The sequence below is a fragment of the Lutjanus erythropterus genome, chromosome 8 (genome assembly GCF_056507025.1).
Source record: "Lutjanus erythropterus isolate fLutEry1 chromosome 8, fLutEry1.hap2, whole genome shotgun sequence".
NCBI lineage: Eukaryota > Metazoa > Chordata > Actinopteri > Lutjaniformes > Lutjanidae > Lutjanus > Lutjanus erythropterus.
In genome coordinates, this window is record NC_139324.1 from 25938078 (window position 1) to 26056218 (window position 118141).

At 39.0% G+C, this 118141-nt stretch overlaps 5 protein-coding genes across 6 annotated transcripts; 4 read left to right on the plus strand and 1 right to left on the minus strand.

The window, feature by feature from the left end:
* Nucleotides 1-17399: 17399 nt before the first annotated feature.
* On the minus strand, nt 17400-74519 carry LOC146322919 (ATP-binding cassette sub-family C member 4-like). Its single transcript, XM_084725056.1, has 31 exons — nt 74401-74519; nt 72119-72229; nt 70285-70405; nt 69941-70165; nt 69758-69847; nt 69486-69649; nt 69268-69393; nt 68741-68990; nt 68538-68645; nt 68267-68356; nt 66148-66339; nt 65894-65988; nt 65724-65810; nt 65478-65574; nt 64964-65192; nt 63376-63503; nt 63175-63212; nt 62761-62855; nt 62178-62324; nt 52212-52291; nt 41461-41611; nt 38976-39095; nt 38723-38833; nt 38528-38628; nt 36470-36661; nt 29555-29710; nt 25333-25422; nt 24701-24873; nt 23607-23712; nt 21566-21700; nt 17400-18126 (listed from the first exon to the last, which is right to left on the minus strand). Exons 1-31 carry the CDS (start codon nt 74472-74474, stop codon nt 18049-18051), a joined length of 3960 nt encoding a protein of 1319 aa, XP_084581182.1. The 5' UTR covers nt 74475-74519; the 3' UTR covers nt 17400-18048.
* A 3050-nt stretch (nt 74520-77569) lies between these two features.
* LOC146322920 (claudin-10-like) lies at nt 77570-85452 on the plus strand. 2 transcript variants are annotated; one of them, XM_084725052.1, is made up of 5 exons: nt 77570-77959; nt 83778-83939; nt 84024-84105; nt 85038-85142; nt 85243-85452. In XM_084725052.1, the coding sequence occupies exons 1-5, from the start codon at nt 77746-77748 to the stop codon at nt 85397-85399; spliced, it is 720 nt and encodes a 239-aa protein (XP_084581178.1). In that variant the 5' UTR covers nt 77570-77745; the 3' UTR covers nt 85400-85452. The 2 variants fall into 2 exon arrangements, with proteins under 2 accessions (XP_084581178.1, XP_084581179.1); XM_084725053.1 differs by lacking the exon at nt 77570-77959 and adding an exon at nt 81433-82190.
* Nucleotides 85453-86611: 1159 nt separating this feature from the next.
* LOC146322921 (claudin-10-like) lies at nt 86612-91442 on the plus strand. Its single transcript, XM_084725050.1, has 5 exons — nt 86612-86859; nt 89270-89431; nt 89525-89612; nt 90769-90876; nt 90966-91442. Exons 1-5 carry the CDS (start codon nt 86628-86630, stop codon nt 91159-91161), a joined length of 786 nt encoding a protein of 261 aa, XP_084581176.1. The 5' UTR covers nt 86612-86627; the 3' UTR covers nt 91162-91442.
* Nucleotides 91443-93202: 1760 nt separating this feature from the next.
* Nucleotides 93203-95408, plus strand: LOC146322922 (claudin-10-like). The gene is made up of 5 exons (XM_084725051.1): nt 93203-93508; nt 94395-94556; nt 94661-94742; nt 94870-94977; nt 95090-95408. Exons 1-5 carry the CDS (start codon nt 93277-93279, stop codon nt 95280-95282), a joined length of 777 nt encoding a protein of 258 aa, XP_084581177.1. The 5' UTR covers nt 93203-93276; the 3' UTR covers nt 95283-95408.
* A 1962-nt stretch (nt 95409-97370) lies between these two features.
* On the plus strand, nt 97371-115479 carry dnajc3a (DnaJ (Hsp40) homolog, subfamily C, member 3a). The gene is made up of 12 exons (XM_084725057.1): nt 97371-97615; nt 98149-98259; nt 98355-98479; nt 99651-99725; nt 102589-102741; nt 102880-103061; nt 104749-104868; nt 105196-105301; nt 105779-105899; nt 112092-112224; nt 112637-112785; nt 114904-115479. The coding sequence occupies exons 1-12, from the start codon at nt 97534-97536 to the stop codon at nt 115059-115061; spliced, it is 1515 nt and encodes a 504-aa protein (XP_084581183.1). The 5' UTR covers nt 97371-97533; the 3' UTR covers nt 115062-115479.
* The last annotated feature ends 2662 nt before the right edge of the window (nt 115480-118141 follow it).

The following is a 118141-nucleotide window of genomic DNA, read 5'->3' on the forward strand; positions in this document are numbered from 1 at the left end:
TGCATATTGGTGGTGTAATATATGTCTGCTATCTTTCTAACGCATCTCTCTTGTGTTGGTCTTTCACATAATTAAGTAAAAGTGTAAAAAAAAAAAAAAAAGGCTGTCAAATTATTCAGAGGGGGTCCCTGATATATTTTCTATCTTGTCAAAGGTTCTTACCTGAGAAAAAACTGAGAATCTCTGATCTAAGGTAACAGTAAAGGTAAATTTTATTGTCACACATAGAATTATACAGAGTGCAATGTACAGTTAGATTCAGAGATTATAAAGATTGATTAGATTAAATAATAAAGAATAAATAAATAAATATAATTTTAATATCATGATAATTTGATAAATGAATCTGAAAACTTTTTCACAGACTACTGAATTGATATGGCCCGCTGGAGGTCCCTGGACCCCTATTTGAGAACCACTTATTTAGACAAACAGTGCTTCTTATAATTTGAATTCAAATATATTTAATTGTCATTATAACCGAAGGTGAATTACATGGCTAAATTTGGTGCCACTATTCGAAAAGAGACCAAAAGACGTCCACAAAGGGAGGATTTGAAGTTTTTGGTCAGTGCCACCTAAACACAGCACTCCACTCTTTCACATTCTGCACATGGTGTGTCCCAGCCAGCCATATTTACTTCATTTCCCCCGATTCATAGATGCTGCTCGCTGGACCAGAACATTCCAGCTGCCACCTCAACATCTCATTATTTTTTTGAAATATCAAGCTTGTATCTTCTTGATAAATAATTCGCAGTAGTATAATGTATCAGACTAAAACATATTTTCAGGGGGGCACGGAGGTTAAAGTGCCAATCTCACCTTTTTAATTTTTTTTCGCCCTGAAGACAGAGATTTCCATATATAGAGTGACCATGGTTTGTGTTGAACATGAGCAATCGGGATGAAGCGCGCAGCGACACATATTGCTGTCAGAGATTGGAAATGAGGCCTGCTAACCTGTAGGCAGCCTCCCCAGACCAATCAGCTTTACACATTGCCAATGCATTTGCCGCCTCTAAAAAAGAATTGTGACTGTGAAGTTTTTATCGGAGTAGTTGACAAACATTACTCTTTAATGCAGTTTTGTAGAAATGCATTCTTATCCCTCTTGGAAGGCATTTATCTACTTGAAACCTGCAAAATGGTTGCCACAGGGAAGGATTTCTTTTAATAGACTACAATAGGCTCAGTATGGGACACATTCTGATTTTTGTGATAGATAGGGGGCCCAGCCATATATTCATGGGAAATTGTTTATCTTCAAGCGGGAGGAGTGAAAGGGCCATTTTACAATAGCATTTCAACTTTCATCTGAAATGATTCCTTTGACTCGTATAAATTGTCCTGTAGAATTTCAGTGCTTTTCATAAAAAATATCAATCTGCAAAAGGAGATGTCACAAAACATGAATACAAACCACCCTGCTGGAGGAAAAAAAATGTGTGTGTATATATACATATAGCAACATAGCAAAATTACGTGTGTGGTTGTGTGTGTATGTATATATACATGTGTGTATGCATATTACATTTATATAAATTGTATTTTATTCATATTTATATGGATGCACAGAGAAGTCTTTATTTGTATCTGTATCTGTTCAACCAACAAAATTATCTGTCAGAAGCAGGTGTGGTTCGTTGGGTAAATGTTTCATTTTTGAATCTTATATTCATTGGCAATGCAATTATTGTGCTTACAGAGCATTAAAATGATTTAATATAGGTAGATTATTAAATATTTTCATATCCTCACACCTTACTCTGTCTTTATTTTTAGCTAAACTAAATATATTTATGAACTGTCTTTAACAGGGGCATGTTGAAAAATCAGACACTGAAAAAGATGTAAATCTAAAAGTTCTGTTTTGCTTTGTATATAGAAACTCTACAGTGAAATTATAGAAGTATATAAAAATATCCCTCTGCTTAAAATCAGTGACTGATTAAGATGGATGTGACCTTTTTTAACTATGGACAGAAGAAATATCTATTTCCATCACATTATTTATGTTTTCCCAAATAACATATCAGATTTGAGTGCACCCTTATTATATATAGCTACATATATGCTGTAGTAACATTTCTGATATAATGATTAAGTGAATGTCTCATTTTGCTGAAAGAAAAATGTAGAAGGAAGAAAAAAAAAACCTCTGTGGGAGGCAAAGGTCCCATGACGTCTGCTATTCAGACGGAGCTACATTGTGCCGCGGCGCTGTCTCTCAGGCCTTCGCATTGGTTTTTTCTTGTGGGGTCCTTGTGATGCTCGGGCAGGGCCTTCCCCTGGCCTGTCTCTGAAACAGAAGCCAGCAACCAGGCGACACAATGTAGGAGCAAGGCTTGAAGACGGGGGGGCCTTGTGCGCTCTTTAACGGCACTCTCAGGAAGCGGGGGACAATAAATCAATAGACTGTCCCTCTCCAGTAGGGGCCAAATGTAAACAAATTGAAAAGGATGGAGAACAAAACAGATTGGTGACTGAAACAGACATACTCAATAGGGGCACCACTGCAAATGAAATGCCTTTGTGGTAGTTTCCTTTCCAGCCTTCACCGTGATGTGCGCCATTCTCGGCGACATGACATGTGATAGCGAAGTGTAACCAACTTCAAATTTTGACAACAGGTGCAAAGAATCTTACAGAATTCCTCATATGTTGCTTCTTCTTTGCGTCAAAATGAACATCTGCAGTGCAATGAGATGCATTCAGTGTCGCAGGTACTCTCTTTTTCTCGGAGACCTATGCCAGTGAGCCACAGCAACATCTTACACCGTATAACATACAGCGCTCAGGGGCACAAGCACAGAACTCTGTGCATGTCAGAGCTGCATGCCACAAGTTAAATTAATGAATCTTTAAAAGGTTTAGGTTTTTTTAATGAGAGAATCTGTTGTAGCTTTTTATCAAACCTCTTCATATTTCACTGAGGTGGAATGGTGCACCACATTTGCGAGGCAGAACTAATGCTATATAAATCTCAAGTAATAAGCAGGCCCCGGGGACATCATCTAAATGAAGATTTTACACCAATTTAAACCTGCCTGCAATTTGATTCCTGCCTTAAGTGCATTTGTTTAACAGGTGCTGGAGATGCAAGCGTTTCCCTCCAAAGTGTCGCTATGTCTCCTTTATTAATTTCTGGATTGCAAGTGGGCGGGGGAGTATGAAGAGAAAGGGGAGTTGACAAACACTAATCAAAGGTTCAGAGTGGGCTGATTCTACCATAGAACCAATGTACTTTTGCTTCATTTGCAAACTAATGATTTTAAACCCCCACAATCTGTTTGAGGTCAGCTCCTGTGTATTTTGGATACGCTTGACTATTAGCATCACTGAAAGCTTCAGATGTGTCAAGCCTGCTCCCCCTCCAGTGATAGTCACCTACTTTAATTTCCCTGCAGGCCTCAGAGGGGGATGAATTCAACTAAAATCACAAGCTGTTTTGTTGGCAATCCTTTGTGGCCTATAATGAATCTAATGAATATAAAGAGAGGAGGAGGGAGGGAGGGGGGGAGGAAGGGATGGAGGCGAATACATTTCAACCACGCTGTGTTGCTTTTACTTGACGATTTGTGACCCGCAACAATGGGACAATGGCGAGTGTTTTTGTACCCTTAATTTGCCTTTGTGTTTCAGCTTCATCTCTTTCACCGCCGAGCATTCAAAGTCGTCAGTTGAAGAATAACTGCTGACTCCACGGTCCGTCGGACAAAGGGGAGGTTTTAAGATGAATCCCTAACTATCAGCCAGCCAGAGGAGCAGAAAGGGAAAGGGGGCTCAGAGGCGACAACAAGCAAGTCAAAGGTAGAATTAGGCCAGAAGCACTTCCTCTCTCGTCTAACATGCCACAAACAGCGTTTCCACTTCTTACAAGCTGCTGAACATTTTGTATTCGCCCTCAGAGAGGTGTGAATTAAAGTGGCTCATCTGATAAGAGCAGAGGCTAGTGAAGGTATAGAGGCCCGGTGGAGCTGTGGCTCTGCTGTTAAAGCTGGCATGTTTCTGATTTCACAGGCCCCTCAGGTGGCGGGATCAGATTAACAGCCTCGTTGTTCTCGACTCCAAACCACATTCAGGTCAGGACTTAAAGTAAGAGGCACTAATGTTTCTTAACACTTGGATCTAATCAACAAGACAAAGAAAAAAAAAACACAAATTAATACTAGAACTGCTCTAAGTGGTCATTTTGACTGTTTGAATTCCAAACTACATAATCTCCCATGATAAACATCTAATTAAGAGATTAATGCTTTCATTCTATTAGGATATCTTTTAAAACAGGGGTGTCCAACTCATTTTAGGTCATGGGCCACATACAGTCCAATTTGATCTCAAATGGGTCGGACCAGTTGCATAATAACCTCTAAATATCACCCCTAAATTTTTCACCTGTTTGTGTAAAGAAGTAAAACATTCTGAAATTATTTGCAGGGTTAGATGATGAACTGCCTAAGATGTTTTAATCGCAATTTCAACAATACAAATCAGGAATAGCGGTGCATTTTATTGAAAATTATTTATTGTTTCACACTTTGCAAAGTCATCCAGTGGGCCGGGTTGGACCCTTTGGCGAGCCTATTCTGGTCCACAGACCGTATGTTTGACACCCCTGTTTTAAAAAATTGAAGTAGCACCAAAATCTTTTGTAAAAGTTTTGTAAAGTTTAATTAGTTCAATTATGTATTTATCAATAAACATAATGACATTCCTCAATTATTTTAAAAATTCAAAATTAATGGAACTTGTGACTGCTTGTAATGTTTCCGTGACAGACAGACAATGATAGTTATTAAGCAACCAAGATGCATCTCCAGCCGCGCAAAAAAGTAAAAGTATAGCCCAGGGGCATTTCATGTGCTACTCCATTACCCTTAAGTATGACTGGCTGTCTGACAGTTTAATGGTGGGATCTTACTTTGCACCAACTGTTTGACAAGTATTATTGAGAATGAACTATTTTCTTTCTCTATATAGTCTACTTTTAATTTTTTTTCAAGATTAATATTGATCATTGACTACAACTAACATCAATGAGATGTTAGTAACATTTCCCTTTATGCTTCTCACAGAAAGCAAAAAATAATACAAAAAACTATATACAGCAAATGGGTAAATAAATAATAAATTTAATAAATAAAGTTATTTTAGTAGTCTCACAGCCTGAGACAAAAGGTATAGTAGAGGTGTGATTTATTTTTTAGGACTTAAAGAATAAAATATAGAAGCTTTACATTATATTTGTATGATGGCACTCTGCTGTGTTGTGATTGATGGACTATTTATCTTTTAAATAAAAATGTGAAATGAAACTGTGAGATACTGTAATGTTAGTAGCTCGAGTAGATAGTAGAAATGTTAAATTAATGCTGTTCTGACATGCGCTCACACACACACCAACTTCACGCCACCCATCCATAAGTCAGTGCGCCACTTAGCGCCTCCCCAGTCAAAAATGACTGAACATGCCCCTGATACAGTCGCTGGAATTTCAATATACGCAATATATTTGCCTTTTGTGTAATTTATACAAAGAAAAAATTTTAAATGAATTTACAGGCACTTTTAGGAAAAGTCAGGTACCAACAGCATTGTATTATTTAATTCAACAAAGTTGTTGCACATGCAAAATTGAAAACAGTCAAAATGACCACCGCTGAACTCACACTAAACATTGCAGCACATGAACTTTTAAGTGCCGTAGTGTACGCTGGGTAGATGATAAAAAAGTTCTGTGTCACTGGTCCATGCCGGTATGCTCCCCAGTCCCTGTAATGATTTCTATTCATAAACATGCAGTGTGCTATCCTCCACCTGGCAGCTGCCTCTGTGCATATGAGATTACTATTATGCATCTTCCAATCCCAAGGATAAACATCTCTCCACTTTTGAAGTTTGCAAGCATGAGGCATATTTTAGTGCCATACGACTTAAGCATCCCTTCAGGTATCACTTGCAATCTTTTCTCATTCTATATACATTGTTCAACTTTAATGGGTATCTAATTTGTGTTATCAGCTTACAGGGCAGTAAGTAATAATTTGCATGGCTGCCCTAAGCAAATATGCTTCCATAAGCATCCCATAGTATAGACACTAGAATGGATTAACCTCCATATTGGCTATGCCCCGACGGTCAATGCTTTTTTAGAAATAAGTAGAACAGATAGTTTAGTTTGGTGGCAGACATGCTGTAAAAGAAAAAAAAAAATCTGGTTTTACCACAAAACCCTTCTAAAAACCTTCAGATGCTGCGCAGGATAAAATCCCTGAACCTGCAGTGGCGGTGAAATTACATCTGTGGATCTATATTTCCAGCACTGTCAACAAAGGCTTAACTCAGTATTTGTACTTGAATTATTTTATTTTTTTCTGGTGACACACATAGTTTACTGTCAGAAGTGGCCTCTTGTAAATCCAGTTGGCTCACAGTGAGAATGACTGAATGTAATACGTGTGGTCTTTCTTTGCTGCTATCTATGGATCTGTCTTTTTAAAGAATCAGCCATTCTCAAGCTATTTTTCCTGCCATATTCTTGCCTAAGCAGTGATAACAAGCCTGAGCAGGCAGCGTGAAGGTCAGAGTGATTTTAGCATGTCAGCTGTACACTAGTAGAGGCTATCAGTGCTGATAATTCCTGTAGATTCACTACTAACAGACCCTAAGACACAGTGAAAAGCTCAAAGCTCAAAGAAAAGCCCATTCATTTGTCTGAGAGCTCTTTTTCTCCTCCGACAAGGTCTCACTAGTCCCTCACGTGGACGACAGCTCTCTCCATCTCTAGTGGATTTCAAATGCCAGTTGCACTCCAACATAAACCCCGTATCGATACTGGTGGGAGGAAAGATGCTCGGTCCAGAGCTGCGAGTTAATCAACATTTGAAATTAGCCTGCACATGTGTGCCGTGTGGCACTACAGGGTAAACAGGGATATGTCTGAGGAGAGTAGCTTGATATTCTACTGGCTTGCATCAGGCATGTGTGTTACGCTTGTTAGCTTAGTAGACAGTTAATTGCCATGGTGGGTGGTTAGAGTGCTAGGAGCCTGATCTTAGGAATATGTCATATTTGTTAATCGGACATGCAGATGCAAATAATGTGTGACAGACTGTGACCAACACAACCGGAACATAAATACTGTTAACTTCAGAAATGTTCTTGGCTCTGAAATATTACTGCATAAAGGCTATAAAGACAACCCACTGTTTATCTATTTATTTATTTTGTTTAGCTATTTCTGTGCACGGGCCAATGTGACAAAAGATGTGTGATAACAAAAAAAATCCTACTGGAATAGAAGCGTGCCAGATTAGGCTTTGTTGTGGGCTCTGTTTACTACAATCCCACGCTACTTGGGGATTGTTGGCCTGATTACATTAGCTGATGCTAAGAATTCATGTAAACCACGTGAAATCTGAACATGAACAGGAGGAACACTCAGGTTTGCACAAGCTAATTCATATTCCTTGAAGGATTTGTAATTTGCAAAACACATCAGATATGTGGCAGGAGGGCAGAGCCTCTTTAAAGCTACACTATTCAAAGTTGCATACAGTTTGAAAAGCTCATCCGTACGGGTTGATTAAAGTTGTAAAGATGAATACATTTATTCTGTTAGGATATCTTTTGCAAATGAAATAGCACAAAAATGTAAGCTTAGTAAAGTTTAATTATGCATTCATCAACAAGTATGCCACTGCATACAGTAAACCGTAATGATTATTGGTGATGTTCCTCAAATTCTTCAATTGTTCTACCTATTACGATAATTCAGTCTAATTATTTGTATTTTAACGTGGGCAAGTTAATGGAACTCAAGACCTCTTGTGAAGTTTCTTTGACAGAGGCAATGGTAGTTGCTAAGCAACCCAGATGCATCTGCAACTGTGCAAAAATGTAACAATGTAGCCGCTGCAATTTCTGTGCGTTCCATATGACCACACATGGCCAAAATACGACCACATTTACTTTGCCTTTTGTGTAATTTACGTAAAAAAACATTTAAATGAAAACACACACACACACCAGGTACCAGCAGGGTTATGTTTTTTTAAGTCAACAAAGTTATTGCAAATATAAATTTGGTAATAGTCAAAATGACTGTCATGGCCGTTCTAGTGTTAAATACAGCACAAAATGAACACAGCTGAAATAATAAACATGGTGGCACATGGACTTTTAAGTGACATAGTGTACGCTAAATAAAAAAGTTCTGTCTGATGTGTGATAACAAAAAAAAAATCTACCGGAATAAAAGAATGCCAGAATAGGCTTTGTTGTGGCCTCTGTTTACTACAGTCTCACGCTAGTTTGGACTGTTGGTCTGATTACATTAGCTGGTAGTAAAAATTCATGTAAACCATGTGAAATCTGAACATGAACGGGGGGAACAACCTAATTCATATTCCTAGAAGGATTTGTAATTTGCAAAACACATCAGATATCTGACAGGAGGGCACAGCCTCTTTAAAACTACGCTATTCAAAGTTGCATACAGTTTGAAAAGCTCGTCCATAAAGATTGATTAAAGTTGTAAAGATTTTGCATCAAAAGAGGGTTCTGATTAAAGCTAGCTGCCACTGAGATGCTACTCTTTTGCATCCGTCCTCTAATCTCTCACACTTGGTGAAATTGTTGTTAATGCAGAAATAATATCAATGCAAACGATATTAATAACCATGCTGCGAGAAGCTAGAGCAATGTCACTTAATCAATGAAAACAAATCATGTACACCTCGCTATGATTATCTGGAGGAGTGTGAATATTAATGTCTCGCTCTGAATCAATGTCGGGGTTGCATATATTGCCTCCTGTGTTTACTCATGGTTAAGACATTTCTTTCTTTTATATTTCTGCAGCACTCCTGAGAGCGATCAATGCAATACTAAATAGAGATATGATACCAGCTATTATAGTAATTCAACAACAGTAACAAAACAGTAGCGATTGTGTTATTGTAAACTGTGAAGATGGGATGTTCAAATTTCAATTAACTTTGGTTTGTATTTGCTGATATTAATTAAGAGGGCTTGCAGAAGGACACAAAAGAGACAGGTTTATTGTCTCAGATTATTCTCATGAAAGTAGCATTAGTATGTAGCACAACGCTACCTAATTAACTGGCATGGGAGGCAAGACATTACACTAGAAACCTTTTGATTTGTGGGAGGTAATAGCATTGGGCAAGAAGCAGATTCTTTATTTCATTATTTGATAAGAGGGCCTTTAATGAAAATATCAGCCCAGGAGCAACGCAAGTCAACATCACTACTTTGGTGTGAAAAAAGAGGGGGAAAAAAACTTGCTTGGAGGAGTATTGTTGCAGGCAGTGAATTACCTCATGACTACAGTTCATTAAATAAAATGTGAAACACACCTGGTGGGCTAATGGAGGTCAAATGTATAAGCAGCAGCATGAGCGCGAGGGGATGTGGCAATCAAAGACAAAGCGTCTCTCTGACAGGTTAATGAAATGCCTGCTGCTAAGTGTTGCTGTAGTGAGAGTCAGTCACAGTGAAGCTCCTCCTGTAGTCAGCGGCGTGACAGTGTTGTATCAGTGTCACCAAGAGCAATCATAACATTCCTTTCCTCCCAGTCCAAAGCTTGTTTGAAATTCCCTCGGCGGCAGAAATGCTTTAGGGGGTCAAATACACCAAATCTCCCAACAATAATGGCCCAACTATCAGTTACATCACTCACCTGTAATCATTGGCCGGCATTAAAAGCATCTTTTTTTTCTGCTCTGCGTACTTGACTGCGAATGCTTTTGAAATGAGTATAATGTAATCTGTGCCGCAGATATCTTCTGCTTTTGTGCATCTATCCAAGAGGTGAATGGTTGAGCCTATCAGTTACTCTCTGGAGGTGATGTATACGCTCTCTAGAACAATGCCACAAACAGATGAAGGCTATAATATGCTGCCCACTCCAGCTCTCTCAGTTTTCAGGGTTATTTTGTTTTCTTTTAGAGAAACATTTCAGGTGCCGCCAACCTTTTTTGTTTTCTAGAGGAAGAGGTAGAAGCTTATCTTTTCAATCAAACTTACAAATTTCCAGCAACACTTAAACATTGAAAAATGGTTCCTTGATACTGAATTGAGTTAATAATTATTTTACTGTTAACAAACAATTTTAAGTATTTGTTCATGATTGCCAAATGATGGACCAGATATTTAAAACCATCTGGAAACATTATCTGGATGGCTATTATAGAGTTGCAACTTATGAATATAATACCTTATGGCTTGGTTGCAACAACAAGGATTCACTTACAAAATTAAGACTTTAAATCTATATTTGGACATATTACTCCATTCATTTCACAAAGCTTTTTCTTACAGGGGGGTCTGCTGAGCCATCATGAGCAGGCTGGCTAAGCTAACTAACTTTTTGCAAAACAATGTAATGTTTTGTTTACTATTTTGTTAGTGAGCAAACTGTAACTTTTTAAAGAAAATTTGTAGCTATTGCTAGCAAACTTAAAAAAACAAACAAAAAACTTTTAGCTATAGCTTGCAAACTGTAACCTTTTTTTTTTTTTACTTTTTAGCTAGCTAGCAAACAATTTAGACGTTTTGTTGAGGAATACAAAGCACACATAAGATAACGACTTTCCCGTTTATTTTATAGCTACAAATAAATTTTGACAGTGTGCAAATTTAATATTTTTTTTAATTCATTTTAATTTGGATAAACAAGCATCTCCATATTGATTTAACTCTATTTAATTTCAGTTTACATGTCTAAAACTTAGATTTACAAAACAGAGATTAGTTTTTAATTGTGCATCAGAGCTCTGCTTAATTTCAAATTTCAGTTAATTCATGTCATGTCAAACCCAGTTTGCCAAACTCTGATTACTAATCTTAAACTAAATGTATCTTTGCTGGTGCAATCCAGTCTACATATGCATAACTGACATGCATTATGTTTTGTATGTACATGAAAGTAGTAGTTTTGCTGGCTAAACTTAACCAAGTAGCCTTTGTCCCTTTATTTGGAAAGTCTATCTGGATGCTGCATATTAATTATTGCTAACTTGACAGAAGAGCCCTTCACAAGGAAAAATAATGCTATGCAGCATCGTAGTTTTAAGTAAGAACGTCATTATAAAGTTGCAACTGAGTTACTCATTGAGTTACCATTTAATAATGATGGTTTTATATAATGTTACCAAATTTTCTCAAAAAAAACAAACAAAACTTAATAGTAAAGATGTTTACCAGCAAAAAGAACAGGAACTATTCATAAAACCAGATGGGCCACAAACACAAAAATATAAACTAAACTAGTACAAAGCAGAATGTATATAAACTGAACCTAACACACAGTTGGTATGGCTTTGCTTCTTATCTTTTTACAAACCAGCTTAATCAATAAAGCTGTGGTACAAACACACGGTGTAACAACAGAAATCCATGTGAAAGTAACTGATGGGAGTCATGAGACACACAATTTCCATTACAAGACATATCATTTTGACATTATCTTCGAGATTTAAAAGTTTTTATTCTTTGACTGTGATGTGTGTCAGATTATCCACCTGGCTGTCTGTCTGTATTACCATTTCATTTTCACACTGACAGTTTGAAGAATAAAGACACAGGGTTTAAATACATCTCCCCACTGAAAAGGAATTCTTCACCAGATGTGCAACAGATAGTGTCAGTCTAATCTTTCAAAGCAACAGAGTCAACTTTACTATGTATTTATTGCAAAAAAGAGGATGATCTTCACAGATTATGATTTAAAATCAGCTTTAAGGTTAAGTTTTACTCTCTTCTCCAAACTTTCTTATATTATTACATTTCCCTGGAAAGAAAAACAATAAAAAAAACACATTTAAGTCCTAAAAATGAAATTAGAGAGGTGTGATTTTGCAGGAAAAATATCGAATAATGGAAGTTTAAAACAGATCTGTACTAAGCAGAGGAAGAAGCCATTTGAGTAATTATAGAGGGACATGAAATGGGGCAGTCAGTATACTCTGTCCTACTTTATCAGACATCTCCAGCATTGTCCATAGGGAGTTAACTTTTAGACTGTTTACTGGCTCAAAGGCCAGGCATGCATCTGAAGCCACATAGGCAAGATAATGTATCCCAGGCTACAAAAGCAGGCAAATCACTGTGCATTAAGACTGGACACACAATAGACAACAATGGCTTGCATAAACACTATTTAGAACTATTCACATGGCATTGAAGAGATGGGCGTCGACTCACTATTGCTGCAAAGCCGGCGCATTGTGCGGAGGTGAAAAGAAGTCTAATGAACAGGAAGCCTTATTTGAGAGAGCTGACAGTAACCATACAACAGCCGCATTGTGCGCTTGCCACCAACCCTGTGGGTCTCTACATTAGGAGAAATGATGAGAAAGTAACCCGAAAAGACACAGTGGGCCCTTGGACCCACGTAAATGCAACCAGACAATAATGGGGGACACAAGCTGTCCCCACCTTTACCCAAAGCTGCACGTTTACATGCACAGAACATCAACCGCTCTCATGGCCAAGGATAAAAGCCCCCTGGCCAGATTGAACTTTGAAGTACATTTGGGTTAGTTTACCACCAAAGACTGCAATTTTAGTGCAGCAGCAGTTAAAATATATGTCATACATTTTAAATTATATCAAACTCTGCAGGGGAAAGTTGGAATTTTTTGAGTTTGGTGCACTAGTAGGCCTCCTCCTCCTCCTCCTCCTCCCCCTCCTCCTCCTTCTCCTCACACACATTCACACTCACATTATGCCCCCTGCCTCAAGCTTCATCAATCTTCCACAAAGGGATGACATCACCAATAAGCATAGCCTTTTATAGCTTTAAGCAATAAGCCTTATTTACTGATGAGATAAGCCCTGTGCTATTGTCTAGCCCTCCACTTTTCTTCTTTCTCTCGCAGTTGAAGAATCAAACAGCACTTTTGGAAGGTGACAGAGCATGCCCGGGATTTAAGGCTAAAGCATGCAAAGAGGTTTCCTATTTGGTGGCCTTTCAAAGGGTCACATTAGCCAGTTTAGTTCCACGTAGCAGGGGCAGGTAAAATTACAAAAAAAAAACCTCAGGCTTCTTTGAGACCACTTGTTCTGCTTCTTTAAAGGGACAGTTCACCCCAAAATCAAAAATTCATATTCTTCTTCTTACCTGTAGTGGTTTTCATCCATCTACATAGTTCTGGTGTGAGTGACTGGGTTTTGGAGGTATCAGCTGAAGAGATGTCTGCCTACTCTCAAATATAATGGGGCTAGATGGCACTAGTCCTGTGGCGTTAAAATTGCATAAACTGAAAAACTCAACAGCAATGACTCTTTCCAGAAACCATGACCCGGCTACTCAAAATAAACCTCTACGGCTATTTCCAAAACTTTGGAAGTCACATAAAAATAATCTAGATCCTTGATTCACACACTATGGTACAAGGACCACTAGTACCCAAACTCCCTCTGGTGGTGCACTGAAGGGTGTTCTAAAATTTTAGAAGTGAAATAAATTAATTTAAACATCAAAGATTAGATATGAACTAAACTGTGATGGCTGTAAGCAACTCCCTTGGGGCAAAGATATACTTTATTTTGTAACAATGGTTGTGCACTTCTTCAGAACGCGATGTGTACTTGAACATGAATGCAAACACATGGTACACCTTCAGCCTTACTGTGAAAGAAGTCTTATTATTAGGAATAAACCTGCCCCTTCATGAAGTGATCATACCTAAACGGGGTAGACTTACTCTTCTGTGTTTTAATATCAGTGGAAATGGTGATAATATTTTATGAGGTGGTACTTAGTGTGAAAAGTTTGAGAAGCACTGATCTGGATAGTTAAATAGCATTACAAATAAGAGGAAAAATATGGATTTTTGATTTCGGGACGACCTGTCCCTGGTCACTGTATGATTTTAATATATAATATTTTCTTTCTGCTGAATTTCTGCTTAAAAATGTTTTAATTTGAGAGCAATTATCTGCAGAATGTTAAATATGCTCACACTCAACAGAGTTTGAACAAACAACAGCCTGGAGAGTTTATGAAGCATAATCATCCGTTACACATGTGACCTATAATTACTGTTTGTAGCAGTATTAGTCGGCCAGTCCATAAGGCCAGTCCGGAGTGGTCACCAAACTGCTGAGGCACCGTGATACAGTGCGGCTGATCAGACCTCACGTGTGCCTGCTGAGAAGAACTTCTTGTCTCTGTTGTTTTTGTCATTCACGATCAAAGAGAAACTGCTAGTTATAAGTCCTCTAATAAGTTGGAAATCAACATTTGGTACTTCTCGCTTTTCTACTTTCACAAAGTCTGTCACAGGGAAAAACTAGGTCTAACTAAGTTGTTGCGACAATCTAGAAAATATAGCAACCACATATTCCGAATTGAGGACCTATTTTTAACAAGATAAAAAGCCATTTTCTAACACAGTACATCCAGTGTCACCACATGTATCTTAAAAAACGTGCCATTTGTTGTTTGTTTTTCTTAGCTCCACACGGAGTCATGTCAGGCCTTGGGAACTTGTCAGATATTCAGTTTGTAGTCACTTTAGAAAGGCTGAGCGCAGAGTCTCTGGGGAGTCGCTCCAGTCTCCCCATCTCCCCCCACTCCATGTCACCAGCTAGGAACAAAGCCGCCATAGTCAATTCTCCTAATTTCACTGCAGCCTGTCGAAATCCTGTTCTCCTTTTCTCCTTCTCTTCAACAAGTACTTTATGCCGGGATCAGTCAGGTCTGAGTCGCCCACAAAAACCTGAGGCTCTCGCTTCATCGTCTTTCAGCACAGAGTTTGACACTCCCCAACTCCCTGCCATTCAGGCGCCTGCACCGTGCAATTTGTTTCCATTTGTCAAACAGCAGTATCCACCACAAAAGAAAATGCTGGCACAACAGAAAGTTTGTGAAAAACATTGTCTCCTCAACCTAAAATGGCCTTAAGACTGGGTATTTGCTGGCCCGTAACAAAACAACCTTAAACAATTTACACCACTTTCAGTTGTTATAGATACTTGTTACATTATTCTCTCAATAAAACATCTTTAACTGAACAGAACATGTATCGCATCCTCAAATCAGCATCACTTCTCTCTTAAAGTGTGGACGCCACACTGAATTCATCATTTCATTCACTGCCGCCACATTGTGCTGACTCTTATTTTGTGTTTTATTTCTTTGGGATTAAACTTCATTGTGTGGGCAGCCAGGTTTCTCAGACATTTATTTATTAAAGCTATATCAGCACTATGTTGACGGCGTTGCTATTTGCACACCTATTCAGATATGTCTTAAAATGGCGCTATTATCGGGCGACGTCGGAAGGTATCTGGTTAATAATACTTATTGTGCAAACTTTGTTGTCACCATTCTTGTGCTGGCTGTTATCGAGAGGAGAGCAGAGAGGATATATGCTGACTCTGATGTAGATAGTGCCATGAGTATTCCTATTGTGGCAGCTGCCGTGTGGTGCAGTCCCTGATAGGGTTTCGAATGCTGTCAATGCTGTGTCAGGTGCATTAGCACCTCAGAGACCCATGATGCTCCAGCTGCTATGTGCCTGTGTCTCCCCGGGCCCCTGGCCGCCAGCCTGACACCCGACACAAAGTAATCACAGATCACAGCGTTTAATCACTGAAACAAGCACTCCAGAGGACCCCACTGTCAATATCCCACTCTCTCATTATCTGTTTGGATTGCACATCCACACTGTCAGATAAACAGAGTGGAAAATTAAGATTAAAAATATGGTAATTTCATTTCAGGCAGCAGGCTCCTCTCACTGGCCCATTATGCTATTGATTACCTCTGAATTCAATTTCTCTTTTCAATGTAAACTTTAATCTATTCGCAAGCCAACAATTCAACTCCCGGGGGGCTATTTGAGAGTAAGTAACCATTTAATATGACGCTGGCTGAAGATTCACTGGCTTTAATGAATTGTGTAAATCACTCAGCTTTTAAAGGGACCGATGTCCCGCAGTTCACGACCCAAATCCGGGCCTGGTTAAATACTGCCTTTTATACCGAGCTAAGTGTTTACTGACAGCCATCTCTGAATGTGTAATCACTGGCTCTGCTGTCGTCTGTGCGAAGGCGAATTAAACAGCTCTTTTTCTAATTGAGCTGGTGATGACAAAATTACATTTTAATTGGAACTTAATCGTCATATTGCACAGCCAACATGTTAGAATGATAGGTGCACCACTTTACCACCGTGAAACTGAATTTTAAACTCACTTGACTCAACAGAATAATCACCAGGTTGTTTTCCTTTAACCACTTACCAATTTGTAGCATCTCGGTCGAGACCAGTTGTAACCACTGACCTGAAGCAAACAGACCATTCAGACGTGTGAATATAGGATGAGCAACAGCGGGAGGAAATGGTTAGTGAGTCAGAATAACATGAGACAACGTTTAAAACGCAAAATGAAGACAGGACTGAAACATTCAAGCAACACTGTTTTATTAATTTGAATTTCATTTGCTGTAAATTCTAAGTGATCATTTGTATTGCTTATTTATGACTAAACAATTACACAGTACAAACTCCATGAAAATTTTCTTTAACAAAACTCAATTAGTTTTATAAATCCAAACATAAAAATATAGAAAGCAAAGACTTTAAAGGGACAGTTCACCCCAGAATCAAAAATACATATTTTTCCTCTGGCCTGTAGTGCTATTTATTATAGATAGCTTTGAAGTGTTGGAGAAATTAGGCATAGAGATATCTGCCTTCTCTCCAATAACAATGAGACTAAATGGCACTTGACTTTTTTTGCTCTACTTGAAAGGAACAAATTCCTTCATAAAACTGCTCACAACAAGGTCTGTGGACTACCTTGAGTAACCACGGCATTATTTATGCTGTTGAGTTTTTCAAATATATTATTTTGGCATTTTGAGCAGCACAAGCTGAGGGCCATCTGGCCATCCATTATATTCAAGAGAAAGCAGACATCTCTACAGCTGATATCCCCAAAACTCTGCAACTCACCCCAAAGTCCAATCTAGATGGATAAAAACCACAACAGACCATAGGAAAATATTATGATTTTGGGGTGAACTGTTTAAATAAATAAATAAATAAATAAATAGCCATACTAAATTTAATAAAGTAAAAGGTGCTACATTTTAAAGTAAAACTTGATATAAATTTTAAGAGGAAATAAATTAAAAAATTCTGTCCTACGTTTCTTGGTGTTTGTCATTATTAGGGCTGGGTACCATACTTCAATACTTTTGTAACAACTCTTCTTTAAAAAGCTTTTGCCTTTAAAACAAGTAATTGTACCGTAACATGTAATGTAATTTTCTTTATGTCAAAATGGAATTTGGTATCAAAAAAAAAGTTGAGGGACTGATATTGAGGCCAAGGTAATTGGTACTGATATGAATGGTACCCAGCCCTAGTCGTTATCATTAAAAGTACATGACATGTTACACTTAAACTTAACTGTTCTTCCCTGACAAGAGCTGAGGTAGACATTAAACTACTATCGGCAAAGTGCTGGAAGACTACTCAGTTAAAACAGTGCAATTACAAAAAAAATCAATGCTTTGATTAAGGCACAATGATTGCTGTGAACATTTGGTGTCTCGTCTCAGGTTTTCCTTGTCTTTTCAAGCATTTTCCAAATAATAAAAAATACCACAGTCCTAAGAAACAATGTTTGCTTTAAAAGAATAACTTAAGCCACCAATAATTTATTGCACCAAGATTAACACATCCAATATCCGCACTCTTTTCAACACCAGTGCAGGATTGAAGTTACCCAAGAGGCCAGAGCACACATACATAAACATAGCAATCAATAAAGAGCCGTGCAGTAATATGCTGTCAATAAAGGCACATCCTGCCTCAGATACTTGCCTCTTTTCTGTTCCAGAGCAAAGGGCTATGCCAATCAAATGCAGCACACACTACACTTGGCCTGCTGGGAGTCGCCTAAAGACATTTTAATACACAGTAAGGAATCTAAGTGTATCTGGTGAAAGATTTGGTCAGTGATGGCGAGCGTGAGGGGCCGCAGCGACTCTCCAAACTGTCAAAGAGACGTCTCAAAGATGACGCGGATGTCCTTGGCACAGCACACGTCTGTCACTCGCTTTTTGTTCATGTAAACCTGTAAGCGCATCAGGGGGAGCAGTGTCACAGAATACAAGCACACAGTCCAATCTAGACTACGATCTGTTAAGGTGTGATTTATGACAGATCCAGTCAGAGCCGGGTGAAGGGATTTGTCAGCCGCTGAAGCATGCAAAAGTGGCTTATTTAGCCTCATAAGCAACTGTGAAATCCAAGGGAGAAACATATAATCACTGAAATTGTTTTGTTTGAGAGATGCACCAATCCACTTTTTTTCAGTTCGGATCTGAGTTCGATATCTGAATTTGGATATCTGCCGATACCGTTACTATACCGACACCTGCACTCTTTTTTTCTTGTTGCTTATGATTATTTGTTATCATTATCCTACTAATATAAGTGGACAGTGGTTTGTATGTTTGTGTGTTTGGCTTTCTCTTCAATTCACATTCCTCCAATCCTCTCCAAAATTGCCCAAAGAATGTTTGGAGGCGGTCTTTTATAATTTCATTTCATTTTTCGCAGTAAATAAACACTTACGTTTTTGTTTTTGTTTGTTTGATTTTTTTTTACATTTTTTTGAAATCCAGACCTACAGTTACTTTTTCCACAGTACCACAATCTACTGGAAATATAACCTTGCACCATGTATGCTTAATCTGCCTCTAAGTCTGAGCCAACCCAACAATGAGGAGCTTTTATCTCGCAGAAATCAATATTGGTTCAAGTGGAAGCTATATTTAGACCATTTTTGCTGCTTTACTTTGTTGCCTTTTCCGATGGGGAGCTGAGGCCGCTGTCTGTGGTCACAGTGACCAAGATTCCTTGGAAAAAAACAGTAATTTTACCTTGCAGGACACAGGAGTTGCTGGGCTACTGCTGCCTCGATCCGTGGAAATGTTTATCATTTGGGCTGAACACACAGAGAACACTGCACACAGAGCTCCATAGCTGCTGTAATGCCAAAAAAATCACCCCTGCCGAAAAATGTATCCTGTTACATTCAGGATTAGGCGAGCAATATACTGCACATCCATATATCTTGCCTGTCTCACGTATCCTGCATCCATTGAGTGTTAGTAGTTGTGCACGTCCTCAGAAATTAGCACTACATATATGCTAACATGTGGTTACAAGGCAAGTATATTCTGGCCTTAGGGGTTTTTTAGCGACCCCTGCTATCTCCCAGTATATGGGATGCATTTTACAGCAGGGATGTTTTTTCGGCAAAACACCAGCTCACAATCTGCAGCAATAGTTTGGGGGGTCTGTTCTATTTTTTTGCAAGTGAATCTGTCATGAAAACACACAGATAATCTAGTACTATTATAACTAGTAGTAGTAGTAATAGTGGTAGTATTATTAGTGTCTGGAAAGCTTGTGTAGTTTGTGTAATGTAACGCTGCGCTGCAGGATTCTGGCTTGTGTCATTCGCATGTACAACAGAAAGCCTGAGAGATGGCACTTATTTGCATAATTTCCACTTAAGTATTGCTGTGAGTTTGCTATTTTATGTTTAAAAATAAAAATGTTTGAATTTGTTAATGTTTGTAATGTGTTTGTTTAGTCGTTTATGTTAGCGTATCTTTGCTAATTCTCATTTTTGTGCTGGTTTATTGTTACACCATGACTGAAGTGGCTAGTACATTAACATTGTAGTACACAAGTGCATACTTGAAGTGAAAAGTGTTATTTGGCTATTACTTCGCACTGCTTAATATAGTGTTTAAAAACTCGTGGTGTTGTGGAATTTAGATCAGAGTGCCAATCAATGTCTGAAGTCCAATAACTGATAAATCCTTTCAACAATATCATGTCCTCCCACTGATGCTGGATCAGTATTGTTCCCATCCCCATTTGTTTTATTTAACTTTACTTTACCTGTGTGTTTGCTTAAAGGGATAGTTCACCCAAAAATGAAAATTCAGTCATTGTCTACTCACCCTTATGCCGATTGAGGGTTGGATTTATTTTGTTAGTCCACACAACATAATTGGAGTTTCACAGGATGACAGGGTTGCAGAATCTCCCTGACAATGTAAGTGAATGGTGACCAAATTTCAAACATAAAAAACAACTGGAAAAAACATAAAATGCCTCCATACAGCCTGTCTGGTGTAATCCAAGTCTCCTTCAATCCCAACATGTTTGCACACCATCACAACACACACACCAAGTTCAGACATGCATGCAAGTGCACATGAATGTGGCTCCAAGCTAAGGACCTCCAGTGAATTTTTTTTGTCAACTTGGTATGTTGGGGCTTTAGGAGACATGGCTTACACCAGACAAGCAAACTGGTCAACATTCACATTCACTCACGACATGAGGGTGAGAAGATGATGACTGAATTTTCATTTTTGGGTGAGCTGTCCCTTTAAAGTGTCTACAAAATGATTTCAATCACAGAAAGTTGGGAGGAAAGGAGGCAAAACAGGTGAAAACAGGTTGGCATCAGCATGAGATATACTGTCTACTCTGGGATTCTCTTTCAGCACGGACAAAGGAGCTAGAGGTTGATATCAGATTATTGAATGTATTTAAACCTTGACTGACAACTATAGAAACTTGACACACAACATGTGGACCATCTCAGTATTTAATAAGTGGTGCTAGACAGTTATGGATGCTGCGGTAATCTGATCTAAGGAGAGCACCCTACAATAAAGAAAAGAAAACGTAAGGGCTTGAACAATGTCACTACCAATCCACCAGTGTGCGGGGTAAGACGATAGCAAATAATACCACAGTGTGCTGAGTCTTTGAAATCAGTATTTTACTCATTTCACTCCTCTGGCTGAGGAGATACAGTTCCGCTGATAAATTTGTGCGAGGGACAGAGAGAAAATGAAATGATGCCTACTTTTTCTTATTTCACAAAGACCTGTTTGAAGTTGCAATATGGTATCTGTAGTCCCAGACAGATGCACATAAAATGGAATTGAACAATGAATAGCCGCCTCTTATCTGTGCAGTGTCTGAAGGGGAAATACATCACAAATGAATTTTACAGGGAGGAAATATGGACATTCTCTATTACAGTAATCCCCATAGAAAGTTTATCCCAAATCGCGATGAAGTTAAACCCAATATTTCCAAATAGATATAGTGCAAAGAAAGCTGCTTTTCTAGAATCATCTGCAAAATGATATCAAAATTACATTATGAGAAAAAAGATTATACGGAGAGTTTCGCCGATAAAATCAGAGGATGTGAATCTACAAAGGGACAATTTCTCTCTTGAAATTAATGTTATGGTGTTGCCACGCTCCAAGTAGGCACTTTAAATTAAAATGGTAATCAAGTGTCTTTGCATTGTCAGGGTTATGCACATCTCCTCTCACTTTAACTGTATTATTTTGGAGGTGAGCAATGAAGTCTGGAGTTAAAGGGAGAGTCTGGGATTAGTGTGTGCCACGGCTGGACTCTATTTAGTGACAGCCTCAGCGTCCTGGGACAGAAGTGGGTGTGGTTACCTGTTTGGCTGTGTGCAGCAGTGAGGCGGCCTCAGCTCTGCCTGTCTGTTGGACCATCTGGTAAAAGAGCCCTTCCTGGTTCTGGAGCAGCACATATGGCTGGTCATACTCCTGGATCCTGCCGGCAGCCAGAACCTGCAATCACACATACAATGCAGGGTGTGTGTGCCACCACCTGTATACTTTAGGGAAAACTGACATTTCAGCTGTTTCGCTGCTGAGTGATGCATGCAGACAGTGCAAGATGAATGGGGAAACAGTAGTTCTCTGCACATAGGAACCATCCATTTTATGTGACTCATGGAACAGCAAACACAGGTGCCTGTTTCTGCTCGACAGGGTCGCGGACAATGAGCGTGGCCTGTTAGCAGTGTGAAAGTCAAGTGCGCTGACTCTGACAGACTGAAGATCAGGGATTTATCCGTGTATTTATCCCGGCGTTTCAGCGGCTCAGGGGTGGTCCTCAGTCAAATCCAACAATCACACCTTAAAGACACTCTAGAAAATTACCATCATTTCTGTGTCATCACATGCCGTATAAACCACACAATGAATAGTGCCAATACAAGCAGTTTGGAAAAGACTACAATTATATCACAGACAAATTTTAACAAGCTCCATCCCCTTACAGCGGTAATGAGCAGTTTGTTATCACTAAAGCCCAGTTTCAGGGAGTGTTTAGTGTGAAAGGGAGACTTCTGCAGCTGCTGTCATAATCGACAGTTTAGGAGCAGGATGCTTGGAGACGGAGGATGTATCTTGGAAAACATTCTCTGTCTAAATATGGCACAGCTGAGGATTTGGACAAGGCAATTCAGGTGGGCCCCAATTTAGTTCTCCCGGAGTGCGTAACAATCTGGGGGCATTTAACACGGGCGTAGGTGTGAAACAGTCCCCGCTGTGCGATATTTGGCTTTTCCCAGCAACCCCCTCAGTGACCGAGCAGCCACCAGGTCGTGCCCTGTCCTCCATAGACGCTTAACAAATGCCGCCACAAATGGCACTAATTGGCACCTCTGCAGGCAGTAGCAGGAAAGGGCCAAAGATCAAGTGGCACGAGCGTAGGCTCAATGAGAGCGAACGCTGTGAGGGAGAAATCAGCCCGGCTGTTGCAAAATAGGGCAAGTGAATTGAAACTCTGTAAAGATTGTCTAGCAGGCTCCAAAGAAAGGCAGAAACGTTTGAAAGCTCTGAATCTCAGGTGTTTGACATATAGCAGTGGGGGTGCATAAGAGGCTTATTCTGCAGGCAACTTTATGTTACTTTCTACCTTGCAGATCCTATCTTAACTATTAACCATGGTAATTAGGGTATTAGGACCTGATTTAGAGAAAAAAGAACATTACAGAACAGTTCCTAAGCTAATGTTGCTATACTAATTTATGAGACAAGATGTATATAGCATCCTCATTTCCCAAAATCTTAACAAACTTTCACTTTTCACTTCTTAATAGCTAAATTACTAACTAGCTAACAGTAGCTAACGGCAGTGCTCGCTAACAGTAACTAAGTAGTGTTAGCTAACAGTTGCTGATGGTAATTTTAGCTAGCAATAGCTAATGGCAGGTCTACTGTTGGCTAACAAAAGCTAACAAGAGTGTCAGCTACCTCGATATCGGATATTAGCCCACTCTCTTTTTTTTATGTCCTGAGTTGGCGTTATTGTAGATTTCACAAAAAGATCATTTTTGGATTTCTCTGCAGATGTTATCAAAACCTGTAACTCATCTATCTTGAAGTTAAGTGCCCATCATTGTTTTCCCTCCATTCTTTGTATATGTATCAGTGTATGTTTAATAATATTTTAATGAGAGGCTTCAACTAGGTAAATTAGTGCTTTGCTTATATTACCGCTATCTTAAGATGTGAATACACTGTGTGTTGCTTTTACAGGACTCCCAGCAACATACAACATTCTGTGTATTCTCCTGTATATTGCCCTAAATATATTGTTTAAAAAAAAAGAGTTCCCAATAACTCACAGTTAAAACAGTGATTGCAAAGTGCCTGACAAATGGAAATTTACTGTGTTCTTACTTACCAGTATTCTGTCACAGTCAATGATAGTGTTGAGCCTGTGAGCAATGGTGAGGACTGTGCACTCTTGAAACTTGTCCCGGATAGTCTGCTGGATGAGGCTGTCAGTTCTAAAGGAGCAGGGAACACAACACCTCAGCACAAAAAACTCTCTTCCTATACACCCTTAGGCAGGGATTTTACTTAACACAGAACAATGGCTCATCAGCAGCGAGGTATGTGCAGTAGTAGGCATGAAGGAAAAAGAATAGCAGGGCCCCTTGACTTGACAGAAGTGGGTTCAGTTTATTCTGACTTGTTTATTATTATTTTGTTTTATTACATATTATCCTGTGTTGTTTTTACTTACAATACTTTCTAATTTGATTCCGCATTTAAAAAAGATCATACTAATAGTGGAATTGTTTAACGGACCTGTCTGTAGGATTTAGTGGAATGTAGTGGTGAGACTGCAGATTACAAACACCTTATCTCACTCTCCAATTCCAAGCATGTAAGAGAAACTACAGTGGCCACAAAACTCACTCAAAATGCAAAAGGACGCATCTAGAGCCAGAGTTTGGTTTGGTGGGGCAACAGGGCAAATTCCATGAAAAAGGACTCAGAAACTGCAGACATAAACGGCTTTTTCTGAGGTAGCAAAAACATAACAATTCTTATTTTCTGGTGATTATACACTAATGAAAACATAATAATAAATAATAAATCCCTGTAAATCTTACACACCAGGCCTTTAATATTGGTGTTATTAGTTTTTGATTATTTGATACCACTCTATGTAGCAGACTAATGATAATCTGACTGCAGTAGGTGTGCTCTGATGCTCCGATCACACAGTTTAAGACACCTTGGCTGCCACCAGTTAATGTGCATTATGGTTGCTAAGTCTGAAATTCCTACATCTTTTCATAAGGGTTTCATTTCTGTGCTACTGATTTATTTGTACAGTATAACTGTAGTACCAGTACATACCTGGACTGGTACTACAGTTTTAACAACAAAAAATACCCCTCTGGAGTGACACTAGTTTTGCAAGGGACATGTGAAAAGGACCGTTTAAATGTTGATGAAAAACATTTTACTCAAGTGTCCCCTGACCTTGGGTCCACATTGGCTGTGGCCTCGTCAATGATGAGGATGCGGTTTTTCCGGAGGATGGCCCTGGCCAGACACACCAGCTGTCTCTGGCCCACACTGAAGTTAGAGCCTGACTCGGTGAGCACCGTCTCCAGCTTATTGGGCAGGTCCTCCACCACGGCCTTCATCTGCACCTGCAGAGAGGGAGAGCAGAGCCCCAACCCTTCATTACTCCTGCATAAAGGCTTCCTGTGGGGATGTCTTTAAAGAGCTATCCAAACACACCCATTAACCGCCTGGCACAATGCAGGGCCAGGTCCACTGATGACCTTGGCCAGTGCTCTCTTGTGGCCAGCCTCTAGCTTTAATCCAGGCCACCAAACCCATTCAGAGGCAGGACCAGGAGCTGAAGCCCCTCACTGTGGGGGGAGCCTTCATCCTGGTTGGCCTGACTGCCCAAACACATCTCCCCCAGCACTTTCAATGGTTCCCAGTTACAAGCCGCACATTGAGCTGGGCCCCATGGCCCTAATGGGATTTCCCCCCATGACTTGTGGCGAGCAGGGAGGCTGAATGGCAGCATTGTACCGGGGGACAGAGGGATCCCCCCCTGGGCTGGCGAGGGGGAATCATTCAGAGCCACGCTGGAGTACCTCTTGGAGTGCATTCCACAGGTCCTCATCTGTGTGCTGCCTGAAAGGGTCCAGATTCTTCCTCACGGTGCCCGTGAAGAGAACTGGGTCCTGTGGATAGATGGATATAGAAAGAGAAGGCCGTGGCCAGTTAAGATAATGACAAGGGCGAAGATGTATGAAAGGGTTAAGACAAGCTTTAGAGAACGCCGCTAGGCAATGTTTGAGGGGAAGATGTTCACAAAGGGCTTGCTCCACTCAGGAGCTCTATTCAACGCTCTGGCCAACTATGCTTCAATAAGTTGATCTTTTTACTTAGAAAACCAGAGCTGTGGAGGTTGTCTGAATATAGCCTATAATATGACACAAAAAAGGGCCATCCAGTCACTGACTGAACAAAGAATTTCATACAGTAGCTGTTTTAGTAATGATCATCTCAAAATGTCTGCCAAAAGTAACAACTTTACTCGGTCTCAAGCATCTGTCGCATCTGTTGACTGCCCTCATGAAAGGACAGCCTCAGATCTCAGACAGCTAGGATGTCCGAGATATGTGTTTATGGTGAGCCACACACCTGTATCAAGGTTCAGCCACACAGCCATCTTTAAGAGAGTAAATAAAGCTCTTTATTACAGTGCAGAGGAACGAGCCTGCAAGTCCACAGGCACTCTTCCAACATGCCACTCTGTTTGTGGTAAACCTGATAAACAGGAGCAAGCCAGCGTCTACTCATGTCAGGTCAGATATTTATTCATAAATCCTGCTCCAGTGTTGAGGTGATTTACCGAACACTTACTAGGAGTCAAACCAGGACGTCTTGCCTCTCATGCGCTAGATAAGCTTTACATATGGCATCATTTCCACATTGTTTTATCAGTGAGCAAATACAGCTGCGCTTTCCTTGGAAATATAACCCGGAATTTATGACACTTAAAAGGTTATAATGACCATCTGAAGAAAGCTTTGATGAGAGCCTATCACAGCAATAGAGGTGACGCAGAGCAGGAAGCAGCTGTCCATAACAGAAACTGATAGACTTCCATTCAGTCAAGGCAAGGCGATAACTCCAGCTTACTCAAGATATGGATCTAACCTCAAATCAAGATTGGGCATGTTCACCCGGCAACTGTCAGATTAGACCAGGAGCAAGAGCAAAATACACAATGGGTCTAAATGTGTCCGGTGTTAAAGGAATAGCTCAAGTTCTTTGAAGTGGGGTTACATGAGGTATTGATGGTAGGGTTAAAAAAAACAATGCATCTTTCTTATCTGATGGTTTACACACACAATTGATTAATAATCAATCATTAATAAAACACTCAATGCACCTTTTTTTCTCACTTTATTTTTTTTTGTTTTTATTTTTTATTTTTTTCCTTGAAACTGTGTTATATATAAGCCAAATATTGCTCTCTCTAGACCAACCACACTCCACAGGCGGAATTAATAATTTTACCTTGCAGAACATAGGAGTTGCTGGTCTACCGCTTCCTCGATCTGTTGGCTTCTTTGTGTTATTGTGTGACTTCAGAGAATCCAAACTACCCTTTCAAAACACTGAAGTCACACAATAACACAAACTAACTAACTGATCGTGGTAGCTGTAGACCAGCAGCTCCTGTGTTCTGGAAGGTGAAATCATGGATTTTGCCTATGGAGTTTGCTACGCAGAGAGTGACATTTGGCTTATATAACAGCAGAACTACTAGTCTGAATGTGACTCACTATCCACGCCTTCATCTCTGCTCTCACGTAGGTCAGCTTAAATGCCAGTGTTCTGAGAGCAACACAGAAAAAAAAAAAAACCCTAGCGTGCACTCGTGTGTAAGCACGGAGATTTGTACAGTGTACACACACACAGCACACACCCATCAAACACAAAGTCTCAACAAACCTTCATGTGGGTCAGAAGACACAGGACTAACTGCTCAATTTTCATCCAGAAAAATAAAGCTTTCAGGACTTCATCCCTGCTACCTGGGCCTTAGAAACTGTTCCACCTCTTTACTTCCAATGAGCTTTTCCTTCTGTCACCAAAACGCCGCCTTGTCATTAAGCCAGCTGAAGTCCCAATTCAAACTAGTTTTGTGACACACTTTAATTGAGGATTCAATGTTGGGTCGGAAAAACTGCTTTCAAGCACAGCTTTCCATAGACCGATTATGTGCTCCACCAATTCTAAGCCCTCTGTTTGCTACAGAAGTCATTTTTTTCAGAAGTCATTCCTGAGAATTCAATAGAAACTGAAATGGATCCTTTTTTAATGCCATATGCTAATAAAAGCTTATCATAATCAAATCTGTGGGTGGCAAATAATGAAACTCCTCACTAGCAATGTATAGTATACATATCGCACTCAGTGAAATTCCACATGAAAAGGTACGGCAACTAGCAATATATCAAGATTTTTTCCATGTGAAAGGCTGACTGAATATCACTTTATCTCTGACGTCGTCTAGCAGGAGAATAGAAAGGCTTTCAGATGAATTTGTGTAAATCCAAGAGGCTTCTCGCTATATAAGTTTGTAAAACTAAGAGCATGATACAGAGAAACTCTACTCTTCTGAATACCACTAAGACTTCATATCATGAAAACGCCATCCAGTATGTGATACAGATGGGTGTGCAGTTAAAGTTCTGACTCTCAACCTGCCACTTTGTGCGAGTCTCTCCCTCTAGCAGGCACAGAAAGAGTAAACAAAATCACATCAAACACACATCACATCCATCTCAAACTAGTTTGGACTAGGAAGTAAAACTTTATCTGAAGTAGTAGCAATGCCAGGAACCTATCAAATCCACAGAAAAGCATTAATGAAACTGTTTTTGGGCATCTTGGCTGCACCCTAGAAATGTTTGAGACTTGGGCAAAGTGACGGTGTACAAGGGGACTCTGGCTGTGAGGATGGGGGAGACTTCTTCTAAGCAGCTTTCCCATGTTTGGGGGGTAGAGGGCTAATCCTCTGTCAGGGATGGGGAACTGCTCTCTTCACAGTACAGGCCGTGGGAGTCTTCTCCCCTCCCTCCACTCTGCTGACACTCACCCGCGGGCTGGCATTTTCTTAATGCCGTATCAGTTTCAACAAGCGGAAATAAAGTTAAACTGTCTCAAGGCATCCGTTTGTCTCACTTTCAGAAATCCCCTGAGAGACGACTGTAATTCTCCTCACTTGTTTTAGCTTTTTAAAAGCCAGGCGTATTAAAAAAAAGGGCCAAAGCATGAAGGTGCCTGTTACCAGTGTTCATCTGACATTTCTTCTCGATCATGAGGAATCAAAGAACCTTACAGAAACTATTAAGAACAAGTCCAGCAGTTTTAGAGAATGACAAAGAGTACAACATCAAAAGCAGCATAAAATTATACTAAAAGTTGAGTTGCTGTATATAAGTTCTAATTAGAGCCTGACCGATATGACCCCGATATGGGCCTGATATGAGCCAATCATTGATATGTGAGAAATCTTTAAAAACTAATGTAGGGGCCCTTCTAAAAACTCTTTATGTAAAGAAATAAATGTTCATTGATATATTGCTGTAAAACTGTAAAAATGCAGAACTGGACTGGAGTCAGACTATAATCTCATAATGTAAGAGAAAGCAGGGTATAATATTCAGGTATCGGGGTTTATGTTTACAGATATACACTACAAAGAAATTTTTTTTTACAGGACATATAATAAAATAACAGAAAATAATGTTTGGGGTTATTTAGATTTAGCACAATAGGGAACATTTATGAGGATAAGAAAAGCTCCCAGACAGGTGTAAATGCTGAGAAGCTGCTTCTTGTTTTACAGCCTGCCCCCAGTTGACTGGTAGTATTGAAATATTCAGCAATGGACTGATACTAAACAGTACTGATGTTTATTTAGCTATCTGTTTTATTTTTATTAATTCATTGTTTTCTCAGTGTTCATTTCTACAATTGGTTGGCAATTATTTAACATTAAAGATTTAACTTAAATATTCTTTAATAAAGTTATTTTTTTAAGAATGTGAGCTCTGAGTACCTTTTCATACACATATTGGTGCAAAGTCAGTGCACATTCCAGCTCAAATATTCACTATATTGAATTTCTCCCCTCTAAAATCTGTATCCATATCAGTCGGCTCTAGTTCTAATATATGATAATAACTATTTTTTTTCTATTTTTTAGCATTCAAATGTACCCACTGGTTATTGTATGTAGTTTCAAATGCCAAGACACAACAGCTGAGGCTGAGGGCAGTTTAAAAAGGTCACCTGTGGGATGATGGACATTTTCTGGCGCAGGGTGTGTAGACCAATCTCAGAAGTCAGAAAACCATCAATCAGTATTCTTCCCTCAGGCTCTGCCAGCCGGAGCAAGGCAGAGATCAGGGAGCTTTTACCAGCACCAGTGCGTCCAACGATGCCAACCTACAGCAGAGAGATGAGAAATATTTTTATTTCTCTAAAAATCAACAAAATACGCAAAAAAATAAAAAAATGTTATGGTGCTCATTCTGGCTATTAACTGACCCTTCCTAAGTCCCACTCATTTTGCTCTGTGGTTCAATAGCAGTTGGGCAAGCTTGGTACCTGGTGTAGCCTTAGTCAACTTTCTGCTTTCCTGTTTTCTATACTCAGGCTACGTACTAGGCTCAACTTTGTTGAAACACAAAACAAATTTTGAAGATGGTTAAAGATTGTGTCTAAAAGGGAACCCCAGACTCGTGACTGATCCTGCAAGAGTGATCATTTTAACCCAAACCATGATCTCTCCCTAACCAGATGTTTTTTTATCTCCAAACCTTCCCAGATCTTAATCACAGTATGGTCACATTATAAAACATAATTAGTTTGCGCAACAAAGAAACAAATCTTTGGTTCCCTTCTAGATGTGATCACAGTTAAACTATATTGTTGGGGGACCTGTAAAAGCCACAACATATTCACATCTTAAATTAGCTAATGTTAGCAGAATGCTAGAAAAATAGCTAGCTAATGATTGATTAAGACTATTTGCTGGCTGGTTAGCTAGCATTTTACTATCATTAGCTAACTTAAGATGTGACATTAAGTACCTTTTATAGATGCCATGGAAACATCTTTCAATCATCTTCAAAAATTGGTTTTCTTTTAAACACTGTCAGCCCTCGCATACAGTATATCTAAATACAGGAAACAGGGAAGGAGGAAGTTGGCCGAGGTTCTGCAAAAAGTGGCAGTACTTAGGAAGGATCAGTTAATCTCATGCTTATTGTATCATGTCAGGGAAAATCATATGGCTAATTACAATGAAACCAGAAAAAGGAAAGTGATGTCATATCAATTTGTGTTGGACGTTTTGCATGTTTATGATTCAAGGCAACTATTTTAAAGTGTGCCATATTTTATAAAGTGTGGTTACAAGTGTGGTAAAGTTGTTATTTCAGAGCCCAACAGTTTAACGTACGGGTTTTGCCAATGTCTGTAATTTGGAAATTTGTAGTTACTCTTCGTGACTCTAGTTAAATGATGACAGGGGGAGTCCAAGGCTCCAAAAGCTTTATGGTACAGCTGTCCACTAAAAGTTGATGGGTCAAATTATCAGTTTGAGATCAGTCAACTGAAATTCTTCAAATTGAGCAGTCTTTTTTGTTTTGTTTTGAGGTTTTTTTTTGTCAGTCAGTGTGCATTACACTAACAGGACAAAACAGATAGAATCTTACAAAAATGCACAGGGAGAGCATTTCAATGAAGAATTATAAATAAGGGGAAACATGGATGTAATTTTTTTTATTTTAGCTGGCAAACTTAATGAAAAAAAGTCCACTTGATGAGAAAAGGTGAAATGAGTGGTTTGTAAAACAAGTTGCAGTTCTCGTCTTTCAGCTGCGTCATTGCACACAGAGCAAAGCAACAGCACGGCAGCCTGTAAACTTCACAAATGGAGTCTCAAAATCACCACAAACAATAGAGCTAACTGTGATGGAAGCAGAGACGGGTGAAACAGAGGGCAGGTGTTGTGCTGCAGTGGCCGACAGCGCTGCAGCAGCGTGGCAGGAGAGATGCTCTGCCGTGCGCTGGGATTTTATATCTCGACTTTGTGCAGGAGGATGTACACAGTAGGCGATTTGAGGGGGGATGAAGAGGGATGTTTTCCCCCCTTATTATTAAAATTACCACAATGCGTCCCCCTTGTTAAACTGCCATCCTCCCTCAGTGCATATAGAATCTACGGCCCAGACCATGGCTCTGAAATCTCAATAGTCTAACTGTGCTGTGTATGTCGCTGTCTGTGGTGCTTAAGTAGCAGGCAGATTTGTCAATGCACTTTTATCTCTCAGTCCCTCCCTTCTATCTGTTACCTCTCGGATCTGTAATATTTTCTAAACTCACTTGATGCAACTCTGACTGGGTGGAAACCTGATGTTTTTACATTACAAACAAAAAAGAAAAGCATTAAAATGTGCTACTTTATTAGCTTTACCACCCATCTTTTTGTATCTGTGTATTTCATGTACTCATATGCACTGTATGTGTCAACATCAAACCTTCCAGGGCTGTAAAATCTGAGTGAGATAAATGATTGTGCAGATTTCTGGGCTTCTGACAGGCCTTCAAATTCACATATCTCTCACTCAAACTGTCTAAATGCATAGACTTCCTATTAAACACACAGATACAAAGAGAACCCATACAGAAAATTACCAGTCTAGTTCAAAATGCTCACAGTAATTTTTCTTGGCTGAATGCTGAGCATACTTGGACATGGTGTCAACGATGGCACCACGAGGCACATCATTACTTGTTCCAGTGAACTGGGCTGCTAGTGCCACACACTGCTGCCTGCCAACACATAGGCTCGTTATATGCCATTACATAGCCAATGGGCAACCTTTTGTTTAGCCAGGGGTTTACCAACAACGCTGCTTGCATAACAAAGAACGGCTGTGTGTGCCTCATAACATGCCAACACACACAGAGGACGCAACAATGCCATATTTTCTCCCTCTTTGCCTTCTTAGGTGGAGGGTGGAAAGGATCAAGCTCAATAAACCAGGATCAAAATAAACTCTACATATTATTACAGACATACAGGATGGGGTTCCTCTAAATGTGGCATCACTTAGATCTTGCCACTTGGGTCTACTGAAAGGACATGCAATAATCCGATTTCAGATAAGTGATTGAAGATGGATGGATGATTCAGGAACACCGAACACCAAAGATAATCACACACATTCTCCTGCCCACTAACTTTAGTTTGCTAGCTACTTTGTGTACGTTTACATGTTACCTCAGTAGAGCCCGCCTTTAGTTTTCCAGACAGATCCATAAAACTGCCTCAAGAATAAGCTCAGTTCAGTCTTCTTAAAGATCTGTTTAAATTTTTGAGACGAGGAAGAAGAGAAGAGGATTGTGTCTTTTTACTGGCTGCACCACAGATGTACTATAATGAAATAGATAGAGCACACAAAGATGGCATACATTCAGTGCAATGACAATTGCTCGCCTAGCAAAGTCAAAAAAGTTCTATCCATCTTCTGGGTTTACTTCCTGGATATACAGCCCACTGAATATGAGCAGTACCATTTCCTCACTTGCCCCCGCCCCCGCCAGTTCCTGTTCGGCCCAGAGACTTTATATTGTGATGATGTCACAGATGTTTTTTGGCTCTAGGGTAGTTTTACAAATATAAAAACTCGATGGCTCACAAGTTCGTAAGAGAAAGAGTCATAATTGACTTTGTTTGCAGTTTGAGGTGTCCTGTCAACAGTTTTACAGATGTTTTTTTTTTTTTTTTTTTTTTATGGCAGCTTATCAGGAAAATGATTTCTGAGCTGTACTGCAGTATCACAAATGGCCACTGGGAAAAACTGGAGGCAAGGCTGAGCATCAAAGCCCTATCTAGGTTTACATAATACGGTATACATATGGCACAGGGTTGTGTAAGTCAGAGCAAAGCAAGATGGTGAGCTTTCATTCTGGGATTGTGTCCGATTTTGTCTTCAGTTTTTGGACCCAAGACAGCACTGTGGAGCTTGAACTCTTGACTTTTGAGTTTGTAAATTATGGGTTAATTAACATCTACACACTACAGCTACGTAAGGGATAAAGTTAGGCAACTGCCAGCTGGTACATGGTGATCACCAGGGAATAAGGGTTGGGTTAACACAGTACATTTAGATTGCTCATTTTCATCCAGTCCGCTATTTCGATCTCTATTCTCAGCTATTATCAAAGTAAGAAGGTGACAGGAATAGGATAAATAATAATAGTTGCTGCACTCTATATCGGCACTTGTAGATACCTCTTGTCCAGTCAAATTACTTGGTTGGCAGAGAGTGTTGTAAAATGGAATATGACAGACCTCTCTCCTGCAGATGCTGCATCAAAGAGTGTTCTGACATGATTGAGCTCCTGACACAATCAGCACCCTTCTTTTAAAAAGGAAACGGGGTACGGTGTGTACATGCATTGAAAAGGCCACAGTGCCACACAAACCCGTGCCTCTCAGGATCCAGACACAGACATTCCACCCACATGGTCGCAGCTGTGAGAACGTTTAGATGTTCATGACGAACAAAGATTTTCACACTTTAGTATTTCAAAAGGAAAGTAGGAGAAATCATTGTTACAAGCACTGACTCACAGATGGAGCCCTTGAACAGGAGCTACACACAATGGGTCATCCCCTCCCTGCAGAAGTCACCTCACACTGCTAGTCAACAAACTATTACATGTATTCAGTACATGCTTTCAGTCTTTTATGTTTTCTTCTTCTGCCTTTAAAATGCTTTGTATATTTGATTTGAGAAGTTCTACACTGCAAGTTAACAAGTCAAAATGTCAGACGTGAAAAGGGTCTATTGTGAGAGCTCACAAACCCACAGGTCAATGTTTTACAAGACACAATTAAATACTTCACACAAGTCTTCATGCCTAAATAATAAAGTTGGTCCTTTTGTTGGCACTCAAAAATGATCTGTGCGAATTTTGAAAATGACTTCTATAAATGTTTTTTTAAAGCTATCACACAGAGTTTTTAAGAAATAGTCTCAAATGAATACTTAAGCCTCTATATGACTTACAAAAACAAACAAGACCATCTCTGAGAGGATAGGCTATTTCTATACAGTTATTCTCAATGCTTGCTAACAGGTCTGATTCTTTGTGAAATCAAAAATGATTTTTATTGGGAAAATTTAGTTTTTGACATTCTACTTTGTGGTTATGGCAGAGAAAGCACTACTGCTTTTGTCCAGCAATGGTCAAATCTAACCAATAGCACCTGCTTGGACACGGTTAGGGCCTGGATGTCAAACATATGGTCTGCTGGCCAAAACCAGCCCTCCAAAGGTTCTGACCCGACACCACTGGACTCTGCATGTGTGAAAACTGCAAAGAAGTCATTCATTCCAGTTTCCCATTAAAATGCACTGCTTATCCTTAGAACCTCTTCGGAAAAGGGCAAGCACTTTCAAAAAACCCTTGGCAGGTGATTGGATGAACCATCTGTCTATCAAGTTTAACACAAGCTAACTTCAGTTGGCTGATTGGCTGCACCATTTTCGGTGTGGACACAAAAGGCTGACTTGAAGCCTGGAGAGATGGATTCTCGCATGATCTCCTGATTTCGCAGATCCAGCTGCCACCCAAAAAAAATCGGTATCAGTTTAAGTATACGGTATATTTAGAAAATGTTAAATGCTTTACCTTGCTGTCAGACAGCCTTTTTGGGAAATGAGCGTTATGCAAACCAAATAACGCTCCCTCCAAAACCATCAGATACCTGAAGGAAAATCAGGAACACAGGAATTGCTGTAGTTCTGATGCCACGATTGATTAGTTTGTTTGTGTTATAGTGTGATTTTGGCGGTTCTGAAACAACCCTTAAAAACTCCAAATCACAATAACACAGAGAGATCAATACTTACATTATATCTTATATAACAGCACTGTTTCAGCAAGTTAAAGTGGTAAAAAATACTTTAAATGTAGCATACACATAAATGACATCATTTTTTTTTAGGTGGACATTTTTATAAGTGGCTAAAACATATTTTGCTGCTGACCCTGTCCACAGCAGTTTATTGCTTTGCTTCCATGCTGATACACCTCTCTGTTTCTCCGAAGCACAGGTGTGCAAGTTTCCACCTGCTGTAGATAATACACTGAGAATCGAAAAGCACCTCGTACAAATCCACTTCAAATAATCCAAACTATCCCTTTGAGTAATGTGAACAAATGACCAACACTGGATGTTTTTCTCAAAAGAAGAGTCTCGTGATGCATTTGAAACCATGTCCAGTGTGTATCAGTCACTTTTTCTTTGGCTTTCATTAATCACACTATGAAAAACCCATGTAAACCCATGTTACCAACACTTGAAAATATCAAAAGTCATTGAGGAAACCATATTGTACAGTTGCCATTTATCTGTAGTATAATGAAAAAAAAAGGCGCATCACTGACCTTGGTTTTTCTATGTCTAGGAGATAAGGAATGTGTCCTTACTAAGCAACCTTTCTCTAAAGAATAGAAGGTCAACTGTGGTGTTGTGGCAAGATGTATATTTTATGATTATGTACATTATGTTACTGCAATGAGGGCCAGAGTGAATGGATCTTGTACTGTAGGTGGTAAGTGCAGGTTTCTTTGTGAACGGGTGTCAGGGGAACTGTCAGGATACACAAAAGCCTTTCACCCCCATGGCATGTGGCAGAGATCCTTCCCATGGGCTGTCAGAGCCAAGGCCTCTACACTTATCAACCCATCCATTGTGAAATCAGCCGCCCTGGCCAACCATAGCCATGCAAAATACACCCCCTGCATTAAACACAATTTCAATCATCCTCAACCATCTCCCTCTGCTTTCCTCCCCTCTCCCTTCCCTCACCCATCTCCCTCGGCCTCTCCTCTCTCTTATAGTGAATAAACAGTTGTCACCGTCAGGTAGCTCAAAATGCAAATTGGGAACAAATGGATCCACTTGAACAGTCTTAATTACATGATATGTATTCCATGAATCACAAATGGTATAGTCCTGAAGATTCAGCCTCACAATATGGTGTCCCTTTAATAATTGATTTGAAAATAATGCCACATAAAAAAGAATCACATCGCACCTTCTACGCCAGCTGCATATCAACCTAAGTCATGGCCTGTGCACACCAGTGAGCATGCACAGGTGGGAATAAAGACAAGAACCTTTTCTCTGGATGTGAAGACAACAGTCAGGTTCTTCAGGACCAAAGGCTCACTGGCACTGTAAGAGAAGTTGACTCTGTCGAAGGTAATGGAGCCTGTCTTTGGCCAATCATGTGGAGGCTGTTTGTCCATCTCCCAGGGTGCTTCACTCTCCAGCTCGGCATACTCGACCACTCTCTCTACTGATGTCATCTACAAAAAACACATTAATCATCAACTATTTTGATAAATGGCACTTGTTTTAAGTCAGTTTTTAAGAACAAAATTCTCTGTTTTCAGCTTCTTAAGTATGAATATTTTCTGGTTTCTTTACTCTTCTATGACAGTTAACTGAATATAACACATTTGAGGGCATCATCTTGGGCTTTTAGAAACAGCGGTCAACATTTTCCACCATTTCTAACATTCTCTGGACCAAATAACAAATTAACTGATTGAGAAAATGTCTCGCCAGATTAATCAATAATGAAAATAATCATTAGATGCAGCCCTTTCTTTCATGGAACATGTAGAGGTATATAACACTAATGTGAAGACATTTTTCTTTTTTTTCTTCTTTTGATCACTTGAAACATAGCAGAAACTGTCAGAATGTCAGCATCAGTGATCTTTAAGGACCCAAATGTAGGACTTAGATGTATCTAGCGGCAAGGTTGTAGATTGCAACCAGCTGAATACTGCATGTCTCACCCTCCCTTTCCTAATGTGTAGAAGAAAGTACAGGGGAGGCAAAACGCAAGAAAAACATTCTGCACTCCTGTAGAAACATGGCAGTGCAACATGGCAGCCTCCATGGAAGAAGACCCAACCCCTCTGTAGATATAAACAGCTCGTCCTAAGCACTAAACACAACTATTCTTATTTTCAGGTAATTATAAACTAATGAAAACATACCTAAGAATTTTATATTCCATTGCTGCCTTACTCTGCCAAATAGATCCCGATAAATCCTGTACACTGGACCTTTAAAGTTATTTAAAATGACAGAGAACAGTAAATATGTGAACATGTCCAACAAGTATGCCTGATTTTTCCACCTCAAAGAGAATCATATTTAAACAATGGGCTACTGATTAGTGTTGCACCACATCATTGTGGGACCACAGATGAGGCCAATTATGCTAACATTTTGTCTGTAGAATTAGTCCCAAAACACTGGATCCTACATTCCCCATGATGCTACTCAACAGTATCTTTTCTTAAACCCTCCCCAGGCCAGCTGCATGTGTCAGCATGTAAGACTTTTCAAGATTTTCAATATCACCTTTCAATTAAACGTACCAATTTGCAATAAATAAATAAATAAATAAAAATTACATGTGAAAATATAGGCATAATCCTTTGAGTAAATCCATATTTTGTCAGCTCAAAATTATTATAAGTAAGGCGAAATGACAATAGCTGCTTAAATTAAAGAACATTTTATCCAAATATATTTATTAGCAAAAACCTATAAAACCTGTAACAGGATAACAAGAGGCATTTGAATTTTACTCTTGCAGTTTGAGTTAATTTTAGACCATTTTATACCACCATTATGTCATTCAATAAATAAATTCTGAAGAACTTTCCAACCAGAATTGAAAACTATTTAATACTTTGTAAAACATTTTATTAGTAACAGTGAATTTAAACATACATTACATACATTTTAAGCCTTTAAGGACCTGTAGTCACCCTCCCTGCCTCTTAAATGCCCACTTCTTTCAAACCAAGCACCTCCACTTGTAACACAGGCTTTTTGTTAATTTTTTTTAAGTCTCAAGCTCAAGCTGACCCTGATAACCCCATCAGGGTTATCTTTTCAAAGATATTATACAACTGTTTTCACAGGTTGAGTCGTACTCCCTGTCAGTAAACTGAACTTCATTTGTAAAAAATCAGTGCCGTGCACTTTAACCAGCCATGATTAACGTTGCTGGAAGCAGTCAGTAGAATTTTTTTTTTCCATTGAAAGGTTCGGGCATCCAGTCTTCACATTATTTGAAACTGATTGAAGAAAGAGACCCAAGGTGACGTCTAAACAAAATATATATGTTTAAATGTAAATGTTCTCACCATGTTCTCTAACTCTGCACTCTGTCTGACGCCCCACTGAAACATGCCTGTGAGCGTGACAGCATACAACAGAGCCAGACCCACTGCACCTGCTTCCAGTCCTGTAAAAGCAGGGGAAAAAAAGCATGCATCTATGAGTTTATCATCATGAGTTCGCTAATATTGTCTCACGTGTCAACAATGTCCATACAGTACCATCCCTGAGGTAAAGGCAGCCAAAAGCAGTAATGGTGACAAAAACTGAGCAAATTCCATCAAGACGCACAGCAAACCAGCGAGAAGTGGCCAGGAATAAGAACCAGGCCTCTGTTAACAAACGCACAGATTAGATCACACGTCATCTCTACTGCCTGAATATCGCTGATATTACACATGGAACAACTTCACTCTGAATGGCTTTGAATGGAAATTATAAAAAGCAAACATCTCTTGCCTTTTTTATTCTCACCTGAGTGAAGATCTTGATATTCATCGAACATTTGCTGAAACCTCTGCTGAACCTTGAAGGCACGGATGGTGCTCAGGCCTTGGAGAGAGCACGAAAGGTGGGAGAACACGGGACTCCGAGCTAAAAGAAATATGTATTCACGTAATAACTGTTAGCATTTGTACAAATATATATCTGTAAAACCAGCTCTTCATGTATTCAACATTCCAGTGATGTTTTTCAACCCAAATGTATTCCTTGTTCCATACGGAAGGACAGTTTTGAAGAGTTTTAAAAAGAAAGTTCACCACAAAATCTGAAATACATATTTTGGAGCTTATACTTCCATCGTACTGGAGAGAAAGCAGCAGATATCTCTTTGAACAAACTCAGCAAGTCACACCAAAACAATTTAGATGGACAAACAGTACAACAGGCCAGAGAAAAAAAATGTTTTTTTTTAAAAATATATTTTGGGTTGAATTGCCCCTTTAACCATAGGTTTTCAACTACTACCGTAGTGCCAATTCCAAAATGTATGCCTGTTCTGAATGGGCCAATGGCATGGCTGACCGAAGTGCTGATTGCAGCATTCTTGAGAACATTCGTCTGATCAGTTTCAGACTCGACACTGCACTCCCCTGGGTCTTCAGCTATACACCCACCAAGTGTGAAGTCGATCAGATCAGTGGTTCTCAAGATATGTGAAGGACAGTCATACACACATACAAATAAACACCTAACCAGAGATTCCATTCTCTATACTTACATGATGCTGCTACAGCGCCACCTATTGGCCAGATGTCAAATTTTGTCATAGTCTCTAAGAAATTATATCTACACATGTCCGCCAAATGTGTTTTTTTTTTTTTTTTTTTTTCAAAATGGCCAGCTATAGCAAAACTGTACGAAATATCAAAAATCCAAAATAGTATCTTTTTCTGGTTTGGTCAAGAGATGTTCTTTACAAAATTTGGTGATCATCATTCAAAATATGTTGGAGGTGTAGTGAAAAAACAAATTTGGACAAAATTCAAAATAGCTGAAAATCACTTGATAAAAGAGAATTTTATTTCTGAGACTTACGGTTAAAAAGTTACAGGTCAAAACATTATGTCTGTTGTTATAGCAACGCTAGCTGGCCAAAACGTACAAAATTTGACACTGACAGGTGTATTGCTGAGGACCCAAGTGCAAACAGCAGTGGAAGTACCAGATTATAACAATTTTTGTAACTGTAATTAAGTTAAGTTTTTGGATGCTTGTATTGTTCTGAATAATAATAATAAACCCCTTTCAATGGAATTCCTGCTATTAATAATGCATTAAACATCAGCAGATAAAAAGTAAGTAGTATTCTGAATAGCTTTTGAGAAGAATACAGAGAGAAATTCTTTGCATTATAGTTAGATTGAATGGTTTCAGAACATATTTGCTTTCATCATGCAGAGGCTTTGTCGCTGACTTGTACTATTTCAATTTACTATATTTTTAAAGGAAAACTTGGTCACTTTTCATGTGGATGTCCAACCAGTGCTGATACTAAGTGTGGACATCGAAGCAATAAATCTTTCCGTGTAATACCATATTGACCAAGAAAATAAGTCTGCTACAAAACCTGTTGCTCTTACTGCATCCAGTGATGTCACAATGATGTCACTGGATGCAGGAAGAACTACAGACTATTTCAGCTCGGATTTCTAGTCTCCACCACTGGGTAGCCAGGTGTGCTAGATGAGTATTTTTGTCAACAAACACTACAATTTGGCCAACAAAGTAATAGGGCAGTGATACACGCAACATGGTTTTGGGAATTACAAACTCGTCAGCAAAGCATTCTGGTATACATAGGCACTGCTGCAGATAAAATGTTTTCTTGGTCGGCACAGTATGAACTGTGGAATTTATTTTGCTTAAAGTCAGCTTAACAGTCATACTCTATATAGTACTATAAGCTCTCATAATATATGGGTTCTCAGAAGGTGTTAACAAAGAAAATGTCAAGTAGAAATCAAAGTGGAATACATGCAGTATGCGTACTGCGTCACACAAACATTTAATATGTTCCTGATGCCGGAGAGTGATTTATGGAAAGGTTGCGATTGAGTGGCCTTTTGTTTCTATTTGTTAGGCATACAAAACCAAGGACAAAACCTAAATGTTTCCTCTGAGCGTTTTAATATACCTTTTGTTCTTTAAGATGAAGAAACCTGTTGGTCAATGTGCATTTGGGCGCTCAGCCCTGAATAAAATAGATGAACTAAAGCCTGCAATAGCCTAGTCATGCCCACTTGGCATTTTTCCCATTGTATGTGATGTCATGAACTCCCGTCTCTTGAGGAAACTGCGTGTGGCCGAGCCATAGGCCAGCGCCACCTTTAGCCTTTATGCTAATGACCATGGCTTTCTTCAATGGTCTATTAGCATTCCTGTGGTCTGCTTTTGTCTCTTACCCCAAATGGACATGCCCACCCCACCACCCCCCAAAAAAAGAGAAAAAAATTACTGGTAGACTCAAGGCGCTTGATGTCTCTGGAGGTCTGCAGGAAGTAGCCTCGCAGAAACAGGAAGATGGCGAGAAGGGGAACAACAGGAATGAGGATCCAGGGGATGACGATGGCAGCTACTGCAATCACTCCAATGACTTGGAGGAATATCTGGGACAGAAGGAGAAATGTGAGCACAACATTAACCAAAGAGTAACACTGGCTGCTGTGTGGGCTACCACTGGGGCAGCGAGGCGTATTTCTTAAGGCTAAACAAGAGAAACTCTTTCAGTTGTATTTGTGTGCGACCATCCCGGACATACAGTAAGGTAACAGCAGGTTGTGGGACTGAGGTTATGTGACTCACAGTGTGAAAGGAAAACGATCACAGCGCTAATTCTCACTTAGTAGCAGGTGAGAATTTACCGCTTGGCCACTGCAGCTCATATCCCTGGCTCTCTTGGGCTTTCCCTTCAACACTTCTGGCCTGTAAACCTCCCTGGCAGTGCAGCCAGCCAACAGGCATGGCCACAGTGACTGGCAGAGGGCTCTGGGAACCACACTGTGGGTGTCTGATACATCACACTCAAACCGCACAGCCCTCAACAACACAGTGACTCATCACCCGTGTTAATGGCTCTGTGACACATCTAGACCAGGATACCAGAGCTGTCTAAACAGGCAATGAGTCTGACAACACCAAAGCACCCACACCTGCACTGTGTTTAGAAACTGAAGTAGGCATCTGATAAAAGATCATTGTGATTATTTTATACTAGCTACTATTTACTATTTCAGCTGCAGGATTGCACTTTATACTCCATTACATTTATCTGACTGCTATATTTAATAGTTACTTTGCAGATTAAACTCACAATATGTAAATTCTGCCACTGGGGGTCTCTCTCACGTTAAAACAATAACAAAAGACGTTCATTCAGGAACACTCTCGTCAGAGAGAGCCAAAGTCTCACCCCCTCCCTATGGGCCACCATGGGAAAAAATATGTCATCATCACTGTCATCAATGGCAATAGACATAATATTTCAATTGTTCGTCAACAAGGTAATTTTACAAGTCAAGAAAGTCAAAGTTTGTCATAAAACTGTGAAGATACATTATTAGCAAGATTACACACCCAACAGTCGAGTAAGTAATCCTGACTTTTTTCCCTAATTTTCTCCATCCCAAAAACACACAATCAACAAGTCTTGCTCATTCTTTCACTTCCCACCTGATAGATAGACCAGGAGTCACTGGGTGAACACATCAGGTAAGATAATGTTACAATGGACGGCCATATTTGTGTTGATGATGTATATTGCACGGGACGAGAGAAGTATTTCATAGAGCAGTTTCACACAGAACTTAACTAAACTACAACAAAACTATCACAAATTGTGTTGTTCTTCTCTTGTAAAATTATCTGTTAGACTGACAAACATCAAATGTGTAATTCATGGCGCAATTCAAATGGGAACAAGAATTTTTTGCCTCTCTCTATTAACTACTGTTAATGTTTTTTTCTGAAGTAAGGTCCCATTGGGAAAACCGGATGGGGAGGGACCATTTATTACAACAAATGGAAATACAGTAATGCTTCACACTGATGGCTCCGCTCTTATGAAACTCACTGGATTAGCCAGTATGCTAAGCTAAAACAGAGAGTGTAATGCAAACCCCCTGCGTATCCAAGAGCGAGCCTAATTAAGACATGAACATCATTTTACTTTTGAGCTGTATAAGTTTCTTCCCTGTTACAGCAACTAGCAACTAGCCAGCAACTACAAGCAGAAACTGTTTCGTTACCTTAAACAAATTATGGATTTCTCTGTATTTCAACATTGCTGGTGTACTCAAAATTTTGATTCCACATTTATAGACCATGCTGGCATTTCTGTACTTTTACTTTAGTACAGTTTTACTTATAGCAGAGTAAATGTACACTTTTATACTGTTACTTAAAGCTACAAAGGATAATGATTTTAGAAACATTTTTGTTGTATTTGTTGAAATTATCTTCACATTCCAGCAGCAATGAATAAAATAAGTGCTCTGACAAAAAAGAAAAAAATCCTGTATCTCTGGCCGTCTAAGCATGTAATAAGCCCATCCAATAATTTTATATTATATTTTAATTAATATTTTGGCCTGAATAAAATAATTGGATGGCCTACCTGCCTGTTTGTTAGGGATGCAAAGTTTGTGCATTTTCCTTAATCAATAGTTAAACAGTCAATAATCAGCAATTACTTATAAATATCAATCAACACACATCTTTTTCTGAGTTGAAGTTTTACAATAACAATTCTAGGGGGACAATAATTATATGAAACATTAATTCATGAAGCATAAACAATTTAAACAAACACAATGATGAAACAAAAAGGCTTTCACTTGAACAGGCTGCTCTTGTCCACCTGTCTTAATTCAACAAACGGCACGCCAAACAGAACATCCACTGTTCACAGGAGAACACGCTGGCTGTAGTGCCGCTGTCACAGGAACCGGTATTTCAGCTTAGCATGTTTCCTTAATCTCAGATGACATACCACGGTCATGTAGTAATTTATTACAGTAAATATATTACGTATTCCTCCTTTAATTAAGATTTTGAATGCAGGCCTTGTAATAGAGTGTTTACCCTGTGATATTGATCATTGTACTTAAGTAAATGATCTGAGTACTTCTTCCACCACTGAATATGCGAGAGACCATTTCTTCTTACATATTACACTTCGTACATATTTCATATTCGATTGATAGATGATAAAATTGAAACCTCACACCCTGAAATTAGACACATCCTAAGAGATGAATCCTAAGACGTGGAGATTAGGATCGTACTGCTACCTTCAGTGGTCTCAGACTAGCCCAGAGAGATGAAAATTTAATTTAGCACCTTAATTACGGATGTTATCTGCCACTTAAGCACACATTTAAGCATGATCACTTTTAGTGTAGTTTTATGATGAAAAGCGACTCAATTCCATTTGCAGTCCCGATAAGAGGGTATTACTAGTCTAACCATTGCTGTAGTGGAGCCCACACAATCAAACAGTGAGTGGAAGCTACTGAGCACAACTGATCCCAAGAATTTCACAGTACATAAGTTTCAATCTTAGCCTTGATGGAAGGCTACCAGACTGCAAAGTGAGATGGTGGCACATGAGCCATTACTGCGTGTTATCCAGCCTTCCCTAGAGGGGATCAAATATTAACTGAACAAACGTCTTATCATATATACTGTTTCTCTTTCACTCTTGCTGCCGCTGATTGGCGTACACAGTGACCCAGCTCATTCATGTTTGCTGATTGGTTCATTTAAATTCTAATTGGGCCCATTTCAGCCGAAGGTCCGAGACAGTCTTATCTGACGGTGGGGGTCATCTGAGGGGATAGGGGAGGAACAGGAACCATTAGATAGGAGTCTTGCCTCCTCCTGCTCCCCAGGGCCCGCAGTCGCCAAGGCCCCCTGTTTGATGTGATCCATTTGCGTGGTCTGGCGCTTATCGTGTCAGCATCGGGAACACCGTGGCCCCCACCCACACTACACACAGATGAGTCAGATAAGTGATCCTACAAGCGTACACCTCAACCCCTCAGACCGCATCCATATCTCCTATGAAACCACACAGGAACAGAAAACTCCCAAAGCCACATCCCGCTGCACATAAAAGTGGATAAAAGGATGAAAGGTTTTGTATACAAACAGTTTAAATAAAGAATTACTGCTAATTGCTCTTTAGCAAGAAAAGAAAGCTACCGCACGCATGTGATTCAGTCATTCAAGCAAACTGGGCGCGCTGCTGTGTCCAAAGACCATTGAGATCTCTGCTGACCCTAATTGCTTTATTTTCTCAATGATTATATCAGCTCTTTGATGTCCAAATAAATGTAGAAAATTGAAGTTAATTGCTATATTTGTGTTCGGCAATGATAGCGACTGTTGTTCCGCAGCAGAAAATAAACACTTGCCTTTAATTAAACATCCCTCCGGACACAAAGAATCAGAACGCTTTTTACAACCTCTTTTTCATCCTCCCTTTATTTACTGACAGTGTGCAATATTTGCCACTGGGAGGGAAAAAAAGTGCAAACAAAACAGGAAATGAGGGGAAAAGCAAGGGAAAGAAAATTCCTCAAAAGAAGCCCTCTGTCATCGCTGGAATTTTTTTTTAACTCCACACTTTTCTATGACAGAGAGGCACAATAAGCTGCAAGGGTCAGTGGTACTGAAACAAAACAGGGCTGTTCCACTTGGGCTGTGGAACAATAGACGTGACCCAATCCTTTCTGCTCTGTCTTTGGGCTTTATTTTAGCATTAAATGCCCAGATGCTGTGGCTTTTCTTTGGGAGAAATGACTGTGGACACCTCCTTCACATTTTCCCTTTCTGGGCCATTTTCACTTCATAAAGCTGCAGTCAATGTGTTTTGTGTGTGCTGAGGAGGGTCTGACACATACTGTGGTGGTCTCAGTCGCTGTCTACATTGGTGGCTCAAGTAGTCCTTGGATTAGGCCTTTGTGTGCTGTGAAAAGGTAAAAGAAGTCACTTATTTGGGCTCAGTCAAGCTGCTGATTTCCAACCCCATTTTGGAAATAAGAGAAAGGCTTTGAAATGCGGCCTTTCTCACTCTCTCTCTCTCTCTCTACTATAAATCACTTGTGTCCAGCAAATTCATTCATTCGGTCATTGCTTCTTTCTTTTTTTTCCTCTTCCTCTAGAAAACAACATATCTGAAAGCGTATGAAAACGCCAATTCCCAAACACAAAAGTCACTTCTTCGGCTGACCCCAACTAAGAATTTTTTTTAGTTGAATCAGATTTGGCTGTCCAATACAAATATTCAACGATTCGTTCTTTTTTTTCTTCAGTTCAGTCCACACTAACTTCCTATATCAGCCTACATGAGTATGCTTTACCAGTAAGACTGGTGTTTTAACGCCCTTTTTCATCACCTGTGGTGTGAAAACATCAGATTTCCACAAAGTCAGTTCAGCGCAGCAGCGGAGCGTCCCTCTCCTGGCTGCAGCCGCTGCCTAGCATCACCTGCCCTGCGTGCTCTGTACTCCTTCATGTTTGTTTCTGTTGAGTTTGAATGAAGCTGATGATGCTGCTGCTAAAATTACAGTTTTTTCTAAGGGAGTGTGGTTAGTTTGGTGAGAGCAATCAAACTATTGCTTCTGGTTAAACAACGCATATCTTGCTCTTTAAAAAAGGTCTCTCACTGTAGCCATCCTTTCCATAATGTCCATACTAACACAAAGTCACTGCAGGAACGTAGTTGCAACGTAACTGTGACATAACAACCTACCAGGTGAGTGTCGTCGGCAGCACATTATTTTTAAATGCCATTGGTATGCTGTCCCAACGTTTTCAACCACTTTTTTGAGATGTTGTGACATTTTAGCATTTTAGCAACATTGCAGCAACGTCATTATATAAAGCACAGTAATCATCATGCAAAGAACGTTGAAGAGACATTGCAAAAATACAACAGAATACCTTTCAGCGACACAGCAGCGACTTTAACTGTTAAAACGTCACAAATGATACGTTGCAAACACAACACTGCAGGGTCATGTTGTGTCTGTAAAGGTACTTATTAAGTAACAAGCACAAGTCAATAATCAATTTTTACCTATCCTGTACTTTCTGCCAGTGGCTGACGGCGTGTCACCTGTGCTCCATTGCTATCACTCTTTACAGTCTGCAATGCTGCTTTTGTAAGCATCTACCTGTTTTACCCTGCCACTGTAACACACTGACTGACAAAGAGAAAAAAAAACTGTTCGACTGGAAGAACCTCAGTCAACTGAGGGGTCTCTGTCTAATGATTTAAATCTTCGACTTTCCAGGAGCAGCCCTACAGAACCCATTCATTATTTTCATTATATTGACATGAGGTGAGATTCAAGATTAGATCAGGGACTTTGTTTTGTAGGTTCCCACAGGCCTGTATGTCTGAGTCAGAGCAGCTGAGGTGCTGGACCGCAGCATCATGGGAGACCACACATACACACAGTGGAAGCTTTTGCTGGCCAATGCTCGCCATCAAATGACCATGTGTGGTATTGCTGAGTGGCCAGTTGAGCACACCCACAAGCAAACACACATGCACACAATGTTTTGCTCCTGCTTTTTGGTGTATTTTTTACACTAACATGACAAATAAAGTGAATAAAACAACCAAATCTTTAGTCTTCCCACCTTTCTGTCACTTGTATTTTTTCAGAAGGACAATGACACTGTCACAAAACAATACTCAGAGGGGGATTTATGGCACAGCCTATATATCTCCACACAGGAGGACCGGCTCCTGTGTTTCTCAGGATAACCTGTGTAATGCCTGGAGCAAGTGCATTCTTCACTTCTTCTGTCACCAGCGTGGTAAAGAAGCAGAGAAAGCCGGTGAAATCCCATCCTACAGCACTCATGGTTACGTCAGCAGTTCTCATATCCCACAAAGCCACTGAAAAGGCCTGACACACAATGTGCCACAATATACAGACTCACACAACGATCCACCCGCCAGTGTTTTTAGACAATAGCCATCTTTGCTCTGTTTTTGTGTGTGTCTTCGCCGCCGCTGTGCCTGTTTTGTGTCTGCATACTGTATACATGTACACAAACTATTTTCTCTCTCTCCAGATGACTCCAGATGTTTACCGTAGGGCTGCAATTAATGATTATTTTCATTATCAATTAATCTGCTGATCATTTTCACGACTAATCAATTAATTGTTTTGAAGAGAAGTTTTCATGGGGGGTGCTCCACACAGTTTCTGGGGAGGTTCAGTAAATGTAAGTTAAAAAACATGTAAGTACATTAGTTATCAAGCAGAGATCACACAGAAAAAAACTGAACGTATGTGACTTTTTTTTAAAAGAGATAGTCCAGAGATGCAGTATTGGAGAATTTTATTGTTTTTCCCAGAGTCAAAAATTAATAAGTGCCTTTGGACAGAACTTTTTTTTATGTATTTGGTATTGTCTGAAGTTATTTAAAACAGCAATATTAGGCTGTCTTGGCTCAACTGTAGAGGGTTGATGGGATAAAATAACATAATCATGATTCCATAAGTAAACTTAGGGGGGAGCGCCTTCTTCCAAGCTTTATCTGAGGGGGAGCTCCTGGTTCAGTGTATAACCATAAGTGATATCTTCAAATTGCTTCTTTTGTGTAACCAACAGTCCAAAACCAAAAAAATATCTTCATTTACTATCCTAAATTACAAAGAAAAGCAGCAAATCTTGATATTTAAGAAGCCGGAACCAGCAAATGTTTGACATTGTTGTTTGAAAAATTACTGAAACAATTAATTGATGATCAAAATAGTCATATAGGTAACTGATTTTCTTTTAATCGACTAATTGCTGCTGTACTGCTGTAATTGATGAGCCAGTGTTTGTGCATGTTTGTACGCCATTAACAATGGTGAGACCAGGCTTAAATGAAAGTAACTGTCAGCTGGTGTCTTTGCGTACACATGCTGACAAACTGAATTTGGGTGGACGGTTGAGAAGACCAATGAATGTGGACCCCACAGTTAGTGGTGTGACTTGGTCAAGAGCCTTCACACAAAATCCTCCAGTGAAAGACCCCTGTACTCACCCCGTATTGTCTTGCCCTCCTCCTCTGCTCCCTCTCTGAAAATAGAGGCAACCCAGGATTTAAAGGTCAAGTCTACACAAAAGCCGACAGTCCCTGAAGCCTGAGGTGTTTTTAATTGACATTTCTGTCTTTGTCCCATGACCATAAAGAGGGGAGAGAAAGAGCCTATTTCCCAATACACTAAATTACTACTAAATGAGACCTGTGAAAAAAAATAGGGCTCTGGGGTGTAACCAGGTTCCCCCAGCTGGAGGGAATCCCCTTGTTAGGCGGGTATGGGGGCAGTGCTGAGGGGCTGTGAAGTGCTTACTCCACCATAATGGGGGAGGCTCTGGTGCAAATCCCCGCACAGAAGCGGCCTCTCCCCATAGAGAGAGATAAACCAGTTAGGGCATTGTTTATGAAGTTTCACTTTATTCCCCCCTGACAACCATTTAAACAATGACTATGGGGAAATGTCCCTCCACGAATGAGCAACAATAGTCAGGATCAGCAGCTTTTCTGTGCAACTAATACTTTGATAAAAAGACTGAAAATCTTCCTTCCTGAAAGCATTAAAGACCGCTCCATGAAAGACACCTGCAAACAAGAGCAAAAAGCGGCACAAACAAAAGTGTTTTGTCCAAAGGATGCCACCTTTGTCAGTGATCACAATCACTTCCCACTTTGTGCTGCAGCAAAAGATCAGCAGAAACATCTGACATATGTTTGACAGGTTACTCTTCAGTTATGAAACCCAATCATTCACTACAATTAGGGTTGGGTGACGAACTCTGTACTGGGTACTGACCGACTGACATTGGTATATGTAGTACCAATTTACATTAATTTAATCGGTGCCAAATTTTGACACCCGGGAGCACATCTGGGTGAGAGAGCAGTAATAAAGATCGAAACTGGGAATGTCATCACACCCAAATCGACTGCGCACCAGTACAACGAGTTGGACAAACGAGCAGAGCAGCCATGGGATGGATTTTGGGGTCAGCACTGGTGAGGTTCCTCAACTTTCTGAGTCGGAAATCTGACTTTAGGGGGTGTTCACGGTGAAAATTCCATCTGAGAGCACGGAAATACCAGCTTCCCAGTTCAAATTGTACACATGTAAACTGAGTGCTCTCTTCCTCAACACACCTAAGAAAGGTTACCCCTGGAGCTTCTTTAAGTCACAGCTATCAGAGTAAAAGCGAGTCGAAAGTGTTCGAAAGTGTGATTAAACTTTTCGAAACTCAACGAGGACAACAATCACCGTAATATTTGTAATGTGAAATGCAAAGCTGGTGAGGGCAACATGTCTAACCAACCAAAAATTACAGCATATCTAAAAGCTAACCAGTGAACCGTAGCCCAGAAACCAGTCCCCTGCAGCGGCTGCAGCTAACATTAGCATGCCTGCAGCCAGCGTCTAAACTGTACAACTTAATGCTCCATGGACATCAGAACTTTAAGTGAGGTCTTGACAACTTCATCGACATCTTCAGGACATTAATTAGCTTGTTAGATAAGTTGTTGCTGTAGGAGAAAACTGAGCCTTTTTCACTGTCTTGATTGACGCTGCATTAGTATTTTCACCAACGTTGGCCAACAGTGAAATTCCTTTCACTAAAACAGCATATGAGATTTATTAGTATGTCCGAAACCTTAGTACAAAACTAATATTCATGAATATCAGTACTATTAACAAGAAAATATTCCAGTATGAAGCAACAAAAATATAACAGGACGAATATCACAAGTGTTTCCTCCAAGACACGAACAACAGCATTAAATGCTCCGCTGACAGACGGACAAGTTGCCAGTTGAAGGGACGGGTTTGAGAGGGGAGAGGGAAGTAGGAAGGTATTTTATTTTGTGTGTAAAAGGTTCTAAATAAATCACAAAATGTTCAAAATAAATAACTGTTGAAATTGAGAAGTTTTTTTTTTTACAATAAAAATTACGTTTTTGTTATTACAGAGAGAGAAAAGTACAGAAAAAAGAAGGCGCCATTGGGTATTGGTACTGAAATCCAGATATCAGTTCAAATGTGGACGGCACCGAACCCCAACTACAATACAGGAACATGGATAAAATAGTGTTTTATTTCATTATAACACAGTTGATAACTAATAGGGTGGAATAGATAAGTCATGTATGAAGTACAGTGAGTACATATGTGCAACGAAGTCTGTTTTCTACCATGACCTAGTCTACTTTCACTGTCTTCAGTTGGACCTACGGGCCTTCTACAAAGTTATTATTTTACTCCAGCCATTATTCACCTTATTATCAAAATGAGGGAAACTATAGCAGACAAAAAGCTTTTGTGCGTATGATCTTTTGTGCTTTCAGCATTTAAGATGGCTTTTGTCTACTGTGAGATGGGTATCTGCCACAAACATCACTCAGGCATTGTGGAGGGGGGATTCATTTTCAGTGCGCCTTTGTTCTATTCTTTGGCCCTAACCAAAGAGCCACGCCTGCTCCTCTACCTCGAATTGTGCAGCGAACATTCCCTTCTTTGTGGCGCTAGGTGCATGAGCTGGCTCATCTCCGCAGGCTTTCGTGGGAGATGGCTGTCATGGTGGCAGGGTGGCATTTGGTAACCTAACCCTGGTTATGCACCAGGGTGGCCGCTGGCTACCGGGCCTAAGACTGTGGAGCATTAAGGGAATTGCGCTGAGAGGGGCAAGTCCCGCTCTGGATCTGTTCCAACTGACCTGTCCCCTTCCCCCTTCTTCTACACCATGCTTCCAGCTCCACTCCTGCAAACACATCATACGCCTGCTGCTCACACTTCTTCTCTTTGCCACTCAACACATCATCCTTGTCACCCTCCCTCCCCTTCCCGCTGTTTTCCTCCACATCGGACCCATCATCCTGTGGCCTTTATTTCCTCTTTCGTACCTTTCTCTCTCCCAATCACTTGCTTAGTCTCCATACACATTCTCTGAAGATGCCGCTTCTGTTGTGTCACACTGAGGGAGCCACGCCCTCAGCCTATGTGCACACTTTTATTAAATCTGTGCAGGCGCTGGGCTGCGCTGGCGGGTAATCCTACAGTAATTGTTTCCAGATTAGGGGACCCGGACCACAAAGCAGGTTTAGCCAGGCATGAAATGGCCTTCCCATGCTGCAGCGCCAGCGACCAAACCTGCCGAGGTGAGACTCACCTGGATAAAGTCCACAAACGTCCATGGGAGCAGAGAGTCCAGGTAACCGATGTCCTTCGAAAACCTGTTGAGGATCCTTCCTGGGAAACAACACAAGAGAACTGATTAGATGACATTAGAGTAGATAAGACAGAATCACACAATTGACAGCAGAATTCTATGTCAATCAGTACAATCAGAATTAATATAGTAAAATTAGGTGAAAAAAGATGATGTAATGTGTGACAGCAGTAATTATCACCTAATTTGCTGATTTGCATTAAATCTACTACAAGAAATGTTCATATTGTATTGATTTTGGAGCCCCCTGTGGACAAATGATAGTGATTCCAAAAAATAACCAGAAAACAACACTATAATTTCAAATTTTTTTAATCTTTTCGTCAAGTCCTATTTATCTTTTGTGATTTGAAACAGGTTTTACATGCTGCCAGACTTACTGAAACACACTTTATGTCGGAGTGAGCGCGGCCTCCATATCACACATACAGTTGGTGCAGAATGCAGCAACTCATCTTTTAACAGGTGAATGCAGGCATGAGCACATTTTCCCCATACTGGCCTCCCAGTAAATTTTAGGATTGATTTTAAAATTTGACAGCTTACTTATGAATCATTACATGGGCTATGTGACCTTTTACAACCATACATCCCATCATGGTCGCTCAGCCCAGCTGATCCATTGCTCCTTGTGCTCCCACGACCTTGGTTGAAGCGCGGATGAGATTGTGTCTATGCAATTGTCGCCCACAAACTAAGTTGGCCACTACATTGTCTGTTTTTCAAATCCAGTCCTAAAACACCTTTTTATTCTTTAGCTTTTAACTCACTACAAGGATTGCACTGTTCTTAACAGATTAGCTTTTGTGGTTTTAGTATTTTGTTTTTATCTTTTGCTTTTAGATATATATATTTATTTATGGTGTTGTTCTTTTGAATGTGCAGCACTTTGGTCAACTGTGTTGTTTTTAAATGTGCTCTAAAAACAAATTTGGATTGGATTTTAACTGGCTAACGTTACTCTGTCCGGGAAAATGCAAATGCAGGCTTGTTTAACCTGATTTCACAGAGAATCTGACCCGGTGACAGCCATTAAGAATAAGTACTGTATATAGAAATATCCATTCTTCTTGTTGATTGCTTACGTAGGTCATATGAGGGCAACTCCTTGTAGTACCTTTAAAATAGTTACAGATTCTTAATCCATTAGCTAATAGTCTGTACCCACAAAAACAATATTTTGTTTGTTTTAATTTCCTTCAGTCGCATTAAACTGTTGAGCAACTGTTACCAAACTCCCTTCCAATTTAATAGAAAAGAGCGTACAGCGTGTTATCAGATGAAAAACATAGGCCTATCTAGATTAAACAATGAATCATTATTTGTCTAGCTTTTCATAAAGACTGCCCTACTCTTGGCTGAATACGTGAGGGAACCTTTTGTTTGGAAACAAAAGGGCAACAGAAGCCGCGTACCTGCCTTTATGTTCTGACTGGCAGTGTCAGTGACGTTAATTGAGTTGCCTCCAATCTGCTCAGGTGTTCATTATTTTGGCTGGTGCTCTGCAGGTGCTGTGGCAGCCCCTTTATTGTGACTCTTTTAGTAACTTTGCTCCCCTATTCTGATCCCACAGCACATAAAATTACACTCCAGCTGCTTTCACACACTGTTTACTGCAGGGTCAGTGATAGCAAATCCCCACACTACACTACCTAAAGGCAGGCAAGACAGAAAGCCTTTCTCTATCTCTGTCCCTGAAGGAAGCCCTCAGACTCTCAGTGGCAGACAAAAAGTACCAGAGCGGTGCCAGCGCTGCCACTACAAGAACTGGGCTCAAGTTAAAAGACTCCAACATGCGGTGGAGCTGTTGTGTGTAGTCTAGAGTGTAGATTCCCTGTCAAAGCGGCTCCAAAATAGTGTCATAATGTTTCATACAGCGCTTAAGCAACTCATTGTCTCTCACTGTGACACATCACTAAGCAAACAATAATATCTGTCTGAGGAGAATGCAAATAAAGCAGCACTCACATATTTGGGGTACAACGCCTGATAAAGTGAGACTACTTGAGTTTATCCAGGGTAGTAACACTCAATTTGCATCGCGTGGGCCAAATGTGGCCCCCCTCTAACCATTTTCTAATTCACAACGAAATAAATGGACAAATATGACAGTCTTGCATGATGGGATAAATGAGGCTCTTAGTCACAGAGGAGGCTGATGTGTTGGTCTTTCAGGAGAAGACCACTATTAGCTGAGGAGGAGCAAAAGTTCTGCAAAAAATAAGATAATTCTGATCACAAAAATGTATACTTCATATTAAAACCGCTTAAAGGAGCAATGTGTAGCAACTGTGCATGCAAAAATGAGTACGGCAGTCCAAGTTGAAGCCATACACAGTATATTAAATAGGTCAAAATCCTGTTTAATATACAATCTGTGGTTGAAGCGAGTTGTTTGCCACCAGCTCTGACACAGAGTCAGGGAAGCTCAGGCAGGCTGCAAGAATACTGCAGGAGCGCAAGATGAGTGCAACATTGTAAACTGACAATAACAAGCGATGACAAGACCTAAACTGCAAGTTGATCAGCTGTTTATAACTGTCAGTCGTCTGTCTATGTAAGGTTAAACCCATCCTGAAAACAAAAAGCCACTGCTTTGAAAATACTCACTATTGACTCAAGTTAAAAGACCAGCCTGCCAGACTCCATTAACATTTTGCTCAATTTGACCATTATAAAAATCTACTCCCTCTAAACATATCATGGTCATTTTATCATTTATTACAGTAAATATATTACGGATTTCTTCTTTAAATATGCCATTCAATCCGTCCCTACTAAGAGCAGTTTATGTTGAATCATTCCAACATTTCAGCGATTGCATGATGGAAGAGGTTCCAGCTTGGTTTAATGTTGTATAAACTCTTTCAAACGAGGTGACCAGGCTTCTTGAAAAAATCTGGACCGTCCAAATCCCAAATCCTGTCTCATTTGTCCCAAAAGTTGTATTAATTATGAACAACACACAAATCTGTGAAAGACAAAATCACAAATTACTTAGAAAGGTTACAGTTCCAGCTTTTAGTTACTGAAAATGTGAATTTAAAAATGGCATTAAAAATATCAAAAACTTGAGTGTTAATGATGTGTTGTCATTTGTGCATTGCACCGATTAGGCTATCATAAATAAGAAAGTGTCTCCCAAATCTAACCCATTCTCACCTGGTCACACTGCTTTAGCATATTATCAAAGGATTTACAACTATACAACTAAAATGGAATTGCAGTTATCAAATGCAGTAAAATATCTAATTTATCTGTCAATCTTTGCACCAAGTCAATATGGGTAATAATTTAAGTTATTAAGTCAGTTGTTTTTAAAATAAAGAAAGATGAGTTATGGGCCCTTTAATATTTTCTAATGATAAATAACATTGTTATTAATAGCTGTGTATTAACTGGCCGCTGGCCTCCTTGCCACTGGGCAAAGCAAGTTGAATATCCGTGATCTAGGCCGTGAAACAGGGTGGAGACTTGGTATGGGCCCAAGAGAGGGAACGGCTGAGCAGCACGTTGGCATGGAGTGTGGCGGCATGGCGCTCTGGAGGCGTGGCAGAGCCATGGCACCACTGACCTAAAAGTTGCCTCCCAGCCTCCCAGTCAGTCCTACGGAGGTGGGCCCTGTAATCACCTCTCTCCACGGCCGTAAGCAGCTTACAGCTTTATCCAAAATGCCGCTCCCGCCTAAAAACATGCATGCAGACGAGGCCGGGCTCCCCATAACAGCCATTGCATAAACCCAGCCAGAGCATTATTCCCCGCAACAACCCAGCAATGCTCCAAATCAGCACTGATTCAAAGTCAAGTGGCGTAAGCATGTTGTACACTTGGAGGCAGACTAATCTTATTCACAGTGTGAGTGCCCCTTTAGCATACAGACATCCCGAGGGGAGGGTTCAAGCAAGGGGGTAAAGCTGCGACTACACTGGTGTAGAATATTGCTGCTTTAGTCTGGGAATGGGGGGAGTACTTGTCAAACTGTGTTTGTGGAAGATCCAATAATATTTTATGTAATTTTACTGTCTAAGCCATAGATGACCCAAATTCATGCATATCTGACAAACAATGCCAATAAGAAAAGGATAGGTTTCTCCGGGTTACATCATACCATGGTTGGAGGGTGTTAGAGGAGAGAACACCAGACAGCTATCAGCTGTTTGACAAGCGGCTCAGTTAACAGAGAGTTTCAGAGGGGATGAAGTAAAGACCCTTCTCCATCCTGCGCAGACTATAGAGGGGATACATTACACTGATGCAGTTACACAAAGACATTCACTGCATGGAAATGCCTATGAGGTAAGATCGGCATGGGACAATGGCTTCAATCACTATGGGTGGTTGTCAACAATATCACCTATTGTGTGGAGTGGGGTATAGACGTTTCAGGATATCAGCGGCATTAGTATCAAACAATTTCTCATGGTTTAAGACTCCAGGGGTGATTTGCACCACTTTTTCAGGCTCAGGAAATATCAAGCCCTCCCAACTAAGGTGGCCCCTTAGGTGGAGATATTAGGTGAGCAGGGCCCCGAATCACACTTAAAGAAGTGGAACAGTGGGGTCCGGCTGGAGCAGGGCGTGTGGCAAATCGCTGTTCCCTGTAAACATCAAGATAAGGCGACGACTCAGAGCCGCTCCATGTGTGGGCCCCAGTGCAGTTGGAGGGGCCTTTCAGTGAGGCGAGTGCGATAATGAAGGAATACTGGGGAGGGGGCTGCCAAGGCTGGAGGTGGCACAGCTCACCTGCACTTCCATGAAGGGCCCAGGGGCCTGGGGCAGCCTCCCACCGCCGGCGCCTTGCTGCCAATACTAATACATTCTAAATCCATTCTCTTCGCTCACACCGCCAGGCTCCTGCAATCTCCTCTCCTTCCCTTTCATGCAATTAAATAGTGGAAGTGCCGAGCGAGGGGGAGCCCTATCAGCCACACTGCACACACACACACGGCTCCATCTCCACATTCAATTTACACACCTCGATATCATCATCCTCACTGCAGTACTTCCTCCACTTCACTCTTAACACTCTTGCATCCCAGGCCTGAAATACAGACATTAAAAACATTGCTTCTGTAGACACAATTAGAATCTCACATCACTGACTACAGAAGATCTAATGTTCCCTGCGTCAACAGCGACAGACTGACACCTAGCAGGGAGATGGCCCGCTATGGCGATGTGAAAAGGGGGACGGCAGAAGTCTATGTGTGTGCGTGTGTGTGTGTGTTGACTGAAACTCCACTCCTTGACTGTGCTGATGAGCTGAAGCCCTGGCCTGCAGTCTCTGAGGGGATTAGCCCACTCAATGACACTAAATTACAGGGATCAACATCAGCTCAACACATCCACCGCTGTCTGTGCTGCTTTAACTGGATCACATTTGGATGAACAGCTGTAATAAGACTGTACATATTGCTAAAAATTCAGCAATATGAATATCACAATGTATATTACTGCAGCAACAATTAATCGATCAGTCGTCAACCATTAAGAGAATCTTTAAACTATTTTGATAATCAATTAATCGTTTTGACTCATTTTTTTAATTAAAAATGTCTAAATTCTCTCATGTCAGTGTCTCAAATGTAAATATTTTCTGGTATCCTTTGGGTAGTGGACAAAACAAGACATCTGAGGACATCACCTCACACTCTGGAAAGCAGTCATCTACAAAATTTCACCTTTTTATGGACCAAACAACTGATCTATTAAAGCTACTACAAGGAACTTTCATATTTTGTTGATTTTAGTGGCTCCTGTGGACAGAAGCTGTAATGTTTCCACCATAATAACCACAAAAAAGAACATCAAAAATAAAATTATTGCTTTAATTAGCTAATATAGTACTCACTATGACTTTTCCTGGGAAAATGTTAACACGGGCTCTTTTCATCTGATTTCAAGGGGAATGCGACCCGGTGGCAGGCATTAAGAATAACTATAAAGAAATCCTCGAGCAGATGGTCTCGTTTTATTATGTAGGTCATATAGAGGCATCAGTAATAAACTGAGACTGTTTCATAACCAATTAAAAACTCTGTGTAGTTTCTTTAATAAACAAGGCCAAATTCTCAGATTTCAGCTTCTCAAATGTGAATATTTCCGTGTTTCTTTGCTTCTCTATGACAGTCAACTGAATATCTTTGGGTTGTGGACAAAACAAGAAATCTGAGGACGTCACACTGGGCTTTGGGAAACAGTGATCAACATTTTTCACCCTTTTATGGACCAAACAACTAAACGATTGACTGAAAAAATTATAAACAGATTAATCAATGATGAAAATAATCATTAGCTGCAGCCTTAATTTATATTAGGGGTGTCACAATTTTCTAATTCATGATTCGATTTCACTGTCCATGTTAAGGTCACAGTGCGATTTGATTTTTAATTTGTTTTTTTTTTGTTTTTTTAGCACTGATGGGTGAGTCATTGTTATTATATTGTTATTGTTGCTGTTGTATATTGTTGTTGTACATTGTCGACTATCAAGTCTTTATTTGTAAAGATCAACAGATCGGCTGGTAAACTACACTGTGTTTTCTTTGGACATACATCGGGCGCCACAAGTAGGTGAAGAGAAAAAAAAACATATTGTGAGAATAGCTGAGTCTGTCTTTCAATTTAATTATTGAAATTGAAGGCTCATTTTGATCGATTTTTGATTTAATATGAAATCGTGACAAAGCTAGTTGTCAGTATTTTCTGACATTTTATTCTAAAGCAAACACCAAACCAACATTTTCAAATTCTTTTTTAAAAAGATAGAAAAGTTAAAAACATAGATGCAAAGTCTTTGTGATAACAAACAGGACTGTTTATTGACAAGAATCTGGCGATGTGATACACATCACGACTTCAAAGATTACGATTTGATATACTGTGATACGTTACAATACTAAAAGAGAGGTGATATTTTGCTATTTTTCAAATTTAATTTTAAGAAAACTGTTTTAGCATAAAGAACACACCACCATATACATAAAATCTGAGTTAAAAGTCTTTTTTTATGCAGTCAGAATGTTTGCGTGTATCACAATATCACAATACTTCAATTAGTACTGTAACACGAAACATAATATTGCGATACTCCAAAGTATCAATATTTGTTTTAGACTCCTAATATCAAGTGTGATATAACAGGCGATAAGCTACACTGCGTTGTCTTTGAAGTACTGTTTTTTTTCCAACACACGCCGGACGCCACAAGCAGGCGGGGTGGAGGGGGAAAAAAAGCTTGAGAGAATTGGAGATTCTGCCTTTCAATTCCATTATTGAGTTTGGAAGCTCATTTCAACTTATTTTTGATTTAACACTGAAATTGTGACACACCTAATTTAAATAAATTCAAAGAGTAAATTGTGCTCTGTAGTGATATCAGCATCATCTAGATATCTTAAAAAGCATCAAATGGTATTGTAAGAAAATATAAAGGTTTTATAATCACCAAAAGCCCCAACTTAGAAATCAACTATTTCAACAGAGCACAGAAGATAACACCAGGAATATGATTCAAATGGCGCAGAGGCATTCAGTGGCTGATACAGAGGTGCTACAATGCCTCTCCATCAATCATAATTCACCTCTGCTGTACTCCATTGTTACAAACCACATTCACAGAATAACAAATAAGACCTTTGTGCAGTGACGCTTGAAATGGTAACCTTTAACTCTGTGGACAGCTATCAAACACTGGGCCTGTTCAGCAGCAGCGCACCTATCACTTACACATGTAAACAGCTGTCAAATCCTTAACAACACACAGTTACAAATTACTCGCACTTATTGCAAAAACAGTGGCGGACGCGGACGCAGCTGTGATGGACGTGACAGAAGCAAAACATTAAGAAGGAAAGAAGAGTGAGGGGGGAAAAAAAAAGGTTTTGTCCTGTTTGTTTTTTTTTCCTGTTCAATCAAGTGAGTGAATCAGTCGAAAAAATACAAAGCAGGAGAGGACGAAAAAACAACAACAAAATAAGCGAAATTTATTTATTTGGGAAAGATTTTAAAAAGTCATGTTCGTGCTTAATCCACTGCTGACTGGACAAAGGACAAAAGGAACTCAGTCTGTGGGACAGTTGTCTATAAATCCAGTCAGATGCACAGTGCTGTTTGCCAGCCTGGAGGCCAAGCTGTAATGACTGGACTGGTCATACAATAGTCACTGATAGCAGCACAACAGCAATCAGATAGCAGTGTCTGTTAAGCCTCTCCTTTGCTGCGCTATTAAACAGATTATTACATTATTCAAAGTGTTTGTCCTCCTCCCGTGCGTAGATTACCAGGCGAGGCACACCCAGATAAGCCGTCAGGTAGTCCAACACATAACACAGTGGCAGCAGTAAAAACAAAAGCCAAAGATTATGACCTGTGGTGTTTGCTCCAAACACAGCTTTGCAAAGGAGAGCTTTATCGCTACACCCACTTCTAATGCCAGAAGAAACCGCAAGCTCCTCAACACCCTCAAATCATATTTAGACTTGTGTTTGCAGCTTATTATGACTCATTATACAGATACAAGTTCCCTTCTTGTTGAGAATTCCCACCCGGGCTGATTGTGTTGTACATGCATGTCACTATGAAGAGATTAGGCTGAGTAATTATCTTCTGACAGGTGAACAATGCTCCAGAAAAATTAAAGTTATCAAAGTGGGCCACTTGACAGTTGACTTTGGATATGAATGACAGATTGTAGTGACATTACTTCACCTAATTAAAAGAGGCCTTTAATTAATACAACAAAAATCATGGGGGTAAAGTAACGAGAAGCGCAAAAACATTTTTCAACAAATCTTGAAACGCGCTCTCACTTTTATAGGTTTCTTTTTTTTTTTTTTTAAAGGTGGTGCAAAACACACCGGAAGAAAAAAAAAAAAAACAGCCGCCCTCCCTGAGTAAAGTCAGACGTATTTGGAGTGTTTGCTCACTTTTAAAATCATGTCCATCTGCCCACTCCATTGACCCAGCAGCTACAGCCTACAAAGCTAATGAAATAATCGAAGATTTCTGATACAGCGCACAAGACAAATACATCCATATTTGCACAGCTCTATAGTCCAAACACAACACTGTCCAAGATCTAGTGCAAACAGGATTTATTCAATATGATTGTTTGCTTTTTGTTCAGGCGCACAATAAAACGATAGCACTCTCTTTACTCAGTTTTAAATACATTATGGACATATATTAAGTCATATCACTGGGTTTTTTCAGTCAATTGGCCTCTTGGTTACACAGGATTTACTTCCCTTACTTGACTCTTAAGATGCCAGTTCATTCACAATCAGGTATTAATCCCACAACGTAATGCAGCCTTTATATTATAGTTCATATTAGATCTTACGATTAATGGTTATCAAACAGTTATAGATAAATTCTATTTACATTTCAGCAATCAATGTGGTGATAATATGAAATATCTGAATCCCATAAATCCCACAAACAGAAAATCACCTTTAAATTACAGTACAGCAGAACAATCTTTAAATTATACCTCATATTAGATCTGCTGATTAAAAATTATCAGTTATTAAATTTAGTTATAGAATATATATATTGACATTCAGCAATTAATACTGTTAGAATATTTTAAAAGAATAAAAGTGTTTAAAATTTTGATTGGAAAATCTAATACTTGAAAACATAAGTTATATTATAGTTGACTTGATGGCAATGACAAACTATTGAGTTTAAGGACGACCATATGGATGTTTGCAGAGTGGCTCCAAACATGACAAATTAAGTTCCAGTCTGCCCTCTAGTGGTGAGATCTCAGAACAACAACTTCTGCAGCAGGTCCCACTGGACGTTCACGTCTCAGAATCATCTCACCTCCACCATTCCACAAAATCATAAAATTATTAGCCATCAGTAAACGAGAATTTGACGAGGAAGAGAGCCACTAACCGATCGGGCTGATATCGAAGAAGTGCGCCGGCGTCCGGAGGACGGCGTTGAACATGCTGTTGTGCAGGGTTTGGGCCGAACTCACCAGGACGTTAAAGAAGAGCAAGCTTCGGAGGAAGCCAAACACGACTGAAGTAGCTGTTAAACCTGACAAAAGCACAGAAAAAAAAAAATCCATCAGCACACTACAGTGGTATCCTTGTGCCTGTCCAAGGTCATATATGCATTTAAGGGTGCTGTTATGCATGTTGATTGATACAAAAAAAAGATAAAGATAAGAACTATATATAAGTTTCTCCTTCAGTGATGCTTTTTTGTCTCGAATGCTCATCTATCACTGTGAATACAAACGCTGAAAGGGTGAAGGGGCTGTGAGTCAAAGGGAGACAATCAGAACAATCCAACAGCAGAGAACTAGACAGGCACGGCTATCTCCCTGTACAGCTGAGGCCCATGTACACATACACTGGGCCTTGAAGGCCTTGGGCCACAGCCAAAGAACTGTGGATCTGTTCATTGAATGGCTGGCGTATTCAGAGCCTCAACGGTACACAAAAAGCAATGTGCGCTCAGTGAGCTTCACCTGCGTAAACACCTAGGTACAGGTCAAGGTCCAGCTGCCGAGGGAAGCTGCCATTGAGGTGCTCTGTCACATTCATGTGCTTCTGTTCAGAGGCCCTGCAAATCAGCCACAAAAGAGCCAAACATCCACAAGGACAAATAAACACAACAAAGAAAGAAAGCTGCAACATGAAGACACTATACAAAACACATTCCTCTTATCCTGAAGCACAAGGTCAGTTTCAACAAGTGACAAATAATTCCCCCCACCCCCACCGGGCCGCCCCCGAAAAAGAAAATGTTCAGTTCATTTGTATTCTATTAAATCATCTACCCTTTCCGGTTTGAGAAAATGTGTCAGTTTGGCTTACAAAGCCTGCTATTCTTATTTTTGCCAGCGTGTTTTTCACAGGTTGTAAAAGAAACCAAATCTCACCAGCAAGCGAGCCACCAGTCCTGTAGAACAAATGTAATCTGAACAAAAAGAAAAACAAGGCAAAAATTATTAAATATTAAAACCAAAACTGTTTACAGCTTGGACTATTACGTCATTCAGTTTTATGTAAAATTCAGTTGATAAAAATTGTGTGTTGTATTTTTCCAAAAATGATAGAAAACACAACTGAATTGAACTTACATGTGCTATCATACTGAGTAAAATGAGGATGAAGAGGACCAGGAAGTTAGCGCCTGCCCTGAAATACTTCACATACATACGTAGACCGACGTTTCCTTCTGAGCGGCTTTCCTCCTCCACTGGTTGCACTACCTAAAGACAGACACTAGAGTAAATGTCAGTCAACACCTCAGATAAGGCTGTAATAAGCAGCAGGGGAAAAGTGAGCACCTTCTGCCCTCTAGTGGCTGCTGGAGAGCACAACAAACCTTTTCCCACAATGAGGTTTCTATAAATGTATGCTTAAAGCTTGATACTTTAGTTTTAGTTTAATTTCACTCATTTCAGTGTATTTTATAATACCAACTTCACAAAAACAGATATTACACTCTAACACAAACTACTTATACACAATCCATGACTGAAGAAGGAGCAGGAGGAAAAAAGTCTTTCTTCTCACAGTTCACATAAAAAATTCAACAACACATATTCAAATACAGTCACTTAAAAGATTCAACCATACTCAAATACCATCAATGACACCTTAACATAAATGTTAGTAAGTTCATAATGTCTAAGACTGGGTATCAGCACTCCTTCAATATATCAAACGAAATAACCCAGTTCCAAGTAGTATCAAAACTTCTCCAGTCAAAGGTTAATTTACTTGGTTTTGTACACAGCCAATCACCATAAGCGCTCTTCAATTTAATGCAACGTATGATTGGCCCACAACGTCAGTTATGTATTTGACGGAGTTGGCAGTTAAACATGCCAAGATGCCACCAAAACAAAGGAAAATGTATCACACAGAACAATGTTACCCAAACTTTTTTTTTTTTTTTTTTGTGGGGATCCACTTTTCAAAAACACAAAACCATCACAACCCTATTCACAACTGGCCGTATCAATAAGTCTTGTGAATTTAATATGTGCATACACTAACGATCCTGAACATATTTACTGCCATTGCAGCATCACCTCATATTATCTCGACGCGTGTCAAACATATACACATGTCAAATATTTTATTCACGAGATTATTCAGCAACCTTTACTATGAAAAGAGACATTTTGACTGAAAAAGAAAAAAAAAAAATACTAAATATGTCTGAAGCTGTACTACGCAACTATTTTCCGTGGAGTCTTCTTTTTTTTGGGACATCTATAGCTGAGGGAGGCTTAAGACTGGTACATATTTTTGCAATTGGAGAATTAATCATTTCAGGCCTACAACAATGGGCCTAAATTAAAAATTAAAATGTTAAAAAAAAGAACTGTTATTCCTTTCTATTTAATGTTTTTGTCTGAGCCACAAGGAGCCACTGGAGAGGGGCTACAGAGCCGCATGTGGCTTCATAAATAAGACAAAATAAGTGCATTTAGGTAGAATTGACAGGCTGTTTTTTTCCTCTTATCAGATAAAACAATATACACCCCTGCTTCTGAAACTTTTTACACCATGTACCACCTCAGAACATACTGAGCTCTCCAGTCATTTTAATATCATCAGCTTTTTCAGAGTTTCATGTAATAATGTATTTCTATTTTAATGAATTACTAATAGCAACTAGAGTGAAGTTTTAGTAGTTTAACGTTTCAGATCTACCTACCGCTGCGAGTGGCTCTGTTCCCCCGATCAAAGAGTGCTGGGAGGAGGAGAGGGAGGACACGGAGGACATTGAGTTGTCAGAGAGCGTACGGGGACAGCAGGAGCTGGGGACGGGGGTCGTGCCCTGCCTCTCCTCCTCCTGGCCCTCCTCTTCCTTAAGCAGGGAGGTGAAATCCAGTCCAGAGCCCTGCAGCTCACTGTAGGTTCCACATGCCACCATCTGACCCTGACGACGACAGAAGAGAGAGTCAGTTAACAACACAAGTACTAGAACATTTATCTAAGTGATGGTCTCAATAGCCATGGCTCATATATCATCTACAATGCATCATAAACATACTTATAATGCATTATAATCTGCTTATAGTACTGTATAATTAGAGTTATAAATGTTACAAATATTTAAAAAAATAATCATAACACATTATGAAGAATTTTAATATGACTTATAGCACTTCTGTTTACGTGTAAACTCTTACAAAGACAAATATTCAGACGTGCGCACACACACCTCCTTTAAGACAACAATTTGATCTGCAGCCTTCAGATACTGGAGCTGATGAGTAACCAGGATACGAGGCTTCTTCCTCAAAAGTCCACAGATGCACCTGATGAAAACAAATATTTGTGCGCAGACACAAAAAACTGCTAACATATTTTTTATGTTGTGTGTATGCATGTACGATTAAGTGATATGTGATTTTCACAGGATTTATCTGTGGAAAACAGTGGTGGAGATGTTGGTAACGAGACCTACTCTTCAAAGAGGTGCCTTCCCACATCAGCATCCACAGCACTGAGTGGGTCATCCAGCAGGTAGACATCCGCATCCTGATACACCGCTCTAAAAATACAAACACACAGAGGATATCACTGTTACTGACATCAAAGAAAAAAAATGCTTTGTTGTATAGTTATCCAGCACACCTTGCTAAGCTGACTCTCGCCTTCTGGCCTCCACTGAGGTTGGCCCCTCTGTCCCCAACCATCGCCAAGTCACCACCTGGCAACAGGTCCATGTCCTGAACAAGGTCCAAATGCAACTTTTATGAGTCATTCATATTTACACTGGACACATTACAAGCTAAACATGCTAAAACACTTCAAATAACTTAAGTACACAGTATGAAAGTGCAGCGGGGCATTTGATGATCAAGAACACGACTCGAAGTGATTCTCACTCTCTTGAGGGCGCAGGCTCTCAGAACTCTATCATACTTCTGGGGGTTGAGCGCTTTGCCAAAAAGGATGTTGCTTCGAATCGTACCAGGTAAAATCCACGGCTGCTGAGACGTGTAAGTCAGCTCTCCTCTGACCTTGACCAAACCACTCTGCTGACTCAGCTCTCCCAGGATGGCGCTCAAGAGAGAGGACTGACGTGCACAAACACAGAACAAAAATTAGGATTTAAGGAACAATCTTGACATTTTGTGAAAACTCTAGACAAGTTAGATGAGAAGATTTCTGACATTTCTAGCTCAGCAGTTGATGTTGTTTAAATATCCAATGTTAATATCTATTAAATAAAAAGGGAAGCAATACTAATTCTATGTATTTTGACTTATTGTACTGTGATAAACTATGGTGTTGAAATTGGGTACTAGTTACTAGCTTCTGGTCAAGTTTTCAGCAGCAGTTTTCTGTAAATTAATGCAAGCAAGTAGTTAGTAGAATAAGAAAAGTGATACAAAGCTTCTATAGCCCCCTCTGTTAGCCAAAACAAGCACAATGTGATTCAGACATCAACCGGTAGGCTCTGCTGCTTGGTCTTTCTTGCCATGTAAAATGTTATTTCACTTTTCAGTCTGTTTTGAATGCATCATCAGCCTAGCAGAGATGGAGCCAGAATGCAATTAGGGAGCCTAGCATAAACTCAACATAAAGTAATAGTTACAGCACATAACTCCCAGTAAAAACTAGAAATGGTTAATGGTTAATTAGGAACCTTTAAAGGTCCTGGTAGGTGTATTTTTTAATTCTGGAGAGTCAGGCTAGCTGGTTCCCTGCTTCCAGTCTTTATGCTAAGCTAAGCTAACTGCTTCCCAGGTCTTGTTCCATACTTAACACACAGACACAAGAGGGATATCAATCTTCTTAACTGTCAGTAAGAAAGCCAGCCAGAGTATTTCTCAAAAGACAATTAATTAATGGCGTTTCATGTCACCAAAAATGAATGAAGAATTTGTTCCAGTGCCTGCAGACAAGCTAACTATCTAGCAGCTAACTGCCCACTGGCTTTAACGAGAAATGCTTGCACAATTATCATTCCACAAAGAGTTTAGGATTAACCTGGGGTAAAATGAGGTAATTTTGGCATTTCCCACACATCATCATTATTTAATGTATTCACTGCGTCAGTCAAATTTAAGGGAGCAGTGGCCTTTTATATAGCATTCAATGGCTGGCAAGAAAGTAAGATATCAGCACTTTTAACAAGGCTTAGATTTATAATCGTGTGTGTGCATGAGGGCTGTTGTAATTGTTAAATACTGCACTACTGACATGCCAGCTGCAGGGGATGGCAAGCAACCACAACATCCGCTGTTTTTTTTTTTTTAAATGTGTGTTAAATCAATGAATCGATGCTTCAAAAGCAAGCTTATATTAAGCATCCATACTGGCTGTCTGTGACCGGACTTCAAATTCAGAAGCTCTAGGTTTTGACATGTTTTATGTTGTTTAACCGTTTACTTCGTAAGTTAGCATATTGAAGTAGCATTCCACGTGGCTTATATGTCTGTAGGCTGGGGAGATGTTGGACTAATTTTGCAATATTAAGGGTCAGCCTACAGAAATTGTGCAAATGTTAAATCTCCTTTGAAACCACGAGAGTTGTAGGTTAGATGCTGCTGTTTTTTCATGCTCATCTTGCACCGTCAGCTGTGTTAGCTTTGTTTTTATGCTTAATCCTGCTGGTTCTGCTCTGTGATTCTTGCTGCCAGTGTGTGTGTGTGTGTGTGTTTGTGTTGCTGCCGTATATAAATATACTTGATAGACATGTCCTGAAGTTAATGATATAATTGCATGTGAAAAAGAAATGGTCAAACTGCAGGATTTGCTTTGCAATATTGTGTAACTATGAGCGCCCAGCAGCTAGCTTGCTCAGACCATAGATCAACATGATTTACACTTAGCACAAGTGCACCAAATATGTCAAAAAAAAAACAAACAAACAAAGGATTGGCACTAATACCACCTAGCCTACTGTGCCATTGAGCCAACCTAAATAACCGCAGGAGTTTTGTCACGGCAACAGCCCTAATGTGCATGATAAACCTGAGACTTGAGAACAGACCTGACCTTTCCAGCCCCAACAGGTCCAATTACTGCCAAGAGCTGCTCTGGCTTCACTGTGAAAGACACGTTCTGTAAAGTTGGAGCCTCTAGCATCTGTAAGAAAAAGTAAATGAACTGAATCACACTGTAGTAACTATGCAGTAACCCTGTAATATCAGGTTCACTCATACTTTTACTTTACGAATATCACAAGTTTGTTTTGAGGGTAAGGATTGTTGCACAAGAATAGTGTGTAGATAGAAAGGAGGGATGTGTTGCCCCCAATAATTCTCACCTTATCCCAGCAGCATACTAAATCCTGAATCTTCACCATACAGTCCTTCTTCTCTGCTACAGGAAAGCCCTGATGCTGAGGAGCAACTTCATCCAGCAGAAGAAAATTCTTAGAGGAAGAATCACATTCAGAGTTTCAGTGTCCACAGATAACAATTAACCAACGCTTCTTATAAAAATGGCCTCTGTCTGTGGTGTATTTACTTTAATCCTTCTAATGCTGATGAGAGACTCAGAGACCTTCTCTATGGCATAGGGAAAGAAGAGTGTGATGGTGAGTCGCACCACGCCATAAAGGGAAACAGCCATAAAGACTCTGCTAGCGGACAACTGGTTTCCTGTCAGTACGTAGACACAGACGGTGACGAAGATGATGATCTTGCTGGCCACAAAGAAAGACGCCATGTTCAGGCCACGCAGGTAGGAGCTTTTCATGATCTTGGAGATTTCCATTCTGTAAAATGATGAGACATGTTGTCAGTAAAAGCTCTTTAACATACATCATCATTCTCACATTTGGTCACTAAGATGGACAACCTGACAGCTCCCTAACAGTGAAGCCAAAGTGTCTCAATCGCCCCCTGATGACTGACTTGTGCAGGTCATCTAGGCATCGGTAATAAATTGACTCTACTGTGCTTACCTGGCATAGTAACATTATTATACCCTTGTATGTTCAGTTTTTGCTCCGAATTTTTATCAGAAATTACAATAAAAAGAAACTGATCTACCTTCTGACCTCATCCACCAGGGCAGCAAAAGGTTTCTCCCACCCGTACATCTTTATAACGCGGATCCCAGAGATGACTTCATTCATTGTGCGTATTCTGTCATCGGTTAGGACCGCTGTTTCAGCCCTGAAACAACAGACACAAATTGCAGCAACGGTACCAACGCAACACACGACTGAAACCCTTTATGCATAGAAACAACCATTACGACTGCAAACCTCAGAGTAGAGAACAAGCGTCCAAACACAGTCTGTAACGGCATGAGGATGAAGAAGACAGCCATTCCCACAAGGCATGATGGTCCAATCGCATACATCAACAATCCTATGACAGATGCTGCTTGTAAAGGACCAATCCACAAAAAGTGCAAATACAGTGTTACCTGTGAGACGATGAAGAGGAAAGATTTACTGAAGAATGGTCTGTGTTACTGAATGAGTCACATGCAAAGTACTAAAACATATAAGCATATATACTTTCATATAATTACCTCATCAAATTTGTTGACATCATTGGATAAGAGGTTTACAATTTGTCCTGTGGTAGTTTTGGCCAGTGCTTTGCTGTTAAGACAAAGAGCCTTTGCAGAACAAAGGTGTTAAATCAAATCCTACAAACCACAGGAATATAACAGAGGATGACATTTACACATGGACGTCTCGTTATGACTGACCTTCCGATAGATCATGTGGCACATGGCCACACGAATCTTCATGCCTGCTCGCTGGACATGGTAGAAATAGAGATGATTAAACATGGCCATGCTAATGGTTGACAGGGAGATCCCTGCAGCGTAGCCGTAGGCCTCGTAGACCGCAGCTGTGTCGGTGGGGTCGTAACTCTCAAAGTACTCAATCATCTTCCCCAGTAGCACTGGCTGAATGACTTTGATAACTTCCTGATAGAAAATGAGATGTTATACAAATATTTAGATATGCTGCATTGCAACAAAACTTAACTATTAATGCAGCATTGCTCTCTGTAGAAATTGAGTTTCACACTGAGAATGCACTGTACCCCTATAAAGACGTATATTCCAATGAGTGAATATGATCTCCAGTAGCACTGAACAAGGACTTTGGTAAGTTTAGGTGGGCGCAGATCTTTTGCTGCTTGTTGAACCTCTCTTTCCCAGTACCTTTGAAAAGTGAAAAGAAAAGAAATGGTTACTCTCTGTCAGAAGTATGTAATGTTACTCACAATAATGCACTGTTTACTGAATGTTTCCAATGAATGTTTTGTGAAAGAAATCACAAGAAAAATTAAATTCCACAGAATAATCCAGAATAATCAATATATCATATCTTGCTTGTGTGGACATTAATTGTCTATGTATAAAGTATGCAGCACATTTTACATTCATGTTCTACACAATAGAATATCTATAGAGGTACTGATGTCAGTTATTTGTATCACTGCACAATAATCGAGTCCAACTGATATGGTATTTTGGGAGGCAATAATAAAGTTGTCAAAAGCATTGATAACTCAGTACTTTTCAATACAATATGTTTAAAAACAATACAATACTAACCTACGGTATAAAAAGTAGTAAAGCTATGAAAAAGAAAGTATCTAAGTGCTCATTCAAGTCAGTTCACTTTATTGCCTGATTTTTGGCTTGCAGCAAAACCAGACAGTGTTCACCGACTTTTTCTGTACCAGCACTAAGTGCAGGTTGTTAAAACAACAAGATATAAATAATCCTATTTTGTGTGCCTAGGACTTTTTGTTACATGTTTTTCTATTTTGACTGTTGATCACCCCTTAACTAGAGCTCACCGTTTCTGGGAAAGAAACCTGGCCTTGGATGGGGGAGGTCCTGACATTTTGACCACGTCACACTTAGCCATAAACTGCTCCGGTACGCAATAGCAATCATAATTCAATAAAGCCAGTGGAAAGTCATCAGCCAGGAGCAGAGACACACATAATGTCAGTAAACTACTTACTCTGTGCTTCATGCCTGGTCTATGAAAGTCATGAACAGGAGTGGGACTAAGATGTGTGTAAGCCCAGTATTCACAGAGAAAAAAGCTTGCTTTTATGACAAGCAAGAAAACCAAGCTCTCAACTCAAAGTGGCAGCCCCTGCTAGAGGCAGTGGGATTAGTGGGAGAGGAGGAGCCTGCTCTCATGTGATTTGAGAAGTACCGTCTATATATAGGTGGGCTCACCTCCAAGGTCAAAGTCGACTCCGACACCAAACTAACTCAAAGGGGGACCGTCTGTCCCCCTTTTTAGAAGATGTCCAGGCTGAGAGGTGCTAGGCAGCGATGACTACTACACACAAGGATTTTCTCCCAGTGGAAAAAAGGGGGTCATTTCAATATGACTGCTGCTTATTATGAGAATAAAGCTCTGGCTGTTGTTGCATATAGTGGTTTTGAGTACTCAGTCTTTGCTGCAGTGGTGGATGGGGGTCCTAGAGAAATCTACCATCTACAATTATCCTTCAGGAGACCTCGAAGTTGCAAGGACGTCAAGAATAACAATGGCTTATTTGCCTTAAACCTGTGTTAGTGGATGTCTGAGCTAGTCGGTGAGAAATACCACCCACGAACATAAATCCACATTGTACCAGACCACTTTATGTTCGGGGGACTAGTTCTGTCAGAAAATATTGGATGGTTGGTGGACATTTTTTGTGGAATATTCAGTGTATTGATTATGGGATTCTTTGTCTCTAAGTTGTGAGGAAGAAAGATAACTGTAAGTTTGAGTGTAAAGTCAATGGCACATTGTACTCAGAAAGGTTACTGTGCATAAGAATAATCATTAGTTGCAGCTCTATTAGCAACTTTTGGAGAACTGTAAATATGTCTTTACCAATATATTATTCAGTGTCTTACCACTGAAGCTCCTCCCCGAGTCTCTCTGATTCGTCCTCCGGGAGAACTTTATACATGTCATCTTCCTCCAACTTCCTCTTGTACCCAATTCTGAACAAGGGATTCAGCCAACTGCAAACAAAGCAAATCAAAGTATATTCAGCAGTTTAAAATAACTTACAACATTACTTATAACTTTTATAACTTTCGGCTCAATGAGAAAGCCTGAAAATCCGCAACAAAGGAGAAAGGTTGCTACTGTAGGCTGTATGAGCTGCAACATTTAAAAGTATACTGTGTAGAATTATACTGACAATTGGTTCATAAAAATAATCTCTCTTAATTACCATTTATGACCCACTAGAAGTGTGTAGGGGTGTCTGTATCTGCAGAGACCCTGCCCTCTGCCTGTATTGTCTTATTTTTTGCATATTTTGCTGTGCTCGGGATGTTAATGGGCTCTCGACTATACAAAAAAAAAAAAAAAAAGGCGACCAACAGTTAAGTCTGCGTCTCTGTCTGTGTCCTCTGCTCTCTGTCTCTGAGAGCTGCAGGGAGAAATACACACACGTACGGTACACACACCATGAAACACACAATGGCACAGCAGATTGAGGATCACTTCGGCTGTGTTCACACATAATTTGGTGTTGTGCCGAGGTGTGGGCCTGTTTATTTGTGCTTTAGGACATAACAATTAGGAAAACAATCAGAAAATAAAAATGTAGCTCTCTGATTCACTGATTTGTTCTCACTAATGATGGTCCCTCTCATAATTTACTGCCCACATCTCTCTCTTGTTTGCTGAGCCCTGTGGAGAGCCCAACTTTGAATGATGCTTTTACAAACACTGCTGTATATTCTACCTTTAAATACCACTTTCTTTAAAACAGGGCTGCGCAATCAATTACAATGAAATCTCAATATGGCCGAGTACATCCAAATTGCAGAACCAAATCCGAATTATAATTAGGTATGGTAGTGCTGTATAGCTGACCTGGCCTTGTTGTCCAGATGAATATGTGAAAACGCAAAACTGATCATTTCCACCAATCATATTGCATATCGCAATTTCAGTCAAAATAATCGCAATATGATTTCTACGAAATCATGCAGCCCTACTTTAGACACATAATTTCAGTGAAAAGTTCCATTTTTCCTTCTGTAGCACACTTCCAAAACTTTAGTTAACAGTTTATAATTTCCACTGTATAAGTTTATTAGTGTCTGTCCTCAAAACAATGTTCATTAGTTTGTTAGTTTGTTAGTCTGGTTGTTACTCTCAGGTAACGTTGTACCACTGTGGAACAGACAGGAATGAATGTGTTAAAGAGTGTATGAATATTTCAGCAAACTTTACATCAACAATCTATCAAATCAAACTATCATAGCCTCTTCAAAACTAGACAGTGGATCACATTTTAGTGCTTAATCGTTTCCTGGTGTGTGTCTTTCCTGACATACAATGTGTTGTCACCATTTGTTGTCACCATGTGTTGCTGCCATCTTTAGCTCACTGTATTTTACAGCCTCTCTTATATTGGTTTAACAGTATATAAACCTAAATAGATGATACCAAAAATGTTGTGATGGGACTTCATAGTGGTACAGTGTTACTTCAAGGCAACATTTACATTTTAACAGTTTTCCATTATTTGATCATCAAATAGAGTGCATTAAACAATTAAAACTTTACTTATCGATGTGACAGAAAAGACATTTTCAGACCATTTTTGTGGAGAGTGATGTTGGAGTTAAACCATGTGAGAAAAGCAACAAAAAAAAGGGATTCAACTTTACCTCCAGAGAGTCATGGGACAAATGTAAACACTGCTATTAGTTTCCTTTAGTATTGCACCACAATTGAGGATGCACTGTGTGAGTTTAAAGAGCCAGACATGGGTAAGTTCCCTGAAGGCAACACTGTACCGTAAAGGGTTAAGAAAGATGCTATTCAAATGAGAGTTGTTATTATAGTTTGAGTAAAATTTTGAAAAGGCTGCTTGTGCTGAATTAATGGATCACTGTTACTTTTTCTTCACTACATATAATTACTTTGCACAACTCTGTCCGTTGTGATTTAAGACTTCTGGACTGTACAATGTAAACAAAGAGGCTGAGCTCTCTCCTGCATGTGTGAACAGTGTGGTTCATGTTTACGCACGGTGGACTGATGTCTAGCAGCCACCTGCTATCACATCCAGGGGACAGGCTGTCTTAAGTGGCCACAAACTGTCACACAGGAGAGCTCTCCATTCAATTAATGTCAAACACGGCTGTCACTGCGGGCCGGGTTTCCTTACCAGAAGAAAATCTTGGAGAGAAGATTAGCTGAAGCCGACGGATTATCCTTCGCCTCTTTCCGCACAAGTTCCATGCCCCCAAAACAGTCACAGCGACCTGAAGACTTTCTCTGCGGGCTGTGGGGATATCGATAAAGACTCAGAGAAGGAAACAGTGAGAGGACAGCTGCTCTAAGCTTCAGTGTCTGTCAGTATCACACCTACCGACATTCAGGACAGGATTACTACAGGAGAGACGCATGAGAAGCCGGTCCGGATGTCAGGTGAGCGGGGCGCTGCGTAACCCCGCCCACCGCCTGAGGATTGGCTGATAGAAGTCTCCATCACTTCCCAAACTTATGCAAGCCATGAACTCCATCCTTTTTGACCTAACCAATCATGATTTACATACATTTTAATGTGTACTATTTGTGGAAAACTCAGAGGTTGCATAAAAAAAGGTTAACGTTTCCCTTAGATTTTCATCTGAGGATGTTTTAAGAGAAAAATAAGTTAAGAAGTCAGATTTCCTTTTTGGTGATGTGAGGGAAAAGCCTTCTATCTTTAGGTTCTTGCCCATAGCTTCTTGAGTATGCCCTTATACAATGAGGTTCTTTAGCAACCGCTTACCTCAGAAAATCTCCCAGTCCCTTAAAAGTGATTTAATATGAGGAAAATAAGACAATGGCTGAATTTATGGTGACCATAGAGGAAAAGATATCAGGATGCCTTTTACTGGGACATGGAAAACACAGTGTTTTTAACAGTACATTCTCCTGTGGGTAGCAGGTATAGTTAAAATGTTAGCTGGTCAAAGTGGAGGTAATTTTAACATCTTTATATAGTTACCTTTCTGACTCATCATTTACTTATTATTGAGTGGGAGTATGTGTTTGTATAATAAATGAAAAAAAAATCTGCTGGTCTAGTTAGATTATTATCTCTACCAGGTTTACTTGAGCGGATCATGCAAATGGAATTTGTGATTTTTGAAAACATTTTTTTTTTAATGGCACTGCGCCAGTGCCAGCCATAGCCAGAGGCTTTATGTTTTCAGGTCGTCCCACTATTGTGAACATGATGTGTCAAGATCCTCGTCAAACTTGGCACAAATGCCCACTTGGACTCAAGGATGACCTGATTAGAATTTGGTGGTCAAACGTCAAAGGTCACGTGACTTCATTAAACATGTTTTTCTGGCATGTTTTGGTCAGAACTCAAGAATTCATAGACTAATTACAACAAAATTGCACACAAATGTCGTAACAGGATAAAATGATAAGTGATGACATTTTATATCCAACAAGTCAAAGGTCAACTTCACTGTGACATTATAATGTTCAGCTCTCTGTCAGTCCTCAGTTCTCCTCTGTAAAAAAAATAAATAAATAAAAAAAGCCTCTAAGTGAAGACAGCATGTTTCTCATTGGAAATTATTCACTGGAATCACACAAGTCAATACAGTGATAACATCCACATTAAAGCAGAGGCATGAAACATGCTACAAGGTGGTATATTTTTGTGGCTTCTGCTCTAGGGGCTTAGTGTTTTCAATTTTGAAATCACCTGCAGTACTATTACACCTATGTATCTTAAAGAAAACTGAGACTGTACTATACAAAAACACTTATTTAAAACTTAACAAATCTTTTCTGGTTGTATGTGGTACTTGTGGTGGCATTGCAGTAGGTGCTTCACCATCTTCTGCCTGGCAGAGATCTGCTCTCTTCAGGTTTCAGTCTGTTTCCTATAGAAATCAGCTTGTTTCAAGAATGAGACAGTGAGGGATCGCTCCCTGAGAATCAAGAAAAAGAAAGACATTTATTCAAGACATTTTTTTTTACTTAGGATAGATTTCTCTGACTATGTTACAGACTAAACTACCACATGGAGATTTCTGCTGTGAGCAGCATGTAAATCTTGATCTGTCAAGGTTATCTGATTAATCTGATTTTTACATTGCAAGAAGAAAGCAAAACATGGCTCTGATAGCTGATCTGACAGTCACTCAGTGGTGTGGCAGGTGAAAAAAAAAATCCGGGAAGTCTTTGCTTGATATTCAGTTTTGCAGACAACCATTGAGAAAAAAACAAGTCTTTCTGTCTCTCTTTCTTTAGGTCAGACCCTGATGAAGACCTTGAGTTGATACATGTTTATCTGTTAGATTACATATGCTTGAAGAATAAATTTGTAATAGTATTTCCCGTGAAGACAGAGTGTCCCTCTTCTGTGTTTGTATAGACAAGTTGATGGTACATTACTTGCTGCATACATTTGTTTATTTGTTTCAGGGACATTTTGTAGGGAAATAAATTTCTGTCCCCTATAGAGTCTGAGTGCTGCATTGTTGTACATATGGGCCAAGTCATCATATTCTTATTTTATCGTAAAAACAATTCATTGATAACTAAGATTGTTTAGTTTGGATTTGGTTAGAGATTGTCCCACTTAATGCTGTTATGAATGGACTTCCTCTGGGAGGCCCAGTCAGTTAAATGTCATGTGTCATATGGAAACATGTTAATATTCAACAGAATTCAAGACGCAGCGGAAAATGTGACATAAATCACTTAACTCTTCAAAGAAAGAATTAAGTGACACCCACTGGACATGACCTCTATGTGTGTCTTGCCTTATATTGCATCTCAAATAAAGTAGCTTATAGCATAAAGTACTCTTATTTCTAAATTAGGCACACTGACTATTCTAGCTCCATTTTGTGTGAAATGCACTTCCGCTTGTTTTGTACCAGTAAGGCAAAGAAAACTTTTGAGGTTTGAGAACTTTATTGGGTTTCACACTACAGCTGAATCAGTTCCATCTCTTGCCACTATCTCCTCAGTATTTTCTGTACATGTACCATGTTTTTCTTCTTATATTTTAGGTAAGTAACACTCTTCACACTCTCCTGGGTGAGAACAGTGAGCATAAAAACAGCAACATGTCCACATATGAGCTGGCAATCATTAGTCATTCGGTTGCTAAATATTGCGTGCAGAAATAGATGAACCAGTACCTGGACTTTGTCACATCGCTTCTCGTTTTTAGGATTACTTATTATTCCTTTATTATTTTTTATGTTAATATGATACTTGACCTTATTTTTAAACCAAAACACGGAGCATTTTAAGTACTGCTCGCCAAAATGTAATGACTAACTGCCAGCTCATGCTGCCTTTACTATGTCACTTTCACACACCTGTGTGTCCACCCCTCACCACCAGAGACGCAGGGAAGATGTCCTGTCTGTAAATCATCTCACTGAAACACATGTCCACAGTGTAATTTGACTGCCTGGAGCGATTTTTATTTCTTCTGATTTTCTTGAACCTGCTAAAAGACTTTAAACATACCCTAATTCTCCAAATGTCAGGTTTGCAGATTCTGGCTTTCCTCAGCGGCCTGGCTGGGCTGGGTGCCACTATCGGTGCCACGGTGTCCAATGAGTGGAGGGCCACCAGCCGGGCGTCCTCAGTCATCACAGCGACCTGGGTGCTCCAGGGTCTGTGGAACAACTGTGCTGGAAATGCCATTGGAGCTGTGCACTGCAGACCACATCACACCATCCTGAAGCTAGAAGGTAAGCTGAGAGTCATACAGCAACCACATACTGTATCTGCATGTTCTCACACTTCTGCATGACGCATCTGTCTCTAGTGTTCATGGTGAAATACTAGACACAGAAAATACATCTAGAGTGCCAACACAGCCTATGTATTAATGTAAGGCGAGATATTGCGGGTAAACTGTGGAGCTGCTTTATGAAATGCTCCACAGAAACAAATACATCACCTGAGGAGTGTGTGTCTGTGATGTATCGAGAACCACGAAGTTGTTGCCAAAATATTTAAAAAACTAAAATAAAGCAGACTGGCAGTTTGACTGATGTTCCATAATTGTTCTTACATTATTGTTCTTACAGTATTGTGTACAGGCTGTGCAAGAAATTTCCACTAAAGAAGGAAAATAAATAACCTGTTGTGCAAATTTCCAACTTTTGCAGTGTATACTTAATCTTTGAAAATGTTATTGGAGGTTTCTGGGAAGCAAAATGTTGTGACAGAGGTCAGGATCTGTGTGAACTGTCTATAAATGACCTAGAAAGATCCAGAACATCAAACACAGACGTTTTAGGGTTGTTAAAGCATCCCAGCACAGCAAAATAATGAGAAAATAAGGATATACAGGCAGTCTCTGCAGAAACAGACATCACCACACACTTCTAGTGGGCCATACATGATGATTGAAAGGGATTATGTTTATGAGTCTATACATTATTTTTAAGGGAGTGTTGCAGATTATGCCTTGATATGCTTTGCATTTTTTTTAACTTAATGTTTGTTATTAAGTGGAGGACACAGTCAGACAGTGTTTGGTCAATGTGTCAGTCAAAGAATCAGATTATGTTTGGTTTAAAAATTACTCAGATTTTCATCTTGTGGAATTTCAGATTGTGTCACATATTGGGTTTTTTTTTTAATGGGGTTAGGGTTTGTTTAGGTTATACCTGGTTATATTTTACTATGATCATTGCTTATGATTTATCTTGACAACTATTGTTTCAGACTTATAAAAAAAAAAAAATCAAATCATCAGTCCACACTGACAAAGTAAAGGATAATCTATTCCAGATTATGGCTCGTGTGTTAAGTGTGGCAAATGTGTAAACCTTTGTCGGAAATGTTAAACTGAGAGTGTCTGAGTCACAGAAGTCTCTGCAGAGGCCAAACAAGGAGAAAGTAAATAACGACATGGTGTAGGCAATAACGGGCCAATAAGGAACAAAATAACATTCAGTTCAAATCACATATTTTGTGAACCAATTTCAACTCATATTTAATGTGTTGTAGTCACATTATTTACTTAATGTCAGAAGGATTTTGCTCTTATAGTCTATAATTTAATATTATTAGATATTTAAAACTTTTATTTCAATGTTACTATTTTTATCCATGTGTTGACCTGTTTTTGTGTGTGTGTGTGTGTTCATTAGTTTATTATTATGTGGCTTGTTGACTACAGTTACATTTTTCTGTCAGTAACTCACTATTACTCATTATTTTTATTTTATTTTATAGTCATTCTTTCCATTTGCTAAACATTTCAACTCACCACAGTGTTTAAAACAGAATGGGAAGATACAATGGAGTTAATTTAATATTTCTGTATATTCACCTAATTCAAAAACATGTTGGAATATGTTTTTGTTTTTTGTTTTTTTTAAAGAACAGTGCAGTGTTTTGTAATTCTCAGCTCTGACTGACGGTGGCAGCAGCGTGCTGACATTGTCTGTATGTTGATCCAACAGATGGGGCTCTAATTCACATGATAAAAGTTTAATGAAGTCTTTGTTTAGGTGTGATTTTCTTCTTCCCTCTAAATCAATCAACACATTGTAACTCTGAAATATAACAGAATTTGCTGCTTGCCGTGGCATTGGAACGAGTGAGAGACATCTTGTTAACGAGTTAACCAAACCCTCCTATTTTCAGTCTATAAGGAACTTCAAGCACTCTTGTTGTGTGAGGTGACAGTACAAGGTGACAGAAAGTCAGACACTCACTGTACTGTATCCTGCCTCAAACGTCTGTCCTGTATCTGGATGTGACAGTTTTCCTGACTCAAAGACAATATCTAAATTGAAATGTTTACAGAGAGTGGAAAAAGTAACACAACCGCCTACTGTATAAAGTAACTTTTAATCTGTATTTGTTGTTGAGGCTGTCAGACAGGTGGCTGCTGGTTCACGTCTCACATGTTCCACTTTGGAGGCTGTAATTTGTGTGGTGGACGGACAAAATAATAATTTACCATTGACTCATAGTACGGCCATACACCTGTTTAAAAAAGCAAAGAAAAAAAACACTGTAAAAAGGAAGCTCATAATTTCAAGTCAAACTCTCTGTTTTGAAATGAACTAAAACTAAAAGTTTTTCTGAACTTAAATCTTTTGTTGAGATAATTCATTTTTCTCTTTAAAATAAACTTGAATCTTAGAAACCCAAAAAACATTCATTTATCAACTATTATTCACTTTCACTTAAGTGAATTTACTTCTAACACTCTCTAAAATTTGATCAAAAACTCAAATATTCAGTGTAACTGCCTTGAAATTATGAGTTTTCTTAACTTTTTTTTAGTGCTTTTTTTAAACAGGTGTATGGCTATAGTATGAGTCAGTGGTAAATTATTACTTTGTCTATCCACAACACAAATTACAGCCTCCAATGTGGTTCTGTATGATGAACCTACCATGGAGCAGCAAAGGTTAGACCCACAACAACATTAACCTTTTACAGGTTAATACTGATTAATAATTGAACACACCTCAGGATGAATGGTATGTGTTTGATATATAGAGCGCATTTACTTTCACTTTAGTAAAATATCACTGCAAAAAACTGCTAACTTAAAAACGTTAGCTGCCTGAAGATTTTCAGTTGACTGAATTAGAAATGATGAGTTGTGGTAATTTTGTAATGATTAAAACAAATAAACTTTTCTCATCAAATAAACTTGATATACACACTCAGTTAAGTTGAATCAACAACTCTTCAGTCACACTGAAAAACTTTACAACCAAATTTGATTTTCTTTTACATTTTTTCAGTTTGAAAAGTAATTTCTTCATCCTGTCAGAGTCACTGTAATCAATATGTGAAACTGTTCCCAGTGAATGTATTATATTTAAGAGTAAAGATGAATAGGGACTGAAATCAAATATAACCTTCATCATGGCATTTTCATTATTATCTGTAAAAACAAGCAAACATGGCTTATCTGAACGTGTATGAGAGTTTCCATCATATCTGTTTTCTTCAATCTATAAAAAAAAGTCTCAGTAGTGTTTTAACTCTCAAATAATGCATGCTGGGAAGTCTGCTGACAAGCGGATCATATTTCTTTAGAAACTTAATTTAAGGAGTTGACTGGACTCCTTACATTAAATATTTGTTCAACGCATCATTTCAAGTCAAAAAACTTTTGAGTGGGACAAAGTTCTGGAAATCAATAATAGAAATTGTAAGTTGAATAAATTAAACTAGTATACTTAAGTTAGATGAATGAAAAATGATTAGTTGAGTCCGATAAATTCCTGTGTGGTTTTTATAGTGTTTGAATGCAAAAAAATATGCTTTTAACAAAACTTACTTCCCTTCTTTTACTCATTAATCGAATAAGTTGAATATACTATATGAGCCCACACAGACACAGATGTACCCATTCATTGCACACGTCGACAGCTGCTTTAATTTTAAACTCATGATGTCATCACACTTCCTGCATCCAGGACTTTTGGTCCCATCACCTATGACCATGAGTCACAGTGACGTGTAGTGGGTGAGGGGGTGGAAGACGCTATAATAGACCATTGGTCACTTGTTGATGATTAGGGCCAAACTCCGCCCAGCAGAATGTAACAGTCCACAACACATTAACTATCAATCACAGCCAATCCATTGAAGTTACCAGTGCACAGCCTGGCTACATTTTCAACACGCCTTAACAGCCAGGGAACCATTAATCAATTTTAGCTCTCAGCAGCTTAATTGGCCGTCGCACAGCAGTGTGGAGGAGTCCTCTGTGCAGTCTAAGCAGCATGTTTCAGGAGATCTTGGCCTTTATTTTAAGCACTTCGGGCTGGGTGCTGGTGTCCTCCACCTTGCCGACGGACTACTGGAAGGTGTCGTCACTTGATGGAACGGTCATCACCACAGCGACGTACTGGTCCAATCTGTGGAAGACCTGTGTCACTGATTCAACAGGAGTCTCCAACTGCAAAGACTTTCCCTCGATGCTGGCACTGGATGGTCAGCTCTTTTTAACCTTCTTATTGTACTGTAAAACATCATACAGGAAGTTAGTGGAATAATCTAATCTTTTCTCATTGACGTAATGTGAATATGATCTAAAGTTAATTAAACTTAAAATTTCTACACTGTAAAAATGAAAAAGCTGAGATAGATCTTTCAGTTTGGGGCCTAACTCAACCTTTTGAGTTTTAAGAAGTTTTACTGACTACTAATCTTTTGTTAAAACAATTTACTTCCTTCTTCCTTTGACTTTCTTCTTTAGATTAAATTGACTCTTTGAGTTCTAGAAGCCCAAAAATGTATTTCTCTTCTTTATTGAGTGTTTTAATTGAAGTGAAGGTGAATAACATAAATATATAATATGATAAAGCTCACTTTGACCAATTTTTGTAATACAATTGTTTTGAGTTTATAAAACTCAATGCTTCAAATTTATCAAAAGAACAAGTAAATTATCTCAACTACAGATTATAGGCTGGCAAAACGTTTTTTGATTTATTTCAAAACAAGAGTTTGAGTTGAGCTCAGAACTTCAAAATCTATTGCAACAAGTTGCCTTGTAATTTTGAGTTCTTTTTTTTTTAAGTGTAGTTTTTATTTTCCGATGATTTTTGAACTTATAAACGTGAGCTGTTCGGAAAAGTTCAATTAACTCAACTTGTTTTACATTTTCAAAACTCATAAGATGACTGAACCCACATTCAGTTGGCTCATATTTTTAAGGCAGCACTTCATTCAACTTAATGTTTTAATTTTATTGATCTCGATTGTTTTCTCATATTCACTTAACTCAGTTGGTTTCACATTTTTAAAACTCATAAAACAAGTTTGACTAATTACTCAACCCTTGTTCAGTTAACTCACATTTTAAGGCAGCAGGGGAACTTAAGTTTAAGTTGTTTAAGTTGAACCAGCTCAAAATGATCTACAATTTGGATAATTGTTATTTATATCTTTGACTGTGCCCATTTCCTGGCCCTTTAAATGGCTTTGGTCAATCATGCTGAATTAATTTTCTGTTTTCTGTTTGTCTTTCAGTTAAAGAGCACATGTTAATGCCCAAAAGAGTTGTTGTAACTGTTCTCTTAGACTCCCTTTCTATTCTATCCTCAGTGTCCTTTAAGTGCTTTTCAGCTCCTTCACTCTCTAAATTTTGCTATAAAATTCAAGTTGAAGCTCATTGCTGCTCAGGACTAATAGGTCTAATGCAAGGAACAATTCATTTACTTCAAAATGTGTCAATGTTTAGCCTCAGTTCTCAGAGCTTGAAAGCCATTAAAGAGATTTGTAGGTAACCGCAGGCGGTTTCTCCCACGGCTGACTGGTTTCAGGGGTTAACTTCCAAGCTAATATTTGCCTCAACATCACATCTGAATGGGACGTTTCATACTAAGACGGTCAACACACCACCACAATGTGCCTGAAAACAATTAGGCTCACTCATGACAAATTGTATTTCTTGCTTTATATGTAAAAGGTCAATAGCTCATTGACCTTGCAGCGTGCAGATGTGAGAGCAGAGGGGATACAAAGCCACAGAACACAACACTCTTTTGGCTGCATATAAGTCTTTAATGTTTGCAGGCTACATCCAAGCATGCAGAGGACTGATGATCGCAGCCATCTGTCTGGGTTTTTTTGGTTCCATATTTGCCCTTGTTGGAATGAAATGCACCAAAATCGGAGGAACCGACAAAAGCAAAGCCAGGATCGCCTGCTTCTCTGGAGTAAATTTCATTCTTAGCGGTGAGTATACGAGGATTTTCTGTGTGATATCTGTGTAATCATCTGTGTGATCTAATTAGATTCACTTTTTCTGGTTCTTCTCAGGCCTCTGCTCGCTCTCAGCGTGCTCCCTCTATGCACACCGGATAACGTCAGAGTTTTTTGACCCAATGTTTGTGGCACAGAAGTAAGAACGATGTGACTGTAGCCATAGTGTTCAAATGTGACTCAACCAACTGCTATTAAAGGGACATTTCAGCCCCAAATCAAAAAAATACACAATTTTCCTCTTGCCTATAGCGTTTGTTTTGGTGTGAGTCTCCAAGTTCTGGAGATATCGGCTGTAGAGATGTCTACTTTCTCTAGAATACAATGGGACAAAATGGCAGTCAGCTGCACAAAGCGTAATGCACAAAGCGCCAAAAAAAAACAAACAAACAAACAAACAAACAAGCACACACACACACAAAAAAAAAATGGATACATGGATATCATCACCTGACCTGGTTACTCAAGATAATGCACAGTTGTTGTGAGAAGTTAAATTTAAAGAATAGAAAGAGAGCAGTTCCAGAAGATTCTATCATAGAAAGAAAGTATTTCCGGTAGATTCTACTGATGAAAGAAAGTAGTTCAGGTAGACTGTACCATAGAAAAAAAAAGTACTTCTGGTGGATTCTACCATAGAAGTAAAGTAGTCCTGGTGGATGATACCGTAGAGAGAAAGTAGAAACTACTGGTGAAAGAAAGTAGTTCAAGTAGACTCCAACAGTGAAAGAAAGTAGTTCCGGTAGATTCTACCATAGAAAGGAAAGTAGTTCTAACCTTTCATGCACAAAGTTTTAACTTTTTATTGTTTTTGAAAATGTTGGCAACAAGGTACTGGGTTGTGATTACTTGAAATACGCACTGCTGTTAAGTTTTTCTTTTTTGTTGTTGTTTTGTTTTTGTTTGTTTTTTTTGTTTTTTTGTGCTTGAAGTACCACAAGCCACATGCCATTTAGTCCCGATTGAGCCATTGTCTCCAAAATTCAGCACTCACACCAAATTAAGCTAGGTGTATAGATAGCACTGATTTTGGGGTGAACTGTCCCTTTAAGTACTGGTGTTTTCCTGTAGGTATGAACTGGGAGCGGCTCTCTTTATTGGCTGGGCAGGTTCTATCCTGTGTCTCCTCGGAGGCAGCATGCTCTGCTTCTCCATCGCAGGTTCTTTTACCAAAAGGTTTGTATGAGTAACACATGCTGTGATGATACACGCTGTGAATAACCTGCTTTATGAATCCAGGTGTTTGATTTGTGCGGTTGAATCTGTGTCTTTACAGCAAGAGTCAGGCTAACTATATCTACAGAGGTGCTGCCTCACACTCTCATATCTCCTCCTACCCGAGAGGGCAGGCGAGGTCTGTAAACCAGGGGCCGCCTCCGGACTACAGCAACTCCTCCAGGATGCAGCACTTTGATAAGAATGCATATGTGTGAGAGACGTGAATGTAAAACACTTTTAGTTGAAGCCACTGGTGAGTCTGTAAAGATATGATTAGTCCAAAAGATAAAGCTGCACACTGTGTCAAACCTGGTGGTTTCTGTCCAACAGCATCAGAATTTATGGATATTAATCTATGGTTGACCAAGATTTAAGATTAAAATATTTATATTTAAATATTTCTTCCAGGTGTATGAATTCAAAGTTGTATGACACAGTTAACCTTCTGATCTTGGGGACTTTTATTTTCTATATTTGACAGTTCTGTATATTGAATGTTACATTGAATGTTAGGATTTTGTATTTGTATTATCATTAAACCACAAAATCAAAAACATTTGGTCCAAATGGAATCTAATTTTTGCATCATTTTCTATTGTTTCTCTCCTTTTATAGATGTCAATGTGTAATACTTTGTAAGGCGTTTCCTTTGTTGGTTGTATCTTTAACTGTTCGTAACCTGTACATGTTGTTAATCTGTAATGATGATATTTAAAGTCGCGTCAAACACAGATTGAGATGTTTTCCATGACATAACCATTAACTATGATTTTGTAATAAGCAAACTTGAAAAAGGTCAAAAAAGGACTGCGTCCTGTCAGAAGTAGCATGTTGATCCATTTGTAAGCAAAGTATATAAGTAGAAATAAAGTAAATACAATTTTTTTTAAAAATGAGTTGCAGTGAATTATTTTGTGTTTTGCTTGTTTTGTTAGCAGATTATATCATATTCTCTCCTTCCTGATCACGTCAGGTCATGAGGGCAGCAGATGTCAGCCTTTTAATTTTATTGGCACTTTAGAATCTCATAATAATTCAGTGTGGTGGACAAAAATGATCAAACATGTGAAGATGGTTATACTAGTGGATACAAAGGAGATGTTAACTGTTTTAAAGTTTTCATCCATTCTAAATTTTGTAGTTATTTATTTTTGATGTCCTGTTGTAGCAGCAAAATAATTTAGTGTTTTTAATGAGAACTGACTTTATTAACCAATGATAATGCTGAAAGTTCAATAAATTAATCTAATAAACCTGAAAAGGTAGCTAGAGGTGGTGTGAATCATCTCAAGTGGGTGGCACACTCCGGATAGTTTACAGTAAACACCTCACACAATTGGACAGAGCCCTCATCAACACTAATGGCACACGGCACAGACACACCACCGCTGACTCGACGTTCAGTGACTTCACTCAACTGAGTTTGATTTAGTGATTTCAGAGATGAGGAAACGTCTGATCCAAATTTTGGGCTTTTTGATCACATCTCTGGGATGGCTGTTCGTGCTGTGCACCATGGCCATGGACTACTGGAGGATCACCCAGTTAGGAGGACAAGGAGGCTCCTTCATCATCAGAGTGGCCTGGTACTGGTCCAACCTGTGGAAGGACTGTTTCACCGACTCCACAGCGATCACCAACTGTAGAGACTTCCCTGTCCTCTGGACTGTCACTCGTAAGTGCTCCATTGTGCTGTATTGTGTTAAAGATAGAATCAATACAGCCACCACCACACTGCAGCTGCACTACTGCACAAGTTAAATTTCCCACCAGGGACAATTAAGTATGTTTTACCTCATCTTATGAATAGAAAGATGTGCAGTCCTGTAGCTCAACAAGTAGAGCATTTCACAGTTATGGATAAGTGTTCACAGTAACACTGAGTTTACTCTGGTGCTTTAAGTGACTTTTGAAAGATGAATAACCTTTGTCTTAGAAATGGAAAGTTGTAAAGTCCATAAGCAAGAAAATGTCTCTTTGTTATTTTCAGTACACTGCATTCTTAGGCTCAAATGGACAGAGTGCATCAGGTTGCAAAATGCAAGGTGGACTGACTTTGCTTTGAAATAAACGCAGGTCTATACCTTTATATACTGATTATCTATAAATAATTAACTTCCCAGCTAGTAGATTGTCAGCTACCTAAACGTCTGCATAAACAATAGTCAGGCAGAGGACACTGCCTCTGGCTCTGACTGAGGGTGAGAGGCTGTTTTTAAACTACGCCGTACACAGGGAATCTGTGTGAAAAGGAGAAATCACTGGCCGCTCTCGCAGGGAGATGTTGACAGTGAGCTCAACACAAACCATGAACTGCCTCCAGGCTGCTGTATTTTGTTGAAGTCCTCAGAACTATGCTTGGTGAAAGCATAGTTCTAGGCATCCAGCAACAGCCACCACTTTTTCCTCCGTGATTCTTATTTCAAAGCATCTATAACATTTGTCACCACCACAGAAGGCTTGTATCTCAATTAACAATCCGATTGAACAATGCAAGCCAGATGCTTTTCTGCTTTTTTTTTTTTTTTAAACATCTGTTAGGGCTTTCATGCCATTAATTCTATAGGATAAAGATATGACAGGAAGGTGGAAGATAAAGCAGTGGGACGACATGCAGCAAAGGGAGTGAAACCCACAGCCTCAGCACAGCCACCAGGCCACCGGGTGCTTTTCTGCTTTTAGTTTAAGCTTATTCAGTGTTCAGGCATTCAAAGCACTCCTGCAAAAACGCAAGTTGTTGCAAGCATCTGAAATGCACACTGAGCATCTGAGGTGCGAGACAACTGGGGTGCGTCAGCAGCGTGTAAAACCCTCACTTCCTATAGAAAATAATTGGAAAAAGATACCTCTCACTGCCAAAACTGTGTTCTGAGTAAATGGTGCCTTAAGGGCTGTCAGCACCAAAAACTTCAACCATAACAGTAACTATAAATATAATATAAGACCCAACTTAAAACAATATATTTATAGTTAATGTTACAGTTATGGTTCTTGGTGTGGACGGCCCTTTACTTGGTCTGTTATGACCAATACCTTTGGTTGCTAATGTTAGCTAAATTTAGGTAGATATTAGTTTGTTAGTAAGATTACTGGGTCAGTTAGCAAACTTTATGATTATTCTTCTTGTATTACTGCCACCCTACTTTTTAGCAGATAACATTATGTCATTACTGTTGCTTGAGAAAAAACAGGTGCCTGAGTGAAGACAATAAAATTACATCTTATAATGTTAAATCTAAAGATTCTATCAGAATATTACAATTTTAAGCCTTTAGCAAAATAACATTATAAAGCAGAGCTTCATTTGCACAAAATAAACCTTCTGAATAATAGGAACACTATGGATAAATACTGACTTCTACTGAACAAACCATAACTAAAGTCAAGGCATTACTGTAATTTAAATCAGTTTTGTGAGAAAATATAGGAAATATTTCAAGAGGAAATGTATACTTTACCTCAGTCTAATAGCTTATTGTGCATGTTAAAGTTTTTCACTGTGAATGGGTAGAAAAACTGAAGCCCTGTGGCTCAATAGGCAGAAAATAGCATAGGTAGGCAGGTAATGGATGAGTGCTCTCAGTGACATTGAGTGTACCAACCTCACCAGTGCTGAGGCTGTGTGCACACAATGACACAACAAAACAAGCTTTGTGTGATGTTAAATCATTGCTACAACTTTTAGCAGAAAGGTGCTGATTCAACAATGGCCATTTTTGAAGATGTACTTGATATTTTTTGTGTTGGATGGTATTGGATTGTAAGGTACACATCGTGTTTTGTTACCAGTGCAGTGCACCAATTCAGTAGCTACCATTCAACTAAATTCAACCCTGAAACCTGAAAAAGTCTCAGCAAAACTGAGAAAAATATTATTATAAGCTTTGTGAAGATAGCATTCAGCTTAGTTGGGCTTACTTTTCTTGTACAAGTGCTCATGTTATCGTGAATATTAGGAACTTTGGAAATTTGATTTCATACTCCCATGACCTTCTTTTCTGTCTGAGAAAAAACAAACAACTTTTTTTGTTGTTGAATACTTTCTGCTTTTTTCCTCTTGCCTGAGCTCTTTCTGTTTCTCACAGCTTTTATACAAGGAGTTCGAGGATTGCTAATGTGCGGGTTAACTCTTGGATTCTTTGGTGTCGTGCTGTGCTTTGTTGGGATGGAGTGCACTTATATCGGTGGAGCTGATAAAACCAAGGACAAGCTGCTTTTTGCCGGAGCAGTGTTTCATCTTGCTGGATGTGAGTACAGAACAGACACGTGTTTGTCTCTGTAAATGACAGGAATGTTTTGCCCTCATTATTTCTTGGTATCAACGAAACCTCTGTTCGCAGGTGCGTCGGATCTCGCTGGCTATTGCTTATACATCAACAGGATCGCAAGAACAACTTTTGCTCCCAGTGTGGGGCCAGGAGTTTTACGGTACAGTTTGTTGCATTGATCTACATTGGTATTATAGTTTAAATTGTAGAAACATTAATTCCACAGTAAAATATTACACCAAAACATATGTTTACAGTGTATACTGACTTCACTGTAAAAATGAAAGGCTCAAGGAAGCTCAAGCAGGCTGCAGGAGTGCAAGATAAGTGTAGCATAGTAATTTGACAATAACAAGTAATGACGAGTCCTACACTGTAAGATGATCAGCTGTTTATAACTGTCAGCTGCCTGTCAATGTAGAGTTAAGCCTGTTATCCCAAAAACAAAAGTCCACTGCTCTGAAAATACACACTCTGGAAATGGAGTTCAGTTACTGCCTGCCTCTGCCTGCCAGACTCCATGAACATGTTGCTGAATTTCACCGTTATAAACATCTAGTCCTTCTAAAAGATTATTAATTATTTCTTACAACTCATAAACAGACATTACTCATTTGGTTAACATTTGGCTTTAATTTGAAATTTGTCTATTAATCTATTAAATGTGAAATGGGCAAACATGGAAAGGAGGACACTGCGGCTGCAGTGTCGTCAGAATATTTCAGTTTGGTATGTTTGCTTAATATTTGATGACATATCACAGTCATGTTATGATTTATTACTGTAATTATATTACAGATTTCTCCTTTTAAGTTTTAGAAAAGTTTTTACCAATTTAGAATGTTGTGTTACCGTAATTTACTTTTCTCTGTTAGATAAACTTGAAAATTTGAGTTGAAGAAAATTAGTTTTTATTTCAAAAATCGTTGAGTGAACTCACTGAAGCGAAAGTGAATGATGGTTAATACTTTAATATTTTCAGTTGCAACCATTTAATTTTTAAGCACCCAGATAATGAGAAATCCACAGCTCACTCTGAACAATTTTTGAAATGCAATTTTTTGTGAGGTTTCTAAAACTCAAAGTTTCTAAAATTCAAAGTTACTGAAGATAATCTAGCCAAACTACTTTCTTTCTACTAAAAAAAAGTAGTTCCTCTTCAAACTGTCACAGCAGGGCTGTGGATTGTCTTGAGTAACCAAGGCATGATTTCTGGAGGGAGATACTGCTGCTGAGTTTTTGCCTTGATGCCTTTAAAGTATAGTAGAGTTTTCTCAACAGTTTTTTGATGGTGTTCTTACATCTTTCCATCCCAGGTATGACCTTGGGCCTCCCATATTTCTTGGATTGGTGGGGTGTTTTTTCATCCTTTTAGGGGCTGTGTTTTATGCTGTGACAGTCTGCCGAGTAATTTGTCCCGAAAGGTATCCAAATTCATCCATCGTCGCTTGTTTTCTCGTGACTGCCGAGTTCATGCCACATTATTAACTTTGTCAATGTTTTGGTCTTACAGTAAAGTGGTGTATGCCTATGGAGGAGGCACCTACATGGCCCCTCGCTCCAGAGGAAGAACCCTGTACACTGGATACTACAGACCCTCCAGGGTGTACGGATCTTATATGGGCTCTGGACAATCCAGCAGCTCCAAGATCTCAAAGATCTCTCAGACAACGCCGACGAAAAACTCAGAAAGAGATGCATTTGTGTAGCAGCTCGAGCAAAATTAGACATATCTGATAGCTCCAAATCTGATTAACTAACATTCAGCATGTCATACTGTAGATAGGATGAAAAAAAAAAACTCAGCTTGTATCATGTGTACAATTGTAATTCTTTTTGTTATACTCTGCATAAAATACTCTGTGTTGTGTTTACTTATCTTTTGTTAACTGTCTTGTGATTTAACTAAAGCATGTATTACAGTTAAGAATGTCACAGGAATATGTATGAATTGATATAGTGTATAATAAAACAAACTTTGTAGCTATAATGAGTATTGTATCTATTTTCTACAATGAATGTACTGTATTACCCAGTAATATTACTTATGACAGTGACAGTCCTTGTCATTTTCCTTTTACACAAACAAAAGTGCATTATTCTTCACCAACATGATAAATGCATGACAAAATAGCACCATTATTTCAAATCTTTTAACATTAAATAGGGATGCAACAATATTTCGAATATCACAATACAGTGATAAACTAGAAGAGGTCACTCAGATCCTGTCAGGCAACAGATGGTGAAGCACCTACTGCAATGCCACCACAACTGCCAGATACAACCAGCAGAGACTGGAAGTTTCACTTACATTAATATGACACCCTGCATATGTTTTCCTGAGCTGAAACAAGATTTCAAACTGAGGCAGTTGCTGAGCACTTGTGGCCCCTAGTGGCCGATTAAGAACAGAGAAGTCAATGGTCATATAAAACAGAGCAGTTAAAAAAAACAGAATTACTGCCTCATAGTGTGATTCTAGTGAGTCGAATTTCTAGTGAACAAACATGCTGTCTTCACTAAGAGACTATTTTTTACAGAGGAGTTACATTATGATGTCACAGTGAAATTGACCTTTGACTTTTTGGATGTAAAATGTCATCATCTCCTCATTTTATTATCCATCAGATACTTGTGCATAATATTGTCACAATTAATGTCCTGTTACTGATACTTGCTATAGGGTAAAATCTGGAGGCCTAACACAGGAACTTATGACAGACGCTTTAAGACGCTCCGCCGTGCAACACAGTACATCTCACACAAGGTTCCTACCCAGGTATATCACCTAATACTACAATTAGAATATGAATTCATGAGTTCTGGTCAAAACTGTGTTTAGAAGGGTCACCAAACACTTGACTTTTGACCTTTGACCACTAAAATCTAACCACTGCACCACTGAGATATTGCATTCACGAGAATGGGATGACCTGAAAGCGTTATGCCTCTGGCCACAGCTGTTGCAGGCGTGGAGCCATAAAAAAGGCTTTTTCAAGGTTTTTAAAAAATTGTGAATCAGAGGGCATTGATGTGCAGAAATATAAATCAGGCTGTTCAGTACAGTAGTTATAATTCAGTTGGTTGATCACACACACACACACATACAAATATGCAAGGAGTCAAATGATTCCCTCCAGGTTTCAGGAATAAATAATATTTTATTATTTTTATTGCTGCTACTGACTGCTGTATTGATTTTTTTTTGCAATTGTATATGCATGATCCAAGCATTCATTGCCAAATCATGTTGTTTTGCACCTGCTGAGGTTAAGGCTGGTGTCTTTTTTTTATTTTGTTAAAGAAAGAAAGCAGAAGCATTTTAAGTTAAAAGGAAAAACATAGTTTATATGACCAAAAATGCTAAACATCAGTTTAGAATTAGATAAAGGACATTTTAAAGTGGTCATTATTCTTTACTGCGATAAATATTATACTGTGAAGTTATGGTGTTATTACATCCCTATGCCATTCAAGCATGTGATAAGTTTTTTTCCTAGTTTCATGCATGAGCCATTTCCTTGCTCACATTTTTAGACTTAAACAGAGAGAGTTAAATGAAACACAAAACTGAGCCCATGCTGGTAGGCTCATGTGCGCCATACCAACAACAAACATATTACCAAAGTGACCTTCACAAAACAGCAGAATCACAGTTCAAGGCAAAACATGTGATGATGTACACAAACCACGTTCAGCCTGTGTGTGTTTCCATCGGCATGCAGCTCCTGAGGAGGGACAGACAGCGTTAGACTAGGATCTGTTGTGCCAGCGCTCAGATTTGCCTTTTCTCCGTCTAGAGGCTCAACTTCAAGGCAATCATGAGTTACAGGACCGTGGTGATGTACATGGAGATTAGCTGCTTTGTGGTGTGTGTGTGTGGATGGATCCTGGTCTGCTCCACCATGCCCACAGAGATCTGGACTTGGTCTGAGGTAGACAGCATCGTGTTGACCACTTCAAACTACTTCTCCAATCTGTGGAAGGATTGTATATCTGATTCAACTGGAGTATCTGACTGCAAGGGAATTCCATCAATGCTTGCACTGAACTGTGAGTAAAATCTATTTTAGCCCAGGGCGTGATGATAATAAAAACATGACACTTACACTTGGTTGCACCAATGAGGATTAACCCTGATGTAATCATGGTTAAATTTCAATTTATGTTGCACCAAACTTTATACGTGCTTGAAATGAATAAAGATTGAATGTAAACATCTCTTTGGACATAGTATAGTTTTCACTTGAAACACAAATGCACTAGAGTGCACTAAAACTCTAAACTCTAAAATGGCTGCCTTGTTGAGATGGACTGAGGAAAATAATTCTCTGCTGAGGAATCGTGAGTAGGCTAACCAAGCTAACCAACTTTTAGCTAGCTTGCAAAAATGTAACATTTTGTTATCATTGTAGCTAGCTAGTAAACAATGTCACATTTTGTTTACTTTTTAGCAAGCTATCAAACCATGTTAAATTCTGTCAACTTTTTAGCTAACACCTAACAGTATAGCATTTCATTAACTTTTAGCTTGCTAGCAACAATATAACATTTTTCTTTTTAAGCTAGCTGGGAAACAATGTAACATTTTGTTAACCCTTTTAGCAAGCTAGCAAACAATACAATGTTTTTTTTCTGTTTTAGCAAGCTAGTGAAAAATATGGTATTTAATCAGGCTTTTAGCTAGCTAGCAAACAATGTAACATTTTGTTAGCCCTTCTAGCGAGCTAGCAATCAATTATATAAAATATAACTTGCAAGCAAGCAATATACGTTACGTTTTAGTTAGCTACAGTGAACAATGCAATGTTTTGTTAAGGAGTACAGATTGGTTAATAGTTTCCTTCCTTCTTTTATCTTTTATATTAGATTAAATTCACCTTTGTTTTACCTTCATTTTGTAATGTGTGCTTAACATTGTTTTGTTGTTCTTGGACAGGGGACATCCACATGTGCCGTGCTCTCATCATCATCTCCATTATCCTGTCTTTCTTTGGATCAGTTCTGGTCTTAGTGGGGATGAAATGCACTAAGATTGGAGGATCAGAGCTCGCTAATGCAAGGGTAACCTTTGCTGGGGGGATGAACTACCTTATCGGAGGTAAGATGTTACACTAACAGTTATTTGAAAGAATTGTAATACACTATGTGATTAAGAAGCTTATCTTAAAAATCTTGAAAATTAACGTGTGCCTATTATTCCAGGGATGTGCTCTATGGTTGCTTTCTCCTATTATGGAAACAAAATTCGAGCAGAATTTCAAGACCCTAACTTCAAAGCTCAGAAGTATGTCCAGTTTTTAATTGACATGGATAAAATATGCAACAATCTCATTATTTTATGCATCAACATTAAGAGTATTCTATGAAGGAGAAACTGTACATTTATATATTATTCTTGTATTTGTTGCCAGGTTTGAAATAGGTGTTGGTGTCTTCATCGGCTGGGGAGGCTCCACCTTACTTGTTGTTGGAGGCCTTATTTACAGTATCTTTGCAGGGAAGGAAGGGTGCCACTCGAGGTAAAATGCTGCTACTGTATCATTGATTTTTTATTCCTGCATTTCTATTATTTAGCTTCCATCCACCTATAGAAAAAAATAACCATTCATGTCTTGAATCTAAACCTCACAGCTCCAAAAGATACCCTCCCTATCAGTTCCCTGATGCCTACACAATTGTTCCAGCAAAAAAGAGCCTTTCGTCTTCGTCTCGAACAGAGATTAGTGAGAGCAGAAAATCGAGAAGCTCCAGTGGCAGCAGAGTCAGCAGCATCTCTGGGATCACAGCTTCCACCAAGACGTCAGCTACAAGTGAATATGTGTGACTCTTTTCAAAAAGTGGAAAATATTCTTTGTTTCTGTCATTTACACAATATTTTGATAGTTATTTTATATCCAAAGTCCATACTTGAGCTTTGATAGTAGATGTTTATAATACGCCTTTCATCCCAGCAGATATTTTGACACTGACATTTCTTAATCAAGTGTTGTGAGTGTGACAGGGAGCCAGCCTGAACAACATTACGACCCTGAAACTGAAGCAGCTAAATGGAATTCAGCCATCATTCACTTTATCATTCGCACCTTTGCTTTTCATCAGTGAATTGTCTTCTTTCTCCTATGTCTATGCAAGTTTTTTTGTTGTTGGTTCTTAGAGACACTGATTGTTTAACAAGATGTGATATTTATAGTTGGGGCCTCCAGTACATGTCTCACATTGACTGCCTGCCTTGCTGATAGAAATGACAAAGATGATGTAATAAAATCATTCAAAAAGATCACTTATAAAGACACAAAATGCAAATTATGAATTATTTGGACGTGTTGTTGTTGTAACCACAATCTTTTTTTGAATGCTACTATTTTGTCAGAATATATTTTGATATATCATGTTGTTGCTCAGTGATATAAGTATGTATACATGAACACACAATTTACTCTTGTTAGATGCTGTCAGATATTTTTGAAATTGAAACTAAACCTAACCCTATTTTGTGAAATGGTGAGATTCCAAGCCCTAGATTCTACATCTATGAAAAAAAAAAAAAAAAATCAAGCAAGCAGCATTGAATGGGCCCTTGCTCCCCTGCACCCATCAGGGCATCCAATGACAATGACATTTTAGACACTGCAGAAAGGAGTGTGATGTTACTTCCTGTCTCCGCTAGGTGGTGCTACTAATTATATGCTATGTTCCAGTATAGAGACCAGTGTAGACCACACCATGAAAAATTAATTTTTGCAGTTTGGCACAGATTGGACCATTTAGACTAAAGTTATACCAATTTCCTGTTTCATGGTGAGTCATCAAAACCTGCAGCAGGGAGGGGCCTCACCATCAGTAGCCACCTGATGAGGTGTTTTTGAGCTGTGGTGCAGTAAGGAGGGGCACCACCAGTGGCCGCTGCCTGAGAAGGCACCTTAGAGCCTCTCTGCTGAACATATGCTTCACTGGGTGGAAATGTCACTATTTTCACCACTAATCAATAAATTGATATAATAAAATTAAAAACACTTGCAGCTGAAATAATTATTTTACATTACTTTAATACTGTGATAGCTGGATTATGTTATTGAATACATTTTTAATTTAATTAGTAATTGTATCTGAATACATTTTTAAAGAAACCCTCCTAACCCTGTGCATTCTTTCTTATAAAAGTACAAGAACCCCCCAAAATGGCAGTAATTAAGTCACACCATTTTACAAAATCACTGTGATGTCCTGGTCAGCAAAAACTCATCATGTACTGCAGTTAACCAACAGGTCCATTGTTTGCTGTCCAAGATTAACTTAAAAGTAAAAACATTACATTGTTTACCAGCTGACCTTAGTGACAGGATGAATTAATTGATTTCTTGAGAAAATAATAGACAGATTAATCTACAATAAAAATAATTTTAACTTGTAACTAATTATAACAAGTATAATTTGTCAATTACAGCATTCTGAGGTCTGTAGAGCAGACCACTGCTATGGACACAGTTCTGATCATAGACTCTGGGGGAGCAATAAAAGTATTGTTAAATCACTAAAAACATCTTAAAACAATATTTTGTGTCAATTTAGTGATTTTATAAAAATGTATTATTTCTTATTTCTTACCAAAATAACATTTTAATGGCAGGACAACAGAACACTTTGTAGTAATCTTATATATGATAGAGGTTTTAAATACTTTTTCCACCACTTATTCTCTCTCTCTCTCTCTCTCTCTCTCTCTCTCTCTCTCTCTCTCTCTCTCACACACACACACACACACGCACACACACACGCACACGCACACGCACACACAGTGATACACATTGATGACCGCTTTATGCTGCCGTGGCTCCTCTCTGTTGAACCAACGGAGGTGGGCGGGGTTTGCCATACGATCCAGCCAATCACCGCCACCCACGACCGGTCGGTTGAGTTCTGTGCTCTGCTGTGACTGACTGGGAAAAAGAGGAGCAATGCTAAACAGCAGTCAACACATGGGACTGTTGAGAATTGGATGAAACAGTAGTGAGAATAACATCACCTGAAGTTTGTGGGACATAACGAGTCAGGAGCTGTCTGGTGCGAGTCTAACCATGGTTTCCGTCGACCAGTTAACTCACAAGATACTGACCTACATCCCATATGTTCTTGTTTTGATTGATCTGAGATATGAAGGTAAGACGCTCACTATACGTTAGATACTTTAACTACGAGACAAGCTAATGATAGTTAGAGGCTACATAATGTCACTATTAACTAAATAAAAACTTTGATCATGGTCCCGACAGGCTGCTTTCAGTCAAAGTAACGTCATGTCCCTAATGTCAATGGTAATGTCACTGCTAGCTAGCTAGCATTATCGATAACTGTTGGCTAACAGTAAGCTAGCTAAATCGAGGCAACCCGTTTTTAACTAATTAGTTAAAGTAAAGTTGACCCGTTTACACGAGCTTACATGTAATTAACAGCTAAATAACATAACAAACAACTTATTTGACAATGTAAGCTAGTTAACGTTTGTGTATTTCATGAAAGCTAACCTGTAGTATGACAGCTCTCTGACATGTCAAAGTCTAATTTAACTTTGATTTGACTGACATGCTGCTGTCCTTCATTGCTCGGCTGTTAACGTAATTTAAAAATGGAGTGCAGTGCTGTAATTGTACGTGATAATATGCTTAGTATATTTATCGTGTATGTTTTGTCAGGGGTGAAATGTGGCAGGGATGGGAGTGTGGACAATCACATGGAGATGGGGAAGAAGCTGCTCGCTGCTGGCCAGCTAGCCGATGCCCTCTCTCATTTCCATGCAGCTGTGGGTAAGTGACAGAGTTTTAAAAAAAACTGTTAACTTGGTTTTTACACTGGGAAGTGTAATTTAAGACTTGTAATGTTTTCTTTGTACTTGTGTCAGACGGAGATCCCAAGAACTACATGGCCTACTACAGGAGAGCTACAGTGTTTCTTGCAATGGGGAAGTCAAAGTCTGCACTGCCAGATTTGAGCAAAGTCATTGAACTCAAACCAGACTTCACATCTGTAAGTTTTTCATTTTATAAATCTTGGTTTTAAGGAACTAAGGTGCATGATATGGAAAAAATAAATTACATTGCCATTATTTTGACAGATATTGCAATTGCAATATGATTCATGAATAGTGGGAATGCTATTTTTACAGTACTAACCCATTTTGTTGGGGTCTGTACCAAACAAATATGTTTTCTTACATCTGGAGAACAAGACTAGAAGATCAAGACTGCTGCAACATTCTGAGAATCTGTTTGAGTAATTTTTTCTAAGAAAAAATTTTTTAATTCTATTATTACAGCTTCTTAAATGTAAATATTTTCTGGTTTCCTTACTCTTCTATTACAATAAAAAGATTTTTTTCGGGGTTGTGAGCAAAACAAGACATTTGAGGAGCTTGCCTTGGGCTTTGCAAAATAATGGTCAACAGTCTTTTGACATTTTGAGAAAATAATCAACAGATTAATTGACTATGAGAATAATCATTAGCTGCAGACCTAGTCAGGGCATCTCTGGAACAATACTGCTTCATTACAATGCTGTTTGCAATTTTGATAAGATTTTCATTAATTGTGTAGCCCTAATTTTAGGGTTGCAACTAACCATTATTTTCATTTTTCAATTTACTGCTGAATAATTCTCTCTCAATTAATTGTTTAGTGTATAAAATATCAAAAAATAAAAGTACTATTTGAAATTGCTGCTTTTGTCCAGCCAAGGGTCCAAAACCTAAAGACTAACTATTAAAAATGACAAAGAAACGCAGCAAATCCCTGCATTTAAGAAGCTGGAAACTGCATTGTTTGACATTTTTTCTTGACAAATGACTGAAATAATTAATCACTGGTCAAAATAGTTGGCAACTAATTTTCTTTTGATCATCTAATAAACTAATGGTTAGAAGCTCTACTTGGTTTGAAATAATCGTCACACAGTTGGACACATTTTTATGTCTTAAAACAAGTTAGACCTACAATGTAAGTCTGACAGTAAAAAAAAAAAAACTGGAACAAGCTACTTTAAATAGCATTTGTGCAAATATGCATAGTATATGTGCAAGTTTTATTATTTAAATGGGCTTCGGGCACAGTTGCTCTGGGAAACCGGTCAGTCATGTCAGCTGTATTGATAAGACTATATTTGCAGTCTCATGCAAAAAAGTTCTCTCTCCCTCTCTTAACAGGCACGACTTCAGAGAGGAAATCTTCTTCTGAAGCAGGGCAGGCTAGATGAAGCAGAGAGTGACTTTAAGAAGGTGGTAAGTATAGTGATATCAAGTTAAAACTCTACAGCAACAAGACTGAGAGGAAGACACTATCTTTTAAATAACCAGGAGGTGTCAGTGTTGATCTGTTGCCTGGTGCTGTCAGGAAACTAAATTCAAGCATGAAAACTGACCACCCCCATCCCGATTTTTTTATTAATATATCTAAATGTGCTCTTGAATTCACATTCAGTGTGCTGAATGTGGTGAAATCTTGTCACAGCCAGTTTATTTTTTGCAGCCAATTTACAATAAGGACAATGATTTAACAGACTAACAGCTTAATTGTTGTGAAGGATATTTCTGTTTTTCTGCGGTTGTGGACACTTGATTTATTTCACTATATTGTGTGGAGGTGTACTATACAGTTTACAATGTTAAAGGTTTTGTTACTGATAGTCTTAAGTAAACTCCAAGTGGAAAGGAAGCTAAAAACGGATGAGACCTGAGAGAACAGAGAAACCCTGCATCCATAAGCCATCTTACAGGATGTAGATAATAATTAAATTGGCAGTGAACTCTCATTTGGGCCCTCAGGGATCATTTTTAGGTGCTCGTTAGGGATTAAGACTGTAGCTCACTAATGCATTTTCCATTAGAATTACCATTTTACAGTCTAGTTTCACAACAGTCCCAGAAGACATAAATGCCCTTGTTATATCTACTATTAATTTTTAGATTCCATTTAAAGCTGCTGTATTCTCAGGTGAGGTAATCATGCAGGGGAAAATGAAGTTCCTCTTCTACATGGATAGTATGTGAATGTCAGATGGTGTCACATTGCACCAAGGGGAATGTGGCAAGCCTGCAGCCTCATAGGCTTGTTGTGACCATTTGCTCCTTGCTCTTACATTTCCTTTAATTTGAAGACACAGAAAATGACTTAACTTTTGATTTATTACATTTAGGTTGAAGCTCTGTGGTTAGTTCTGCATTCCTAGTTGAAAGGCTATAATGTAAAACCTCAGGTGGCTAATATGAAAGGTTGCAGTGTGCTAGAGATGGCTCTGCACCACTTTTTCACATCCGATCCCAATACGGCAACCTTGAGTATCTGTCAATACTGATACCAATCCAATACCGCGTTTTTTTCTCCCCATCTTAAACTTCTAAGCTGTTAATAATACATTTGTATAGATGCACTTTGCTTAACATAGCCATCTAAAAAACACTGGTCACATACTGAAAAAAACACTCTACTCCCATGAAGGAAGAAATGCACAGGCCACAACATGACACAACAATGCTGTTTGTTTTTATATAAACTTTTTCACATGCAGAACTTTTAGCAGCGTTTTGATTGATCAGCACCATGTTCCAGCTACACATCTCTGTTTATGACATGTCACTCAAAATTTAGTTAAAGATTTACGGGATAGTTCTGATCCAGTGATTTTGGCCAGGATTGGACGGATACTAGGGATGCACAATAAACATTAGGGCGGATAAATTATCTGACGACGTTGGTCTATCCATCTGTATCGGTCTACATATAGCATTTATTTTGAATTCTTTCTAGGGATGTCACTATTTCAAAATTAAATTAAAATTAAATTTTTCTCAACCTCTGCTTACTTGTGGCATCCAGTGCATGTTTGAAGAAAAAACAACTCAACAATGTAGCTTTCTGGCCGTTATATCACACTTGATACAATGTAAACTATTCTTATAAGACCAATCATCCGTTGATCTTTAAAAATCAAGACTTGATAGTCTAATAATGGCATAGCTATCAGTAAAAAAAAAAAACAACCTCAAATCGAATCATGACCTGAAAATCAGTAGTCAAATTTAATTGTGGATTTGGTGCATCATGACACCCCTAATTCTTAAATACTAAAATCCAAATATATTTGAGAAGTTTTGTGATGAACTGTGCTATAAAAACTAAATAAACATTTGAAGAGTAAGAGCTGCTCTTTGTTTTTTGTTGTAATATTGATGCCAGTTAGATATGGTTTGGTCAGAGCCATGAAATATTAAATTATCAATCTTTGCACACTGCATTTGAGCTTTTCTTACCCTCAGGTGTACATTAACTACAAGTTATTTCAAATACAAAAATGTGAAATTATTGGTTATCTTATCTGTATGAGCCATGAGAGGCTGAAAAAAATCCATATTGTGTATCCTTAAAAATCCCAGCACTATACTACAGGCTGCTAAACTATATGATTAGTGTTTTTAAATACAAGTTAAAGCGTCATTTTCTGTGACTGTCTAAGGAATAAAAACTTTTATAATTGCAATCAAGTGTAACGCCTCCTCCATCAAGAGGTCAAGGAGCCACATTCTCAGCAGAGGCCAACCAGCATCCAGTCTTGTGCAGTTTTGCGTGGACAACACTTAGCTGATCTAATGTCAAGGGATCTGGCCAGGGGTGCATGCGGTCCTGCTGTTTCAGCAGTCCACAACGTTGGGCCAGCATAATGCATCACATTTATGCATTACACTCTTTCCTGAGCTGAGCTCACAGGAACCACTTAAAGGGTGCCTAGGTCTATTTGTAAAGGATGTGTCATTAGCTGAGATTGCTCTTGTGGATATGATGACCTCTATGATGAGGTTGATTATAATGTAATGGGTTTAGGGAATAGTAAGCCCTGCTACTGCTGTGATAGGCAGTGCACTCAAGTTGGCACAAGAACCTCTTCAGAAATATAAGAGGTCATATTGGAATGTGTCTGTGAAGGTCTGAATCAAATTTTCTTAAACACACTGATTTTCTGGTCTCTCAGGTCTACCATCTACACCTCATATTCCATTATCTGCCCTGGCTTCAATCTTTTTTCCACTTATACCGCTTTAATCATGAATATAAGTATGCAATATAATTCCTTACCTTGCGATGTTCCAGCTGAAGTCCAACCCCAGTGACAAAGAGGAGAGGGAAGCCCAGAGTCAGCTGACAAAGTCAGATGAAATTCAGCGCCTGGTGGCTCAGTCACGCAGCAGCTTCAACCACCAGGATTATGTGACAGCTGCTGCCCAGCTTGACACTATCATTGAGGTAAGATACCTACCTTGTCAGCATTGCCTAATTTTCCTGCAAGCATGACATTGTCCATGGTATCATCACTGCAGGGCGCACAGAGCATTTGCATAGTAACTGGTACTGCAGTTTGTAAGAGTTGTTCCTCTGTTACAGACTTGCGTTTGGGATGTGACCTCTCGTGAGATGCGAGCAGAGTGTTTCATTCAAATGGGAGAGATGGGGAAGGCCATCAGTGACCTTAAAGCTGCATCCAAACTAAAGAATGACAACACCCAGGCTTTCTACAAACTCAGCACCATCTACTATAATCTTGGAGACCATGAGATGTCCCTCAAGTAAGGCCCATTTGCAGACTGCTGTCTTTGCGAAGCTCCTGTACTGTATCAGTATATGACAACATGTCACATGTCACTTTTTTACATTGACATTAACTGTTTAAACATACAATATATATCTATTGAATTTGCCTTGCAATAATAAGGAGACAAATTAAAAAAATACCAGAATATATCTTACAATAGAACACAACAGTCCTGCAGTGAATTGCTCATAAAGTTGGTGTATTGTTGAGACTGTTTTATCTTAACTTGATAGTTATTGTTGTGGTGATAACATCTCACAGTACCACCCCAATTCCAAAAAAGTTGAGGCGCTGTGTAAAATGTAAATAAAAACAATTGAGTATAGTACAAAGACAAGATACTGAATGTTCAAACTCACAATGTTTCATAACACAAAACTGCAAGAATTTAGGGATTTCACCATCTACGATCCATAATAACATTAAAAGATTCAGAGAATCTGGAGAAATCTCTGCATGTATGAAGCAATGCTAAAACTATCATTGAATGCCTGTGACCTTTGACCCATCTGGCAGCACTGCATTAAAAATCCACATAATTTTATAAAGGATACTACATGAGTTTGGGAAAACTGTTGCCAGTAAACACAGTTTGTCACTGCGTCTACAAATGTTAAGATTCTACTATGCAAGGCCAAAAAGCCACATATCAGCAACATCCAGAAATGCTGCTGACTTCTCTGGGCCCGAGCTGATCTGAGATGGACTGATGCAAAGTGAAAAAGGGTGCTGCGGTCTGATCAGTCATATTCATTTTTCAGAAATCATGGCTGCTGAGTCCTCTGAGCTAAAGAGGAAATGGGTCATCCAGATTGTTACCAGCTCAGCTTCAAAAGCCAGCATCTGTGATGGTATCGGGGCGTGTTGGTGCCCATGGTGTCATGGCTAACTGCCACATCTTTGTAGACCTCATTAATGTTGAAAGGCACACACAGGTTTTGGAGCAACGTAGGCTTCTCCAAACTTGTTCCTGCTTATTTCAGCAAGACAATGCCAAGACGCATTCTGCATGTGTTACAGCGTGGCTTTGCAGTAAAAGAGTTCAGGCACTAGACTGACCTGCCCACAGTCCAGACCTGTCTCTTATTGAAAATGTGTGTTGCATTATGAAGCACAAAATAACAAGTAACAAGGTAAACATGTCCCTGTCCCAACTTTTTTGGAACATGTTGTGGGCATTAAATTCAGAAGGAGTGTATATTTAGAAAAACAATCAAATTAATCGGTGTGAACATTATATATCTTGTTCTTTTGCTGTATGCAACTGAATATAGGTCAGAGTTTTTGCAAATCATGGCATTATGTTTTGATTTGTTTTACACAGTGTCCCAACTGTTTTGGAAACGGGGTTGTCATCTTTCAATGATGACAAAGACATTTCCTCTCGATACTCATGTGCTCTACAAATTCAAGTAGTCCAAAGTAGTCATTTTATCTCTTTGTCTCATGTTTAATTCAAAAGTCACATAAAAATTATTTTTCACATAGTTGAAATCAAAACATTTTGAGCGTCATCATTAACTGCTGGATTGTTGTGTTATTTTAAGGTGTTCCTGTTATTTTTGTCCTCCTTCTGTAAGTTGGCAGTATAGCATGTACATCAGGTAATATGGCAAATTAGTCTGTTCTCACCATCCTCCTCCTCCTCATCTGATCTGCAGTGAGGTGCGTGAGTGTCTGAAGCTCGATCCTGATCACAAGCAGTGCTACAGCCATTACAAGCAGGTCAAAAAGCTCAACAAACAGATTCAGTCTGCCGAGGAGCTCATGCGAGAGCAGAGGTATGTATGTGTGTGTTCAGGCAATTGTATATCCTTGTAAAAATAAAATGATATCCCCTCTGAATACCAGGGATTGCATCAGCCGTACAATGACTGCTTCTTTCCCTCAAGCACTCCGAATCTCTGCTCTTACAAACAGGCATGCAAATCCTGTCTTGATGTGAATGGATGTCACATCACATTTGACATACATAAGACATCATATTCACAAGACTAAACAGAGGGAATAACAAGAGTGGCATGATGTTTGTGGGTGCAATGATCCATGTTGCATTCTGCTGTATCGACAGTGTTGCTCAAACACCTACCTGCCTCCTGCTCTTTTAGGTATGAAGACGCAGTGAGCAAATATGAGGCAGTGATGAAGACTGAGCCCAACGTGCACCATTTCACTCTGCTTGCCAAGGAGCGCATCTGCCATGCGCTGGCACAGGTAAGACCCCTTCCTGCTGCCATGAGGTGTACTAACTCACTCTTTGACTTCATTAAGCTGTACATCCAACTAAACGTGTCATGATTTATCCATACTGACGATAACCATGACAGTTAAAAAATGAAATATCGATATAATCTGAATAATACACATATAATATCATTCAACCTTGTGGATCTTTTGTTCATCAGTTCATCCAGCTGCCTTTTTCACTATCCATTAAGTAGAATTCCACTTTTTGTATGCTTTTGTACAGTTTTGGTTTCAGACTCCCTCTACCTCCCTACACTCACATTTTGAATTTAATTAATTTGCCAAAAAAAGAGGCAAAACACAATAAACAAAAGTAATTATATGTATATTCTATAGATATCGTGATAGTATTGTTATTGTACATCCTTTTAGCTATGATAATCGTATAGTGGAAATCTGACAGCACAACATCCAAACAGAGTGTTTTCTTTGTCTCGTGACCAGGACCAGCAGGCTAGCAGAGCTATCTCAGTGTGCAGTGAAGTCCTCCAGTCAGACCCAGAGAACGTTAACGTGCTGAAGGACAGAGCTGAGGCCTATGTCCAGGAGGAACAGTATGAGGAAGGTAAGCCTGGGAATTTGTTCATTTTTTGTTGCGAAAGTCTGTGGCCACTAAAGTTGAAGATGGACTAAATTATGACACAGGTGTTGTGTGTTGATTTTTTTTTCTAAATAGCTCTGCTTATCTTAAACCACTTTACCTGTTCTTGTGAGTGACATTTTGGTGATGAGAACCATTTAAATATATATACATATGATAATATTGTGTAAATAATCCCGTGCCTCTTAAACGTGCTGTACGCCCTTGAATCATTTCCGTTTCCTTCCATTCTCACTTTGTCTTCCTCCCCCACACACGCACCGTTTCAGTGTCCATTAAGTGTAATTGCACTTTTTGTATGTTTTCTCACAGTTATGGTTACAGACTCTCTCTTCGCCTTCCTACACACATATTTTGAGTGTAATTAATTTGCTAAAAAAAAGAGACAAAGCGCAAAATAAACAAAGTTAAATATGAAATTGCATTAGCATTATGATTTTGTAAAAATCTGTGTAGCAAAAATCTGATATTGTGACAGCCCTACAATACACCTAGCTAAAAATAACGCAATCTAGTACAACAGTCATGCAATGAAATCCTACCTTCATGAAGGTTATAATGTCCTTTTTTTTTTTTTAACAGTTTCAAAGAGGTGTTGATTCAACTGTTTGGTCATTTTGGAGGCTGCAGTATGTAGTATGCAGTATTTCTGCTATTAAGCCGACCCTTTATATAAATGAGGTGTTGTCATAACCCGAACTCCTGGTGTCATGGCAGGACTCTAACACAAGGGGCCCTTGTAACACTACATAATAACACTGTCAAATTAAGTTAAAATGTCAGTGACACATCATACACATTACTATATGATAATTTTATTTGTCAGAATTTGTTTATGTTTACTGGAAAAGAAGTGTGATATCATCCAAATGAAACGCTGTCAGGCAGCATACAGTCAGATGCTCACATCCAATTAGATTCTGCCTCATTTAACACAATCTTTGTGCTCATCAACAAATCCATTTTGACTCTGAATTTAGATAAGCACAATAAAGACTAAACGTAGATAAATACAGCAGGGGTGTCCATATCTAATTTGGTTAAAGCATATAACCACTATGTCTAAAGCCTGGAACGTCATCTGTTAGAGTGCTTATCCCATACGGTATAATTAGAATTAGGTGTAGAGCACAGTGTGTTAGAAGTAAGTATAGCCTGCAAGATGAAGAGCTGCCCCACACTGCTGGCTGAAATTATGCAGAATTACTTGTTTATCAATCCTAAAGCCAATCTTCGGTGGCCATGCCAAAACACACATACATACTCACACATACGCGGCACTTACTATCTCCATGAAGCGTTTGCTGGCTGAGAGGAGATTAGGCTGAAACAGCGTCTCCTATCTGTTGTCAAATCACAGAAAGTCCAGTGATGGCAGCTGAGATCCCCAGGAATAGTCTGTCTCTCAGCCATCATTTTACCTGGCACCTGATGTTCTGCTGCCACCCTGCAAACAACCAATGGATATTTTTGTCAAAGTCCCTTCCCACATTTTATGTTTATCTGTCAATTAATTTTGAAATTTTGTGTAAGGCATCCCACCCATCGCCGTGTCGGAGTGAACCCTGGTTCCTATAGAATGATTTTCTCTCCAGCTGCTCAGGTTATTACAATTTGAAACTGTCACACATCCGATACCCAGTATTTCAATCAGTCTGATATTAAGCAAAAACATTGGATCAAATACTGGAAACATTTTAGAAAATGTAGAATCCAGTACAAATAAATTACAAATATGCAATAGAACATTGAGTATCAGTAGTGTAGCAGGTGGGTGAGAGCAGCTGCCTGCCAGACAAAAAAAAGTAAAAGGGCAAAATCCAAAGTGTGACATCTAAGGGTGTCAAGGGATGGAGTCCCTTGAATTTTTAATGAATGAATATTTAATACCACACACTTTCTAGAATACTTGAAGAAGCATCATGCAAAGGAATGGGACAAAGTTGTATAAGTAATAACTGCTGAGAGGAAAAACCAAACGGGAGCTTTTGTCTGTTGAAAAAAATGGTGATCCCAATGTTGAAAATGTACAAATTCTAGTCAAGGGCTGTAGTCAACCAAAGAATCGATTGGTCATTGGGGAAAAAAACTGCAAAAAACTGTTTCTGGGTTCATTAAATCAACCACAGTGCACTGACTGCACCCTTCCTGGTAGCCTAAATGGTGCTAATCAAAGTTACACAGCATTGCCGGGCACACGACTTCCTACAGTTTAACAATTTCTTTTTCACACATTAAGTTAGCTACATTGTCACTTTCAGGGCATGTCTCAAGTAAATTTACAGACGATGACAGGCAACAACAAAAACACCCACACACAGCGGCAATGAGGATCACAGAGCAGAGCCACCCGGGATCAGAATCTGTCTGTCCACCTACTCTCGTTATTCAGTTGACCTCAAACGAGGCTTAACTGTAACACACATCTCTTAACTGTTTCTCAGTATTACAACATTAGTCCAATATCGCCCAAGCCTGTGTGATGACAGCCGTATTAGCAGCATACTAGTGCCAAATTCAACAGGACAACCTACAAAATAAACACTAAGACAACATAAAACATGGCAAAAATTACACATTTTGAATTTGGGTGACAGACAGCCATTATCAATCCATAATTACGCTTGAAATGTTACTGACAGGCGCCTGTTAAGAAAGCAGTCAGACAGAGTAAAATCAACACATATGTTGTCATCAAAATTAAACTTTTTATTCGCTCAGTTCTTCTGTTCTCTGAAACTGGGGACTGATAAAGTGATTTGTCCCGGTTCTTTGACATGGCGTCAATTAGTTTGGAGCCTAAATGTTTAGTAAACAGCCTCGCACTCAAAAATAGAATAAATCAGGTCTGCATCATGTTACACAGACAAAGATGAATAAAGACGTGCTTCTATCCTTATGAAAGTAACCACAATGACTGTCTGACCAATGAGAATTTGATTGGATAAGAGCTGACCAACCGACCACAAAGTAGACATAGTGTCTTATATTAGTAGATACCTGATGTTACACCAGGCCTAGAAATATTTTCATTTTCTACCTTCACAATTTTCATGAAGTTTGAGGTGTACCCAGTGTGTCAAGCTCCAACAATCTATTGATTAGCACTCCATACAGTAAAATACTGTAAAGTAGTGACTCAACCAACCAGTGTGATGCACACAGTTTTTTCTAGTTATTTTCAACAGCCTGCTGCTAGTTGAACCTTGAATCGTGGTAACTACGTTGAATCTGTTACATGACAACAGTTTGACAAAGTGCGTCATTCAAATAAGAGACAGCGGATGAAAAACATTTTTACCTCGTACATGACACTTTCAGATGGCTGGACAGGTAGCTGAAAGGAAAAGCTATGATACAGGACAGACTTGCTGCTGTAGATGAGACATCCCAACAGCATTTGTTCTTTCTTGTTGCATTATTGACATTATAAGTACAAAACTTTTTTTTGTATTTAATTTGTTGCGGTTGTGAGCAATGATAGGAAACAGGGGTCGAGGCAGGGTAGGTCCCCTGCTGGATTTGAGCTAAAGATGCACCAATCCAATATCTGAAATTGGATATCTGCAGATATCAGCATCTTTTTTCTTGTAGTTGTAAGATTACATGAAGCTGAAAGTGAACTTCAGTCTGGAAAGCTTGTGTACTTTGTGTAACTTGTGTAACGGTGTCCTTCAGCCATTGTGGTGCACTGTAGGTGCCAATATTGGATCGGATCGGTCCCATCTCTAATTTGAGCATGGGACATTACAGTTATATGGTACATATCTTTTACCACTTGGCCAGTGGCCACCAACATTGTCACTGATAATGGTAAACAGCCAAAGAAACAACGTCAGCATGCATAAAGAAATGCCATTTTTTCTACATGGAGCTGCACTTTGTGCAGTTGCTGAAAAAAGCCCTCAGCTTACTTGTCTGATGTTGAAGTGCTTGGAAAAAGTACAATATTATCCCGTGTGGATGGATTTTTAGAGAAGAAAATAAATTATACATTTAATTACAAAATCATCAAAAGCATTTGGTGCTCTGCAGACAGAAATTGAAATGTATTTCTGTTTTTTCCCTATCCACTTGAGGTTAGTGTGACACATTGATGTTTAATTTTAGGTTTATCTCAGCTAACAGCTCATAGAAGTGTTGGACGTAAAAGTCAACACACAAGCAAAGAAAACAGCAGTTATAAAAAAAGATGCAGGAGACAGATGGATTAAAGTTCATTTCATATAATCTGCAAACTTGTAATATGTAACACGTCTGCATTAAAATATTTAAAAATGACTACACATATGTTATACATTATGTTGAGTTAGATACTTACATCATCCAATGTTTCCAACCATGTTCAGATGAGAGAAATCTGTAATTTTATTCAAGTCAGTGGTGTGTTTCCTACTCGCCACAAGTTCCTACAACTTTCAGATAAATGTTCCTATTTTGTAGATAGAACCCAAATATATGATTTTCGTATTTATTTTAGATGAGGACAAAACAAGTCACCAGCATGTTATATTTAAAAAGAAAACAAACACAAACCTCCAATTAAACCCACAATTAACATCAACATCACTGCAGGCAGGTTGCCCTCAGAGTAATTACCTCACCACACTCCTGCAGCCGCTGTGACTGCTGGCTGAGCTGAGGCTGTGTATGCTGTCATTAACATGGCATGAACATACCGGCAGGTGGGAAGGCCGAACCTCATGTGGGCTTTTAAACTGTCAGGACCCATGGGTGTTAAATTCACTTCAGTACACCTCTCAGGGTAAACAAGCTTCAAAGCACCCAGACGTGTGCACACAGACAGCCAGGAGCTGCTGCAACATGAGCTCAAGGAGATTGGGCTTAATGAATAAAGTGGTTTATTTAATCATTCAAGATCAACCTTTTTCTTAAATGGATTACTAATGACGCTAGTTAAATAATGTTACGAAGGTCGTAATGTTGGTTATACTGTAGTGACGGAGACATGAAAAACAACATGAGTCTTGCAAGAACAATAGTTTTTAAATGCAAGAGTCATTTTCAAGTGGGGCTTTTTTTGTACGTTTTTTTTGGTCATGACTTTTTGCGTTAAAGATTTCATCACTTGTTTCACTACAGTTGATCACATTTCTAACACGATAGTCTCTGCAAGCCTCAACAGGTAACAGGTAACAACAGCCTCTGCCAGTGCAATGCTTGGCTTGAAGCTACTATAAGCAACTTTCATATTTTGTTGATTTTTGAGGCCCCTGTGGACAAAAGCTGTAGTTTTTCCACCATAATAACCGCAAAATATACGTCAAAAATAAAATTATCTAAATAAAAAATCTTCTGCTTCCTTTTAACTGGCTAACATAGTGATTACTGAAAGTTTGGCTTTGGGATATGTAAACACAGGCTTGTTTCAACCAATATCACAGAATGGCGGTGGCAGGCATTAAGACAAACTATCTCGCTGATGGTCTTGTTTGCTTATGTAGGTTACATAGAGACATTTGGAATAAATTATATTATATAGCTATTGGGCTTATATAATGGTTTCTTGCACACAGTGATTTTTTTTTTCTTTTATAAGATGGGTCTTTTTTAAGTAAACAAAATATGTTTTGTTGCTGACAGTACATTGCATAGCTTCCATGCTGGTTCTCCTCTTTGCTTCTCCAAACTGGGGTGTGCTGATGGGCGTCTGCTGTAGTACCTCATACAACCTCGCTTCAAATAAGAACCCTAACTATACCTTAAATATAAATCAACCCACAAAGTATAGCAAATATTGGTCCCCTTCATTGTTTTAATGATTGATTGTTTTAGTGAAAATGTCTGAAAATGGCGGATAACGAGAATCAAGAAACGGGATGTAGTGTCACGATGGCTGCATTAAGGCACAGATTGTAAAATAATACAGTTATTGTTAGCTAATCCATGTAAATTCTTTTGTGTCTTTTGTTGGCTTCATTATCTAATTCAAGGCTCAGATGCATAACATAAGTCTGTGACAAAGAGGGATTAAGACTCTTCAGAAGGGTGCATGTTTGCCACAACAGTCTTAAAGGCTGTGTTTTTTTTGTTTTTTCCATTGAAGGACTGTCTTTAAATACTGTACTTCACTTTCCATTAGCTGCTTTGGATGAATAAGCAACACTGATTCTGTCCTGCCTTTTTATTTTCCAGCTATTAAGGACTATGAGACCGCTGGAAAACACAACGAGAATGACCGTCAAATAAAAGAAGGCCTGGAGAAAGCTCAGCGACTGCTCAAACAGTCCCAGAAGAGGGATTATTATAAGATCCTTGGAGTGAAGAGGTGGGAACTGATCACTGGATTTTGGATATTTCTTTTAACTGTACATGGGTCTATTCCAGACTTCCAGATTTTTATAGATTCTTCAGGCAAAATCAGTAAGAATTCCGGTATTCCTTCACAAATGGGTTGCTTTTTAAGTCTGCATCACAAAGGCAATTTGTTTTTGCTTTGAGCCTGTGTTGAACAATCACTGCTCTGCTGCTCCGGAAACCATTTATCCCTATTGGCAATTCAAAACATAACACATTTCAATGCACTGGAAGCTCAGTTATAAAAAAGAAGTGGTTTATTACATCAGAACCAATGTGGTAACCCTGACACTAGGACGAATATTATTAGGTCCAGCTTATGTTGAAAATAAGCTGTTTTATCTGTAATAAATGTGCTGATGATAATCTCCCCGTTGTGACAGAACTGCCCAGAAAAAGGAGATTATCAGAGCCTACAGGAAACTGGCGCAGCAGTGGCATCCAGACAACTTCCAGGATCCGGAAGAGAAGAAGAAGGCGGAGAAGAAGTTCATAGACATCGCTCAGGCTAAAGAGGTTCTCACTGACCCAGGTAAGTGTGTGTGTTCTCAGCAGACACACTGGAAAGTTGTTACTGCCAGTCTACCAGTAAATGTCAGGCCTCTGAGGGGCTGCTGTGAACCGCTCGCTACTCGCTATTTTGTCCAAGGAGCTTCATTATTTTACTGGGCGACATGTTTATTTCAGTAAAATGGTTTTCTCCAAACCATTGTACAGAACCAAACTGAACCGCACTGTATTGTAGCATAGCTCTAATTGGACTACATCAAGTTCATGTTTGATTAATCACCAAAAACCTTAATAGCTGTGCAACAAACTGTGTAATCCTCATGGGTAACTGTGCTCCATCAAATTAAATCCACTAAAAGTTCTTGTTTTGCCACTGACAGGCTCAGATTGTTATTTTCAGGCTGGGCTGTTCCAACAAGTATTCATGCTTAAACTTGATTAAATCATGGTTTAACTGTAAATTATCTTGCACCAGGGGTGTTTGGATAGCTCAGTTGGTAGAGCGTGCACTTCATGTACAGAGGCTGTGAGTCCTCTGCAGCGGTCGTGGGTTCAACTCCTGCCCATGGCCCTTTGCTGCATGTCATTCCCCTGTTCTCTCTCCCCATTTCCTGTCACATCTTCAGCTGTTGTCATTAAAGGCATAAGAGGAGGTTTAACTTTTAAAATTGATGACTTTTTTTAGATGGCAATCCAGCATAGGCCAAGTTTTTTGCTAGCTACTAGCTAGCAAACTATAATTTTATTGGCTTTTTAGCTAGCTAGCAAACAGTTAAATTTTTCTTTAACGTCACATGGCAGTCAAAAGTTAAAAGTTCCCCCTCTCTTTCATACTTACCCAGTCCTGTCAAATTCAGTTTTAAAATTTTTACTTGGATAAGCATGCATCTCTATATTGATTAAAGCCTATTTAATTTTGGTTTACGGCAATAAACTTGGATACACTAAACCGCTGAGTTCTTAATTCTGCTGCTCAATTTTAAATCTGGATTTACTCACTTTAAACCTTTTGCTGAGATCTGATTAGAACTAATCTTAGATTAATCTTTCTTTGTGCAACCCAGTCTAAGTGTCTGACAGTATTATGGAAAGGATCCCTGCAGAGTGAGACCTTTTTTAAGAGTAAGATGTGTTTTGTTTAACCAGAAACAGCTGTTTTATTGCTATTGTCAGATCCCTTTACAGAAACAGCAATTCTGTCGCTGTCATCTTCATTCAAACTTATTAGAATCAAAACAGAACTCACCAAAAAAAGTCTTGGTTTGTTTTTCCACTGTTTGTTTAATCACCAACTCTGGTCTGATCGAACTAAACACTATTCACCATGTGAATATATCGGAAGAGGAGAGAGAGGGAGGTCAGACATCAGAAGCGGTGGGAAGAAACGGTGTGTTCATCCAGAATATTTTCACATCTACCTCAGTGAATGAACAGTTTTTGATTGTTGGAGCAGTGGAAAAGACAAGCCAGTTTCTGTGAAAGGAGTCTGTTGGCTTTGGAGGGAGCGATAAAATAGCTGTTCCTGGTTAAAACAAAATGAGTCTTACATTAAAAAAAAAAAAAAAAAACAGTCTATCTCTGTAGTGACCCTTAAATGATGATGTCAGAATTTAAAATAATATACTGAGCCTATCAGTGGTGAACTTTTAGTGGAGTGGAAATATATTTTGTAGAATAAATATTAATTTATTAATTCTTAATTAATACTGAATGAATCACTGAGTATTTTTTAAAAATATTTTTTAGCAGACTTGCTTTGACACTGCAGTTGTCTGGAGGGATTAAACTGTAACTAAATTTTGCTTTTGCCAGCTGCAGCAGTCCTGCTCACCAATTTCAAAACTCAAAATGCTTATTGATGACTTGCTGATCTAAAATGCTGGATGATTAGTTTTAGGCTGTAGTGAGGCTAAATCACTAGTGTGGCACTGTGATCGGGTTTATTTGTGTCTTGAAGGGTAACCAATAACAATATAATGTTTTATTTGTCTGATTCACTGACCCTCTTTTGTCATTATGGGGCAGCAATAAAAACAAAACTCCAATTCCTGGAGGGACTGATTTATAATTCAAAATATATACAAATTATATATTATTTTGTTAAGTTATTCTGTATTGACTGATTTAATCTGTTTCCTAGAGATGAGAACTAAGTTTGACCACGGTGAAGACCCCATGGATCCAGAGAGCCAGCAGGGTCATCATCATCATCATCACTTCCACGGAGGCTTCCAAGGCTTCCAGGGTTTCAATCCGTTTGGCTCTGGACCCTTCAACTTTAAATTCAACTTCAACTGAGGAACTGCTCATATCCAGCACAGCTGGAGCGATTTCTTTTGTATTTTCCTCCCTATTTAAAAGGGAGGTCACTGGCATGAGGGGTGTCGGTGCATATCGACAAGTCTCACAGAAAATTGTGACTTTAATTCAGTGACCTTAATTAAAGATGCATCTCTGTTGTTGAATAATACAACTTTGAATTCCGTTTGGGGAAGGTCTGTTGCTGTGCTAACAAATATCTGCCATGTGTGAAGCAGCTTTTATCTGTCAACTGTAAGTGGTTAATTCTGACACTTGCATCCTTTCCATGTATTGTACACTCTACGATTCACATCCATTCAGAAGATTCAATTTGTACATAGGTACAGTGCTATTTTTATATGAATGGAGTTTTTCTGAACTGTAAATAAAGAACTATTTATGTACATTAAATTGACTTGAAGGGCAGTACTGTTTTTGTAACAGTGACTTTGCTACAGTCAGAAAAAATTGTATTTTTTTCATCATTACATTTAACCTTTTTTGTAACTGCAACCACCTTAACGTCTTTTCTCCTCTTTAATTGCGTTTTCAAATAATGAAATGTAATAGTGAGGGTCAAATTGCAGTGTAAGAAAATCCCTTTAATGTGAACCTTTAAGTGCATGAATCACACATCCTCCGACCACACTCTTGGACAACAGAATTCACAGCTTTTCTAATGATAGTTTTATAGCAAAGATTTATTCTTTTCCACCAGACAGTAATATAAACATGTCTATTTGATACAGCACAGTGAAAGATGGGCGCCCTGAGAGCACACTTCCTGCATCCATTTTTTTTTAAATTAACTTTTAAGACAAGTTTAAGAAAAACTACAGTTGGCTTCAGTTGAGCAGCAACACCCATCTTATTCCTGAGACAAAAACACTGGTCCATCGTGGAATTGAAACACTGAAAAAAATCCTCCTAAAAAGTGAATATAGGGAAGCTGGATGTACATAAGACATAAACATACTGTAATAAGTTAAAATCATATTCAACCCCATAAACCATGACCTTTATTGTGCAAATGAGGATTCTTACATCCATAACTTGGCAATAATAAAGTTCAGCCTGGTCTGCTGAACCGAAGTCATATCTAATATGTAGCTCACTTGACTTTGCGGGGACAGAAAGATGACCATTCGCTAAGTCCTGCCCCTGTAACTTACTGTTACTATGCCTGCCAAAATTTCCATTGTAGCATGGCACATAAGTAAGGGATAATGTACAGTGAACAGGTCATTATTGTGAAATAAACAACAACAGTGTGATGGAGGACCCTGACGTGAAGCAGTGGAGTTATTACATGGTTACTTAGCAAAAAAAAGATCAGTAATTTGACACAAAATATTAATTTTATAAGCATTTCATGAACTAAAAAATGAATTTATTGCTTCTCAGAATCTATGACCAGAACTGCATCCATAGCATCGGTATACTACACAGAAATAATAGTTCTGATTGGTCAATAACAGCATTTTAAGGTCTGAGTATTAAAGAAAACCATGTGATAAATACATTTGCAGTAATGGTAGCAAATTTACTTCTCACAGTAATTTTTTTAAACAACTATTTCAGGCTTCTCATTTTTAGCAGACACGCAACTTTAATCAATGAATGCCACCCTCCAAACTGTTTTACTGTACTGTACAAAGTACTGTTCTTGTAACCCCCACTGCTTGGAAAATTCAAACCTGACAAGCTGCCATGCTTCAGTTGCTAGGCTACAACTGGACAAAAGCTGTAAGGGGGCGGGGTTTACAGAACTATTCGTGGTAACTTCTGTTCTAAGGGACTGTGTGAAAGTTATTGGGGTGTAGAGGTGGGGCTTAATTTTAAATTTCATTTTATGAGAAAGCAAAACCCTCCCTGCCCCCCTCATTTTATGGCAACAATAAAGAGGTAAAAATACAGCCATTCTCTATTTATGATTAAAGAGCTCCTAAATAAACACGTGAACCGTGATCAGCCTCCAGCTCTGTGACTCGAGCACGGCAACATTTTCACCCCACTCTAAATTACAACAAACAGCCTAAACATGAATATGAATCAGATCAGACCGTAATGTTTTTTGTCTCACCTCCAGATTCCAAGTAGTAAAACCTCATTAGATCTGACGGTGCTGTCTGAGATCAGGTGTCTGACTGTCTGTCATACTTATCTGAGTCACATAACCAGAAACGTGAAGCAGGTGTGTTTTGGGGCAGCAGCTGGAGACTCGCAGGGAACCTTTTTCCTGCTGAGTCAAACATGTGCAGAACTGATTATCTTAGCAATGTTCTGAACTGTAGAGCGCCACAGTCAACGTTTCCTTTCACTGATCAGAAGAACAATTTGCAACGTGTGATGCAGAACGTGCATCGTATCAGAATCTAACTTTGCAGGTACGTTTAACTTTGCTTCACTTCAGCTTTCTGTTGAGATTTTACGACTGAATGACTTCACATGTTAGTGAAAAAAATGCTGAGACGTCTCATCAGTAATAACTAATGAGACCTGAATATATAGTGTTTTTAAAACAGATATTAGGTACCTGTTGGAGGGTGCTGTGGAAAATAATGCAAGTAAAATTCTCTATTGACCAACTGAGGCTTTAAAATGAAATATTATACGAACCCAAATTAACATTTTGGCCAAATTCAATTGCTCATCTTGACAGCCGTCATCCTGATCAATTTAAACAAATCTCTGAGGACTTTTCCATATTTTGCCTGGTAAATGTGTACAATTTTAAAAGCATTGTATTTTATGTTTGCATCTGCCAGTGGGCCATCACAATAAGAGCACACAGAATAATGTTAATTCCACTACTGGAGAGACTTGGGGCTGGTTTCACAGACTAGGCTTAAGCCGAGTGCTAGACTAAAATTGTCTTAACTCTTGTTGTCTTTTTTTACTTTCAAAAACTGGATAGTTATTGATGGACACAATTTGTTTTAGTAACATGTTTTTCATACTCGCTAAAGATTTAAAAAATATATATTTTTGCCGTGGTGGTTGTTTTATCACATGATTCACACCAGTCATGGAGTTTTCTTTTGCAATCTGGGTTTTTGAGAGCAGTATTAGTTACT

Coding starts and splice junctions, on each gene's coding strand:
- LOC146322921 (XM_084725050.1), top strand. CDS start 86,628: ATGAGGAAACGTCTGATCCAAATTTTGGGCTTTTTGATCACATCTCTG. Junction 86,860..89,269: donor TGTCCTCTGGACTGTCACTC/GTAAGTGCTCCA, acceptor TGTTTCTCACAG/CTTTTATACAAGGAGTTCGA. Junction 90,877..90,965: donor CGAGTAATTTGTCCCGAAAG/GTATCCAAATTC, acceptor TTGGTCTTACAG/TAAAGTGGTGTATGCCTATG.
- LOC146322919 (XM_084725056.1), bottom strand. CDS start 74,474: ATGGAACTTGTGCGGAAAGAGGCGAAGGATAATCCGTCGGCTTCAGCT. Junction 38,629..38,722: donor CTGCCTTTACCTCAGGGATG/GTACTGTATGGA, acceptor CTGCTTTTACAG/GACTGGAAGCAGGTGCAGTG. Junction 29,711..36,469: donor TCTTCACATCCAGAGAAAAG/GTTCTTGTCTTT, acceptor TCTCTGCTGTAG/GTTGGCATCGTTGGACGCAC.
- LOC146322920 (XM_084725052.1), top strand. CDS start 77,746: ATGTCAGGTTTGCAGATTCTGGCTTTCCTCAGCGGCCTGGCTGGGCTG. Junction 77,960..83,777: donor CACCATCCTGAAGCTAGAAG/GTAAGCTGAGAG, acceptor TAATGTTTGCAG/GCTACATCCAAGCATGCAGA. Junction 83,940..84,023: donor AGTAAATTTCATTCTTAGCG/GTGAGTATACGA, acceptor GGTTCTTCTCAG/GCCTCTGCTCGCTCTCAGCG.
- LOC146322922 (XM_084725051.1), top strand. CDS start 93,277: ATGAGTTACAGGACCGTGGTGATGTACATGGAGATTAGCTGCTTTGTG. Junction 93,509..94,394: donor ATCAATGCTTGCACTGAACT/GTGAGTAAAATC, acceptor GTTCTTGGACAG/GGGACATCCACATGTGCCGT. Junction 94,557..94,660: donor GATGAACTACCTTATCGGAG/GTAAGATGTTAC, acceptor CTATTATTCCAG/GGATGTGCTCTATGGTTGCT.
- dnajc3a (XM_084725057.1), top strand. CDS start 97,534: ATGGTTTCCGTCGACCAGTTAACTCACAAGATACTGACCTACATCCCA. Junction 99,726..102,588: donor AGAGTGACTTTAAGAAGGTG/GTAAGTATAGTG, acceptor GCGATGTTCCAG/CTGAAGTCCAACCCCAGTGA. Junction 103,062..104,748: donor GACCATGAGATGTCCCTCAA/GTAAGGCCCATT, acceptor TCTGATCTGCAG/TGAGGTGCGTGAGTGTCTGA.